Here is a 144179-nt window from a genome sequence, read left to right as displayed (position 1 = left end):
TTTACCCCATGTAGAGGCTGATGGCAAGTGCCAAACTTCAGTTCACACACGCACGCACATATAATTTTAGATTTCTGTTCATTTATTTTGGCTTAGGAGTTTGGGGAGGGTGGGGGAGGTACTATGTTTTATAGCAAATCTCAGACATTAAGTCATTTCTCTTAAATGCGGTAGCATTATCTCCAACAGATAAGAATTTGTTTCTAACATAATAACAATACCTTTATCTTACCAAAAGAATATAATCATCATTTCTTCATACCACTTTATAATTTCAATTTCCTCCAACTGTGTTAAATTGTCTTTTTTATGCTTGGTCCATTGAAATCAAGATCTAAACAAAGTTCACACATTGCAATTGGTCAATGTATCTTTTGGTCTACAACACTTCTCCCTCCCAATTTTTGGCTGGGTTTTGGGTTTGGGGGGGGGGGGTTGGCACTGACTTGTCAAAGAAACTTTTTTTCCTTTTTAGGGACGCACTCGTGGCATATGAAAGGTTCCCAGGCTAGGGGTCTAACTGGAGCTGCAGCTGCCGGCCTACACCACAGCCATAGCAATGCAAGAGCCAAGGTGCATCTGTGACCTACACGGCAACTCACAGCAATGCCAGATCCTTAACCCACTGAGCAAGGCCAGGGATTGAACCTGCATCCTCATGATTCCTACTCAGATTCGTTTCCTCTGTGCCATGACAGGAACTCCGAAGAAACTAAGTAATTTATCTTGTCCAATTTTTCACACTTTAGGAGCTACTGATTGTATTCCTGTGATGTCATTTAAGATGTTCTTCTATTATCCTGTATTTCCATGTAAACTGGTCATTAGATATAGAAAAATATTAGATTTAGATTCAATTTCACATGACTACAAGATTATTTTATAAGTAATGCTGTGTATCTTCCTATTGCATCACACTAGGAACTATAAAAAGTTGTTTTGCATTTAATGAAGATGTCCTATGTTTAATTTAAGGTGGGTCAGTGAGTTCAGGTACTGTCTATTAGGTCCCTTCATCCATAAGGATGAGGAACTACAATGTTCGCCAACTTCTCAACAAAGAGCTTTTTTTTTGTTTTTTATTTTTTGTTTTTGTCTTTGTGCCTTTTCCAGGGCCACTCCCTCAGCACATGGAGGTTCCCAGGCAAGGGGGTCTAATCAGAGCTGTAGCCACCAGCCCATACCAGAGCCCCAGCAACGCAGAATCCAAACCGCATCTGCAACCTACACCACAGCTCACGATAATGCTGGATCCTTAACCCACTGAGCAAGGCCAGGGATCAAACCCGCAACCTCATGGTTCCTAGTTGGATTCATTAACCACTGAGCCACGATGGGAACTCCTCAACAAAGAGCATTAATGACCATGGGTGTTCATCACTTTCTTAGGGGTTGAACTTTCACTAGAAGTTCTAATTCCATCTTTCCAAGGAGGATGAGTCTTAAGGCATCTTTCTTAGACCCTGAATTTCCGAAAGAAAGAACCTCTTCTCAGAAAAGGAACGATGATTCAAAGGGCACCAGCTCAGGTTCTCTAAGCTAGGGCCAATGGGGTTTTTCACTGCAGGCCCAGGCTAGGTTGGACACACTTTAGTGATTCTTTCATCTCTTCATTCATTCTTCATCCTAGAAATAGTTATTGAGTATCTACTATGTACCAGGTTCTCTATATCCTGTAGTCAAACCTTTATGAACAAAACAGACAAAAAGATTTTCTTCCAAGAAGATTAATTCTGGAGGAGTAGATAATTTTTTTAGAAATAAGTAAAATAGGTAGTAGGTTAGATATTTGCAAAAACCATGAAGAAAAATACAACAAGAAACTGAATTCGGGACTACAGGAAATAGGGGTATTTCTACATTGAATGAATCATGAAAGGATTCACTAAAAGGGCCCCATTTCAAAAGACCTAAGGGCAATAAATGAGCTAAGAGCCAACATTATATTTTTCAGGAAAAACAGGGCTGGAGTCCTGGGTCAGGAATGGCTTGCCTGTTTGAACACCACAAAGAAAGCTGGTGTGAAAGAGCTGAGGAGGGAAGAAGAGCTGAGGAGGGAAGAAGTGATATCAGAGAGATGATGAGGGATCAAATTAGATAAAGTTGTATAGGCTACTGTCAATGGCTTTTACTCTGAGTTACATGGGAAGCTTGGAGAGTTTTAAATGAGAAATTGCATTTAAAAAGATCACTCTAGGGGAGTTCCCATCATGGCTCAGTGGTTAATGAATCCGACTAGGAACCATGAGGTTGTGGGTTCAATGCCTGGCCTTGCTCAGTGGGTTAAGGATCCGGCTTTGCCATGAGCTGTGGTATAAGTTGCAGATGCAGCTCGGATCCCGCGTTGCTGTGGCTCTGGCATAGGCCGGTGGCTACAGCTCCGATTCAACCCCTAGCCTGGGAATCTCCATATGCCGTGAGAGTGGCCCCAGAAATGGCAAAAGGACAAAAAAAAGGAGGGGGGGCAAAAAACAAGCCCATGTGACCAGAACACCAAAGCCCATGGATGCTCAAGTACCTTAGGTAAAATGGTGTAGTATATTCTGCACTCCTTATCCATGAGTTTCCCATCATCAGAGTCAATCAACCACAGACAGAAATTTGACTCATGTTTGGTTGAATCTAAGGATGAGTATTTACTGAAAAAATATCCATGTATAAGTGGACCCTCACCATTTAAACCCTCATGGTTCAAGGGTTAACTGTATACCAATTCCAGTGTAGAGGGACAGGGGTTCCTCACACCACCTACTGTCACACAATGCAGCTCAATTCCAACACTATCTTTCCAAAGATAGATAGCATTAGAGTCCACAGGTTAAGGGTTCAGTCCTACAATACTCCTCCCACCATACACAACACATACACACACCCCAGCAGCAAATCCAGGGTCGCTATTCATGCTTCCAGACAACCAAAGGTAGATCAGAGATTTCAACAACCCCCACTATGAGGTATGATTAATTTATTAATGCAAAGTGGGCTCACAGAACTCAGAAACATTTTACTTACACACACAAACACACACACACACACACACCCAGGAAGAGCCAGGTGGAAGAGATACACAAGTAAAGGCATAGGAAAAGGGCTGGGATCTTCTAGCCCTTCCTCCCTAGAGAACAAGCAAGGGGTGGAAATTAAAGTTCCAACCTTCTAATCACTTGGTTGGCTCCCCCAGCAACTAGCTCCCATCCTTAGGTGCTTTCCAAAGGTTACCTCATTAATGTAATAAAAAACATCATTATTGCTCTCAGCACTTAGAAAATTCCAAGTGTTTAAGGGACTCTGTGCCAGAAATATCTAAGATCAAGTATATATTTCTTATTTTATCACACAACAATCTTCAGCTTCTAGAGCACTGCCTTTGAGAGATTGCCCAGTCTTTATTTCAGTATTCCAAATGATAAGAAAAAATTCCCCTCAAGGCAACTTTGACATTTATCTATAGAAAACTGAAATTTTAAGACAAAAAAAGGAGTTTCTATATCCCTTGGGCCTTTTCCCATTCACCCAAGTGATACGCTTTGGAGATCATATCAATCAGGAATAAGCTTGATAATTTTATTGTAACAAATAATTTCCCCAAAGTTCAGTGGCTTAAAGCAACAAAGGTTCATTTCCTGCTCCTTGTGAATGACCATTGTGGGCTAGCTAGGTGTTTTGCTCCCCATTGTCCTTATTCCTGGGGTCAGCTTGACAAATCCACCACTATGGGTTACTGTTATAGCGGGAAAGAATACTGGAGTCACACTAGCAGAATACTGGAGTAACACACATCACTTGCACCCAAAATCATAGACCAAAATCTTATCATGTGTCTCCCCCTTTTCTAGACTCCTTAGAGAAAAATAATTGTGAGCAGTACTACTGAATAGCACAGAAACCATATGGAAAAATTCTAATCCCTCTCCATTAAATATAAGACGATAAAACCATCAAGCTGTGCATTCACAAAACTAGGGCTAGAACTCAGATCTCTGAGATCATGATTCAGAACTTTTTTCCATTGTTCTGGTAGGATTTTTTATATCAGGACAATGTGGATGGGACTATATTGCACTTACTTTGCTTTTTGTTTTGTTTCTTTTTTACAGATAGATTCAGCAAGGAGCGTTTGGAAACCCCTAAGAAACACTCGCCATAAACTGAAAAGCAACTGGAAAATAATCTAATTTTTGAAATGTTTGACCTGGCAAAGATTAAATGTCTGGGAGACTTTTATATTCTGAATATAGGGAATACAAAGGAAAGAATCTTCCTAGGACTTTGAGAAATAGACAGAAAAACTCTTGACTCCTACTTTGCTACTTTGATTATCTTGTTGACACTTCAGGTCTTTGAGTAATACTGGTAGAAAAAGCTAGAATTTAGCCAAAATAAAAGTATATATAATAGTGTGGCAGTCCCTGCAGAATCACACATTATGGTAAATGCTTTAGCTCAAACCTATTTGCTCATAGATCTGTGCAAAGTAACAAATGGTTCTGAAACATTTATTCCAGATAGCTTTGTTCTTATTACTTTAAAGATAACTTGGCTGCCAAATACTTGCTCCGTGATGAAAAAGAACACATATATGGGAGGAGGATTTATGCATTAAGATATGCTGCTTATTTTGTTCCTGCAGATACAATGCACGTCTAAGAAATCAGAGGCAATCTTCCTCTCCACCTCAAACTATAGACAAATGAGTATATTGCTCCCTTCCCTCCTTCAATTCATCCAGTCATAGCTGTTTTCTTTAATATTATTCCCCTGTCCAAATCTTAAATGACTTCCCAATATAAGAAGTATAAAATCTAAAATAGTCAACCAAACATTCAAAGCCCTGAAGGGTTGAAGCCCCTACTGAGTTTTCCAGACTAAAGCATAACACTCACTTCCTAGTCTCCACTCAACTAAGCTGAACTTCCCTCCCTCAACCAGAGCACAGGCCCTTGCTCAAGTCATTTCATTCAAAAGCACAAGTTTTCAAAGTACACTTTAGGTTCAACTAAAAGTTTACTCTCCACAAGAAGCCCTTCCGGATAACCCAGTGAGAATAGAGCACAGATATGCACAGCATGTCAGCTGTACCTCTGCGACAACTCTTTCCATATTCTTCCTTTGGTTGACAATTAGCGAATGTATCTGATTTCCACACAACATAGGGGAAGAACCCTTGGAAAGTAGGGCCAAGATTCCTTATCTCTAGATTTTCCACATCTCCTTGCACTGAGTATATGCTCCCCTTCTTGCTCCTCCACCCCCCAAATAACAAATGATTAAATAAATTGCCAACATACTGGAACTTCTTCCTCCCCAGGCCAAGCAATGTCCTCACCAGTGGCCTCTTTTTATTTTTCCCCATACCAGCACAGAAGCGCCATCTCTGCATTCATGCTGGCCTGTCACCAGGTCATGTAACTGAACAAAAGTGAGAACACTGTACATCCCATGTGCTCTGTAATCCACTCAACTTCCTAATCTCCATCTAAAACTATTTTTTTGCACTGCCTAAAATTTAACCATAGTTAATACTCAGAATATTTATCCTTCCAATATTTTTATTAAAATACAAATAACCTCATGAGAAATGGTGCTTTAACTTAAACCATTATCAGCCACTGTTTTAGTAAGGACTAGGGGACAAAAAGGTGAGAATTGGGCCATTTTTTAATGGGACAGGAAATATAGAGATAGGGAAAAGAAGGAATGGTAGCTTATAGGGTGGTAGACATTGAGGAGGTGGCAAAAAAAAGTGCCAAAAATAAATATTTAACCTCCTCATAAATTTGCAACAGACAAAATCTTCCTGAGATAGTGCCCCTGTGAGAGGTCATATATTAAGGGCCTAAGAAATATAAATATATATCCATTGCAAAATAGTAATGTTAATAAACTGAATTGAAACAGAGTTCAAATAACTACGGAACAGTCAAAGTTTATTTATAAAAGAGCCCAAAGATTGGGGTATAACCCCAGGTGTTCTGGGGTAAAGGACACCTTCCCATCAGGACTTTAGCTGCTATGTATGAATTCTTGCAAGGGAAACAGCCTTACAAAGCAGGCTTAGATGAGTACTGGTGCTGAAGAAAACCTCTGGCCCAAAGGATTAATCTGAAGTGAGCCACATCTTCCTCTAAGCCCATTTGGTAGGGTTTTGAAAATCTCCTCCATGAACCTAATACCCTTGGCATCAAATACATGAAAGTAAATGAAATTAACTGGCTCTCACCAAGATCTCAGTCTCTCTTCCAAAGGGTGGGCAGTGTATCCATAATGAGGAAGTAGATATGAAATGCTAACAAAACCCACACTTAAAATGCCTCTTGGTCTGTAAGTCATGTTTCCTGCTATTTATAGCTCTGAAAAGGATTGGAAAGACACCTACTCCTAAATCTGACAACTGGAGTGACTGAAGATTAGATGTTGCCTTGAGCCTGCAGAGTATGCCCTGAGGAAAGCAATGAAATGGTCAAATCCCCACTCCTCTTGCTGGAAGATACACTGTTGACACAGCGAGAGTTCAGCTGCAGGCTATGAGCAAAAACCTGTCAATCACGTTCAGTCCTTAAATGGATAAAACAAGTTAGAGATTCAAAAGAGCTGAAGATTCCTACCTGGCACAGAGCTGGGAGCAGTGCTGATAGCCTATAGGTAATTTTTAAGGCTACTAATTAGTGGGAAGCCCTTTGACTGGTTCTCTGTCTCTTGGGTGTCCCGAAATTTCCATCTCATTGAAATTTGGAAAATAATTCAGGTTCTGTCTTTCTGCAGAGAGAGGAGGTAACTGCAAGTTTTACAAACCCAGAGCTTGTACATACAGCCAAGTTATACTCTTACTGTTGAAGCCTGACAATACTTGATACCTGTTCAACTCATTGTCAAATAACATTTATAAGATCCCAGTGCATGAGATGGGAGGCTAAATTGAGACTCACCAACTAAACAGTTATAGCAAAGGCCTCTGCATGCCCACTGTTTACAGCGAATACATGAGTATATAGAAAAGGCAAAATTTAAAAAGGCAAGACCAAATGAGAATGGACCAAGTAATGGCTCTGCCATTGTGGATTCTTTCCATTCCCTGTCATCCATCCACCCATTCATCCATCCCCTTAAAATATATTCCAACCCCAAGGACAAAGGTGGAGACAAAGCCTTAAAGGACAGGCCCGGAGGTGCTGAGATGCTCAGGATAAAACACATCCCAACCCCAGGGACAAAGGTGGTGGCAAAGTCTCAAAGGCCAGGCCAGGATGTGCTGAGATGCTCGGGGTGGGGAAGGACTTTGATGCTTGTGAAATCCAAATCCACGGTACCTTTGAATTTCCTTTGCAATGGCTCCACCAAGTAAATTCCTGGTCCATATTCCAAGATATTCAAGGACTGGAACTCTACCTCTTTCTGAAAAACACAAAAACCTTACATATTTAGGCAGATATAAGAAAAAAATTCTTCCTTGTAAGGACGAATCTACTTCCCCAGAGCCTATTGCTCAGTTGCATCTTTTAGGGTTACAGAGGAAAAACAAAACAAAACAAAACAAAAAAAAAACCTACATTCCTCTTCCATAAGACAATCCTTCTAATATTTGAAGACTGTTATCTCAGTCCTTGAAGTGTTTTTCTTGAGCTACACAACCCTATTCCCCCAAACATCCAGGTTTCATTTTCCTGTTGTGATCCAAACTTTCTCCTTAAATATGTCTTAGTAGCTTCATATTTGTCTTAATGTACATTCCCCAGGACTGAACAAACACAATATTCCAACTAAGATCTGACCCAGCTAAGTAGAGGGGGTTTTTACCTCCATTATTAGAAAGACTTCTCTTAAGTCTGGCTTTTTGGTAGCCACATCAAACTGGTAACTCCCACAGACCTGATACAGCCTCTTTAAAGTGGCCAAGTCAAAACTCAAAACCATTATTTCTTACCAAGTAAGGTAGCTACATAGTTTACCCTGACCTCTTTGGTCTCCCACCCCAAGACTATCCATCCACTTCACCCCCACAAACATAAAAGCATAAGAAATGGGTAATGTTTTTCATTTTGTACATTAAAAAAAAAAAACTGAAAACTTTAATTTGCTCAAGATTCCTCAAAATAACTCAGGTCAAAAATTGTCATCTCAAATTGTTATGCCACTTTGTAAGCTAATTTCATAAATCTTTAAATCCCATGCAGAGATACCTAATAAGTTAAATCACTTACTATATCCTGCCTAACTAATAGTAAACCAAGAAAAAAAAAAAAAGGAGTTCCCATTGTGGCTCACCAAGTAAAGAACCTAGCTAGTATCCATGAGGATGAGGGTTCCATCCCTGGCCTCCCTCAGTGAGTTAAGGATCTGGTGTTGCCATGAGTTGTGGTGAAGGTTCCAGACACAGCTTGGATCCCGCATTGCTGTGGCTGTGATGTAGGCTGGCAGCTGCAGCTCTGATTCAACCCCTAGCCTGTGAACTTCCATATGCTGTGGGCACAACCCTAAAAGGAAAAAAAAATAGCAAAACATAGGAGAAAGAGTGAAGGTCTGTCATTAGAGTCCCTTGAGCCTGAATCTCAGCCAGGTTAAGAAGGAGCTGTTGGCCCAGGACAACTTATGCTGAGCCTTGCTTTCCTCCCCAGAAATGGGGAAAATATTCCCATTTTTCCATGTCCTTATGTAAGTGTTTGACACAATGCCTGATCTGTGGTGGACAGACAGTAAATGCTATGTTTCCCCTCGCACCACAGATTATTACAGCTCACACCTCATTTCCTTAATAGATTCCTTGCTCTTAGAGAAAGGGCCTGAGACTCCCTTGTCGTCACATCTCTCAAACACTTGACACCTACCATGAGTAGACACACATACTTCTTGAAGATAAATGTGAGCTTTTGGCTTCAAATTCAGTTGTACATCATATGGAAGGAATTACATTTCTGTTCAGGTCATTCGGTTTCAAGGAGATATTTTTAAATTTCCAGGGAATAGCTAAGATTACCTATTACAAAAATAATAATAATGGGCTCTCCTCAAGTCTCAGGCAATCATGTTCAAATGATGCTCTAGGTCTCATCGATTCAGGAAAACAGCCCTGCATTGACATTTCTAATATTCTTAATGCTGACCCATTTTTAAGCTCTATTTCTCTCCTGAAGTAATGGTGTTTCAAGACACAGCAAAAACAGGAGAGGCAAAAGGAGGCTCTGACGGCAAAGGACAACATGTGATATATGCAATTTCTGACCCATGGCCCAGGCAGCTCAAGCAAAGTTTTGTGGGTCTCCAGTGTCTTCCCTGAGCAATAAAATTAAGAGAGTTCACCCCCACATGGCCTCAAGCAAGCTGAGGTAATTGTTACCATTATGGCTTTAGCGGTGCGAGTGGGAGAAGATGAGAATTCTGCAAGAGATTTATTTACTGCAAAGCATCCCAAATATCTCATTAATCTGCTTTTCATTTGGCAAACTTTTCCTTCATTAAAAGTGCCATGCTCTGCTCTGCAGTTTATGACAATGCAAAAATGCCTCTGGGAGGCAAAGCAGCAAAATGGAAAGAACGTGGGCTCTGGAACGAGTTAGTCCTGAGTTTGATTTCCGAGTGTGCTACTTATTCTTTCTGTGACTGTGGTGGTTTTCCCTAGCTTGTTAAAAACCCCAGCTTCCTCATCTGTCAAGAGAAGTGTCTTGAGTGGTTTACCACATGAGAACAGCCCTAAGACTTTGAGGACTGTGTCTGTTTCTACCTTAAGGCTCAAAAGTCATCCATAAAATGAAGATCATAATAAGACCAACTTCACACACTCTGTGATAAGGATTTAAATGGATGAACATAGGTAAACTGATCAGAACAGGATCTGGCACCAAGTAAGTGCCATGTAAGTGTCTGTCATCATCATCACTGAGGATGGAGTGACACATATAAAGGGTGCTTTGCACAGTGATTTGCACCTGGTACAATAATGCTCTATAAATGTGTGGGAAAACCTCTCCCCTCACAACCAGAGACTTTTCTCTGGAGTCTAAAGAAACTCTTTGGGTGGGAGGAGCTTTTCAAAATGATATGCTCAGAACTTTCAAGAAGGGTCATGTAGATTAAACCTGTTCACAAAGAAAGAGACCAGCAGAGGCAGACAGGGAGAGCAGGGAGCTTCCCTGGCAAGGTGGCATTGTTAACAGAAAAGAAAATTCCAGGTCTCCTGAAACCCAGAGGACTACATTCTTCTCCCCACATCATGCTGCCTTTTAAGTATTGTCTTGGTTGAGAAACACCTTCCTACAAACAGAGTTCAAATTGTCAGGTGTTAATAAAGTGAGAATAAAGAAAAGACATGGAGTTAGGAGGGTTTAGAAGGATGCTGGGAACAAGAAGGGAGAGGATGTCTCTTCAATAATAATCCTAGAGGTTCCCTTTCAGAGCAAGGACTACTCATCTTACCCTGGTAGGTAAAGCAGGGGCTGTGCACCCAAATACATGTGCCCACAAATTGAAATCCAGCAAGCTCTGCTTCCCTTGGTTAACTTTAAATGCTGATGTTATACCCCAGTTTAGGTTAGAGTTTTTGGATTTTTTTTTTTTTTTTTAGAAGCACACCCACAGCATATGGAGGTTCCCAGGCTAGGGGTCAAATTGGAGCTATAGCTGCTATCCTACACCACAGCCACAGCAAGGCAGGATCTGAGCCACGTCTGCAAATTACACCACAGCTCATGGTAATGCCAGATCCTTAACCCACTGAGTGAGGCCAGGGATCGAACCCACAACCTCATGGTCAGTAGTTGGGTTTGTTTCTGCTGCACCACAACAGGAACTCCTAGATTTGTTTTGTGTGGACAGCATCACTAAGTTCCAGATTCCTTACTCCTTAGCCGAATGAGAGCCCTTGCCAGCTGATGTGGTGTCACTCACCACCAGTGGGAGGTAGAACATTCCTCCCTTCTGAGTGGAAATATTAACTTTACTTCAGTGGGTCTCCTTCATTTCCTTCCCTTCAATCAGGGGGATAGATTGGACCTTAGGCATTTTGCCTTTCATAGCAGTTTTCATTTCAATAGCTAAGAATTAAAAAAAAAAAAATTCATCTAAGAAACAGAATTCAGGAATACAAGAAAGAGAACAGAAAATAGATGGGGAAAAGAGCAGTCCCAGGTTGAACACAAATATCAATGTTGGAGTCCCCTAGCTCTTGAGTCTAGGCTTGATTTTGCGCTGAGATTCTGGGTCCCTCTGCCAGAAAATACTAAAGTATTTTCATGAGGAACTAAGTGGGAGACAAGGTGATGGTCTTAATATAGTTTTTAGTGTTCCCAGCTTTGTTCATGGCCTACCCACCCTCATGGACTCAGTGCTAAAAAGAGAGGGCTGTACATCTAAAAATAAAGAGAAAGACTACCTAACAATCCTGCCCTGCTTTGAGATCCATGCATATCCCAAAAGCATATCCTACTTCTGCCAGGCTCACATCAGGTACTCCAAGAAAGAAATCAGAGGCAAAGTCAAGACCGGTACCAAGGGAGAATGCCGACTGAAAGCAAAACCTGTGCCCCCTCTGACGGCAACCAGTCTATACCGGGCAGGTGGGGAGGGAAGGGGGTCTGAAGCAGGGGAGGAAGGAAAGGCATCATGGAACCCACTGGAGGCAGAGAGAAGTGGAGCACACAAGGAAGGATGACAAGTCCTGGGACTCCCCTAGAGGTGGCAGTGGTTTTTTTTTTTTTGGGGGGGGGTATAATAGCCAAAGAGCTAAAAAAGTGAAAAATATGGGTTATTACCATTGATGTGACCCTTCTAAAACTCCAGCCTAGTGTGGTCTGAGTAAACCAGCTGACATTGCTAAAATCACCTCCTTCTCTTATTTCTCTACAATTTAACCTGCACACAATGTTATAATGAGGAACACTAGTGGGCTATATTCATCCACACTAACTCTTTTCTGATGCAAGGGTTCTCAATACAAGAAATATGACTCTTGATTCTTAGAATTTAATTCTGTGCTGCTCTTCATACATTAAAGTAATTCAAATGATTGTACCGGTAGGGTGTATGACTTCTGTTACTTTTCTTATAAGTGGGATGGGTTGGTACTGAATCATCCATTTTCTCACTCAGGTTCCCTTGTGACTAATCTCACATATCTGAGAAAGAGCAGGTCAGGGCTAGAGGCACAGTGTGTGTCCATAAGAGAATTTCTCTGCAAAGCAGCAATATAAAGAACTGTTAATTAAGTAAGGAGACCATTAGACTGAAGCGCCTCTAATACATCAGTAGCCTACATAAACAAACAAAAACCTATGCCTGTAATGCCTCAAGGTTAAGAAAGCAAAACCTAAGGACAACCAATCACTAATAGCCAACTCAGCTTTTCCAATTAAGGTGACTGCTTCAGCCAATCAGATCGTTCCCTTACTTTGCTGCCCCTGCATCTTCTCTTTAATACTCTTTCTCCTAGCTCCTACCAGGTGGAGCATCCTAACCACTTCTGGTTTGGTGTTACTTGATTAGAATCAATTTTTGTTGAAATAAACTCCTAAAATTTGAATACGCCTCAGTTTATCTTTGAACAGAATTAAGCAACGCTAGTCCAAAAGATACAAAAAATCATTATTATTAACTAGAGCCTAGACTTAACCTGCCTGGGCCTCAGTCTCCTTATGTGTTTAGGAAAAAAAAAAAAAACTTAGCTTTCCCTGGTGGCCTAGGGGTTAACGATCTGGCATTGTCACTGCTATGGTCATGGGTTTGATCCCTGGCCCAGGAACTTCTGCATGCCATAGCTATAGCCAGGGGAAAAAAAAGAAAAGAAAAACTTGCCACTGAGAAGATTTCATGTGCCTCCCTTTGAGGTTCTTATGAGAGCCAAAAGACAGTATTTGAAACATTTCTTAACCTATAAAATACGATAAATATAAGGGGCCACCTAGTCCACTGGAGAAATAGAAATTTACTTTCAGGTAAATCAAAATACCTGCTTCCCTAACTGTGATTTACAATTTAAAAATTTATAAAACATATCACTCCAGTTCATCATAATTCCCATGTGATGACATGAAGCACAGAGGCAAAGAAAAAAACCTTCCATCATAGTTTCTGGACAGTTTTAGCTCATATTAGAAAGCTCTGTATAATATTACATTCTAAAATTCAATATTAAGCTTTCTTTCGGAGAACAAAGAAAATACGTGCCAATACTAATTTGTTCTTGCCATTGTTATCTTAAATGCATGTGGGTGTCTCCTTAAGGCATTTTACAATTCAATATGCCACCAACCTAGTGAAATGTGGCCACACACACCAAAAGTATGACTAAAGAGAAGCATCCGTTTCATGAAAAAAAAAAAAAAAAACCTACTGGCTTTTAGTGAACAGAATAAGAAAGAAATTAAATTGGAGTCTGTAGGTGGTGACAGCAGAAGAAGTGGGTCATCCTTTTAAACTTCATTTCCTCCAAAGTTTTATGTTAATAGGAGCCCAACCTCCAAAGAGTGAGTTTCCATATTGCCTAGGGAAAATGATGTCAAAGTAATTTGAATATTTTTCAAATAACTTCCGTTAATACCCTATGCAACTGAGAAATACCACAGGCTTGTAAATCTTAACAAAGCCATTGTTTCCCGCTCTAAATCCTGCCTTTGGGTTTGGCTCTCTCTCTCTTCCTTTCTGGATGAACAGCATTTTCAATCAAGTTGTTTTTCTTGTTACTCTAGGAACCCAGCTCCTTTTGCAGAAAGATAATCCTCATTTTCAGGCTCTCTGGCCTTACCTTCCTGTCTCATCTCTACTAGAACGGGAGGGTCATACTCCAGGAATCCCATGCAGTGCAGGGGAGATGCTATGCAGTGGGACAAGTGGCTTCTTAAAACATAAGAGCAGGGTCACTTCAGAGAAGATGCTTCACCCCTGTGAGTCAGGTTCTAAACTGTAACCGTGGACAATAGTGACACAAGTAAGAATCTGGTGAGACTTCACTCAATGACCCTTCTCAATGGAAGTTCTGTCCACTTGCCTCACCTTTGTCCCCCCCACCTTGCCCGCCCCCCACCCGGGGTGGGTACCAACTTCCATCACAACAATTCGGTCATTTACTTTGTTTATATTTCTGTCTACCCTCACCAGGCTGAAGAATTTTACAGGGCAGCACCTTCGCTTTGTCTATTTTAGGAATCCCAAAATCATGTTTGCCAATGTTTGTGATGCAACAGCCTTTAAAGAAATGTCTGCTGGGAGTTCCCGTCGTGGCGCAGTGGTTAACGAATCCGACTAGGAACCATGAGGTTGCGGGTTTGGTCCCTGCCCTTGCTCAGTGGGTTAACGATCCAGCGTTGCCGTGAACTGTGTGTAGGTCGCAGACGCGGCTCAGATCCCGCGTTGCTGTGGCTCTGGCATAGGCCCGTGGCTACAGCTCCGATTCGACCCCTAGCCTGGGAACCTCCATATGCCGCGGGAGCAGCCCAAGAAATAGCAAAAAGACAAAAAAAAAAGAAAAAAGAAATGTCTGCTGAAGGATTAATTTGTTAATTGACCAGTCGATTGGTCAAATGAATGCCATGGATGAAAGCACCTTATAAACTTCCCATCGCTAGACAAATGTAAATCATTATTATGTAGAATTCCATGAATTAGCTTTGAACCTGAGGTAATTAGGCAATTCCTCAAAGTCAAAAGCTAATGGACCTTTGAAATGTTCTTATTTCATAGCATCCTTTGTTTTTGTTTATTTATTTAATCCAGACAGCCACCAAAATTTACATACCTTAAAATAATAACACACTTAAAAAAAAAAAAAAAAACAGTCCATGCAACAGAAATACTGAGAAATATTCTGCTGGTTAAATTAGCATTGCCTCTTACAGAGGGTTGTTTTTCGTTTTTTGTTTTTTTCACTATTCAATTCATAAATATTGGACCCTTAGCTATGTGTCAGCTAAATAAAAGAGTCACAAATAAGGGCTTCAAGATGGAGTGGGGGTTGCATGAAAGGGTCTTGACAAGAGCCCTGCCATCACCATAACCCCAGCAGAATGAAAGGCCGTAGGACAAATACATATCTACCCAGTGCAGTGGGTCTAGACACAGAGAGGTACAGCAGGCAGGTGGAGAAGACATGAAAAAATTTCATGGAGAAGGTGGTATCTGGGATAAAAGGTAAGCTTTGGACAACATGTCAACCCACATAGACAGGGAGACCAGTGAGGTAGGGCTGGGGGTGGGGGGGAGGAATTCCAGGGAGGCAGGATGCTCTGTGGAAAGTCCGGAAGGGAGGGCCAGTTCCCATGGCTGTTTTTAGCCTTCATTTCCAGAAGTTTCCATTCCATCTGCTCCTGGTATATTAATTTGGCTCTGGTAATAAGACATTAGTTGTACTTAATGTAAACTAACACTGATGTTATTACTGTAAATATCACTCCCTTTTCACAGCAGCAATAAATACTATCTTGAAGCAATGGATCAAATACAACATTTATATAATATCCTAGAGAAAGCATTCAAAATTAAAATACATTTTGAGTATACTGTAATTATATTTTCTTTCATTTTCATTGGAATTCAAAACAAGTATTTCTCGGCCTTTTTTGAAAATGATCTATGCTTAACATGGAAAAACCTTTTAATTATTATAGTGTAACATCTTGCCAACTTCTACATCATTTCATCCTTGCCAAATTCTGAAGTCTAGCATTAGAATTAGTTTCTCTGGAATATTTTTAGGACCTGGGAATGGATATGTTTAACTGTAAAACATTTCTTAACAGCATCAAATTCTAGAACAGACCTTTCAATGTGCAATAGAAATAAAGAATCTGTTTAATGGACTCTCTGTGTTCTGCAGGATACTAGTAGGTGTTTCATTTTAAAATGAGAAATGTTAATGGAAAGAAGCTAAGTAATAGTTTCTGTTTTGTTTCCTCTGTAAGACTTCTCAGAGTCATTAATATGTTCTTGCCAATTGTAAACCTCCAAAGAAGGAACATATGTTTCTATGCTTATTTTATAATTAAATATTTTTAGCCATTATTTCCAGAATTTTGTTCCAGGAAATACTAATCTGAGAAATACTTATCTAATGAATGACTTTAGATTAAAGACAATGCCACAAGTAAACTTTAGGAGGTCAGGTAAGCTTGAGAGAAATTTTTCCCTTATATCCAAAAAAGAGCACAGCTAGCAAGAAAACAGAGTATCACTCCAGAAATGAAACAAAAGTTATATGAATTATGTGACAAATATCACTTGGGTAATTCTTTCAAGATACCAAAACAGAAACTTTATTTATTAATTCCAAAGACATACTGCAATTTTCCTGTAGTACAAAAATATGCTAAGAAATAGGTATCGGTTACCATATATTAGAAAAGCAGATACACAAGCTGCTTTATACAAGTTTTCTCACTTGCTGAACACTTACCATCAGAATATATAATTTAGGGAGTTCCTGTTGTGGCTCAGCAGTAACGAATCTGACTATCATCTATGAGGTTGCAGGTTCCATCCCTGGCCTCACTCAGTGAGTTAAGGATCTGGTATTGCTGTGAACTGCAGCATAGGTCACAGATGCAGCTCAGATCTGGTGTGCTAAGGCTGGCAGCTGCAGCTGCGATTTGACCCCTAGCCTGAGAACTTCCATATACTGCAGGTGAAGCCCTAAAAAGACCTCCCCCCAAAAAAGATATAATTTAACACTTTACAAAAGTATTTACCCCAAATTCACCATCCAAATCCAAAATATCACTTCAACACTGCTGCACATGCCTGTCAGAGGAAACATTTAGGTGGCACAAAGGCCTCAGACAAAAGGCCCCTCTCAGCTATTCACCAGACAGTTTTGTGGCCATGCACTCTGATCAAAAGTATTGCGCATTATCGCCTCACCTCCCCTCATGATACCGAGAGCAAAGTCTGCTGAAAGAGTAGAAAGTTGGAAAGTCCTGGGGAGAAAGCAGTGAAGTCTAAAAGTAGTGGAAAAGCCCAGTGGTGGAGAAAAGGGAGAAGGTACATGAGGAGAAGAAACCTTGCGAAAGCCGTAAGCTTGACCATGTACATGTGTCTGTGGTCAGGTCTATGACCTGAGACTTACTCTATTTGTTCGGGTCCCCTCCCCTTTACAAGTAGATAAAGAAAAGACAAGGTTGAGGGGTTGGGAAGTGGGAGTAGTCAGCAGGTATTATCAAACAGTCATTTGACCTGGAGGCCAATCAGATTCACAAGGCCAAATGATGGTTTCAGAATCTCTCAATACCTCCCAAAGAAGTCAGACAACCCTCTGATGGTTTCCAGTCACAATATTTATCATAAACGAATTTTAAATAACCTTAAAGCTACAGTCCTTTTTAGAAGAGAACATAGGCAGAACATTCTCTGACATGAATCATAACGATGTTTTCTTAGGTCAGTCTCCCATGGAAGAAGAAATAAAAACTATTTTTGTGGGGGGACCTAATGGGACCTAATCAAACTTGCTGGCTTTTGTGCAGCAAAAGAAACCATTAAACCAAAAAAGAAAAGACACCCTACAGAATGAGAGAAAATAGTTACAAAAGATACAACTGACAAGAGTTTACTCTCCAAAATATACAAGTAGCTCATAAAACTCAACAACATAAAAAACAAACAACCCAATGGAAAGAATGAGCTGAAGACCTAAATAGACATTTCTCTAAAGAAGACATGCAGATGGCCAGTAGGCAAATGAAAAGACACTCAACATCACTAATTATTAGAGAAATGCAAATCAAAACTAATATGACATAACACCCCACATCAGTCAGAATGGCCGTCGTTAAAAAGTCTATAAATAACAAATGCTGGAGAGGATGTGAAGAAATGGGAACACTCTTACTCTACTGGTGGAAATGTAAGTTAGTGCAACCACTATGGAAGACTATGGAGTTCACTAAATATAGAACTACCATATGATCCAGCAATCCCACTTCTGGGCATATGCCCAGACAAAACAGTAATTCAAAGGGTTATATGCACCCCAATATTCATTTGTATTCATTCAAAATAGCCAAGACTTGGAAACCACCTAAATAGCTACTGAAAGAAGAATGGATTAAGAAGATGTGGTACATATATACAATACTCAGCCATGAAAAAGAATGAAATCATGCCATTTGCAGCAACACGGATGCAACTAGAGGTTCTCATACTAAGTGAAGTCAGAAAGAGAAAGACAAATACCATATGATATCACTTATATGTGGAATTTAAATACAGCAAAAATGAACCATCTACAAAACAGAAACAGACCCATGAAAAAGGAAACTAGACTTATGGTTGCCAAGGGGGAGAGGTGGGATGTTGGAATGGACTGGAAGTTTGGGATTAGATACAAACTATTACATTTATAATGGATAAACAACAAAGTTCTACTGTATAGCAGAGGGAATTATATCCAATCCCCTGGGATAAACCAAAATGGGAAGGAATATAAAAAAGAATGTATACATGCGTATAACCAAGTCACTTTTCTGTACAGTAGAAATTAGCACAACATTGTAAATCAACTATAATCTTTTAAAGTAACAATTTTTTTAGAAGGCTATGGTCCTTTGCCCCTGAGTAATACAGCAATGGTGTTTTAAGACACCTGGCATCTAATGCACATCCTGTCCCAGCCAGTGGGCCTTTAGCACCTGAGGTAGAGAAGTACTCTGATATGTTCACTAATAAATCCCAAGCACTTAAAATATATACTTGTAGGTGCTCTATAAACACTTCCTGTAAGAAGGCTTAATCTCTCTAGGCCTCAATTTCCTTATCTGCTAAAGAAGGATACCAGCTTAGACCAAGAGATTCTAATCATAGTCATGAACTTACTTACTAGTGCAGTCTCATCATTTTTTCATTCCTTTGCTTTCCACTGGCAGAAACCTGTTCTCAAATTTCACCAAATAGCCAATGATCAGCTGTCTCTTCCTGATGTCTTACTACCATCTACATTATCGACAGACACTTTGCTTTCATAAACTCAAGATTTTCCAGAAACAAGCAGGTGTGACTAAGAATGTGGAGTACGAAGACACTCAGTTTATCTCCCCCCATGGGCACACCAAAATCACAACTATTTGCAAAGCAACTATCAATGAGAATGACCTAAAGAATAGCAGGAAATATTTCCCACAACTAAAGGTATAAATGAAGAACCACAGTGATATGGGTAAGAGTGGCAAAGATGCAGTGAACCCAAAACCCCTGGGTTAGATGACCAAAAAGTGGGAGCACAGCCACACTGAAAATGTTCTCTCCAAGGAGTAAGAGTTCCAAATCCACACCAGCTATTCAACCCAGGAGCCCTGCCCTGGGAAGATGAGCCCCCAGAACATCTGACTTTGAAAGCCAATAGAACTTGTATATGGGAGAGCCAGAGGGCTGCAGGAAACAGAGATTCCACTCTTAAAAGGCACATGCAAAATCTCACACACTCAAAATTCCAGTACAGAACTGATTTGAAGGAACTTGGGTCATACTCACTTGCTAACCTTGGAGAGCCACCCAAAGAGGCAAGAGGCCACTGGGACTCCCCCTAGGAACATAAAACTAGTAACAGCCATTTGGGGGAGCTCATTCTATCACGAGGAAACTGATGCTGGTAAGCACCATGGAGTCCTCCCTTTAATTAGTGCCAGAAGCTTATCATCCCATTAATGGACTGGCACCAGCCCCAAGCCTCCCTAGCCCCGCAGTCAGCTGGGCAGGGACCCAGCCCTGCCCATCAGAGAACAAAAGCTGGCTCCAGGACCCCCAAGGCCACACAGTCAGCATGTTAAGATCTAGGACCCCCACTACCACCACCCCACCAGCAGGTCAGCCACTTCAGGAAGTAGGCCTCACAGCCAAACTGTCTGGAGAGAGGTGGAGGCAGCACACCCATAGTAGTCAGTTCCACCAAAAAGAAAGACCCACACAGCTGACATAAGTGCAATCCAAAGCATAAATCAATGAAGACTAGAGAATAATATGCTGCTAGGCCCTATAATATGTCTCCTACATAAGCCACTTCTTCAAGACTGGGAAGACAATCTACCGAATACATAGAAATAAAGAATTAGACAAAATGAGGAGCAGAGGAATATATCCCAAATGAATAAATAAGAACAACCTTAGAAAAAGAATTAAATGAGGTGGAGACAGGCAATCTACCCAATAAAAAGTTCAAGGTAATGATCATGAAGGCGCACAATGAATTTAGGTGAAGAAAAAGAGAAACACAGAGATAAATTTAACAAAGAGTTATAAAATATAAAGACCCAGACAGAGCTAAAGAATATAATAACCAAAATAAAAATACACTAGAAGGAATCAATAGCAGTCAGATGATACAGAGGAATAGCTCAGAATTAGACTACAGAGTACTAGAAATCACCGAGGCCAAACAGAAAAAAGAAAGGAATTTTTTTTAATCATAATTAATGATAGTTTGAGAGACATCTGAGATGACATCAAGAGTACTAACATTCATATTATAGGAGTCCAAGAAGTAGAAGAAAGAGAGAAAGGAACAGGATAACATATTTGAAGAAATAGTAGCTGAAACATTCCTAACCTGAGGGAAGGTAACAGACATCCAGGCTCAGGAAGCACAGAAAGTCTCAAACAGGATCAACCCAAAGAGGTCCACACCAAGACACACTGTAATTAAAATGGAAAAATTAAAGATAAAGAGAGAATCTTAAAAGCAGCAACAGAAAAGCAACTAGTTACATATAAGAGAACTCCCACAAGACTATTAGCTGACTTTTCAGCAGAAACTTTGCAGAAGGGAGTGGCATAATGTATTCAAAGTGATGAGAGGAAAAAACCTACAACCAAGATTACTTTGCCTGATAATTATTTTAAATATAAATGGACAAGATTCTCTAACCAAAAGAGCTAAGGTATATGAACATATTTAAAAAACAAAAACAAAAAACAAAACAATATCCTGCAAGATACCCACTTCAGATCTAATGACACACACAAAATGAAAGTGAGGAGATGGGGAGTTCCCATCGTGGCACAGTGGTTAATGAATCCGACTAGGAACCATGAGGTTACGGGTTCGGTCCCTGGCCTTGCTGAGTGCATTAAAGGATCTGGCGTTGCTGTGAGCTGTGGTATAGGTTGCAGATGCGGCTTGGATCCCACGTTGCTGTGGCTCTGGCGTAGGCCAGTGGCTACAGCTCTGATTAGACCCCTAGCCTGGGAAATTCAATATGTTGCAGGAGCAGCCCAAGAAAAGGCAAAAAGAAAAAAAAAGAAAGTGAGGAGATGGAAAAGGTATTATATACAAAGGGAAATCAAAAAAAGCCAGAGTAACAATAATTATATCAGACAAAATAGACTGCAAAATAAAGACTGTTACAAGAGACAAAGGACACTACAACTGAACAAGGGATCAATCTAAGAAGAATATATAACAACTGTAAACATATATGCACCCCAAATAGAAGCACTTCAATATATATGGCAAATATTAACAGACATAAAAGACAATAACGCAATAATATTGTGGGATTTTTAACACCTCCATTACGTCACTGAATAGATCACCCAGACAGAAAATCAAAAAGAAATATTGGCCTTAAAGGGCACATTAGACCAAAGGACTTAACAGATATGTTTTGACCATTTCATTCAAAATCAGGAGAATACATATTCTTTTCAAGTTCACATGGAACATTCTCCAGGATAGATCACATGAAAGACAAAAAACAAGGCTCAATAAGTTTAAGAATACTGAGATCTTAAAAAGCATCTTTTATGACCATAATGCTATGAGACTAGAAATCAAATATAAGGGGGAAAAAAAAAAAACACCTGGAAAGCTAAATAATATGCTACTAAACAACAAATGGGCCACTGAAGAAATCAAAGAGACAATCAAAAACTACCTGGACTTCCTGGACACAAATGAAAATGGAAACAATGATCCCAAACTATAGGACACAGCAAAAGCAGTTCAAAGAGAGAAGTTTATAACAGTACAAACCTACTTCTCAGTAAATGAAAAAATATCAAATAAACAATCCAACTTTACACCTAAAGGAACTAGAAAAACAAACCCAAAATTAGCAGAAGAGAAAAAAAATTATAAAAAACAGAAATAAATAAAACATAGAAACTGAAAAAACAAAAGATTGGTAAAACTAAGACTTGGTCTTTGAAAAGGTGAACAAAATTAATAAGCCTTTAGCAAGATTAATGAAGGAAAAATAGGGCCCAAGTAACTAAAATCAGAAAGGAAAGACAAGTTACAACCAACACTGCCAAAATACAAAGGATCACAAAAGATTAGTAGAAACAATATACGGTAATAAAATGGACAACCTAGAAGAAATGGATAAATTCCTAGAAATGCACAATCTCTCAAGACTGAATCAGGAAGAAATAAAAAATATAAACATATAAATTACCAGTAATAAAACTGAATCAGTAATTTTAAAAACTCCCAACAAAGTGAAGTCCAGGAACAGACAACTTCACAGGAGAATTCTACTGAACATTTGGTAAGCAGTTAACAGCTATTCTTCTCAAACGATTCCCAAAAATTACAGAGGAAGGTACTCATAGTGAGGCCAGCATTACCCTAAGAACAAAACCAGGTAGCAAATTATACCACAAAAAAACTAAATTGTAGGCCAATATCACTGACAAACATAGGTGCAAAAATCCTCAACAAAATATTAACAACCCAGATCCAACAATACATTAAAAGGATCATACAACACAATCAAGTGGAATTTATTTCATGTTTTCAAGGATGGTTTGATATTCACAAATCAGTAATTTGAACACCAACAAATTGAAGAATAAAAACTATATAGTCATCTCCATAGATGCATAAAAAGCTTTTGATAAAATCCAACATCCACTGTGGTAAAAACTCTCCAGAAACTAGGTACAGAGGAAACATCCTTAATACAATAAAAGCCAAATATGACAAGCCTATAGCCAACAACATGCTCAACAATGAAAAGCCAGAACCAACCAACACAACAAGGTTGTCCATTCTTACCACTTTTATTCAACGCAGTACTGAAAACACTAGCTACAGCAACCAAACAAGAAAAATAAATAAGAAGAATGACAATTGGAAAGAAAGAAGTACAACTATCACTGTTTGCAGATAATAATATATAAAAGATTCTAATGATGCTACCAAAAAAGAAATCAGAACTAATAAATAAATGCAGTAAGGGTGCAAGATAACAAAATTAATATATAGTAATCACTTGTGTTTCTAGATACAATTAAGTATCAAAAAGAGAAGTTAAGAAAACAACCCCATTTACAATTACATCAAAAGAATAAAATACCTAGGGATAAATCTAACCAAGGAGGGAAAAGATTTGTGCTCAGAAAACTGTAAGACACTGATGAGGGAAAGTGAGGATGACACAGACAAATTTAAAGATATATTATGCTTACAGATTGGAAAAGTGACATTGTTAAATTCACCATACTCCCCAAGAAAATCTACAAATTCAATGCAATCGCTATCAAAATAACAGTGGCATTTTTCACAAAACTAGTACAAATTATTTTAAAATTTGTATGAAAGCATAAAATACCCTGAATAGCCAAAACAATGTTGAGAAAGCATAGCAAAGCTGGACGTATCACACTCCCTGATTCCAAGCTTTGCTACAAAACTAGTAATCAGGGAGCTGCAGTGTACCTCAGTGGGTTAAGTATCTGGCACTATCACTGCTCTGGCTTTGGTCACTGTTGTGGCATGAGTTCAATCCCTGGCCCAGGAACTTCCACATGACATGAGTGTGGCCAAAAGACAAACAAACAAACAAAACTGCAGTAATAAAAACAGTATAGTATTCAAAAACAGACGCATAGATCAATGAAACTGAACAGAGAGTCCAAAGATGAACCTTACTTACATGGGAAAATATTCTACAACAAGGGAGGCAATAAAATACAATGAGGAAAAAATAGTCTCATCAAATGTTAAAAAATTGAATCTGCAAAAATTAATTTTTTTTAAATACAGCTTCTTCAATAAATGGTATTGGGAAAACAGGACAGCTACATGCAAAAGAGTTAAACTGGACTACTTTCTCACATCAAGTACAAAAATGAACACAAAATGGATTAACATTTTACTTTTATTTTTTGTCTTTTTAAGGCCACACCCACAGCATATGGAGATTCCCAGGCTAGGGGTCAAATTGGAGCTCTAGCTGCTGGCTTACAACCACCGTCACAGCAATACCAGATCCAAGCCACCTACACCACATCTCACGGAAACACCAAATCCTCAACCCACTGAGCAAGGCCAGGTATCAAACATGCGTCCTCATGGATACTATGCATATTCGTTTATGCTGACCCGTGATAGGAACTCCTGGATTAACATTTTAAATGTTAAGACCTGAAACCATAACTCCCAGAAGAAAACACAATATGCTCTTTGACACTGGTCTTATCAATTTTTTGGTTATGTCTCCTCAGGCAAGGGAAACAAAGGCAAATATAAACAAATGGGACTACATCAAAATAAAGAGCTATTTCACAGCAAAGAAAACAATTAAATCAAAAAGGCAGCCTAGTGAATAGGAGAATATATTTATAAGTTATATACCCAATAAATGGTTAAAATCCAAATTATACAAGGAACTCATACAACTCAATTTCATAAAAAACAAATAATCCAATCTAAATATGTGCAAAGGATTGGAAGAGATTTTTCCCAAAGAAGACAAACAGATGGCCAACAAACACCAAAAACACCTGAAAAGATGCTCAACATCACTGATCATCAGTGAAATGCAATCAAAACCACAATGCAATGCCATCTTACACCTGTCAGAATAGCTATCATCAAAAAGACAACAAATAACAAGTAACAGCAAGGATGTGGAAAGGAAGCCCTCATGCATTGTTTGTGGGACTGTAAACTGGTGCAGCCAATGGGAACATTTCCTCCAATAGGAAACAGTATGGAGCTTCCTTTAAAAAAATTAAAAATAGAACTGCCATACAATCCAGCAATTCCACCTGTGGATAGTTATCCAAAGAAAACAAAAATACCAATTCAAAAAGATATACACACTCCAATATTTACTGTGACATTATTTTAAATAGGCAAGACATGGAAGCAACATTATTGTCTGTAGACAGACAAACGGATAAAGAAGATGTGGTTTATATACCCAGTGGAATAACTCAGCCACACACAAAAATTAAATCTTGCCATTTGTGACAACATGAATGGACCTAGAAGATGTTATGCTGAGTAAAAGAAGTCAGACAAAGACAAATACCACATTATCTCACTTGTATATGAAATCTAAAAAACATAAACAAACAAAATGAAAACAGGGAGTTCCTGTCATGGCTCAGCGGAAACGAAACTGACTAGGATCCATGAGGATGCATCTTCAAACTCTGCCTTCGCTCATAATAAGGATCAGGGGTTTAAGGATCTGCCATTGCCATGAGCTGTGGTATAGGTTGCACACCTGGCTCAGATCCCACAGTGCTGTGGCTGTGGCATAGGCCAGCGGCTACAGCTCTATTTGACTCCTAAAAAAAAAAAAAGAAAACAGAATCACACATATAGAGAACAGCTGATTTCCAGGAGAAGAGGTGGAGAGGTGATGTACAAACCTCCAGTTATATACTGAGTAAGTCATGGGGATATAACACACAGCATGTGGAATCTGATAAAAAATATTGTAATAACGTTGCATGTGGACAGATGGTTACTAGAGTTATCATGGTGATCATTTTATAATGTATGCAAAGGTCAAATTATGTAGTACACCTGAAATTAACATAATATCATACATCAACTCTATTTAAAAATTTTTCCAGAAATGAAAATAGAGTAGGGCAAAAACTATTTCTTGCCTACAGAATACCTATTCTTTCCCTCTTTCTCAGCAGTAGAATTCAGTTTTGCTAGGACCAGAATATGCTCAGCTAAAACAAACAAAAAGCATTTCCCCATTTTCCTTCTGGGTGCTATAGGTACATGACACAGCTCTGGCCTAGGAAATAAAAGCAGTAAAATTTCATAAAAGAAGAACTGAATCAGTTGACAGAGCTGCATTCTGCTGACCATGGATACAGTGCTAAGATGCTGGAGGTGGGATCACATTCTATAACTTTGAGTAAATAGTAGGTAAGGGCCATTTGCAACAACGTGGATGGACTTGGACCAGTATTAAGCTAAGTGAAATAAGTCAGAGAAAGACAAGTACTATATGATATTACTTATGTGCAAACCTAAAAAATACAATGAATACGGTGAATATAACAAAACAAACAAACAAACAAAAAAAAACCAGCAGCCTCACGGAGAACAAACCAGTGGTTACCTGTGGGGGGAGACGGGAGGGGCAATACAGAGGAAGGGGAAAAACTATTACATATAAAATAATCTACAAGGATATAACATAAGGAACATAGCCAATATTTTATAATAACTGTAAATGGAGTATAACCCTTAAAAATGTGAATCATTATAAACTTATATAGTAACTTATATAGTATACATGAAACATTCGATTTTTTTTTTTGTCTTTTTGACTTTTCTAGGGCGGATCCCGCAGCATATGGGGTCTGATTGGAGTTGCAGCCGCTGGCCTACGCCAGAGCCACAGCAATGCGGGATCCGAGCCGCGTCTGCAACCTACACCACAGCTCACAGCAACACCGGGTCCTTAACCCACTGAGCAAGGCCAGGAATAGAACTCACAACCTCATGGTTTCTAGTCGGATTCGTTAACCACTGCGCCACGACGGGAACTCCAAAACATTCGATTTTTAGAAAACAGTAGGGAAGGACCAAGAGAAGCACTGCCAGGTAGGAACTTCAGGAAATGAACACTGAATCAGAGATAGGAGTGTAACTCTGGGATAATTGGAAGAGTAGAGATAAAAAAGAAGGGTAAGTGAGAGAGGATTGGGCCACAAAAGCTATCAGATTTTCTGATATGAAAATCTGATCATACTTAAGAAAGGAAAGAAGGTAGTACTGGGCAAGAGGAGCCTTAAACTAAAATACAAATTCGACAAAATTTCAGCAAACCCAAGGGGAACGTCCAGAGAAGAGATTGTCCATTTGATGATTCTACATTAGCCAGAAATGGCCATGCCCAAGTTGCCTCGGCTATGCTCAGTCATGCCCTGGAGGTTGCCTGGGATAAGTGTGGCCTTGGATCAAAAGCTTATACAGATCCTGAAAGCACTGCATTTGGAAGCTCTCAAGATGCAACATTCTTCCCTGAAGGAAGAGCAAAGCAATGGATCTGCTCAGTCACCACCACAGTGAAGTTCTCTGCCCTGACATCCTTATGCTGGAATTCTTGCCAGTAACTCCCCATTTCCAGCTTTTCATTGTGTGAGGAAAATGAAATTCCTAATTTATTTAGCCTTCTGTTTGGGAGTTTTGGTTCTCTGTGCTTCTTCTATAAATTATCAACTTAGACTCCATAGAATGAGTCCCTAGTTAACAGTAAATGAGATGTGTGGGGAGACCCTTCACCATTCCAGGCTGTGAGAGCTCTAGTCAATGAAACAACAGCCTGGGAGAAATGCTGTCACCAGGCAAATACAGATAGCACCAGTCTCCCAGGAGACCTTGGTAGTGACAACAACTTGAACAATTGCTTGCAAAAGCAGAAATAATACACTTAATGAGTGTCTTAGGGGGAATGACATTTGACCATTAGTGCAAGAATTTTTGGATAGCTACTCACATCTAAGAAATTACCATTTTCTTACTTTTGGAGTCTTAACTGCATCATCAGTGATTGAAATGCTAGAAGTCTGACTTCCAGATAGCCTTAGGGAGCGCACTTTTATCTCTCTGGTCTTCAGATTCCTCTTTTCACAATGAGAAGTTTGATTATGCACCATCTCAAGTGTTTATAACAGAGAGCACTGAATGCACAAAATAGGTCACACAGGTGATGCAGAAGCTGAGAGATGAACAGGAGAGGATGTTGTAACCCAGATATTAGCAATAACAGGAAACCAGCACCACTTTCAGGGTAGAGAACAAAGAGAAGAGGCAGTACTGCTGGAACTCTGGTGGGGCCATCAGCCCACAAAGCTGCAACTAAGGAGAGCCTGTACAGTGGGAGGTGGAGCCACGGGATAAAGTGACCTGCTGCTGGAGCATCAGCCTAAGGCAGAGGGAGGAGGGAAAATAAGCTGCTTGTCCCAACCTCCCTCCAGGCTCTCACTAGTGCCTCCACAGGCTAAGCTCAGTGAGAAGCCAGCAAATACAAGAGTTTGGTAAACCACAGCCTTTGTGGGTCAGCCCCTCTATGATAAGAGAACACAGCAGGGAAGGGCAAAGAAGCCCAGGCAGGTCTGAGACCACCAGATCTAGATCAAAGGCACCCACATTCTTTCAGTAGCAGGTCACATGAAAATAAAAATAATTGGAAGGACTGCTTGACCTGATGACAATGATAGGTAGAGAAGATCCATGATTGTCATGTAAACATGGAATTTTGCACAGAAATAAGGCAAATTTTCTTAGACATTATTCATACTCAAGATCTCTTGATTTATCAAATGCATCTGGTGTAACTAGCTGAATTCTGATAGTTTAAAATTATATAATTAATAAAACTTATTTCCGCCACATTTGCTAATGTGACTCCTGGTAGCTGCCACATATTCAACATGAGCTACTGTGTGTGTAGCTTTTGTTTGGTCATTGTTTTAAGTTTAACCTAAAGTTCCAGGCAGGCAGGACTGGAGGTTTAGGTAGCCGTGGTGCTCTAAGGATCTTTTACTGGATTCTGAGCCAAGACACCAGGATTGCTCCTGATTATAAGAGCCTCCACTTCTTCAGGGTAAAAGCTCCCTCCAACGAGGAAAGGCTCCCAGAAGCTTTGAGGTTGTGGTGTATCTGTCACAGAGTCAGCCAATGTTGTCGACCTCGACCAGGCCATGGGGCACTGATTCTTGGTTAGGAGGTTCTCTAAGCCTAGTTCTTAAAGTCATGCACATGATTCACAAACAAGCTCAGAAGAGTAGAGAAATTCCTGGAGCCATAAGCACTTAGCCATTTCTAGCCCTCTGGGGACCAGACTTCTAAAGTGAAATCTTTGGATGTCAGTTAGAGCTAAGCCAAAAGTGAAACTCCACACCCCCTTGGGCAACCACCACCCTGTTTGTTCTCTAGAAGTCTGCTGGGCACCACATGTCAGTCAGCTGTGCTGGAGGGCAGAGTTGAAGCCTAGCACTTCTGTTTTTCATGAGTATCATTTTAATGTCTCCCCCCCAAAAAAGCATATTAGTTAAAAACAATACACATAAACACGAACTGATGTTCTTCTTTATCCATTCAAGGAAAGGGTGTAATTCCGTGACAAGAAGCTCCTGTACCCCACCTTCACATTCTCCTCCTCTGAATCCAGATTTCCAGCCAAGAGTGACACAATAACTGCAGCTCCAGGAGGACAATGCCATGGCTAAGTGAAGAGCATCACGATTAAGTTTTAGCTCAATAAAGCTGATCCAGCAAAAGCAGCAGTGCTTATCAGTGAGGTATTAGACAAAAATAGAATTTTAAGAATCTTAAGAATTTAGGAAGGAGTGAAGCAACCTAAATATCCATCAACAGACAAAGAAAGATGTGGTACATATAAACAATGGAATATTAGCCGTAATAAAATGAAATAATACCATTTGCAGCAACATGAATGGACCCAGAGATTTTCATACTGAGTGAAGTAAGCCAGACAAAGACAAATACCATAAGATATCACTTATATGTGGAATCTTTAAAAAAAAAAAAAAAGATACAAATGAACTTATAAAAACAGAAATAGAACCACAGATATAAAGAAAACTTATGGTTACCAAAGGGAAAGGGGGCAAGAGAGATAAATTAGAAGGCTGATATCAACACATACCGACTACTATTTATAAAACATATAGGAGTTCCCATAGTGGCTCAGCAGAAACGAATCTAACTAGCATCCATGAGCATGCAGATTCAATCCCTGGCTTCACTCAGTGGGTTAAGGATCCAGTGTTGCCATGAAATATGGTGAAGGTCACAGACACAGCTCGGATCTAGCTTTGCTGTGGCTATGGTGTAAGCCAGCGGCTATAGCTCTGATTTGACCCATATATATATATATATAAACACACACACACACACACACACACACACACAGTGAGCCATGAGATCCTAGTGTATAACACAGGGAAGTATTCTCAATATTTTATAATAACCTATAAGAGAAAATAATCTGAAAAAATATATATACATATATACACGCTAACAGTTCTTTATTTGAAACATTTAAAAATATTTGGAGTTCCCGTCATGGCGCGGTGGTTAACGAATCCAACTAGGAACCATGAGGTTGTGGGTTCAATCCCTGGCCTTGCTCAGTAGGTTAAGGATCCATCATTGCCGTGAGCTGTGGTGCAGGTCGCAGACACAGTCCGGATCCCCAAGTTGCTATGGCTCTGGCATAGGCCGGCGGCTACAGTTCCGATTAGACCCCTAGCCTGGGAACCTCCATATGCCGCAGGAATGGCCCTGGAAAAGACAAAAAAATAAATAAATAAATAAAAAGAAAAATCTTTCATTGTTGGGTTCATACTCCTGTTTTTCTCTACCACTTTTGAAGAGAAGTGATATATAAAGTTTATTTATATATATAATTGAATAACTTTACGGTACACCTGAAACTAACACAACATTGTAAATCAATTAAACTTCAATTTAAAAAAAAAATAATTTAGGAAGGAGTACATATGGCCAACTGTCAGGTTAAGAAAAGAAATCCATGAAAACTAGGTGGGAAAATGTATCTGAGAAGGAAATCTTTTTAAGGAAGATATTTAAGGCAATGTAAAGGTTTATTCTGTTTACATTTAACATTAAATGGGTGGGAGGTTAACGTTTGGAACAAGAATTGTTATTCTTTGCCTAGAAGCAACTGAATATATTTTAAAGAACTTTTCCCTCTCGCAGGTCTTGAAGGAGGCCTGCCATAATGTCAAGGCTTGATCTTATTCTTAAAAGGAGGCAAGAGACAGAAGAATTAACTCTACAAAATGGCACTGTGTCACAGCAGAGCCAGCCTACACATCTGCCCTCAGGAGGGCTAAAAAGAAAGAAGGAGCAGACAGAGGGCCTGAAAAGGACAGGGGGGAGGGGCACCTCAAATTTCATGGTAAGTTCACTTTGCAGAAGAACAGAATGTAGACTCTGTGATGAGCAGCCATGAGGTTGTTACTTCTATTACAGGCTGGGATGCTGCTGCTGATTTCTATCTCTCTCTCTCCTCCCTCTCTCTCTCTCTCTCTTAAAGTAGAGAGCACTTTAAGGCAACAGATCTCAAAGGGAGCCAAATACACCAGGACCCCCGGCACCCAAGGATAGGAGTAGCAGCCACTTCCCGTCCACAAAGATTCTTCGGGTGGACCTGCGAGAGGGCTTTGCTGAAGGAAAATATGGGGAGGAAGAGGAGGTCAGCATCAAAAAAGCACCTCAGCACCAACTGGATACCAAATAGGAAGTTAAAATAATATCATGTCAGACATGAAAGGATGACTTTGAGGCTTTCAGACCCAACTTTCCTAACTTTAATTTTTTTTTTTTTCCTACAATAAACTCACCTCTGGGGCCATGCTGGAATCACCTGGGAAGCTTTAAGCTTTAAATCTGATGGCTGGTCCCAGTCAAACTAATTAAATAAGACTCTCTGAGGGAAAAGGGTAAGCACTGGAGCTTTAAATAACAACTCCCCAGATGATTCTAATGTGACAGGAGGGTTGAGGTTCTCCGCCTTGATCTAGCAGCCACACTTGGAACCCGCCCCACCACCCCCAACCAGAAATTTACTACCTGCCCTGGGAACCCATTCCATCTTCAGACCATTTTGATTTTTTAAAGTTTTCTCTGTGTTGAAGCTAAATCTGCTTTTCAGGACCACCCTCAATTTGTCCTAGTTCTGCCCATAAGTACCATGGAAATCTATACAGTGCATCAACTACGGCAAGGACACAAACCTGGAGGAATTTCTTTCCTAGCACAGTTGACAGGCTGAGGTCAAATTTAAGAAAATGAAATCCAACAAGTATCCACAACCTCTTTTACTTGGGGCTGGGAAACTACAGCATGAGGAGAGGGTGGGAGAGAAAGGGATTTATCAGAAGGAACTCTATGGTAGATTTTTGGGCAGGGGGCCACAATTCCGCAGGAGTCCTGCTCTCCCCGGCTACATTCAGAGACCTGAGATTTCCAGGAGAGATCTCAAGAGACACACTACAGGAGAGAATGAAGGGGACCGCACTTCAAAAGTGATAAAGAGGCTTATGAACCCAATGGTGAAAGATTTTTAAATGTTTCAAATAAAGAACTGTTAGGAGGCATGCAGATAAAAAAGAGCATTAAAGTGAGGCAGAGCAAAGGAGCATCTGAGAATGTACCCAGTGCCAGGTGCCCTACATACATCACTCCAGATAATCATCAAGACAGCCTCTGGAGCTACCTCATTATCTAACGAGATGTTTACATGGCCTCAAGGGAAAAAACTAGAAGAAGGGGTGGGTTGTGAGCTTTAAAAAAAAACAGATATCTTCAATTTTTTTTTCTTTTTTCTTTTTGAAGAAGACTAAAGTAATTACACGCCTCAGTTAGTGGGGCTCAGTTCAGCGGTCCACACAGACTGCTCTCTTATTCTTTTAACTCCTTTACGTGTTTATTCACATGAATATTTTTAAATCCCCATGGCCCACCAGCATTGCTCTCCCTCTTCAGAAACAATGTATATTCTTTTATTTGCCTATGTTCTTGTAAAATGTTCTAAGTATTCTGCCAATTTTCTTTTCCTATAGGTCACCATTTTCCACTAGAATTTGCACCTCTGCCTTGTTAATTTGCAGTCATTTTCAGACCTCAGTAGCTTAATGGCATCAGTACTTTATAATCTGTTAAGATTCTAATCTTTGTAATAACATTGCTCGGATGTAATCAAAATCAACTTTTTTTCTTAAGGAGTTCACTTTTGAGTTTCTGTTTAATAAATCCTTCCCCACTTTAAGGTCACAAAGGAATTCTCATTTTCTTCCAATAACTCTATAAAGTTCACATTTAGGTCTTTAATTCATCTGGAATCTGCCTGTGATTCTTCACCATATAATGAGCCTATTCAACCAGTAGCATCTATTATGAAATCCTTCCTCTCCCTACTGACTGTGGTGCCTTTATATTAATTTCATATCAACATACGAGGCTGTTGTTGAGCTCTCCTTTCTGTTCCACTGATCGATCTGCCTGTTCTTGTATCAATATCACTCTATTTTCATTATCATGGCTTTACAGGGTATCTTAATAGCTGTCAGGGAATATATGTTATCCCATGCACTTTTCTTTCTCAGGATTGGCTTACCATGAAAGAGTTCTGGAGATCTGCTCTACAACCTTGTGCTTATAGTTAGCAATACTGTACTTTTACGTTTTTTACCAGGGTAAATCTCAAGTGTTCATCACAATTTTTAAAAAGAGATTAGCTGGCGTTCTCATCGTGTCTCAGTGGAAACAAATCTGACTAGCATCCATGAGGATGATGATTCAATCCCTGGCCTCGATCAGTAGGTTAAGGATCTGGCATTGCCGTGAGCTGTGGTGTAGGCTGGCCAGCTGTAGCTCTGATTCGACCCCTAGCCTTAGACCCTCTATATGCCACAGGTGTAGCCCTAAAAAGACAAAAAAAAAATTTTAATTTCTTTAAAAAGAGAGATTTTCTTACTATTTGTATAAACTTTCTAGTAAAGGCTATCAAGTTCATCTTAAAGCCCAAATGGAATTTTTAATGGGAATTTTCAATTTTTGAGTTGAAATGATAGATAATCAGGGGAAATTGCCATCTTCATTATATTAGTCCCTTCAAGAGCATGAAATGTTTCTCCATTTATTCAGATCATCTTGTGTGCCTTTTATCTACATTTTAAATTTTTCTCCGCAGAGCATTTGCATAGTCCTAGATAAAGACTTATCTTCCTGCAGAAATTCCTAACTATGGACTAATAGACAAATGATATCAGTACCACAGAGAAGCCTCTGGTTAACATGGGTATTTTCCCAACATGCACGTATCCTGTGCTAGCCAGCAGCAGCAAATGTACACAAAGCAACAGACCCAGCTGCCATTGGTCCCTCTGGTCAAGCTCCTTCACTGTCTTGCTTGGTCTTTCCTCCATCTGCGTCAAGTCCCCCGTGAGTGATAGCCAGCAAACTTCTTAAAACTCATTCTGCAACCTCAGCACCACAGATCTGAAGATCTATTTCTTCCCAGTTGGTTGTTGTTCACCTTCCTAGTTCAGTGGCTTCAGAACAGCATGTTCTCAGGGGATGCCCAGGGGCAAGCAGACTTCAACTCAGACCAAGGAAGGACTTTCTGACCCAGCTGTCCTGGGAGGGGTTGGTGAATATCCCTTCTCTCTGCCTCAGTTTCCTCTAATCAGGAGGGCCTGTGTGACACTGAGTCCCCACCAAACACACAAGGTCTCCCATCCTGAGTACATGGAGCTCTCTTTTGCTGGGGGCCTGGAGGAGGGGTGGTAGGGGGAAGAGTGGGAGGGGAGAACCAGACACCTTTGTGGCACTGCTTTGAACTCAGTGGGCATCTGCCTGGTGCTGAGGGAGCCACCCTTTTCGGCAGAGGTACACTCACATTCACACTAGGACTCTCACTACTCTACGTTCATAAAATGAGCCAGACAAGTTTTTATCCTCCAGTGTGGCTTAGAAATCAACTGTTTCTTGAAAGGTTCTTTCAATTTACCTGTAAAACAATCTGAGCTTAGGATTCCAGAAGGGGAAGATGTTAAATGCCATTTCAATTCATTTAATATTTATGGTTGTATTTAGGTTTTCTATAGTTGTGATAGTTGTGACATTTTTTTTTTGAAGGACTGTATCCACTTCATTTACATTCATTTAAGTTCATTTATTTACATTCATTTATTTAAGTTCACTCACACATAGTCATTCACAGTAGAGAAAGGCCATAATTGGATAAGTAGAATGCAAACATTAAAAATTAGTCATGTGTTGGAGCTGGGTGCAGCAGGTTAAGAATCTGACTGCAGCGCCTCCCGTAGCTGCAGAGGTGTGAGATCAGTCCCTGGTCCAGCACTGTAAGTTAAAGGATCTGGAGTTGGCACAGCTGTGGTGAAGGGCACAGCTGTGGTGAAGGGCACAGCTGTGGTGAAGGGCACAGCTGTGGCTCAGACGCAATCCCTGGCCTAGGAACTTCCATATGCTGCTGGTGTGGGCATAAAATGAAAAAAAAAAGAAATGCTTGTGTAAATGAAGAGATGTTTAATCGTGAGAACAATGAATGTACAGGATGAACTCCTCAACCAGAAACCATGAGTTGAAAAGTTGCATACTTCATATTCATCCTGACTAGCTGCATTGTGATGCCATCTAGTGGTAATTGCTTCACTGTAGATTGTATCAATCCTGGACCAAAACTTTCAGGTCACTGGCAGAAATTCTGGGAATTTCCCAGTTAGCTGGTTGCCCAATGCTGCAGATTTGGGACTCCTAATTCCTTTGAGGCCCCTTCACAGATGGGGCCCCAAGGCCACCCTCACACCCCCACAATGGCCCTCCCAGAAAAGATAAAAACTTAAGCCCAAAGGCATTTGAGAACACAGTCAGGATATATCCTCAGTCCTGATATATAAGTTCATATTATTGTGAGATACTTCTTTGCTCTTTATTTTTAATTTTCCTGCTATGTCTGTATTTGACCATTCTCTTTCTGTATCACAGTTAACTGTAACTACTTTCTTTTTCCTTGACACTTTTGTTAGAGTTTGTTGATCTCATTTATCTGGTCAAAGATAACATCATTTTCAAGTGTACAGTTGTACATTGGTCTTTGGTATAATCACGAGAATGGGCAACTGCTTTCACTACCTAATTTCAGAACATTTTCATTACTCGCCAAAAGGGCAGCCATACACATTAGTCATTTTCCATTCCCTTCTTTTGATCACTGATTTCTGTCTCCATGGATTTCCTATCCTGGATTGATTGTGTAAGTGGAATCATGTAATACGTAGCCTTTGATGGCCGGCTTCTTTCACTTACTGTAATATTTTCAAAGTTCATCCACATTGTAGCCTCCTTTTATGGTGGAATATTATTTCATCACATGGATATACTCTGTTTTGTTCATCCATTCATTAGTTGATGGACATGTAAGTTGCCACTTTGGGGCTAGTACAAACATTCAAGTACAAGTTTTTGTGAGGACATATGCTTTCAGTTCTTCTGAGTATGTAACTAGGAGTCAAATGGTTGGGTCATGTGAGAAACCTATGTTTAACTTTTCAAGGAACTGCCAAAACTCTCCACAGTGGTTATACCATTTTACATTCCCAACCACAAAATGAATACGGGTTTCAATTTCTCCACATCCTAGTGGAAATGAAGAGGTATCTCATTGTGGTTTTGATTCGAATTTCCCTAATGACTAATGATGTCGAGTATCTTTTCACATGCTTCTTGGCATCTGTCTGTCTTCTTTGGAGAAATGTCTATTCAAATGTCTTGCCCATTTTTAATTTGGTTATTTGTCTCTTTATTGTTGATTCGTAAGAGTTACTTATATATTCTGGATATTGGACTTCTGTCCACCACCTCTGAACAATTTCTTTGGTCAAGATTTTATGTGGAAACTCAGGGAGCAGAAGCTTTGAGAGGAGGCAGCTGTCTGAAGTTATAACCCACAAGCCCTGGGGGTGTGAAGAGGCAGAGGTTGCAGCAGATGAGGAACAGCCAGGTCAGCTGGCACATGTTTTTATCAACTATTTACCCCATCCGGGCTCTGGCATTGTCTGGATTTTACCATCCCAACACCAAAGATTTTGGTCTTTGCTAAAATTTCTGCAATAAATGCCTATTTTTAATCTATAACCTTGAGGATATTTTTGATCCTTCCATACTTCATCTGTAAAATGGAGATCGTATCCTTGAAGCTTGTCTTGAGGGTTATACGATGTAATGTATAGAGGCACTTGGCTTGTAGTTGAAATATTAGATCCTCCTCCCCTCACTATAATGTTTATTCCCATGTTCTGCCTTCCAAAGTGTCTTTTTTTTTGGGGAGGGGGGATTGGTTTTTTTATGGCCACACATAAAACATATGGAAGTCCCCAGACTAGGGGTCAAATCAAAGTTGCAGCTGCAGGCCTACACCACAGCTGCACTGGATCCGAGTCACATCTGTGACCTATGCTGTGCTTGTGGCAATACCAGATCCTCAGCCCACTAAGGGAGGCCAAGGATCGAACCCACATCCTCACGAACACTATGTTGGATTCTTAACCTGCTGAGCCACAATGGGAACTCCCTTCCAAAGTCTTAATCTCACGTATTCTTACGGTTTAAACATAATGAGGGTTTTCTTCCCATCTGACTTTGGCGCTATAGGAAGAGTACTTTGCCTATTGAGATATGTGTGTTAGATGCACAGTGTATTTATTTATGTTTATCTATTGCCAACCTTCTGGGATGAACTTATGTCCCAGAAGGTTAAAAATCAGCCCTAAGTTAAAAAGAAAAGCCTTCTTTTCTGATTGCATTTCTGAATATGTGTTGTTGCTTATCATTTATTTCCCAGAGGGGCTGCTGAATGGACATTTACCCTGAAGCTTCATTTGTTTAAAAGAGTATTAACATAAAAGAATCCTCACTAGAGCTTCAAGGAAGATATATTACTCCATTTTTTTTTCTAGACATCTAGGAGCAGAAAACACATACTTTATTAAAAAGATTCAAGACTATTGTTTACAAAAATGATTCATGAAAATCTGATTCACAATTTATTTCTAAAGCATGCAATGGGAAAAATAAGTCATTTAGTGGACATATGAGAAATTGAAGAATCATTTTTTAGTCAGTGTCTGATAAACTCAGACTTCTAAAAATCAATTTCAGTCTTCACTATTCTGGGATAGGTTGATAGGGAAGCTATTCAGCCAAAAAGGATGCTCAATAAGGAATAATTAGCACATAATGTCTACACAAGTAAAGGAGTAATTTTAGAAAATTAAGAGACCCATCTCTCAAAGCTAAGGCAGTCCTAAGGTGATATTTTTAGTTTTGTATATGATTTCTCCTTTATGCATATGAAAGTTCTCATTTTCAAAAGCCTCAAATTTGGCTTGAAGTAAAAATTTATTTCCTTTTAGTTTTGTATCCTTTTTATTTTGGTTTAACTCTGTGGTCAAATATCTTTTTTGTTTTTTTTTTTAGGGCCTCACCTATGGCATACGCAAGTTCCCAGACTAGGGGTCAAATTAGAACTGCAGCTGCAGGCCTACGCCACAGCAACACAGGATCCAAGCCTCATTTGTGACCTAGCCACAGCTTACAGCAAACCAGATTCTTAACCCACTGATGGAGGCCAGGGACCAAACCCATACCCTCATGGATACCATATCAGGTTCTTAACAACAAGAACTCCATGGTCAAAAATCTTATTAATCCTTCATATGAAAATGGCTAACTCCTCTAAACACTGTTTGGAGAAAGGGTGAGAACACTATTACTGTTCTGGCCACATGGTAAACACATAAATTCTCATCACACTGGTGAAGGAAAATATACATAAAATTCCATATTCCCATTGCACTTTTTATATTACCAAATGAATTAACCTTAACACATAAAACAATTTTACACCTATAATGATTTGCAAGAGGGCTTTACATTTCATCTTTATCCATTTGATACTCATAACAGACCTGTTACATAACTGATCCAATGCTTAAAATGACTAAAAATTATGTGACTCTTTGCCTGCTAGGAGGCCTCTGAGCTGGTAAGAAGTGAAAAATGTTAATCTCCACAAATGAAAATTACTTTTTACCAAAATTCAACAATTTCATGGTGATTATCCATCCATATATATAGTTTGCATATCCTCTCATGTGGATAAAATTTCATTTAATACCATCAAATAAGTTTTCTTTGGGGTGCGTGATTTTTGTATTGTCAACTAAAACTAGTCATGTGTGTCCTGGTGTTTACCAGACCCTTCCTTTTTTCTTTTCCTTTTGAAGTCAGTACTTTCCTCCTTAGGTTTGAGAATATTTCATACTGAAGAGGGAAAGTATCTTCCAGATTTTTAGAAAAAAGAAATTTTGTTGTTGAATCTGTAGCCAACTTTAGCCATCAAAACTCAACCACCTATTTATTCAATCACTACCTGGGAACTTACAAACCAAGCTCTCATCTTCACCTCTTCACCAAGACTACCGAAATCCCATATGCCACTGGGTGGAATCAACTGAAGGCACATAGACAGTTGGTGCTCCTACCTAGGCAGGGATCAGAATCACCTGGAAACGTTAAAACAGCTAATTCAATAAGTCTGATCTCGGCCCAAGAATTTGCATTTCTAACAATTATGTGATGAAACAAAATTTGTGTTTTAAGGGAGGACAAGATAAAACTAAACATAAAATTCTGTGCATATGCCTTTGGGCCCCCCTGCCTAGTGTTCAGTGTGCATCTGTGTTAGCCATTAACCAGGGCTCCTCAAACATGGCAGTGCCTGCTCAACCATCAAATCATTTTTTTTCTTTCTTCTGACTCCAGCAATGCAACTTCTTAAAAGAAGAGTGTTCTTACCCAGGTTGTAGGGAGTCACAGTGACTTGCTATTCACTCTGTACATGTTTACCTGGACCACATATCCTTGGTGAGCTTTATGTAAAGTATCAGTATGTTATTTTGATGTACGACCCTTTGACTCAAAAACGTACATGACTATGCCTTCGACCTCTAACAGGCCAAACAGTTCTCAGAGCTTTCTGAGAATCTGCTTCCCAGGGTATAATCCCCAGTTTGGCTTGAATAAAATTCCCTTTTTTCTTCTTGATAGTTAATTGAACTTTTGCCAACACCTGAATGATGCTGATGCTGCTGGTTCCATGGCTATGAATTGAAAACCATGGCATGAATCCCTGTGCACTAACCTCCAATCTGGAAAGATACTAACTTTTCTCAACACACACCCACTTTAAAGGCTAAAAAGATTAGAAAATCAGCTAAAACCTTCAAGAACGCGTTTGCAGCCTGCACCAACTCTAGAGATCCTGGATTCCATAATCACCTACTAAAGTCACTACTACTGATTCTCTGGCCTTCTGGATTCTGGATCCTGTTCCCTGGCCAAGATTTTCAGAATTTTCCAGCCTCCCTCTGCTTCATTACTAGACCACTAATGTCCTTGGCCCAGTATCACAGCATTATTGTTATTTATCTTCTGACGCAGATGAAAGTCTAATGAAGGAAAAACTTAACCCATTTTTTGAAGGCAGATGCAAACTGTTCATTGGGTCATAATTTTTCTAAAGCACTTTTAAGAGTTCAACACTTATTAGCAATTCAGTAAGTCCCTGTACATTTTAACAACATCTCCATACTCAGAGGGAGGGGAAGCATCTGGTATTTAGCCTCTATAACTGCAAATATTTTAATAGCTTGTGAACAATTCTGAGAGGTAAAAACACATCCTCAATGGGCTGATGATTTCAACAGTGACTGTAAGGGCAAGAGAGGCAGGAATGTGGCTACCCGATACCTCCCCTTACAGTCATCTTAATTTATTCCTCCTCCATCCAAGCCATTTACAAATACACTTAAAACATAGCTCAGACTCAGATCCCTGGCACAAAGCAAGTTTGTACAAGGCACTGTTTGGGTCATGGAACAAAATTATATACTGCTTACCTTATGTCTAATACTATATGTAAGACAGTTCAGCTAATTTATGGTAAAGAGCAAAGATCTAAAAGCACCTGGTTAATCCAAGGTAAAAACATTATGTATGAGATAGCAGAGATTGCCTGTTTCACTTACTAAGACCTAGTCTCTGTGTAACAGAGCCAGAGAGGAAAACTGAACTGCTACAGCTTCCAAAATGAAGTGGCCACATCCCAGCCCCTCAGTAGGTGGGGAAGACATATCTTGCCTCCCCAGAATCTGAGGCCTCTTCCCCCGTCATACTTGAAGAGAGGAAAACCTCATACTGTAGAGGAATGAAATTGATTTCCACTGGCCAAAAATAACGGGAAGGCTTCTTGCTTCAAAAGCTTATCTCAGGGTTTCCCATTAGGAGCTTCCCTGCCTTAGACAGGAGAGGCCACAGAAGCAAGAAAGGCCTTTGCTGGTCCACACACAGACCAGAACGACTCAGGAGCAGCAGCTTCTGCTTTCTAGGCACGGCCCCCACCACTTTCTTCCCCTCTTATGAGGAAAAGTTCTCATCTCAACCCCGAACACTTGCCGGCTGATTAGATCTCAGGGTAAGTGAGGCCAGTGCTTCATCTCCACCAGGTGTTTGCTTTTATATATCTTATCACTGATTAGAGATTGACAGGTTTTCTCACCTTCGGGGGATTTTAGCCATCAGCAAGTAGATGGAGTGTGAATGTGTAGGAAGCGCCTAAGAACCACTTTCTGGAAATGGAGGGATGTGGTGGGTAGGAGGCATGAGCCAGAGGACAGTGGCACCCCAGAAACACAGCCCTAGGGATGGCAGCCCTTCCTTCCCCAGGACAGGTTTCTCATGCCATCTGAGCCTGAACGCAGAAAGCCTTCCCTCTCCTTTCCCAACTATGGGCCCCACAGGGTCCAGCACCAGCTACCTGGACGCCAGGCTCCTGGGCTCATTTGTAATCATGGGTGTGTTTCTGTTGTCACAGGCACTAGGAAGTAGCCCTAGCATTTCCTAGATTTCCTTGTTCATCTTTTCAAACCAGGCAGAGGGTGGTGGGGTTCGCTCTATGTGTGGGGGTCAAATGCAGTAGCTTTTCATTTTAGTGTGCACCTGTAGGAGGGACCTACCTTTTTTTTTTAATTCCAATATTGAGATATAATTGACATACAGCACTGTTTAAGTCTAAGGTGTAGTGCATCATGATTTGACTCACATACATCATGAAATGATTACAATAGGTTCTACCCAAGAACAGCCACCTTCTTGTATAGAAACAGAAGAAAAAAAAAATGTCTTGTGATGAGAACTCTTAGGAATTTCATTAAGGGTAGCATTGGTGTTCTGCTTTTGTAAGAAAATGTTCTTGTTTAGAAATGCAGACTGAATTATGTAGGGTTGAAGTGCTATGATAGTTGATTATATATAGTATTCTCTCTACTTTTGTGCATACTTGAACATTTCCATGATAAAAATCGCAAGGATTAGAAGAATATTGTTAAAATAACCACACTGCCCAAGGAATCTACAGATTCAATACAATTCCTATCAAAATACCAATTGCATTTTCCAAAGGACTAGAATGATTCTAAATTTTGTACAGAAATACAAAAGACCCTGACCAGCCAAAACAATCTTAAGAAAAAAAGAACAAAACAAGAGGTATTGTGCTCCCTGATTTCAAACTATACTACAAAGCTTTAGTCATCAAAACACTATGATGCTGGCACAAAACAGATATTGATTAATGGAACAGAATAGAGAGCCCAGAAATAAACCCACACTTATATGAGCAATTAACCTATGGCAAAGGATGCAAGAAAATACCATAAGGAAAAAACAGTCTTTTCAATAAATGGTGTTGAGAAAACTGGACAGTTATATGCAAAAGAATCAAGGTAAACTACCTTCTCACATCATATACAAAAATAAACTCAAAATGGATTAATAAATCCAAACTTAAATGTAAGACCTAAAACCATAAAACTCCCGGAAGCAAACAGGTAGTATGTTCTTTGACACTGGTCAGAGCAGTATTTTGAAGGGTATGTCTCCTCAGGCAAGGGAAACAGAGGCAAAAAAAAACAAATGGGATGACATCAAACTAAAAATCTTCTTAGCATTTTTCCAAAGAAGATGTACAGATGGCCAACAGACACATGAAAAGATACTCAACATCACTAAATCATTAGTGTCATATACAAGGATTGTTAGAGTAAACAGTAAGGTTTCCAGATATCATCTAATACCCAGTCTGTAGTCACTCTTTAATTGGAGAGAAATATTTTTATTTTGTATGGAGAGCAGGAAAACCAAAAATATTGAAAAATTGATTATAGTAATATTATAGACACTACCCAACTATCAAATAGAAACAAAACTTCAAAACTTTTGGTTTGGCTGTATTAACATAACACTAATTAAGACAACTTATTCAACTGCTTGTAATTGATCCCTGATTGACCACAGATCAACATCACAAGCCTGCACGTCATTAAATGTGCACTAGATGCCGGCTGAAATCCCATAGAATGTACACAAGTAGTAGAGATATCTGCTTGCAACTTTAAAATTGTTTCCTTCCAAAGAAATTGAATTGACCTAGATAATCTGTGTTCAGACCAAGGGAAGTGCAACAGATATCAAGAGTACAAAAAAAATTTTGAACTTCATCAAAGTCCTGGCAACCTTCCTACCCTACCTTTGTCATGATATACTATGCTCTTAGCTAGGTGAGAAAAATGCTAATGTGAAACTTCAGCACAATTACAAAAATGCAATTTTTCTGGGACCTCCAAGGAAGAATTTTCCTGTGAAAACCTTGGAGCCTAGAGGACCAGTGCTACACCCTGTACCTGTTAAATAACTCCTCTCCCTAACCCCCCATGCCGGCCTCAGTTTTCCCACCCACATTGTAACTGTAGTCCATTTACAATGTTGTGTTAGTTGCAGGCTTCAGAAAACTGCCCTCGAGCAGATCCCTTCTCATGACTCAGTTTGCCGTCTGGGAAGTACGGATGGTTCACCAAAGGCCTTCTGCAATATAGCTGCACTGCCTTCATTGCACATGTGCACAGTCCTTTATACGTCTAGATATAAAAAGAACGAGCACATCCTTTCAAAGCAAAAAGGATTAAACAGAAGGCGAGAAGGAGCTCCATACCCTGCAGTCCCCTTCCACTCCGCCAGTTAGGGTTTGCCATTAAGGTAGCCCCAGACCCATGTTCTCCTCCTCTCCAGGCCCTATAGCCACTTGGTTCTTTGGACACAGAATCTAGTGAATTCAAGAACCCCAACTTACCCCAGTGGTCAACCAAGACTGTCTTGGACTCCATCTGACAAAACGAATCTCAGAAATGTTGACCTTAACTCGTGAGTGAGGTTGTAAGCGCCATTGGGCAACTTTTGTTAGGTTCACATTCGCCTTAGCTTTCAGCAAAAGGGGGAAGGAAAGAGGGATGCGAGGGACGAAAGGAGGGAGAGCTGAGCTTGGGAATGGTCTCTCTGAAACCCAAGCACTGGTAAGCTTGTTAGAGATTTTAAGTCTGACAGGCCAGTTTTCCCAAACCATGGCAGCTGTAAAGGAAATATAATTATACTTAACAGAAGCCACCTGCATTTTGAAGTTACCCTAAATTTAAAGCTTCTGGGAGATTTAATTAAATTTAATGAAAACCAGAGCTGCTAAACAATGATGTATTGTTATTAGTTATTCCTGAGGAAATTAAGAGCAGTCATGAAGCCATACCTCAGCTTTCACATTTAAACCTCTAGATAGTAACGCCCCAAGTCTATAAATAAGGTAATGCTCTTTTCATGAGCTAAAAGCTTTGTCAAACTACTCATCTGCTCCTATAAGAAAGAAAATCAGAACTAGAACAGAGGAGGAAAGAAGGGAACCCAGGGAAGTTATCCTGAGTGTGATACAGGGTTATATCCAAACTGACTTCAATCCTTCGGGCTTCTCCACCACCCCCACCACCGCCTCCAGCAGCATTTCTTTTGTTCTTTAAAGAATTTGCGTTATTTGCCATTGCAGAGCAAGTACCCAGCTAGGTCAGATGAGGATGGTCTGTAAGTCACAGAACCAGAATATGTGGCTTGTTGTGCTCTCCTGGTGATCTTACTTAGCCTGGACTTTTGATATATAGAAATAATCATGATCTTTTTGATGGATTTGAGCAACAAGATGGTAGAGGTAGAGTGAACACTGAAACTAGGCAGAAATCTACTCTAGGACTAGTACGGGGGGAGTGGGCGGTGAAAATGGGGTTGAAGTGGCCTCATCTGCCTTCACAGAGGACAACCAGACAGTGCAGGACAGGGTGTGAAAACATTAAGGTGAGTCAGAGTCCCCTGAAGATGGATTGTTGGACCCTATCCCTAGAGTTTCTGATACAGTACAGCTGACATAGAGCCTAAAAAATTGCGTCTCAACAAGTTCCCAGGAGATACTAATTCTACTGGTCCAAAGACCGTATTTTGAAAACCACTCTTTTTTTTTTTCTTTTTTCTTTTTAACTGTAGTCCATTTACAATGTTGTGTTAGTTTCAGGTGTTCAGCAAAGTAATTCAGTTATGCATATTTTTCTCAGATTCTTTTCCCTTATAGGTTATTACAAAATATTAAGTAGAGTTCCCTCTGCTCTACAGCAGGTCTTTCTATTGTATCTATAGCAGTATGTAAATGTTAATTCACTCATCTAAGACATACTGTCTCAGAAGTTTAGAAAACTGGAGGCATTATGTAGGAAATGGTTTCTTATTAAGTGAATCCAATACAAAATGTTGAACAGAGAGTTGAGGTAACTAAGGCGCCAATGATAGAAAGTAGGCAGGTAATGGTTGAGTACAGAAGTCTCCCCATAAGGGCAGGCCCTTCACTATCAGATGAGTAAAGTCTCACCCCAGGAAAGGTGAGCAGAGCTGGATTAGGTCCTAGAGCCAAGACCCACCTGCTGGAATCTGATCAGGACCTCAGCCCTCAAGGGACAAACTACTTCATTGTGGGAGGTCCTTGGGTGCTGATGGAATGAATCTGGGACCCAGAGCTTCAGGGAAGGGAAGCTGGGAGCATCTTTTACAGGAAATATCTGCCCTGCCTGCAGGTAGCTTGGAACACGTGCTCCCTCTCCTAGCATTGAAATATTTTTGACAACTAGAATCCACCCCCTACCCCCACGCAAACTCTGGGCTCACAAGTGCTCCAGGTCTTGACAATTCCTGTATAATTAAGCAAAGTATCTGCCTCACTGCACTCTACACTCATCTGACTACATTTAGGGCATTGCCTGCCTCAATTTAATGACTCATAAAGTACAGAACAATAAAGTGGTGTTATTAAAACTGATTTCAGATTCATTTGCATTTAACTCTTAAAACAACCCCAAGAGATGCGCCTAGAAAACAGCCAAGAGAAGGGATTCTCAGGAATCACACAAAGATGCAAGTGGCTCCTTACTCCACGTCTAACATTGTTCCCACAAGTTCACGTTTCCTACATTTTGAAAAGGATTTGAACCACATCTACAAAACAGGAGAAATTAAATCTCTCCTGTTTCACTAAGCAAAAACAAAAATCAACAGATTATACCAGAAAGCATATTTCATCATTACACTGAATTATGTAACACCTAGCACAGCCCATTTCCCTAAGAAAGTCTCTCCCTGAATTAGGAAAGAGAGCTCTCCAACACTAGAGGTAACAAAAAAAAGGCTGCACAAACACCTGCCAAGGACATCAAAAAAGGAATTCAGGCACCCGTGGGATGGATATTGATGGATGCTATTCATGCTATTGATTCTACATTCTCTTAATTTCTCCATTAAGCTACTTTTTTAAAACAGACTTGAAGTTCCCATTGTGGTGTAGCAGAAATGAATCCGACTAGGAACCATGAGGTTTCGGGTTCAATCCCTGGACTTGTTCAGTGGGCTAAGGATCCTGTGGTGTCGTGAGCTATGGGGTAGGTCTCAGATGCGGCTCAGATTCTGTGTTGCTGTGGCTGTGGTGTAGGCTGACAGCTACAGCGCCGATTCAAACCCTAGCCTGGGACCCTTCATATGCTGTGGGTGTGGCCCTAAAAAGCAAATAAATAAATAAATAAATAAATAAATAAATAAATAAATAAATTCAATATCCCTATCACCATTTCCATAATTTTTATGTGCAAGATGTTTCTGCAAGTGCTGTATTTTCAAAAGACAGTGGAAACAGTATTTTCATTGCAACATTTAACCTAAATGATGTTTTTTCATTCTTGCCAGTTTATTTCTGACAAGTTGAAGGATATGGTAAGATGTTTCTTGCCAGAACCCATGGTTTGGAATTCCAAAATTAGAGCAATACCCATACCTCACAATCCCAAGTGTGTGTACTTCTTGCCCAGTGGTGTCTTTACCATCTGAAAGTGTTTAATCTTCCTTGATGCACTCTTTCTCCTATTCTATTGCTCACACTGTAAACTTTTCAAAAAAAAATGTTCTCAGGCATCAACACTGTGATTTTTATTATAAAGGCTGGAAAAATTTTAATGGGGTCATTATACATTCTGCTTGTTAAGCCCAAGTAAAGGTATAGATACATGACTATTTTAAGCAGAAAGCCCATCAAGGCAACATGCCACATAGACTTAGGGTATTAGTGATGCAAGCTGGGTTTGACTCCTGGCGCCACCACATCCCAACGCTGAGACTTCTGGAAAGTTTATTCTTGGGGAAAAAAGGATGAAAATTGCACATAACTCACAGGAATAGAATGCAATAATGGATGCAGGGCGTCAGCATAATGGGTCAGGCAGCAGCAGCATTTTACATTGATTTACAAAGTCTGCCTGTATCCAAATTCCAGATCTGCCACTCAGCACTATGCTCCTGAGCAAGTTACTGAACCTTCCCAAACCTGTTTCCTTGTCTTTATAGTAAGAGAAACAATATTATCTACCTCATAGGCTTGTTGGGATGATAACTGGGATAATACTTGTAAAATCCTTGCCCAGGGCACTGCAGGTGATAAGCAAATCAGTGATGCCAATTTCCTTTCCCAGCATCCTCTTCCCAAGCTGCTTCCAAGTCTTCCCACTCACTACTCCCTAACTTGGCATCTTACTTTGCCCAAAAGGAAAAAAATAAATACTTGTAAGGTGGAGGCAGCATTCCTTTTAGGGAAAGAATTATCTTTGTTTAGGCATATACATTGAAATCCTCCCAGGCTGCAAACAGCACCAATGTTCTAGTTGAGAAACAGAGCTAAGCTGTTAGGTATAATAAAGTAGGAGTATGGAGCTTCGGGAAACATGGGGGGTGAGGAGGGCAGATGGGAGAGGAGTCAGCCAGTCTGGAACTTTTCAAAAGTGGGAGTGACCAAGGCACAGCTAGGAACCTGAGAGGCTGGTAAGTTCCACAAGTTGCCCACTAGGCTGAGCTTTGAGGTAAACCCTCTATCCTAATGCTTCAGTACATAATTATGTTGTGTGACTGATTTGAATAAAATATGAAAAAAATGAATGCTATTCTGCATTTATATTCAATGCAATGATAAAAGAGGGAGTAGCTGAATAAGGAGAGCTAAGAGACTGAAAATTTAATGGAATCAGAATATTATATCAAAAGATGAATAGAAAAAATATTAGCCAGTGTCCCCCTCCCCAAAAATACTTGGATATGTTGGTGGGGATGTTGGCTTTCTCACTGTAAGCAGGACGGAGACTCTTTGAATTAAATACTAAATGAAAAGTAACAATGAGGCTGGAAAACTTGGGCCCACACCACCTCCATTCCACCAAGACTGCTGGCACCTTGATTATACCAACTCTTTTTTAATCACTGGTTTTCATTCAACATCCATATACAATATCACTCCTTTTTGATATAGTGAAATACTTGGTTTGAAAGGAAGATTGGAACTTCAATCCTTATAGACTGCTAAAATCTTGAAAACAGAAGACCTGGTGATGACCAAGTTCAAGCTCTTAACAGCCTGGGACATGACTTGCTGGATCCTCACACAAGTTACCAGCAGCAAATGGACTTGAGTCTTCAGCCAAGTGCAACTATTCTCTACCAATTGGGCGGGCTGTTTCAAATCAGAAAGGGAATAAAATTAAGTCTGAGTATGTATGAGGTCTCACAAAACTAGGAGGGCAATTACTAGTTGCCTGCATATGTTCCTGAGATGTTAATTAACACATTTTAGCAACAGATCATCTATTTCAACTGCACCAATCAATAATGTCAATGCATGATTGTATCAGATAACTTTGTAATGCTCTCCCTAAGCTATCACGATGAAACTCATTCTTTAACATATAAAAGTGAAATTGAGTATGAAAAGAGGCCCATTTGATTATCAGAACTTCTGAGGTTTTTCATAGAGAATAGATTTGTGGTTGCCATGGGAGCGGGGGGATGGATTGGGAGTTTGGGATTAGCAGATGCAGACTATTATATATAGAATGGATAAACAAGGTCCTACTGTATAGCAGTGGGAACTGTATTCAAAATCCTGTGATAAACCATAATAGAATGAAAAATATATATTTGTATAACCAGTAACTTTGCTGTACAGCAGAAATTAATATATTATAAATCAACTATCATTCAATAAATAATTTTTTATTTTTTGGCCAGTGCCTCAGCATATGGAGTTCCCAGGCCAGGGATCAGATCCTGAGCCATAGTTGTGACCCATGTTGCTACTGAAGCAACACCAGTTCCTTAACCCACTGTGCCCAGGCCAGGAACTGAACCTGTATCCCAGCACTCCAGAGATACCAAAAATTCCCACTGTGTCATAGCAGGAACTCTAATAACTTTTTCAAAAAGAACTTCGGAAATTTTCATTTGTTTTCCTATATCTTAAACTGATATTCGGGTGAGTTAAAGTGAACACAACTTAGAAAATTCAATACATTTACAAAGAATATGAAACTTTCAACATTTTTTGTTGTTGTCTAACTACTGAATAAGTGATTAAGCAAATTTTCAGTGAATTTATGTTGAAAATCAACTAAACTTTTTTTTTTTTTTTTTTTTTTTGCTTTTTAGGGCTGCACCTGCAGCATATGGAAGTTCCCAAGCTAGGGGTCGAAGTGGAGCTACAGCGGCCAACCACAGCCACAGCCACAGCAATGTGGGATCCAAACTGTGTCTGTGACCTACACCATAGCTCACGGCAACGCTGGATCCTTAATCTACTAAGTGAGGCCAGGGATCAAACCCACATCCTCATGGATCCTAGTCAGGTTTGTTAACCACTGAGCCCTGAGGGGAACTCCCAACTAAACATTTTAATTAATTTAATTTTGAGATTTGTAACCTGCAATTTTTTTAAAATGCCTGAGTGATAGTTATAGCTCTACAGTAATTCAATGTTTTCAATAGCAGTAATTTTAAGATATTCAAAGATAAAGATCAGCTACTATATAAAAACTGGAGTTAACAGACCATGTCTTAGGCCTATAAGTATTACTCTTTTGTAACAGGTATAGTTATAAGCCTAATTAATTCAAGAAAGAACTTGACTTTGCCTAATTAATTCAAGAAATATTTTATCAGAAAAATACAAAGAATATTGGTTTGGATATTAGAGAAGGAGTAGAGGGAGGTCTGGAAAGGAGGAATCCCTAAGGTGCCATAAAAAGGGAATGGAACTTTAATACATAAAGAAAGGAGGTGTAAGGTACAAGTGAGAAGCATATTTTCACCTCTGCAAGGAAAATCAGAAATAAAAAATGTCACTGGCCTCTCTGGTCCCAGTAATCATACAAAACCCAGCCTTCTCCCATTTCACCTTTAGTGAGAAAATGTTCTGTAATTTCAAAGTTACAGAACAAGCATAAGTCGGGCTGTATAGAAACAGCACTTCTCAGAGGCCCGTTCTCCTTAATTAAGGAGTATAAGACAAATCATATTATCCTTAAGACAGGGATAGAAAGATATGTTTAGAGATATCTCTTGGAATGCACAGAAGAACAAACACCAGCCAGGAGTTGGTAACCCTGTTTCTTGGTCTGACTCTTATTTTATTTCCAGTATGACCTGGGACAATGCATTAACTTCTCAGAGTTTCACTCCCTTATGCCAAACATGGGTTTTTTGTTTTGTTTTTTGAATTGTCAATGCTGAAAAATAGGAACTGATAATTCACATGTGGAAAATTACATTTTTCTTAAACTCATGGGAAAATGTTTATTCTCTAATAATTTTTAAAAATGCAATCTAAATCAAACCTGAGAAACCACTGAACATCTGCTAAAGAATGTCTTTTAATGACAATAATCCTTAATAAGTAACGATAAAACTGGATTCACTCGTTCAATTCAATCAGCTACTTAAGGATCAGATATTCTCTTCCTTATTCACATCCATATTTTTAATGCCCGATACACATTTGGAGTTCAATAAATACTTACTTACTATCCATTGATGGCCTTGAATAACGTATTTCTGAATAGCTTACACATTAAGCTGAAGAGTGAGAGGAAATGGTTTGTTCCCACCTGTCCTAACTCCCCTCCACAGGTCTATAAAACTGAGGAACCTCAACCAGGCAGAGGAAAAAGACGATAAGCCTATTTTTAAAGGTGACAGTGAAGTTGGCCAGAAGGCAGTGGTACCAAATTCCCCTTTCTCTAATCTCCCACTCTGAAATCTAAGGTGAAATGCTCTATTGCTCACATGTCTTCTGCTGGGACCTGGACAAAGGTGATGGCTCTCTTTGTCAGAAGCTTGGATGCTACTGAACCCCAACTTCAGTTGAGTTTCAAAAAGGCAAGGAGTTCCGTTGTGGCTCAGCAGGTTAAGAACCCAACACAGTGTCTTTAAGGATACAAGTTCGATCCCTGGCCTCACTCAGTGGGTTAAGGATCTTGGGTTGCTGTAGCTGTGGCGTAGGCAGGCAACTGCAGCTCAGATTAGACCCCTAGCCTGGGAACTTGCATATGCCGCAGGTGTGGCCCTAAGAAAAAAAGGAAAAAAAAAAAAAAAGAGGCAAAAGATTCAATTCATTATAACACACATTCCTACCCACCTTCTTATGACATATTCTGACAATAGGACTGTATGTTCTGGTTATGTGCCCATTCCCTGTCAGATGCAGGGACCTGCTCCCCCGGGGATCACCTGCACACAGAAGCAAAGAATTGCCCAATTTACCCCCACAGCCACCTCACTGAATCAGAGGTCCAACTGCTTGTGTTGTTTCAGCTGCTTTTTCTTTCTTGGTGATAGAAATTTTATTAACTTCAGAAACTAAAACACAGTTGCAGTCAGCAGGCATCAACTTGTATAAGGCTGTCACTTTTGATTTTTATGTCAGAACTCCCCGTTCATAAACATGCTGACATCCTTTCCTCACCTCCCCAAGTGGGATAAGCACAAAAAGAACCTTGTGGCCTTAAAGGATTATCATAAAGCTGTTCTTACCCTTTGACCCAGTAATCCTAGCCCTCAAAGTTTTTCCTAAGGGAACAGTTCAGGAGTTCCAGCTGTGGCTCAGCAGGTTAAGAACCTGACTAGTATCCATGAGGATGCAGGTTTGATCCCTGGCCCCACTCAGTGGGTCAAGGAGCTGGTGCTGCTGCAGCTATAGCAGATATCACAGATGCCTGGGAACTTTCATACACCATATGTGCAGGGGAAGGAAGGAAAAAAGGGAGCGAGACAGGAAGAAAGAACACAGTTCAGAAGAAGTGGAAAGTCTAAAACGGTAATTTTTTTCCGTCTTTTTTTTTAGGGCCACACCCATGGCATATGGAAGTTCCCAGGCTAGGGGTGGAAGCTGTAGCTGCCAGCCACAGCCACAGCCATGCCAGATCGGAGCAGAGTCTGCAAACTGTACTACAGCTCACAGCAAAGCCTGACTCAACCCACTGACCAAGGCCAGGGATCGAACACTTGCTCCCGTGGATAACAGTTGGGTTCATTACCACTGAGCCACAACGGGAACTCCTAAAACACTAATGTGTACATAGAGTAGTGGTTCATGAATGTTGACAGAAAAAGTAAAGATCTGGGTGATACCTGAGTTACTGGTTTGGGAAATTGAATAAATGCTGGTGCCACTCATTGAGAAGGGAATGCACCATGTGGCTGGGAGGAACAGAAGCACTGTGTGTGCTGTGAAGTTTCACCTGCCCTGGTCTGAAAGTAGGAGAGGGACTTGCATACTTTCACAATTCACTTGAATTCATACTTGCATAATTGTTTGAAGCAAATAAAGGTGACAGTTCAAAATTTTGTTTTCTAAATTGGCACTCTCAACACTTCTACCTACAGGCCATATTCAACCCCCAGCCTGTTTTGGTACAGGTTTTTACATTTTTTTTTTTACAAAGCTCTTTTTAAAAAAAAAAAAAAAGAATGTGCTACAGAGACCATATGGACCATATGTGGCCTATAAAAGCTAGAATATTACTATCAAGTCCTTTATAGTAAGTATCTGCTGACAGCTGATTTAACCCGTCATTGTTCTTTACTGACATGCTTGAAACTTCCAAAGAGATTAAGGAAGATAATATATAATGCACACTTGAAGTGACACTTTTTAGTCTGCGTTTGCTGGTTTACTTTTACATCCTCTTCCATGCTGCCTTCAGAAACTTCCCCAACCAACGCTCCCCCCAACACACAGCACTCTCTACTTCTCTAGTTTCTGATTCTTATCAGCTGTGGACTCAAAAGTTATGCAACCAAACCGAAAAAATGGATTCTGGATGAGGCTACCAACAGCTCTTCCATGAGGAAATTTTGGATGTTAGTGCCTCAACATTTTACCCCTCAGATAATTTTTTATTTTTTAAGCTCTGATAACCCTAGCAGCTAAATGTCACTTACTAGGCAACTTCAGCCAATACACTGCATGCACATATATTATAAATCTAAACGCCTTTTTAACTGATGCTCACAATTTTTGTTTTTTTGTTTTGTTTTTTCCTGAACGATGTGGTGTATGCTAAATACCTGCCTTCCTTCTAGGAGTCTGGAATTTTGGTAGACACTCTATAATTCAAAAAGATACATGCACCCCAATGTTCACAGTAGCACTATTCACGATAGCCTAGACATGAAAGCAATCTAAGTATCCATCAACAGAGGACTGAATAAAGAAGATATGGAATATAAATACAATGGAAGGGGTTCCCACCATGGCTCAGAGGATTAAGAACTCAACTAGTAATCATGGAGATACAGGTTTGATCCCTGGTCTCATTCAGAAGGTTAAGGATCCGGTACTGCTGTGAGCTGTGGGATAGGTCAAAGATGCAGCTCAGATCTGTAGTCGCTGTGGCTGTGGTGTAGGCCAGCAGCTGCATCTTGGGAACTTCCATATGCTGCATGTGAGGCCCTAAAAAAGAAAAAGAAAAAAGAAAAAAAGAAACACATTTGAATACTACTAAGCCATATAAAAAAATTAAAATAATGCCATTTGCAGCATATTGTGAGCATACTGGACCTAGAGTTTATCATATTAAGTGAAGTCAGTCAGACTGACAAAGACAAATATTATATGATATCACTTATATGTGGAACCTAAAAAAGTAATATAAATCAACTTATTGGCAAAACAAACTCACAGATACAGAAAACAAACTTATGCTTACCAAAGGGGAAAAGGAAGGGATCAGGACCAATTAGGAGTATGGTATTAATAGATACACATCACTGCATATAAAATAAACAGCAAGGATTTACTGTATTGCACAGGGAACTATATTAAATATCTTGTAATAACCTGAAAAAATCTGAAGCTGTACCTCTGAAATTAATACAAATTTACAAAATTGTAGTTTTATAATTTTGTAATTTACAAAATTATAGTTAATTTTTTTCAAAGGAAATTACATATTTGATAGATTTCCAAGCATTATATGTAAGAATTTCTAGCAAAAGGGAGGGGTGAAGAAAGAAAACTACTTGGAAACATAAAGACCTTTATCTTGCCTTAAAGCAGAACACTAGCTATTACAGCAAAGTATGAAATTGAGTACTTATGTGAAAATTCATGTTAAAATTGGAATATCAATAAATCAGATAACAGAAAATAACAAAATAAAGTGTAATGGGCATCAAGTGGCCTTTACTCATTTAATTTCCCTTATAAGTTTTAAATGTTACCATAATTCTAAAGAGACTGGACTTGAGTGAAAATTTATTATGAAGACATATATCTAAGAACAGAAGGATAATCACATGCCAGCTTACAGTTCCTTGTAAAAATAATAACATAAAAATTAGTAGAAAATGAGTATCTGAAAAGTTATCTGAAATCTGAAAATGTGAAGCAATTTCTCCTGTATCTTAATTCTGACCATTTTTGCTGATCACTTTTGCGTATGTAGGTGAAGAGAGTATGTAATTTTTCTATTTTAATTGATATTGTAGTATGTCCTTCAGATCTTGGCATAGTCTTTAAGAATCATCTGAAGCTTCTGGCTCAGCATGATGTTCCCTCTGGCCTTCAGTCTGCCACTAAAGAATGCCTGGAAAGGAGAGGGGGTAAAAGAATGCCAACCTTTAACATGTAACATTTTATACATTTTTTTAAAAGATCATTGTTTAGAATGAATACAATTGAGTTACTAACTCCAGACAGCAAAGGCAACTTTTATCTAGCAATGACAGTTTAATGATTATAGATAGCACCCATATTTTTAGATACCTAAGAAAAAAATAAAGATTCCTTGCGTATTTTAGAAAACCACAGAATAATTTATCTGAATTGACAGATCTGGGAATTCTGCTTCAACCTCTGCTTCTGGCTTTAGTCTATGTTCTTAAATGTGCATGTGAGACTGTACGAATAAAAGGCTTTACTGTATTGCTAACAATAAAAATATTCAACTCACAACTTTTAAAAGCAGATTTAAAATATCTACTACATCTTCATGAAACAGAAGGCCATAAAACGACATAATAAGACAGCATAACAAAGTGGTAAATAGATCCTGGGCTGTGGCATCAGAAGGCCTGAGTTCAAATCTAGGCTCTGCCACTAAATGCAAGGTGAGCTTGGACAAATTACCTAACCTCTCTGAGCTTCAGCCTCATCTAAAAAGGGCATGACAATAGCATCTAAACATAGCAACTCTATGGTGTGAGTTAAATGAAACAGTGTGTAAAATGCTTACCTTGGCGTATGACGGATGGAAGGAACAATTAAGTTCATTATTACCAACCAAAATGCTGTCATGTTAAAACACTAAGAGTTCCTATACCAGTTCTGTATTTGACCTAACAACAGAAAACTTGTACCAGTTCTCCCTCAGTACCAAGTACTCTATCAGTCAGGTAAAAATGATAAAACATAGTACAACCTACTGAGAAAAGACATATGGAATAGATTTTTAGCTAGATTGAAAAAAACAGTAATATCCATGTCTACATAACATTACGAAGCAGCCCCTCAAATACAATCTCACTTGAGAAGCACACCCATCAACCTGAAGTGGGCATATCAGCAAAGTTCAGAACATTTAAATAACCTCTCAAGGCCACAGAACCAGCGAGGAGTAGGCTGGGACTGTTTCTTCAGTGGTCTCTGTTTAACAATGTCTCCTGCTTATTACCTAGCAGCAACTCAATCTCAGAAGCAAATCCTCATCAACTACTTAAAACTTTTTATCCCAGAAATAATAAAAACAGAACTTCATTCGATCAGAATCAAGTGCTAAGTATTCAGACTGGAGACTGGAATTTCCAAACAGATTGATTTCACTGTGCAATTACAGAAATGATGGTCTACACAACTCCTGAAAAGGAGTCAGTGCTGAGACCGCCTGGCCAGATGCTCAAGTCTGAGAGGGACTTGCAACATAAAATAAGAACACTTGTTTCCTTAAAGTAAATATATGGCTATTTGATGGTTGTTATTCAGTGGAAGAATTTTATAAACAAATCTTTGTTCCTCTCTTAACGGTTTTCTTAAGATAGATTCCTAGAAGAATTACTAAATCATGGCATTTCTTAAGTTTCTTGATGCTTCCATATCTGCAGTTTTCAAACTGTGCACTTTAGTGCACTGAGGCATCACAGCAAAGTAACACATATACTATGGAACATCTGATTTTTTGGAGGGAAATACAGTGACACTGGTCAAACACAACATGAAAACTACTCTTGTTTGGATCTAACTACTTAATAAACTGAACCACTGTACTCAAACCAAAGTTCTGAAACCATAAGTTACCACAAAGGAAGAAAGTCAGTGAAACAGCCAAGAGTTTTCCAGAAAGACTATGCCAAATTAATACTCCTCTAGCTATGTTTATGTTCTTATCCCAACCTTAATAGTATTTTCTTAATCTCTGAAAATCTGAAGCAAAAATTAGATACTTTAATTTGCATGTTTTAGATAATGGGAAAAATTAATAGTTGTTCTCATGTACATTAGTCATTTTTATTTCTTTCATTCATTACTGGTTCATGTCTCCTGTCAATTTTTTATATTGAGATCTTAGTTCTGTCCAGAATTATTACAGATTATTAATACCAATACTATGTAACATCATTTTTTTTTTCTCTAGGTTTATGGAATATCCTATGGAGTCCAACATGCAGAAGCCTAAACTACTGCTCTACTGAGCTTATGTTCCTTATTTCTACCCTTGCTTTAATCTACTAAAGGATTAAATGAGCATCTACAGTATACTAGGCAATATTCTATGCTAGGAAAGAGATAACTCTCTGTTCTAATGGAAGTAATGTTATAGGAGAAGAATCAAAAAATGAAATGTACACAAGTAATTAAAGCCTGTTATAAATGCCATGAAGGATTCCATTAGATAATATAACAGGAAGGAACTACTTTGGATAAAGCAAAGCCAGCCATGCAAAAAGATAGGGAAAGAAACTCCAGAAAAGGCAAATGAACAGACACTGAAAGAGTAAAAACTGATGGGAAGGAAATGAGAGGAAAGGCAATGTAAACTGAAGCAGCATTGCAAGTGATGAGGCAAGCAGTGTGGGATAAAGCTGCAAAAAGGAGCAAAGGAAACATCACATACAATAATAGCTGTTTGGATTTATTCAAGTGCAAAAGGAAATATGGAAGGTTTTCTTCAAGTGGAATGACCTATAATCTCATTTACCTTTTTTTAGGGCCGTGCCCGCAGCATATGGAGGTTCCCAGGCTAGGAGTCGAATCAGAGCTATAGTTACTGGCCTACACCACAGCCATAGCCATGCCAAATCTGAGCCACATCTGCAACCTACATTACAGCTCACTCAATGCCAGATCCTAAACCCAGTGAGCAAGGCCAGGGATGGAACCTGCATCCTCATGGCTTACTAGTTGGATTCGTTTCCACAGAGCCATGACAGGAACTCCTCATTTACATTTTTAAAGATAACTCTAGCTCCTATGTGGAGAACAGGCTGGTGGAAAGACAAGAGTAGCAGCGGTAAGGACCAGTCGGGAAGTCAGGTGAGAGACAACAGAGGCTTGGATCATGATGATAACCCTGTTGTTGAAAATGAATTCATGATACATTCTGGAGAAAGACCAAGTAAAATCAAGGAAAGAAAGGATGGGATGCAGAGGTACAGAAGGAAGCCAGGACAATTCTTATACTACTGAGCATTTTAATTTGGGTAGACAGATGATATTGCCATTTACTGAAAAGAAAGACTGTGATTGAAAAGTAAATCACAAGTTCTATATAGGACAAAGTAAGATGTCCCATCAGAGATGCCAAGTAGAGTGCTAGCTGGATCACTATGGAACTCAGAGAAGATGAATGAGGGAGACAATTAAATCTGCAAGTCGTCAACATATAGGTGGCTCTAAATATGAAAGGATAGATGGACTCTTTTAAGAAAAGAGTGTTATTTTTAAAAAGCCCTGAAATGAGCCCTGAAAAACACCAAAATTCAATGGTTGGGGGTAAAAGAAGATACCAAAGGAGATTAGGAATAGCAAAAAGGAGATGAGGAAAGCAAAACTGGAGGATAAGTGGCATGAAAGCCAAGGGATGAAATTATTTCAAAAAGTTGGTGGCTAACTGAATCAAATGCTGCTGAAAGGCTGAGAAAGACATAGATAAACAGTCACTGGGTTTAGCAAAATAGAGGTCATCAGTGAACTTGACAAGAACATTATCAGTGGAGTAATAGATGTTAAAGTCTGATAGGAGAGGGCAGAAGAGCAGTCAAGACAGAATGTTTAACACTTTGCTGCCCAATAAAGTAACCACTAGCCAGCCATGTGGCTATTGAGCAGCACATTAAGTAGGGTTAGCCCTGGCTGAAATGTATCCTAAGTATGAAATACACTCTGGACTTAAAAGACTTTTTTCTAAAAAGGATATAAAAAAAGTCATTAATATTTAATATGGATTATACATTAAAATATTTGAAATTTACTGGGTTAAATAAAATATATTAAAATTAATCTCACCTGTTTCCTTTTTATCTTTTTTAATATGGCTACTAGAAGATGATGGGGTAGAAGGACTGGAACTTACCTTCTCTGATAAATGCAACAAAGTTACAACCAACTGCTGAGCAACCTTCCACAAAACAGACTGGACACCAATATGGCTACTAGAAAAATTTCCATTACATACACGGTACACGTTTTATGTCTACTGGACAGCTCCGGTTTAGACAATTCTTTGGTGAAAAGCAGCAAAGAAATGATATAACATGCTGGATAGGGATATAGTATCAAGAGAGAGTGTGTGCTTTAAAATCAAGATGTTAGCTTGCCTCTACACTATGAAACAATTAGGTAGTGGAATGGGAGAGAATGACACAGAAAAGAGAGGATAGGAAAAGCAGCAATCACTACAATTAGATACCTGGATAAGAAGTGAAGAGTCTTGGACAGGAAGGCAGAAATTTCCTTCAACATAATGTATAGGAAGAAAAGAAGACGGGACAGATGCTGACAAAATAGATCTGATGATGGGAAAGTAAACATTTTCATCTGAAAGTTTTTTTTTTTTTTTTCATGAGTGAAAATGAAAGAGAAGTGGGGGAGTTTTGAGAAAACAAGTATGAAATTCTCATCTCTGACAACAGGAATGGAGGCTTATTTGAAAATCATAGTAAAAGAGCTAGACAGTGCTTATAGACTATTGGAGGCTTGTGATAAAAAATTTAAAGGGAAGCCAATATGTCTACTTGGATGGCTCTTCTCCTGACTTCTTCATCTATTCAGGTACAGATGCAAAGATAGAAGAGAATGGGGTTAAAATAGGGTGGCGTTCCAGGCAAGTAAGATGAGAGAAAGACAAGGGAGTTGAGGGCATTTTTCAAGTGAGATATTATGAGGATGGACCATGGAATCTAAGCTCAACAAGGAGAAAGGAAAAGACAGAAGGGAGCTGACAAACAGAAAATGGGGCTGTCAGCAAACTGGAGGCCTCCGTGAAGCTGGAATAACATAAGAAGGTAACGAAGCTGTAAGTGATGATGCTGGAAAACGGTGATGTTTCAAAAACCCTCAGTGTCAATCAGAACCTCTATGAAGATTATCATTAACAATAAACACCTAGGTTTTCACCAAGTTTTGCTTCTGTTTTAATTTTGTGACATTTAATTCCATTCCATATTGTAGTGACTAAGATAAATTGAATGACATTAAAAAACAACCATTACCTAAGTAACTGCCTAGTACCACTTACTGAGTAATCCATTCACCCCCAAAGGTCTGATATTCCTAGCAATTACATAACTGTTTCCCTAACTCCTATATTTACTCTTTACATATAAGCATTTCAAATATGTCTAAAAGAAAACTTAATTACCCACTTGGTAGCCAGAATGACTTTTCAAAATTAGATGATGTCACTCCACAGCTTGACAGCTTCCTATACACATGAAATCTAGATGTCTTGCCAAGAACTACAAGGTCCTATGTGATCTAACCTGTACCCACCTTTCCCTTTTCACCTCCTGCCTCTCTCCCCACTGTTCATTTAACTGGCCTCCTCACAGTGATAGAATTCCAATAAGCAGAGCTGCCTCTGCGCCTGTTGTTTCTTTAGCCTTACAACTCATTCCCTCACTCTGTTCAGGTCTCTATCAAGCCTTTTTGGAGAATGTTATCTGAAAGAGTCCCTCTATCCTGTCACACGCTAATCCAGGGGTTGGCAAACTACAGCCTGTGGGCCCAAATCAGTCTGCTGCCTGTTTTTGTAAACACAGTGTTACTAGAACACAGCCACATCCATTCCCTTACACACAATCCATGGCTACTTTAACTCCTCAATAGCAGAACTAAGTAGGTACAACAGAGACCACGTGGTTTGTAAAGCTTAGAATGTTTACCATGGAACTCTTTACAGAAAAAGTACGTCAACCACTGTTGTAATTCCTTACCCCAACTTATTTTTCTTCCTACCTGAAATTGTATTTCTTTTCAATTTCCCTCTAGAACTAAGCTCACACAGATGGAGCCCTGTCTGGTTCAATCACACCTAAAACATGAATAAAAGGAGGTACTAAATAAACACCTGGGAAGGAATTAACTGAGGGCTCACTCAGTACGAGGCACTACAATAAATACTTAATACATATTACTGAATTTAGTTATCATAACAATCCTTTGGAATTATTACAATTCATTTTGCCAATGAGAAAGTTAAGGTTTAGAGTAGGTGGCAGGGCTAACTGAGATTCAAACTCAGATTTATCTGATACCAAAGAACATGTTTTTAACCACTTTTTTAAATTAGCCTTTCTATCCAAGAAAACTGAACATTTTCCCCTTTATTCAAACTGCTCAGTTCCTTATAAAGTTGTATAGTTTTCTGCAAATAAGGTCTGTGCTTTTCTTGTTAGGGCAGTCATTGGTATTTTGTAATTGGGTAGTGATTATAAACAAATTTTTAAATTATATCTCCTTGGAGTTCTGGTTGTAGCTCAGCAGTTAACAAACCTAACAAGCATCCATGAGGACATGGGTTCGATCCCTGGTCCCACTCAGTGGGTTAAGGATCTGGCATTGCCAGGAGGAGTGGTGTAGGTTGCAGATACAGCTTGGATCTGACATTGCTGTTGCTGTGACTATGGCACAGGCCGGCGGCTACAGCTCCAATTCCACCACTAGCCTGGGAACCTCCATATGCCATAAGTGCGACCCTAAAGAGACAAAAAGACAAAAAATTAAAAAAAAAAAATACATTATATCTTCTAGTTGATTCTGCTGCTTTGTGAAAGCTATTTTTAGATAATTATTGCATCTTCAACCACCTATTTCAACTCCTCCTAAGAATCAATCAGTTGATTCTCTTGGGCTTTCTAGCTGCATAATCATAATTCAAAAATAACAAAATTTTCACCTCTACTTTAATTCCTACATCAGTTATTTTCATTTTGTCTGTTTGTAGATTGGCCAAAAGTTTCAGAACAGTATTAACTCATAATGGTCAGAGTTATGGTTAAAAATGGTCCTCTTGTTTTAATCATGATTTCTCCATGGAAATGCCTCTCAATGTTTTGCCTTCAGTAAGACACTTGCTATTATGTTCCATCCTTCTAATTCCAGTTTTCAATGATGATTAAAACAAGTTCTTAATCTTATATATCAGGAGTAAATGTCTAATTTTATGAAATACCGTATGGTTTTTCACCTCTGAACTAATGATATTAATATATTAAAAGGTCTAGATGTGGGTTTTATACTGTTTATCTGTTAAAGAAGAATTTCCAAAAATTCAGTTTTAAAAAGTATCAGTTGAGAACAGAGGCAAGATGGTGGAAGAGTAGGGGGACACGCTCGCCCTTTCCCACAAACACAACAAAAAAAACACATCTACGGGATAAACGACTCGCACAGAACAGCAACCAATCGCTGGCAGAAGAACCTAAGCTCCAATAATGGCAAGAATTTCGTGACATTACTAGGTAAAACAAGAGAAAAGAGGAGAGTGAGAGAAGGGGAATCCAAGATGGACGGACGCTCCTGAAAGGGAACTGCGGAGGAGAAAGGGATCCCGCACTCTGGAAAGTCACCTACTCGACAGAAAGATCAACCAAACCGGAGGAATCTCCAGATGCAGAGAAGAGTGTAGCAGTAAGTCGGAGTTCTGAAAAGCTGAGCGAGAACCGAACAGATCATCTGAACTACGGGCACAGTCACCAAAAATTGAGACGCCTGGGTGGGGGCTGGGCACCGAGACCTTGGCTCTGGAGGTTAGTCCCTGGGAAAGGGCTGGGGGGGGGGGGGGGCGGGGAGGATCAGAGACTGCTTGGGAGGTCTAGAAACCAGTCTGTCAAGTTTGACTGGGCAGAGACTGCCTGGGAGACTAGAAAGCAGAGTGTTGCAGGGGGAGGGAGCAATACGCTAAGGGCGGGAAAGTGGAAAGCCACATCAGAGGGAACCTGGGAGGAGAGCCGGGTCTGCGCCCGTGCTGGGGAGGGGAGAGAAGAAGGGGTGGCCCCCACAGAATACTCCCCACGCCACAACGAGCTTACTGGCCAGCTAGCTATCAGAAAGTTGTCCTTCCCAGTACATCCCCCCCACCCCCCCTGCCACCCATTACGTACATGCCAGACCTTGGGCTGCCTGCCATCCAGGAGGGCTGGCCTCAATAATTGCTGGAAACCTACCACCGCAGGGGCTGTTCCTGCCCTGGCCTGTTTGCCCTTTGGAGGGGCTAGACCCCCGTGGAGCAGCACCAAACACCGCCAGACCCTGGGAAAAGGCCTGCAGCCCAGAAAAGCTAGAACAAGCTTGGCCAGGCCGTGAAAAGATCTGCTTAATTCTTGGAAAGTCCTTCCAACTCGGGCTGCCCTGGGGAAGAGCCTCTTGGGTTCACAGAGGACCAGCTACCTGCTCCAGCCCTCAGGGGGTGCTGCACTCCCGTAGAACAGCTGCCCAGGACCACCAGCCCCCTGGAGGAGCCCCTGCACCCCAGAAAAAGCTTGAACAAGCTTGGCCAGGCCGTGATAAAATCTGCCTAATTCTCGGACAGTCCTTCCGACTTGGGCTGCCCTGGAAAAGAGACTCTTGGGTTCACAGCAGCACAGCTAGCTGCTCCAGGCCTCAGGGGGTGCTGCACTCCTGCAGAACAGCTGCCCAGCACAGCCAGCACCCTGCAGGAGCCCCTGCAGCCCAGAAAAGCTAGAACAAGCTTGGCCGGGTCATGAAAAGATCTGCCTAATTCTCGGACAGTCCTTCTGAGTGAGGCTGCCCTGGGGAAGAGCCTCTTGGGTTGTCAGTGACCCAGATAGCTTCTCCAGCCCTTGGGGGGCGCCGCATTCCTGCAGAACAGCTGCCCAGCACCGCCAGCCTCCTGCAAGAGCCCCAAAGCACAAAAACACCAGAGCAAGCTCTGCCTGGCCGAGTGAAATCTGCTCCCATCGTGGTGTGGATCTCCCAGTCCTGTCTGCCCTCAGGAAGTCCTCCTTTGCTTCAGAGAGACCCTGTTAGCCCTGCCAACACTCCAGAAAAGCCACACTGCCTCAAAAAAGACTGACCAACAACACCAGCCCTCAGGAAACATTTCACAGCAGTGACAAGGCAAGCACTGACGGGCCATGGAGAATACAACTCCACCAGGAAAAAGAAAACAACAAGCAAGATGAAGAAGCTGAGAAACCACCCCCAGTTAAACCAACAGGAGAACTCACCTAAAACAGTCAACAATGAAACAGATTTCTGCAGTCTGACAGAGCTGGAGTTCAAAAGAGAAATAGTGAAGATACTGAAGGAATTAAGAGAAGATATGAACAGTAATGCAGACACCCTCAGAAAGGAACTAGAAAATATAAGGAGGAGCCAAGAAAAACTAGAACATTCATTTGCAGAGATACAAACTGAACTAAGGGCAGTAAAAACCAGAATGAATAATGCAGAAGAACGAATCAGTGATACGGAAGATAGAATAATGGAAATCACCCAATCAGGTCAGCAGACAGAAAACCAAATCAAAAAACATGAAAGCAATATAAGAGACCTATGGGATAATATAAAGCGGGCCAATCTACGCATAATAGGAATTCCAGAAGGAGTAGAAAAAGATAAGGGAATGGAAAATATATTTGAAGAAATTATCAATGGAAACTTCCCAAATCTAAAGGATATTGAGTTCAAGATACAGGAAGCACAGAGGGCCCCAAACAATTTGAACCCAAATAGGCCCACACCAAGACACATTATAATAAAAATGGAAAAAGTTAGTGATAAAGAGTAGATCCTAAAGGCAGCAAGAGAAAAGCAGAATGTTACCTACAAGGGAACCCCCATAAGATTATCAGCTGATTTCTCTACAGGCCAGGAGGGAATGGCAAGAGATATTTAAAGTGCTAAAAGGAAAAAAATATGCAACCTAGAATACTCTATCCAGCAAGAATATCATTTAAAATAGAAGGAGAAATAAAATTTTTTCCAACAAACAAAAGCTAAAAGAATACAGCAATACAAAACCCAGGCTAAAAGAAATATTGAAAGGGCTTCTCTAAACCAAAAGAAAGAAAGGAAAGAAAGGGAGGAAAAAGGAAAAAAAAAAAAGAAGAGGAAGAACTAGGATTGAGGAAACCACAATCAGAGAGCAGTCACTCAAACAAGCCAGCATACAGATTTAATCATGAACATGTTTCAAACAAAACAAAATTAAAAAGAAAAAAAAAAGAGTCATCAAAATCATAAAATATGGGCAAGGGATATTAGGAAATAAATAGACCCTTTCTGATTGTTTGTTTGTATGTTTCTCTTCTTAATTATAATATAGTAATGAAGTGTTTGAACCTACAGGACCATCAGGCTAAAACACACAATTATAGGAAGGGGTTAGCATACTTAAAAAACAGGGCAACCACAAGCCAAAACCAAACATTGCATTCGCAAAAAATGAAAAAAAAAAAAAAAACACTCAAACAGATAATAACTGGAGACCATCCAACCAAAGAAAGAAAGGAAGAATGGAAAACCACAGAATCAACTGGAACACGAAGTTCAAAATGGCAATAAATAATCATCTATCAATTATCACTTTAAATGTCAATGGACTGAATGCCCCAATCAAAAGACACAGAGTGGCTGAGTGGATAAAAAGGCAAAAACCTTCAATATGCTGCCTACAAGAAACTCACCTTAGGACAGAGGATACATACAGATTGAAAGTGAAGGGGTGGGAAAAAATATTTCATGCCAATAGACATGACAGGAAAGCAGGAGTTGCAACACTCATATCAGACAAAATAGACTTTAAAACAAAAGACATAACAGACATAAAGGGAGAAGTCGATGGGAATACAATCATAGTAGGAGACTTTAATACCCCACTCACACCAATGGACAGATCCTCTAGACAGAAAACCAATAAAGCAACAGAGATCCTAAAGGAAACAATAGAAAAGCTAGACTTAATTGATATCTTCAGGACACTACATCCCAAAAACTCAGAATACACATTCTTCTCAAATGCACATGGAACATTCTCAAGAATCGACCACATATTGGGACACAAAGCTAACCTCGACAAATTTAGGAGCATAGAAATTATCTCAAGTATCTTCTCTGACCACAATGCCATGAAATTAGAAATCAAGCATGGGAAAAGAAATGAGAAAAAACCTACTACATGGTGACTAAACAACATGCTACTAAAAAACCAATGGGTCAATGAGGAAATCAAAAAATACCTTGAAACAAATGATAATGAAGACACAAACTCTCAAAATCTATGGGATGCTGCAAAAGCAGTGCTCAGAGGGAAATTTACAGCGATACAGGCCTTTCTCAAAAAAGAAGTAGGATCCCAAATTGACAACTTAACCCTCCACCTAAATGAATTAGAAAAAGAAGAACAAAAAAGACCTAAAGTCAGCAGAAGGAAGGAAATTATAAAGATCAAAGAAGAAATCAATAAAATAGCCAAAAAACAATAGAGAAAATTAATAAAACCAAGAGCTGGTTCTTTGAAAAGGTAAACAAAATTGACAAACCCCTGGCCAGACTCACTAAAAAGAGGAGAGAAAGAACCCAAATAACCAAAATTATAAATGAAAAAGGAGAAATCACAACGGAAAAAATACAAAAAAAACCATAAGAGAATACTATGAACAACTATATGGCAACAAGTTTGACAATCTGGAAGAAATGGACAATCTTCTAGAATCTTACAGCCTGCCAAAACTGAATCAAGTAGAAACAGACCAACTGAACAGACCGATCACTAGAAATGAAATTGAAGAGGTCATAAAATCACTCCCTACAAATAAAAGTCCAGGACCAGATGGCTTCACAGGCGAATTCTATCAAACATATAAAGAGGAACTGGTGCCCATCCTCCTTAAACTCTTTCAAAAGGTTGAAGAAGAAGGAATACTCCCAAAGACATTCATTCTATGATGCCACCATCACCCTAATTCCAAAATCAGGCAAAGATACCACCAAAAAAGAAAACTATCGGCCAATATCATTGATGAATATAGATGCAAAAATTCTCAACAAAATCTTAGACAACTGAATCCAACAACATAACAAAAAAATCATACACCATGACCAGGTAGGGTTCATCCCAGGTTCACAAGGATGGTTCAACATAACGCAAATCATCAACGTCATACACCACATTAACAAAAGAAAAGCCAAAAATCCTATGATCATCTCAATAGACGCAGAAAAAGCATTTGACAAAGTCCAACATCCATTCATGATCAAGACCCTCGCCAAAGTGGGTATAGAGGGACCATTCCTGAACATAATCGAAGCCATTTATGAGAAACCCACAGCAAATATAATACTCAATGGGGAAAAACTGAAAGCCTTCTCACTCAAATCTGGAACAAGACAGGGATGCCCACTCTCACCACTGTTCTTCAACATCGTTTTGGAAGTCCTAGCCACAGCAATTAGATAAACAAAAGAAATAAAAGGCATCCATATAGGAAGAGAAGAGATCAAACTGTCACTGTATGCAGACGACATGATACTATACATAGAAAACCCTAAGGACTCAACCCCAAAACTCCTTGAACTGATTAATAAATTCAGCAAAGTAGCAGGATATAAGATTAACATTCAGAAGTCAGTCGCATTTCTGTATACCAGCAATGAAATATTAGAAAAGGAATACAAAAATACAATACCTTTTAAAATTGCACCTCACAAAATCAAATACCTCAGAATACACCTGACCACGGAGGTATCATGCTGAGAACTATGAAACTATAATCAAAGAAATCGAAGAAGATCTAAAGAAATGGAAAGATATTCCATGTTCATGGATTGGAAAAATCAATATTGTAAAAATGGCCATACTACCCAAAGCAATCTACACATTCAATGCAATCCCTATCAAATTACCCAGGACATTTTTCACAGAAGTAGAACAAACAAGCCAAACATTTATATGGAACAACAAAAGACCCAGAATCGCCAAAGCAATCCTGAGAAACAAAAACCAAGCAGGAGGCAGAACTCTCCCAGACTTCAAGAAATACTACAAAGCCACAGTCATCAAAACAGTGTGGGACTGGTATCAAAACAGACACACAGACCAATGGAACAGAATAGAGAACCCGGAAATCAACCCTGACACCTATGGTCAATTCATCTTTGACAAGGGAGGCAAGAACATCAAATGGGAAAAAGAAAGTCTCTTCAGCAAGCATTGCTGGGAAACCTGGACAGCTGCATGCAAAGCAATGAAACGAGAACACACTCACCCATGCACCAAAATAAACTCAAAATGGCTGAAAGACTTAAATATAAGACAGGACACCATCAAACTCCTAGAAGAAAACATAGGCAAAACACTCTCTGACATCAACATCATGAATATTTTCTCAGGTCAGTCTCCCAAAGCAATAGAAATTAGAGCAAAAATAAACCCATGGGACCTCATCAAACTGAAAAGCTTTTGCACAGCAAAGGAAACCCAAAAGAAAACAAAAAGATAACTTACAGAATGGGAGAAAATCGTTTCAAATGATGTAACTTATACAACTCAACAGCAAAAAAGCCAATCAACCAAAGAATAATAGCAAAGGAAACCAAAAAGAAAACAAAAAGACAACTTACAGAATGGGAGAAAATAGTTTCAAATGATGCAATGGACAAGGGCTTAATCTCTAGAATATATAAACAACTTATACAACCCAGCAGCAAAAAAGCCAATCAATCAATGGAAAAATGGGCAAAAGACCTGAATAGACATTTCTCCAAAGAAGATATACAGATGGCCAGCAAACACATGAAAAAATGCTCAACATCGCTGATTATAAGAGAAATGCAAATCAAAACTACCATGAGACACCACCTCACACCAGTCAGAATGGCCATCATTAATAAATCCACAAATAACAAGCGCTGGAGGGGCTGTGGAGAAAAGGGAACCCTCCTGCACTGTTGGTGGGAATGTAAACTGGTACAGCCACTATGGAGAACAGTTTGGAGATACCTTAGAAATCTAGACATAGAACTTCCATATGACCCCGCAATCCCACTCTTGGGCATATACATCTGGACAAAACTCTACTTAAAAGAGACACGTGCACCTGCATGCTCACTGCAGCACTATTCACAATAGCCAGGACATGGAAACAACTCAAATGTCCATCGACAGAGGATTGGATTCGGAAGAGGTGGTATATATACACAATGGAATACTACTCAGCTATTAAAAAAATGACATAATGCCATTTGCAGCAACATGAATGGAACTAGAGAATCTCATCCTGAGTGAAATGAGCCAGAAAGACAAAGACAAATACCATATGATATCACTTATAACTGGAATCTAATATCCAGCACAAATGAACATCTTCACAGAAAAGAAAATCATGGACTTGGAAAATAGACTTGTGGCTGCCTGATGGGAGAGGGAGGGAGTGGGAGGGATCAGGAGCTTGGGGTTATCAGACACAACTTAGAATAGATTTACAATGAGAGTAGCGTTGAAAACTATGTCTAGATACTCATATTGCAACAGAACAAAGGGTGGGGGAAAAAATGTATACATGTAAGGATAACTTATCCCCTTGCTGTACAGTGGGAAAAAAAATTTTTTTTAATTTAAAAAAAAAGTATCAGTTGAAAAACTCCACTAAAAAAAACTATATGCTCTGTCAACTCAGATATTGTGATCAACTCTGTCTTCTTCAGAGTTGCAAGGGAACTATCTTTTAAATCAGAATTTTGGAGTCAGCTAAAAACTGCATTTATCAAACGGGAAGCAATAATGACAGATAAACATTTTAAGAACTTTACCTTCTGAGGGTCAAGCTTGCCCAAGACTACTTCCATGAAATCTTCATCTGAAAGTATGAAGGTTGCATCAGCAGAACCTTTTGCAGGGCCCCGATACACTTTTCCAGGACCATTTTTTAGGTCAACAGCTGTGAAAAACAGAAAGATACCAATACGTGTCATTTTTTTCCTTCACCATATTCTCATATAAAAAAATAAAATAGGTGTTCCTGTTGTGGCGCAGCAGAAATGAATCCAATTGGGAACCATGAGGTTTCGGGTTCGATCCCTGGCCTTGCTCAGTGGGTTGCGGATCCGGCATTGCCATCAGCTGTGGTGTAGGTTGCAGGCACAACTGGGATCTGGCGTTGCTGTGGCTCTGGCAAAGGCTGGCAGCTGTAGCTCCAATTAGACTCCTAGCCTGGGAGCCTCCATATGCCGTGGGTGCGGCTCTATAAAAACAAAAAGACAAAAAATAATTATAATAAAAAAATAAAGCAAATAAATGCAGACATTTTTAGAGTTTCCAAGTTACTGTGGTACTTATTTTACATTATACCTATTGTTTAGAAAAAACTTTTAAATACTCTTTTTGACATGTCTTTTTTTTTTTTTTGTCTTTTGTCTTTTTTGTTGTTGTTGTTGTTGTTGCTATTTCTTGGGCCACTCCCGCGGCATATGGAGGTTCCCAGGCTAGGGGTCCAATCGGAGCTGTAGCCACTGGCCTATGCCAGAGCCACAGCAACGCGGGATCCGAGCCGCGTCTGCAACCTACACCACAGCTCACGGCAACGCCGGATCGTTAACCCACTGAGCAAGGGCAGGGACCGAACCCGCAACCTCAGGGTTCCTAGTTGGATTCGTTAACCACTGCACCACGACGGGAACTCCGACATGTCCTTTTTATAAAGAATATGATCTTTAAAACAGCCAATAATAGTTGTTCTCCATTGAAAAAGTTTACGCGATAGAGACGCTTTTAATGTGAATCAATGTAGAGTAATGTAAGGAAGTTACGTTGTTGGAAGTTATATGGTTAAGGCCTTTTAGATTCAAATAAACACTACATAGTCAGCAAAGGAAGAAAGCTAAATTTTAAAGTAGTTGCAGATTGGTTGGGCTGAGTGAAGGTAATACACATTGTAATCACTTTCAAACACTTGAATTCATTAAAGGTTCTGCATGAATAAAATGATAGTCAAATTAAATTTTTAAAAAATATTTTAACTAGTTTGTTACACATAATTTATTTATAAAATGTTTATTTCCCTTAATTGTTGTGAATAAACATTAAGATTAGCTTCTTTTCCCTTAAACGTTTTTGACAGATGGATTAAGTGTCCCAGAAACAGGAAAACTGTTAAAAATGGACCTTCACTGCTCCCTATATAAGTTTTAGAGCTTATCCAGGAAGCCCAATTCCACTGACCTCACTTCAGCCTCTGGTATGTGCTTTCTCTTGCTATAGTGAAGGAGCTATAATTGCATCACTCTCCCTAGGAGTGTGCAAAGAACTCCCAATTTAAGGTCAAGAAAAAGCTACACATGTTAAGAAAAAAACCTACAATCTGGTTAGCCAAACTGTGCTCCAAAGAGAAAATTATATCACTCCAATTGTCCAGAGATGAGAACTTTGCCAACGAAACTAAAAATCCCAACACAGACACCCAACCTGCTCAGAGATGTGTTGCTGGTGTTTAGATAGCAAGATAGGGGAAGAACAGGGAAGATGGGCACAGTCCAGGATCTCTGGGTTGGAATGAATGTTCCTGGCCATTGAGCCCAATCCCTTGGTCCTAAATTGGCTCAAAGTCAGGTACTTGTGCAACTTCAGTGAACTGAGGACCCTGTTCTCCATAACCAAGTTGGGATTTGCCATAATATGAACAAGACGGGGAAAACTGACAGCAATTTAAAATACCAAGTATTTTAGTGATTAACTGTTTGGCAAGACATTTTTAAATTGCACATACAAGAAAAAAAAATTAGGTATTCCCTAAGACAAAGCATTCAATGATCTATTTTATGTCATTAAGCGCTACAATGCAAAAGAGACATGCCAATGTGAAATCTTCTAAACTATCATATGACAAAAGACCCAGTATCTACTGATGCCAGCTACTGTGATTTAGCTGTGGCACAAAGACTGTGAAAAAAGTTACATGGCTGAGAATCAAATCAAATAACAGGCAGAGAATCAAAGAGAATGGCAAATCTTTCCAGAGAAAGCTCTAAGACCCAATATGATTGTTATCTTTTATTTAAAAAAAAAAAAAAGACCTGAAGAAGAGATGATAAAACAAACAAAAGCCACAGGGCATTAATAATCAGTCGTTACTAACACGGTTCCAATATTCCCATTTTTTCCAGGGTAAGGAAAAAAAAAAAAAAAAAAAGCCTTTCCTAGGTTAATTAAAGGCAGTTGTTAAATGTAAGCACCTTTTTCTAATACTGTCCACAAGGAAAGTGGCACTGAGATAAGGGGAAAATCTTAGTTGGTTATTGACACTATACTGAAGAAATTACCCTATTTGCCAGAGAGAATCACTTGTATACTTTAAATCCCTACAGGGGTCTATTTTGCCAACTTTGAGACACAGTCCCAGCACCTTTTCTCACTCTTACTGATCTCATTCATTTCCCTCACCAGTATCTTCAAAAATCCTATGCATTTTTTTTTTTTTTAATGGCAGCACCCACAGCATATGGAAGTTCTCAGGTCAGAGACTGAATCTGAGCCTCGACAGTGACCTACATGGCAGCTGCAGTAATGCTGGATTCTTTTTTTTTTTTTTTTAAGCTTTTCTACATGAACAAAATTAGCGATTTTATTATGGAATATAATAGACATATGGAAAAATGTGCAAAACATGATACACACTTTGATAGTGATGAAGGAATAACCATCACCAGGATTAGACTATTGCCTGCATTCCACAAGCCCTCCCCTAACATACTCTTTCTTCAGTTCCCATTTTGGCCCCTAGTCCCCTCTAAAAGTAGTCATGACTCTGACCTTTATGCTAATCAATCTCCTCTCTTTTCTTTACAGTTCCCGCACCAATGCATACATAGAACAATTTATCTTATTTTATTTTTGATTGGTGGTGGTAGATTGTCCAATGCTGGATTCTTTAACCCAATGCACCAGGCCAGGGATTGAATCCGTGCCTCCTCAGCAACCCAAGCTACTGCAGTTGGATTCTTAACCTACTGTGCCACAGAGGGAACGCCTTGCTTTATATTTATAACTCAACTTCTAACATAGTTTCATTTACAGAGAACGGTTGAATTCCATTATGGACAGAAGGACAGAAAGAAAGCAAAGTTATCATGTTATATCATGTTAATCTATGAAGTATTTTAGAAAAAAAACTGACACTGAAATTTGGGGAACTAGTACAATATATTACATGTTTGGCTTTCTTTATCTTCATTCTGAATTAACTTCTTATAAGCACAAATGTCTTAGAGAAGAACAAACATCAAAATGCTAACTGTGGGGAGTTCCCGTCGTGGCGCAGTGGTTAACGAATCCGACCAGGAACCATGAGGTTGCGGGTTCGGTCCCTGCCCTTGCTCAGTGGGTTAATGATCCGGCGTTGCCGTGAGCTGTGGTGTAGGTTGCAGACACGGCTCGGATCCTGCGTTGCTGTGGCTCTGGCATAGGCCAGTGGCTACAGCTCTGATTGGACCCCTAGCCTGGGAACCTCCATATGCCGCGGGAGCGGCCCAAAGAAATAGAAAAAAAAAAAAATGCTAACTGTGGGTTGTGGGATTATATACCATTATTTTCTTCACTATACTTTTATAAACCAAATTTTACATAATAAAAAGACACTCCCTAAAAGGAACAGCAATTGTTATAATAAAAACAAATCTATTTATATTAAACCAAAATTAATTAAACAAAACTCCAAATTGCTTCCTAGGAATATGTAATAGAAGATTATGTTAAAAACTTTTAGATGCTTTAGATACATTTTAATTTGTTTGCTCCCAATGAGTATATTCACATTGATCTTTAGTTATTATGAGGAATAAAACAGTCTGATTTACAAGGTACTTGAACAGCCTACTCTACAAAGAAAGAATACTCTATAAATCAAAGTGAGGCTGGAATGCACCACAATATAAAGGTAAAAGAAATGATGGTCAAAGATCATTAATAGCAAGTTTCATGATTCAAAATATGAATAGCTGTCATCTATGGAATGGATGTTTGTGTCCCTCTAAAATCCATATTTGAAGCCCTGATCCCCCAATAATAATGATATTTGGAAGTGGAGCCCGTGGGAGGTAATTATGTTTAGATGAGGTCATAAGAATAAGAGCCTCCATAACGGAATTAGTGTCCTTACAAGAAGAGACATGAGAGAGATGATCTCTCTCTGCCTTGTGGGGACACAGCAAGAAGGCATCCTTCTACAAGCCAGGAAGAGGGTTCTCAGCAGAACCCAACCACACTGGCAGCCTCATACTGGACTTTCCAGTCTCCACATGATAAGAAAATAAATTTCTATGGTTTAATCCACCCAGGCTATACTATATTTGTTACAGCAGCTTGAAATAAGACACTCTCACTGTTAGAAGCAGTGGCTTATCAACCTGTAATCGAATGATGATGAGGAAAGAGAATGGATGTATACTCTCTTCGCTGTCCCTTAACCTATGCAGAAACAGCAGTGACTCTCTTAAAGCCACATATTTTTCTGCCATGACATACAGGCACTGGATACTTAGAAAATTTCTAAAAGATCCGGCTGATTAGCAAAGTGATCCAATAAAAGTACTAGTGCTCAATTATGTGGACGGAATAAAAGAAAATTCCCTAATTTAGATAAAATGTTTTACTCGTCTTTAGTAATTTAGTAATAGTGTCTTACATTCTCAATTTTACTACAAGAATTAAAATTGGACACTGCAATCTTTTAATATACCACAGCAGAGCACAGTTTGTGCCATGATTAAGAATGTAGTTACACAAGAGAGGCAAAAGGAGTGGTAGAATTTCTTTCTTTCTTTTTTTATTAACTCTAAGAATTTTACTTCATTTATAATTGCACAGCGATTATCACAACACAATTGGTAGAACTTTTTTTCCCTTTCTCTTTTTATCACCTCATTTCTTTAGCTTCATAAAATGGCATCAGGGTCCTCTTGGACTTCCATGTAAGTGAATGGAAATGTGACTGCTTTCTTTCTTTAGCAACTTGGCATATTAGAAGCCTTGCCAGGTTGCTAACATGGCATTTTGATAATTTCCCAGGTTAGATATAATTAGTACCTTTTTTTTTCTTTCTTTTTATGGCTGCACCTGCAGCATATAAGTTCCCAGGCTAGGGGTAGAATTGGAGCTGTAGCTGATGGCCTATGCCACAGCCACAGCAACACTGGATCTCAGCCATACCTGCAACCTAAGCCCCAACTTGTTGCAGCAATGTTGAATCTTAACCCAATGAGGGAGGCCAGGTATCAAACCCACATCCTCATGGACACTATGTCAGGTTCTTAACCCACTGAGCCACATGGGGACTCTTTAATTAGTACCTTTGATTGCCATCTGTATAGATCAAGAAAATAATTATGATTTAATACTTATAATTAAGACGATGATCCATACTGTTAACTTTGGGGGATGAAGAAAACGATTTTAAAGCCAGTAAAATATAATGAGACTTACTGAGAACTTAAAAATATATCATTTGACCTAATGTGCTTATGTTTAAGAAGAATCAGTCAACTAAGATGACTGTTTAAAGTACTAATTTCAGATGTTACAAAGAAAACTTTAAAACAGTATTTTCATTTCAATTGCTTCCCTACATCTCTAGAAAACATACGTGTCTTTGGATGCCCTGAAACCTGTTTTCCCACTAAAAAAACAATTTACCAAAGAAGATGAGATTCACCTACCTTGAAAGAGATGGGCTTCAATTATAAAACAAGGTTATTTTATCTCTATTTATTAAATGTTAGTAAAGAATATAATAAAGCCAGGACTATGACTTACTCCACTTAGCTGCAATTTTTTCACCTTTAGTGATATGCCACTCAAACACAGCATTTACTTTCTTCACCATTTCTTGCCCAATATCCTGAAGGCGGCGACCTATCTCCTCAAACACGAGGTTACTCTGAAGATCTCCACCCTAGCAAAAAGAGAAAATTTAAGAATTTAACTTTAAAAGTTTTGTAGAAATGACTCAAGATGGGAAAAAAAAAAAAAAAACTACCACAAAATAAATGTGCAATCAGGTGATTTTTTTAAAAAACACCTGCACATAAATAAGGGAAACTAGTTTTTTTCACATCAGGATTCAGTCATACCTTCCCTTACACTTATTTATGTCATCCAGAGCCTCAATCCTCTATCGGAATTCAGAATTTATTTAAATTAGAAATAAAGTAGACCAAGAACTAGAAAACCTATGACCTAACTTTAGCAGAAGCTATTGGACAAATCCATCAACTTTTATAGTATCATTTCCTTATTTGTAAAATGGGACTAAGTGACCGGAAGCCTGAATTTCTTTCCAGCTCCAAAGTTTCTTAAGTTTCTGATCTTAGATTGTTTTTAAAGGAATTTTAATTTTCATTTAGTTACATGATAAGATGGCTAATAACAGACAAAGATTATGGGTTTGAAAATCTCAACATTATGAAGTTAATATTTTGGAGACAGAGATTATACACATTTTTATTTGAAGTTTCATCATGTTAATAGAGTATAACACAAATGTTTTAATAAATAATACATGCTACCACTGTTTTTAGATCTGTATATAGTCAAAGTTTTATACAAATCTCTAATTTTTTTTTAAGAGAAAGCAAACACCAGAACGAGACATATACAAATCTTTAAATCAAGAAAAAGGTATAGGATATTTAATTTTTTAATCTATTTTTATCCAAAATACTCATTGGTTAAGATTTCTCATTAAACAACTGATTTACTCTAAAACTAGAAAATTATATTCTCTTCAAATATATACTAATATGTTTTAAAAAAATTCTTAAGTTGTCAAAATATTCCTTTTATTCCAAGTAGCTTTGAATTAATGTCCTCCAGTTCAAGAATTAAGAATCAATCTTTCCTTGCTCTTAATTTTCTAAAGTAGCCTGAATATTTTTAAAGTGATCTTAACTGAAATTCATAAATCAGGATATGGCTTAGATATGAGTTTTTATAACCTACCTCAGATGGTATCTTAGCTAAAGTATCAGATGTTGGCACAAGATCCACGTATGCATTTGAAATGACAGTGTCTCCAGTTTCTTGGACCTTAGAAAGGATACAAGAGGGGGAAAAAAACAACCAGTTAATTCTAATGATGCCAATGAAAATACAATTTCACCATGAAAGAGTATAAAGTCTTTCAAAGAAATTTACATTCTTCTTCATGTGAAAGAGAAAATAATCCAAATTAAATAGCTCATAAATCAAATGTCAAGATGAATAAACATGAAGGCCTACTGGTCTGAGACAACTGTTATTAACCCTAACTGTACAATCACCTGGAGCCCTTTTAAAAAATACTCATGACCAGGTCCCATCTCCAAAAATTCCACTTTAAATGGTCTGGTGTGGAGACTGAAGATTGGTATTTGGGGAAGTTTTTTTTCTTTTTTAGCATAAGTATGTCTAATGAGAAGTCAAGATGAGAATTGTTTAATTCTTATAGATAGTAAAAGGCATGGCATAATATCCACATGAGGTAGTGGTACTCAGTGCATTTGCTGAGTTAGTGTAGTATAAATCTGAGGAGAAATACACCACTGTCTTTTTAAAGTAATCATTTCAGTTCTTATTTCAAATAGAAAGTATATATAATATATATACTTAAAGAGCCTTTTATCAAAGCATTCATTAAAGGAACTAAAATTCCAATTTCTAATACTTCATCTCAAATTATTTCAATTGTATCCTTTCACGAAATTATGGTATTGCTACAAATGCATAGGATAATATCTAAAACTTAAGGTAACATTAGTTAAAACTGATTTTTACCTTAGATAATTCTCCCTTGACTACTTCCCATTATACTTTAGAAAAAAAATATTTCAAAGAATCTGTTCACTTTATTTCAAATCATATACAGTGGAAAGCATGGAAAGAAACCATTCATGAACAAAATACACTTCGTATTACCTTCTTGCAACCAAGAGAGGGAAAGAAGGATTCTTGCAAATAAACTAATAGAAAAAGAATAGCTCCAAGTAATGGGGGGGGGGGGGGCGGGTAAAATAGCAAATATACTGAAAAGATAAGATGTACTTAGAATTTATCAAAACATCAAAAAAGTATTATATTTAGACATTAAATTCTTCCTCAACCCTTTAAGTTTGTATCTATATAAATTATTTCTGTACCTGCTCATTACTAGAAAAGAGAATCTGGGAGTTCCCGTCGTGGTGCGGTGGTTAACGAATCCGACTAGGAACCATGAGGTTGCGGGTTCGGTCCCTGCCCTTGCTCAGTGGGTTAACGATCCGGCGTTGCCGTGAGCTGTGGTGAAGGTTGCAGACGCGGCTCGGATCCCGCGTTGCTGTGGCTCTGGCGTAGGCCGGTGGCTACAGCTCCGATTGGACCCCTAGCCTGGGAACCTCCATATGCCACGGGAGTGGCCCAAGAAATAGCAACAACAACAACAACAATAACAACAACAACAAAAAGACAAAAAAAAAAAAAGAGAAAATAGAATCTGTAATGCTGTCATAGTCCTTACCATTTTGAGTTCATAATCCCATTCAAAAAATAAAACTAAGATGAAATAATTAGAAAATAAGAGGCTTCTAGAATGTATGGCACAAGCATTAACTGCAAGAGGATTTCAGAGAAAGCCGGTATGTGTGTTTATACAGGTGGAGGAAAGAGGAGTAGTAAGGAACTGCCTCTAAGGACAAGGCACAACTTGAACTGAAGCCTAAAGCATGAAAAAAAATTTGAAAAGTGAAATAAACAGTGTGTATAAATGAGGCAGGAAAATGATACTGTAAGCAGCAGGAAGTAATGAGTATGGCAGTCATACAAAGAAGAGTTCTGAAAAGTTCTTTATTTATGAAAGAAAGCACGATACAGTTTTCTTGAGAGAGAGAGAGAAAGAGAGAAAGAGAGGAAGAAAGGAAGGAAGGAAGGAAGGAAGGAAGGAAGGAAGGAAGGAAGGAAGGAAGGACGGAAGCACGGAAGCACGGAAGCATGGACGAACGAACATCAGGGCCTAAGAACTAAGCTTCGAGCCAGGCAGACCTGGGCATCTATCCCAGCTCCACCAATGACCATGAGCAAGTTATTTAGGCGACCTGAACCTAGATATTCCTGTATTAAATGTAGAGTTGTTATGCACATTAGAGGTAATGGTCTGGACTGCCTATCGGCACTCAGTAACTGGAAGCTGCTATTATTGGTGGTGATGTACAAACTGCTCAACACAAAACAAATACTGTATGATATCAATTATATCTGGAATCTAATATACGGCACAAATGAACCTCTCCACAGAATAGAAAATCATGGACATGGAAGACAGACTTGTGAGTGCCAAGGGGGAGGGGCGGGGAGTAGGACGGACTGGGAATCTGGGGTTAATGGATGCAAACTATTGCCTTCGGAATGGATAAGCAATGAGATCCTGCTGTATAAGCACTGGGAAATATGTCTAGTCACTTATGATGGAGCATGATAATGGGAGAAAAAAAGAATGTATACATGTATGTGTGACTGGGTCACCTTGCTGTGCAGTGGAAAACTGACAGAACACTGTAAACCAGCTATAATGGGAAAAAAAAAATCATTATAAAAAATAAATAATAAAAATGGTAGGTAAAAACAACATTTAAATGGCAGCTTTAGAAGAAAAAATACCATTAATCAAATAAATAATAGGAATTTGATTATGTAAAACCTGAAGAATAAATAAAATAAACTGCTCAACACAAACTATCTTTGTAGTACACATGATCAAGCCAAAAAGTATTAGCCTGGTCACTGGTATTAACAAAAATCACCTTTAAAAAACTTATAAAGGATGATTGCATGTTCTTTCAGTATTTTATTGGAGTACTCCTAACAGCCTCACCCTAATTACTTAACTCTACAGACAGAAACACTTTAATCTGTCTTGTCACTTACTACAAGCCCAGATATAAGATGTTAATTTGTGAATTTTTATGTGACCAAGATGTACATGGTTTCTTGCCAGTAGAAAAGATAACCATAAAAGATATGGTTTTATTGTTCTATAGGACAATTAATTAGCTTTATCTCTAACTCTGTGAAATTATTTAGAATGCCTTCCCTCTTGGATGACATAAACACTGTTGCTTTAGTTCTCCTTTGAACCAGTTCTATCATCTTGCTAGCTCCCTTACTAATTAATTTTCATCATGTTTGCATTTTACATCTGTCTGAGAGTCTTGCCTTTAATTTTCTGAAGATTATATTTTGACAACAACTTGAATGAAAGGTTGAGCCAAAAAGATATGGTTGGTTGGGCTTTCAGAACAGGCACTAATTTAGTGGAGAATAAATCAGAAAATAAAAAACAAGGTAAGGAGGCATCTTGGGTACAGAGACATCTTACTTTCAACTAAAAGTTACCACTGATTTAAAAAAAAAAACTAAGTTTTACCTCATATCCACAGTATTAACCAAAAGAAAGCTAGGATGGAACCTAATTATTGGGTATAGTGAAAAGGGTAACAAAATAATGTACCTCTAACTACATTATTCATACCTTGGTTTGAAAGTGGATTCTATTTCCTTCCTTCCACATCTCAGTTTGTAGAGTTTGTCCTGGGTATACTGGTTTTGCAAAACGAACCTTTAAAATAAAAGTGTTTAGGGTTAAGAATGTTGTAATATGAAACTTTTCTACTTGGTGGGGGGAAGGTGGGAAGGAGCTTGGAGAGTATAAAAGAAAGAAACAGAGGTTTGACTATATTTAAAGTCATAAAGGAGTAAAAACAGTGATATGATAAATTAGTAGAGAATGAATATAGTCACTTTAACTCTTTGTCTTTCAAACTATAGAATCAATAAATAGTTTAATCTTGACAAATCAAGAAACAAAAGCAAAATCATATTAAGTAGGGTCATACAGGTAGTCACCAGAACAACTTAAAAAGAAGCAGTTGGAGTTCCCGTCGTGGCGCAGTGGTTAACGAATTCGACTAGGAACCATGAGGTTGCGGGTTCGGTCCCTGCCCTTGCTCAATGGGTTAACGATCCGGCGTTGCCGTGAGCTGTGGTGTAGGTTGCAAATGCGGCTCGGATCCCGCGTTGCTGTGGCTCTGGCGTAGGCCGGTGGCTACAGCTCCGATTGGACCCCTAGCCTGGGAACCTCCATATGCCGCGGGAGCGGCCCAAGAAATAGCAACAACAACAACAACAGACAAAAGACAAAAAAAAAAAAAAGAAGCAGTTAAAAGTGGTAACTAAGGAGTTCCCATCGTGGCTCAGTGGTTAACGAATCTAAGAACCATGAGGTTGCAGGTTTGATCCCTGGCCTTGCTCAGTGGGTTAAGGATCTGGCGTTGCCACGAGCTGTGGTGTAGGTCGCAGATGCAGCTCGGATCCCATGTTGCTGTGGCTGTGGTGTAGGCGGGCAGGTGCAGCTCTGATTAGGCCCCTCGCCTGGGGACCTCCATATGCCACAGGTGCAGCCCAAGAAAATACAAAAAAAAAAAAGGTGGTAATAAAGTCAGGGGAATAAGATCTGAAGTATAAAAAAGAATAATTCATTTCATAATTTTCTATACTATCTTACTCTGTGTACATATTATTGGATAATAATAACTATAAAATACTTATAATAATGAAAATAATCAGTGTTATCAAAGGCAAGGCATTAAAAATAAATTTTCACTGCTTCAGAGAGCACAGACAGATAAAAGCTTTTGGAGCTACTTAACAGTGACTTAAGTTTTTTAAATGTGTATCTTTTGACTTATGCAAAGATACTATGAGCAGAGATAGTTTTCTTTGTAATTTATAATGGAGGAAAACTTGATGCCAACTTAAAGATACAAAACTAAAATCAATACGCAGCCAACATACTGATATAGGTGTTTTATTTATTAAGAGTTCGAATGCAGCCACTTAACATTTTCAATTAAATTTAGTCAAGTTATAAAATAGTAAAAAAAAATAAATTTTTAAAGGTACATCTCAATTTTTTGTTAAGGCATATATGCTGATGTGTGCATGCTAATTAATTTATAAAACAATCAAATTAATCTGTTAAAAGTGTAACTCTGTATGGTAACTTTCATGATGCATGTGTAATACAGGTATTTACAACTACAAAAAGAAAACATACTGACTGCCAAGTCAATGAAATACTAAAAATAATAACGTTAGCATAACACCTATTTTAAGTCTCTAAAGCTAAAAGGGAAGTAATATTTAAATTATTAATAATACACATATACCTTAATTGCCTTGAATCTCAACACATCACGATCTGCATACTGCTGTAAAACATGCCTGGCAGAAAATCCAAATGTACATAATCCATGTAAAATGGGCCTATCAAAACCTAAAAATTACAGAGAATTTGTTAGATATAAGCATATTTCATGTTTAAAAACCAAGAACAGTTCATTCGGGATTTCAAAAATGCATTTTTAAACTCCAATAGCCAGAATCATACCATTTATGTTAAGGAACATGGAAAATATTTTATAAATACTTCTCCTTGAAGAAAAATTATCACATAAATCAAGAAAGAAAGAAAGAAAAAAAAGCAAGAAAGGAATGTCAGAGATTTGGGAACATCTGGAACCATGAAATTACCCACGGTGATTTTAACATCCTATGTGTAAGATGATCCTCCTTTAACCTTTCAGTTCTTTGCCCTCTCCTACCATGATCTTACCCTTCATGGTAACTCAGATACTCATCCACACAGTCCTGTCCTAGAACTTGAACTAGGAGGAGCTACCTTCCATCATAATCTGAACTTCAAGTACACCATTTTCTGAACAGTACTTCCAACCTTTCCATTCCATACGTTTTTCATAAACATACTAGGAGAGAGCTATTTTTCAAATATTATTCAAACTACCAGTCATAAACAGTAATGTCCTTAAGTATTATTTAGACAACTAAGCTAATATATATATATTTTTTGTCTTTTTGCCTTTTCTAGGGCTGCTCCCACGGCATATGGAGGTTCCCAGGCTAGGGGGTCTAATCGGAGCTTTAGACGCCGGTCTACGCCAGAGCCACAGCAATGCAGGATCCGAGCCGCATCTGCAACCCACACCACAGCTCACGGCAATGCCTGATCCTTACCCCACTATGCAAGGCCAGGGATCGAACCCGCAACCTCATGGCTCCTAGTCGGATTCATTAACCACTGCACCACTACAGGAACTCCATGAGCTAATATTTTCATTGGCACTTACTATTAGCAACTCACCTGCTAAGCTAGCAAAGTCAGGATCAATGTGCAGGGGATTCCAGTCTCCACTGAGCCGGTACAAAGCAGCCTATGAAGAAAGAATTTTAAGTTACTAGCACTCAGAGCTTTCTGAGAATACATGAAAGGAAAAATAACAAAAACAGTTATTGCATAAGAAATGAAATCATAATGTAACTAAACAAAGCTTTGATTTAAAAATAACTTTCTAGAGTTCCCATTGCGGCTCAGCGGAAACGAATCCGACTAGGAACCATGAGGACGTGGGTTTGATGCCTCTCGTTCAGAGGGTTAACGATCTGGTGTTGCCGTGAGCTGTGGTGTATGTCACAGATGCAGCTTGGATCCTGCGTTGCTGTGGCTGTGGCGTAGGCTGGCAGCTGTAGCTCCGATTCCCAGCCTGGGAACTCCCACATGCCGCAGGTGTGGCCCTAAAAAGCAAAAAATAAAATAAAATAAAATAAACTATCTCTAACAAAAAAAGATTAAATGTAAATCAAATGCTTTGTGTAACTCCTGCCACTGAAATCAGCTGGGGAGAGGTGAGGACTGTCAAATGATAAGAAGGGGAACCAAGAACTACATCTGGGTATAACCCTAGTTACCACTGTCTAAGGAGAAATTCACAAAAAGGAAACGATCAATCCACTCTCATTAAAACCCAATGATGATAAGGTTAATGTTTATAGCCTTTTCTAACCAAACAAAAACTTATGCCAACTTTCTTAATGGGGTGTTTCAAATTGAACCTGCAACCCAATACTCGATATATAAACATCCAACACTTCTCACAAACTTTCATTCTACTAATATACTAAATTCTGAGATGGGCTCATCCTGCAAAAAAACCGGACTAATATCTTACCACTAAGATTAGATTTCTGCTTAGTCCAGATCTTCACATTACTTCTGTACTTAGAAAAGGCAGGATTAGCAGAAAGATACAGACAAAAATGGGTGGGTGGGGGAGGAAGTCACCATACATAATCCAGCTTTGAATTATGCATTGGTCAAACTAGAAAGTACTTTTCAGTACCGAAGGAAGGAAATGCACAAAAGAGCTAACGGTAAATATTAATGCACCTGTGTATTAACTTTGGGTCTGCTTCAAGACTTCACTTTCTCATCAATTGCTATGCTAAGTTTTTCAAGACCATTAAAATGTGTAAAGACCAGCCATGTCAGCACACCTGACTTTCTTAGTGGTTTTTTTGTTGTTATTTTTAATTATTGACTATCCTTTTTTAACAAATTTTATAGAAAATAATATTTCCTATAATTCATAGGAAAATGTCGTTTACTTTCTAATATGCTTTGTACAATTCCAATAAGCTCTTTCCCTCTTCCATTACTCTATTAGTTTTGTAAATTATTCACTTTTTTAATGACCCAATATTTTTCCCTTTATATAGCTTCTAAAAATAACTAAATCAAATCAACAGTTGTCAAATAGATGTGACTTACAAGATTCTGTAAAAGATGGCAGGGGATTAAATGATAATTTTTAAAAAGCACTTCACAAAAAATAAAACACTCGGCAAATACACATCATCATGTGGCATACCAATGAAGGAAAAGACAACTTTCAGGGACCGGAGCACAGACAGATCTAGGTTCAAAGCCAGCTCTGCTGTTAATGGGCATTATCTTTATCACCCTAAGCTTCAATTTTCTCATTTAAAAAACTGAGAGGTTAATAAAGCTTCTTCCTTTTTTTTTTTTTTTGTCTTTTCAGAGCTGCAGCCACAACATATGGAGGTTCCCAGGCTAGGGGTCTAATTGGAGCTGTAGCCGCCGGCCTATGCCACAGCCACAGCAACATGGGATCCAAGCCACGTCTGCGACCTACACCACAGCTCATAGCAACGCCGGATCCTTAACCCACTGAGCGGGGCCCATGGATTGAACTTGCAACCTCATAGTTACTAGTCGGGTTCATTAACCACTGAGCCACAATGGGAACTCCTAATAAACTTCTTAAACCTCTTACAAAGCATTATCCTTGATAAATATTAATCAATAAATGTGAACCATTATTATTATTTTAAAAGATTTTAAAACAGTATAAGACAATCGAGTTTTTAAGACTAGTACCAGGATTCCAATCCCATAGATATCATCCCCATAAATGAAAAGAAACAACTTCATTAAATAAATCATATTAAAGGAATATGAAAGTGTTCATATTACTTCAACCATAGCATTGCCTCCCACAGGTGGCAGAGTTAGCAAAGACAATAAAGATGAGTCATGAGAAATGACTAAAGTCAATTGATTGGATGTTTGACTAAATTTAATCTCTATGCAAAACGACCATTCTCCAAATAATAGGGAACACTGACAAGGACTTTCATATTTCAGAAGAAAAGCTAAAAGCTTCCTTTGTTTTGTTTCATTTCTGCCTAGATGTAAAAATCACTGAAATTCATACACACAAACTAAAAAAAACAGCCATATACTGTCTTATTTGTGCAACTAAATGTACGTGGGAGGATCTTCTATATATGAGTAAATTAGTTCTTAATTTTATTTATTTAAAGGTACAATTAAGTTATACTAAATGCTAAATAAAAAGGCTCAGGAACTAGTTCTTCTCAAATCCTCACAATCTTCAAAACTACACAGATCCTAGGCCTACAGTGTAACTAAAGAGAATACCACAAACTTCAAATTCCTATAAATAGAAAAATAAACACTAACACCCAGCAGTGCTGTCTTAGAAGCACCCTCTCAAAGCAGCTACGGGGCAGTGGGGAGGGGAGAAAGGGAGCGCAGAGGAAGTGCTTGGAAGAGAGAAGAGGGAGAGAAAAAGAAAAATCACTTCTAGACAGAGGGTCTAACTTTAGCACAAAAATACTAAAAATCCTGGAAGATTAGAGTATGGACGACAGAGAAAAGAATTAATAGTGCAGGAATTGCCAAATAAATGGTAGTCCTAGGAAGGCGATACTGCTGAGGGAGAATATGATAAAACAAAGACATTACCTTTGGAGAATGAATGGTGAATAAAAAAGAAGCAAGAGGATAAATTTATGATCTCACAGAAAAAAGAAAACTTTAAAAAATTTATTAATACCTCATCACGATATCCCACTCCAAAAAGCCATCCATTAGAGAAAACGCCCTTTGCTACACTGACAGAAGATAGCAATCTTGAAGTGCTATCTTCTGTCTTAAAGAAGGAATATTGTAAACCATCCCAAACTACCAACTTCACCCACAAAATTCACACAGGTAAGTGATACCTTCAACTGCATAAAGCTACAATAAGACTAAAAAAAATAAGAACCAAAATACTAATATAAACTAAATTTCCCATGGCCAAAAAATAAAATAAAATAAAATAAACACACATATTAAAAAGGCCCACTAGCTACATGGGAAAACTGACCTGGAATGAGCAACACTGAGACATATCCTAGTAAAACTACGAGATTTTTAAAGATAAAGAATCCTAAAGCCTCAAGTAACTTAGAGGAAGATAACTAGACTGGCATCAGACTTCTCAAAGCAACATACAAAGCCAGGCAACAACAGGACACCATTTTAAGAAACTCAAGATTTCATATCCAGCCAAGGTGTCTCAGTCATCTAGGGTACAGAAAAACAGTTTTAAATACATAGGAACCAAAGGAATACCATACACATGAGATCTTGGGGAACTACCAAAGAAGGAGCTTTATCCAAACAGAAGGTATGGGGGAATCTTTGGTGAAAGGACTGATATATATTCAATTGCAAATGTAAGACTGAGAGAAAAAAAAAAAATGGGGAAGTGTGGAAGAATAACATAGAAATTTTAGATGTCCTTAAAAAGTAAAATTAATGTATCCCAAAAGATGGGAGTACAGGGGAGAGAGAAAATAAAGTAGGATCTTTAACTGTTATGCTGCAAGCAACTAGAAAACAAAACACAGCAATAAAAACTAAAAAAACAAATAGTAATAAATGAGAAAATTGGGAATTAAGGGCATATAAAAAAGGTATAGGACTTCACGTCCAGCCTAGATTGAGCACCTGGAATGGATTTATTCTTTCACTGTAAACCAGGAAGAAAAAAATTTTTTAGGTAAGACAGGGAGACACTGTTTTTAGACATTTTATAGTAGGCAATGCAGGATTATGATTCTTGATAGACGAGAAACAAGCAAGATGAACTCTACAATGGCCACAGGTCTCTGCCTGATGGCACTTCCCCGACTGCATGCAGTACAAGAGAAACCCAAACAGCAAATCAGTACAGACAGTCTCTAATTCACACTGTGAATTAGAACAATGCGAATGTTCTACTTTACTTTGTGAGTTACTGAGATAAAAATCAGAGTTCTGGGAGACAGAGCAGCTGGAGTGTATCTGTTCTGAAAAGAAAGAAGCTACACAGAAAGAGCTCTAGAAATTTAAAAGGAGTCCCCTTGAGGGCATACAGAAAGTCCCAGGAAGATGAGATACCACATGCAGAAGAGGCCATGTGGAGATTAGAGGTACTCCAGCCAACAGTCAACACTAAGACCCCAGACTTCTGAAAGAGCCATCTAGGACTTTCCTGACCCGCCCAGCCACCATCCGAAAACAGCTACTCGAGTGACAGCCAACATCATTTGTAGCAGGAGGACCACCCTGTCAAGCCAGAGTCGTGAAATACAACATTCTTTCAAAACAAAGTTTTAAGAGTAGTACTTAAAATCCACATGGTAATTTAATAAAGAATTATATTTTAATGGATAGTTAAGCAATATTCCAAAGATTAACTTTATTTAATAATGATGATAGCTAAAATCCTAATTGTTAGAATAAGTAGTAAATGTATCTGGGGAAAACTAAAGATATTTGTTTTCATTCTCCCCAAATACAAAGCTTGACAACTGTTATCTATTTATTCTTCAGTCTTTCTTAAGTACTGGGGATGAATTTTCTCTTTATTAATTATGAAAAACCATAAAGTATATTTGTAATATCATACCAGTTAGATGAAGAAATTCTCCAAAAGACATGAAAAATAAAATATCCTAGAAGTGATACTGGTAGAGCGAAAAACATGGTGGCCAGTGTCCTTACTGACTGAAAAGTTAGGTATTTAAATACTCGGCACAAAGTTTATGCTACAACAGCATCATTTGTTCCTTATTTCCACTTCTCCTTAAAGATATGTACATCCCCAATCACTTCCCACCACTCTCCAATGTGAATGTTCTTTTTTTTTTTTTTTTTTGGTCTTTTTAGGCCACACCTGTGGCATATGGAGCTTCCCAGGCTAGGGGGTCTAATCAGAGCTGTAGCTGCAGGCCTACACCACAGCCACAGCAACGCCGGATCTGTTCCTCATCTGTGACCTACACCACAGGTAAGAGAGAATATCCATACACCACTTTAGTTCCGAAGCTCCAACTTTTTGACCAAACCCTTCTTTATCACTTCCTAACGAGTACCCCTCCTCTGAATGTCTACAGCAATTACTCTACAATTTAAAGCTTTGTATTTGTATTTGTTGCTTGGAAGATGCCCTGGTTATTAAGACATCTATGTCCTCTGCCTTAGTGTCCTTTCAGTTCCTTGTCACTAGACCACACTTCAACTTGACTTATATCTCCTACAGTCAAAACAGCCGACACATCCCCTGAAATTTATGCAAAATTTTATGCAAAATGTTTTTATGTTTTTAAAGAAAAAGGATTTCATTTCTATCATATTCTCAAACGACCATACGAAATGGTCAAGAACTCTGTCAAATGATTAGTGCCCATGATTTAAACAAAAAATATTTGTTAAGTTATAAATTGTCCTTTGTCACACAGCAAAACAGTCAAGTCTGCCAAAATCTAACAAAAAGTTCTATTCATCTGAAAAATAATAAAAGAAAAAAATCTCTCTGCTTATGGTATATAGAAATTCAAGCCATGGAAACTATTCAGCTTTTTTTATCTAGAGCTGATACATTCTATTATTTCAGTAACCCAAGAATAATAATGGAGCTCTGTTGGGCTCTTTTGAACCATGAAACCACAAAGCTTTTTCTATTCCTTAGTGCCCTAATAAAATTAATTTCACTCTAAGGCTTTAATTAAACAAAAATATGGGTGCTTTCTTAAGAAACTGATAAAAAATAGGATGGGAAGACTATTTAAAGGCAAAAACTAATTTGAGGAAAAAAGTATTGTTCTTTCAATCATACAAGTATACAGTGTAGAAAAAATACAATTATTCATTACAAACTTTGCCAATCCCAACCCTCTTCCCAATTTTTTTTTCCTCATCCAGGGCATTTGGAAGTTACCAGGCCAAGGACTGAATCTGAGCTGATGCTGCGATCTACACCACAGCTGTGGCAATGCTGGACCCTTAACCCACTACACCACATACACACTGTGGTATACGGAATGACTGGCCAAAAGGAAGAGTGCAGAGAAATGTACCCAGTAGTTTGTGAAAATCTCTATGGGAAAAGAATCTGAAAAAGAATGGATGTGTGTACAGGTATAACTGATTCACTTTGTTACACAGCAGAAATTAGCCCAATGTTGTAAATCAACTATACTTCAATAAAACTTTTTAAAAAATGGAAAAAAACAACTTAATTCTTTCTGGCTCATTAAATTAATTTCTATTTGCTAACAAACATAAACCTGCAGAAGTTCTCATATCAAGCATTTCAAAATTTGCATCAAAAAATAAGTGAACTTTATAAATAATGTGCTATCATTATGTGCTCACTCATACTGTAACTTCAGAGCTTTACCTATTCTGTTCTCTAACTCTGGCCCCCTTAGAGAACAATCTTTAGGTCTCTCAAAAACAAAGTTGCTTATCTCATCTGTATGGTAACTTTTTATTCCTTAAGTAAATATTCACTGGAGTTCCTGTTGCGGTGCAGCAGAAACAAATCCGACTGGTAACCATGAGGATGTGGGTTCAATCCCTGGCTTCGCTCAGCAGGTCAGGGATCCAGCATTGCTGTGAGCTACAGTGTAGATCCCAGATGTGGCTTGGATCCCAGGTTGCTGTAACTATGGCAGCTGTAGCTCCGGTTTGACCCATAGTCTGAGAACTTCCATATGCTGCAGGTGCTGCCCTAAAAAGCAAAAATAAAAAAAATTAAAAATCTTTGCATGCTCACAGGGTATTTTACCTCTTCCATCAGAAAACATATTATTTATACCAAACAAAAGAGATTAAATCACCTACCCCTTCTAAGATGCTTTATTGTTCCTTTAAAGTTAGCACAAAATAATCTGTCTCCAAGCAATGTAGCTCAGCTTTCTCTTCCAGTAGAGCAAAGGGTAACTAAAATTTGCCTTTTAATTCACTTTATCCTGCTCTTTCAGGTTTCCATGAAATTCTTCACTACCAAGCTAAGCAGTCTCTTTAAGGCAAGCACTCCACTGCCAACAAAGCACGATGCTTTTTCCAAGACTAATGAGGAGTTCCCTAGTGACCTAGTGGTTAAGAAGCTGGCGTTGTCACTGACATGACACAGGTTCAATCCCTGGCCCAGGAACTTCTTCATGCCACAGGTGCAGCCAAAAAAAAAACCTCAAATAACCAATGAAAAGCTATTTTATATGTCCTTTTTCTTTAGGTTTTTTTAAACAAATTTTATTAAAATTGATATACAATGTTGTGCCACTTTCTGCTGTACAGCAAAGTAAGATAATGTGAGAAAAACAATGTAAGTGAATGTATAACTGGGTCACTCTGCTGTACAGCAGAAATTGTATATTGTACATTGTATATCAACTTTAATAACTTTTTTTTAAAAACCTATATATATATATATATATATATAGGTTTTTATATATACATATATATATATACAGTCTCCTTCTTATATTATCTTCCATCATGGTCTATCCCAAGAGACTGGATATAGTTGCCTGTGCTATACAGTAGGACCTCATGGCTTACCTGTTATAAATGTAACAGTTCGCATCTACTAACCCCAAACTCCCAGTCCATTCCACTCCCCCCAACTTTCCCCCTGGCATTTTATATTTTCTTTTGATAACTAGCAGAGAAAAAAACTGATGAGTAAAAATTCAGAAACAATGAATTCCAACTACAGAAATGTATCATTATTTTTATTATGTAGAAGGACATAGCCACTACTTTTGGACTCACAAAATTATAGGGTATCAGAGCTATAAAGTTAAAAAGTGTCAGGAGTCAGGTGGCTTTATCCCTTTTCAAAAATACCATCTTACCTGATTAAGTGAGGTGGTATCTGTAAGTATAGCATCAGGAGGTCTATTAGGTATGGCTACAGCTACCTGAAATCAAAAAACACCATATGTTAAATAATAATAAAATCATTATTATTCTCTAAAACCCAAAGTAGAATCTGATAAACAGCCATGTTTCAGTATACAGTGGTTTCTCGGGGTCCAAAGGTGATTGGTTCCAAGACCCCCTCATGGACAACAAAATCTGCAAATGCTCAAGTTCCTTATATGAAATGGTATAGTATTTGCATATAATCTATGCACATCCTCCTACATACTATAAATCATCTCTAGATTACTTATAATACCTAATACAATGTAAACGCTATGTGGATACTTTTAGAACTTCCTGGAATTTTTTTTTCCAAATATTTTTGATCCATGGTTGGTTCAATCTGCAGATGCAAAACCTATAGATGCAGCAACCAGGGATATGGGGGGCCAAATGTAATAAAATCTGCAAGGTGGATACAAAGGTTTTTTAAATATTTTATGTTTGGACATAATGACATTTAAAATTTTATAAGTGCTAGTTTCATCTACATTATGATTTCCCTAAAATGACTCTGTTTAATGAAAGGAATTATATAACCAGATTCATTCTCTAGGCCACAAAGGAGAAAAAAGTCGAGATTGTTTTCCAATGCAAAGAAGACAATAACTAAAGAATTAGACAAACAATTCATATGTAAAGGGATTTACCTTTAAATGTACTTTACTAAGGGTGTGGATCTCTTTGCATTTATATGCTATTTGGATCTGTTGAACTTCTTGGACAGGTAGATTAATGTTTTTCATCAAAGCCATTATTCCTTCAATTATTTTTCTCTGCTTCTTTCTCCTTTTTCTCTCTCTCTCCTCTCTTTCTGGTACACCCATTACACAAAAGCTGGCATAACTTAATGGTATCCCACATTTCTCTGAGCCTCTTCATCCTTTTCCTTTTTTTCATCTTTCTTCTCTCTGTTCTTCAGATGGCGATAAAGAGATAGATCCACCTTCAAGCTTTTTGATTCTTTTTTTTTTTGGCTGCCATGCAGCATATGGAGTTTCTGGGCAAAGGATCAGATCCAAGATGCAGCTGCTGTTAATGCCAGATCCCCAAGGCACTGAGATGGGCCAAGCATCAAGCTCACACTCCAGCACTCCAGAGACTCCGTCAATCCCAATGTGCCAACAGTAGAAGATTCAAGCTTTCTGATTCTTAATTCTGCCACTTCATATCTATTGTTGAGACCCTCTAGTAAATTCTTTGTTTCAGTAATTCTATCTTCAATTCCAGAACTTCTATTTGGTTCTTTTTAAAATAATTTCTATGTACTGATGTTCTCTATTTGATGAGTCAATATTATCATACTTTAATATTTTACATATTTTACTTCTTTAAGCATGGTTTCTTTTATTTTTTTGAATATATTTATAATAAATGCTTTGAATTTTTTGTCTGTTAATCCTCTTAAAGGGAATCTCTTTTGTTGTCTGTTTTGTTTTTTCCTATCTATGGGTCATACTCTCCTGTTTTTGTTTTTTTTTTTTCAGGTCTTATAAATTTATGTTGATAACTGGATATTTTATTTTATTTATTTATTTTGTCTTTTCTAGGACTGCTCCTGCGGCATATGGAGGTTCCCAGGCTAGGGGGTCCAATCGGAGCTGTAGCCACCGGCCTATGCCAAAGCCAGAGCAACACGGGATCCAAGCCTTGTCTGCAACCTACACAATGGCTCGCGGCAACGCCGGATCCTTAACCCAGTGAGCAGAGCCAGGGATTGAACCCACAACCTCATGGTTCCTAGTCGGATTTGTTAACCACTGAGCCACAACGGGAGCTCCACAACTGGATATTTTAGATAATATATTGCAGCAACTCTGGATAGTGAGACCCTGCACACTTCTGGGGCTTGTTGTTACTGTTAACTTGTTTATTTGTTTAGTGACTTAGCTAGATTATTTCAGTTAAGTCTACTTCCCCCAAGTGTGCAGACTTTGATGCTGAGGCTCAGAGAGTGCAGCCCTAGGCAAGCATGTTCAGTCTGGGATGACAATGGTTTTAGCAGGGCTCTCCGTGACCTTCTCCCCTTGATCTTTCCGTGAAACTGTTTTTCCAGCTATGAGGCTACACTAATTGCCAGATGATTGCTCTACTATTTTCAACAATGCCCTGGGGAATAAAACTGCTCTACAGTCTGATCCTATTAAAGTCAGGGCTCTTTGCAGAGAGAGTCTTTGAGGTCAGTCTTTGAGGTTTCTAAAGATCCCATGACCACTCTTATCTGTCTCTTTCCACCTGATCATCATTAAAGTAATCTTACCTTTGAAAGCACCTTTCTTCTGATCTTCCAAATACTCAGGGCCAAAATGAGTCAGTTTCCTCTGGAAGAGCTCCAGAGCTCTCTATTATTATAGCCTGTCTTGCCTTCTGGGCAAAACTTCTGCACTACTGCAGCAGAGATAAGGGAAGGATAGTGGCCCACTTTTCTCTAAGTGACATCCTCACTTTATAAGAAGGGTACTAGGCAAGGTTAGGCACTTTGGCCTTCTCAGCTTGCCTCTAGCACCAGAGAACCCCCACTCTACAAGCAGGTTGGGGTAAGCACAATCAGGACCCCAGTATTATCAGCCTGCCGTGGTAAGACAGACTTTCCACCCTACAAGTGGGGGCTGGGTGGAAGAAGAATGCCCTATAATTCTTAGCCACTTTTTCCTGGAACAGAGCTTCTGCAATACAAACTGGTGGAAGAATAAGAAAAATTAGTGACCCGCTCCTCCTAGGAGGTTAGCATGGCCCTATTCTGGGAGCTGAGGAGAGGGATCCTATGTCCTTAGCTACATATGCTAGAGTGGAATTTTGTGACAGCAAACTAGGGGGAGAGGGAGGAGAGAGGTGTAGCTCAAATGCCAGAGAGTCTCATTGTTCTTACCAAGACACAGATTTTCCTGCATAAATATCTCTTCGTTTGCTATATATCCAAGTCTCAGAGACTTTAAAATTTTTTTTAATAATTTTTACCAGTTATGATTGTTTCACAGGTGAGAAGGTCCAAGGAATTCTTCAGTCTACCATTCCAGTAGCAGGCTCTCAATACCACATTAAGTAATACTCCAAATAACATTTATTAGAGTATCATCTTATTACCCCAAATAAATTAGAGGTAAAGGTCAGGTTAAACTGGTGTAAAATCCAAGTTACAAAACACTTTTAGGAAAAATATGTTTTTGGATAGACTGAGAACTGAAGAGCAACTAGAATTGTTTTATATGAGAGAAATGCTTAAGTCATTGAAAGAATGAAGATTTTAATTTATGCAAAAATGATTTTTATGTATTAGATTTTTCTAAAGAGTTTTGGGAAAAGGCAAAGTTAGTATAATAAAGATATTCCCATAATTATCTCAGGTACAGTATACTTAGCTCAGCCAGGCTTTTCTACATATATGTTATATATTAAAATATACAAATATAAACACCACCTCAAATCCAAGGAATACATTCTGATGCAAAGAAGTGTGGATTACTGAGGTCCTACACTATGAAATTACACATAAGTTCAAAATACAGAAAAGGATCCTTAACAACACATGTATTTTGCTTAAGTCACAGTCTACCTTGTCTTTGTCCGATGTCCGTTTTCCACCAAAGCCTCCAGAGCCCATAACGAAGACAGAGAACTGATTATAACATATAAGTTCCTTTCCAGAGTAAGAGTAGACTGAAAAGTAAATGAAAGAAAAAAAAAGAAAAGAAGTTATTATCAAAAGATATAACTAGTTAATCAACATATGATCAACAATTCCTTTAAAAGTTTCAAAAACAAAATCCAATTACTAAAAGGTTTTTTAATGTAAGAACACTCAACTATGGGTTACAGGGCACTCATTTTAATTCATTCACTCCCAGTCTCTCGAAGGCAGAGCAAAGAGGATCCTGACAAATCCTTTCATGACTATGAAACAGCAGTTCCTCTCACTTCTTCTTAAACTTCCCAACTGCCTTTCACATTTCAATTCTCTCTATTGCTAACATTTCAAACAATTCCTTTTTAAAATGGAGGTAACCACATTGCCAAATTCTCAGACATTCTTTCAAAGCCTTCAAAAGAGCCTAGAATATACATGAGGAAATAAGCAAGAATCAAGGTATAAGCTTCAGGAGGGCAGGAGCATGGAAGCTTTTTGCTCACCATCAAACTCCCAGCTGTTACAACAGTACCTGAGACAGAAAAGGTGCCTTATAAATACATATTAAATGAATTAATGAATTGATGAATAAATGACACAAGTGAGCACATTAGTGAATAAATAATGAATGAAAAACAGCTATCCCTTTCTCTACTGACTGATTTCCTACTGAGACTTTGAATATCAGCTGAACTTCTAGCTCTACAAAACTAAGGATACGATTTTGAATTGCATACTAAGGAAAAATTGAATTATAACAAAAAATAAGGAAAATCATGGCAATCTGTATTTAAAATAATATTTTTAGAATTCCCATCATGGCTCAGCGGATTAAGAACCCAACCAGTATCCATAAGGATGCAGGTTCAATCCCTAGTCTCAGTCAGTGGGGTTAAGGATCCAACGTTGCCCTGAGCTGTGGTGTGGGTCGCAGAGGAGGCTTGGATCTGACATTGCTATTGACTGTGGAATAGGCCAGCAGATGCAGTTCCAATTCAACTGCTAGCCTGGGAACTTCCATATGCCACAGGTGTGGCCCTAAAAAGACAAAAAAAAATAAGATTTTTATCTTTATTACACAGAAAATTGGATATATAATTTCATCTATATTTTATCTATAAATTCAGATACATGTTTACCATTACTAAGCTATAGCTAAATAAATGGGGTAGATCAAGAGAGAATAGTAACAATTAAAGCTGACGTTACTGTAGAACTTTCTCTGGCATGTCATATTTGACAGAATGGTAATACTAAAAAAAAAAACTGTGAGGCTATTAGCCAACATCTGTAATGATATCAACATATTCAGTATAACCTCCTATATATTTAGAACAAAAATATAAAACCTATATTCCAAATACCAGACAATATTAAGCTTTCTACTACTATTTCTGAATTTTTATATTTATTTCTTCTGTTCTCAAACTTTAAAATAAATAAATTTTAAGCAATGTATCTTTACCGAGGTTTACTACTATGAGTCACCAGTATTCAACATTTATTAAAGTACTACTATCTTTTTTTCAAATAAAATGTGGCTGTGGTGTTTAAACCACATTATGAGATCAATAGGTGTGAATGCACAAGGTTAAGAACCTAACCACCATTTACAAGAATGATTCAGGAGTCAGATATGTCCCAAGTTCCAAAAAGCTAACATAGAAAAGAATCACCCACAACACAGCTTAATTATCAACTGAGGGCTGTCTATGTATTCATTCCGGCAAAAACATACTCCGGCAAACATAAATCTCCTCTATGTTTGCTATACTGGCCACATTTCTCACCTCTGTCCTTTGGTTACGTTGTCACCAGTCCTCTGAAATATCCCACGCTCCTGACCCCTACCCGAATCTACTCCACACCCTCCTCCCTTATTTTCTAAAAGAGCTGTAAATTTTCAGAAAGATTATCTTGCTTTCTCACAAGTGACAACATAAATACAAACTTATTAATCAACTTCTATGGTAAAGTATTATGTTACATAGAAAGCCTATCAATCTAACCAGATCATCATAAAAATTGGAAATGAGTTACCATCTATAAGAATTACTAGACCAGATCTTTTATCCAGGACATCAGCAACAACTGCTTCACATTTTAAGTCTCCTAAAATAGGAAGTAAAAAAATAATAATAAAGAGACCGTTTTAAAGACTCTAAGTTACTATTTGACGACATGAAAGAATCTGACATAACTTCTACTCTAAGATCAGCAAAACTAAAAAATTCATGGTTTAAAATAATTTTCGATATAATATTGAGTCATTCAACATTAAAAGTAACTAGAATACCTGAGTCACTAAATTTGACACATCAATAACTCTGATACTGGTTTTAAAAATTAGGTTTTAAAAAATAACAATTTCCAACCCATCAACAAACATTTGTTAAGTATACAAATAACACCATTTACCCCATTCCTTCTCAAATCTCTACTCTACTGGCTTCAATGAGACAGTGTTTCTAACCAATCTGTTCTTTTATGACTCTTCCTTCCATCATGTAACTGGTAAGATTTTGATGGATTATCACTGTTTGGGAATGAACTCATCATCCTTTCTCTAACATGCTTTTTTCTCTTTTGTTCCCCTTATGAATAACTGATACTATATATCCACCCAGCTGCCAAGCCAGAAACTTCAGCATGGCCCTGTCTCATAAAATAGTATCTAGGAGTTCCCGTCATGGCTCAGCGGAAACGAAGCCAACTAGGAACCATGAGGTTGGGGGATCCATCCCTGGCCTTGCTGAGGATCCAGCATTGCTGTGAGCTGTGGTGTAGGTCGCAGACGCGGCTAGGATCTGTGGCTGGGGTGTAGGCCGGCGGCAACAGCTCCAATTGGACCCCTAGCCTGGGAACCTCCATATGCCACGGGTATGGCCCTCAAAAAGACAAAAAAAAAAAAAAAACAGTATCTACATATGTGCCAAGACTTGAGTATGTAGAGATTGGGAGCAGATGGATTATACAAAAAATTTCTAACCTCACCCTGAAGTCTACGAACAGCCATCTGGGGTTCTTAGTAGTCAAATAACAAATACACTTGCATTTTGGAAGTAACATTCTGGCTGCAGTGAGATAAAAAGACCTGAAGAAATCAAGAATGGAGAGGCAGAAAGAACACTTAGAAAGTGAGAGATGTTGACTGTGGTGTAGACCAGCAGCTACAGCTCTGACTTGACCCCTAGCCTGAGAACCTCCATGTGCCTTGAGTGTGGCCCTAAAAAAAACAAAAAAAAAGAAAGAAAGAAAGAAAGAAAGAAAGAAAGACCACCACCACGAACAAAAAAACTCTATGCCAGTTTAACACACTGACACAGTTTGAAGGTCAGTCATGAAATAAAATTATGGTATGATCAACAACTCACCTGCGTTGGGAAGTGGTTTATATAACTCCAAGTAATGCTCCCCATGAAGAACCTATGTTAAGGTAAGAAAATTTTACTAGTAGACTTTATTTTTCCACAGGTTCCTCTGTGGTCACGGCTAATCCCAAGTGGAATTGCACTGTGCCCACATTCACATTTCTACCTCCCCCAAATTATCTGTCTCAGTTTGGCTCCTACTTCTTAATTCTGTGATTCAGAAATAATCAGTACCCAATCTAAAGACTGTCACTTCTCTGGAACAGAGAAGAGACACGTGTTTTCTTTCTTGACATTCATCAGTCATTGTTGACTGATAATGGTAGAGTATTTGCCAATGGAGATACTAAACTAGGTGTATTCCCAGTGTTTGTTATGGTACCTGGAACTTACTGGGTGTTCAATAAATATCTGCTGAATAAAAAAAGAGTAAACTGGCCAGTACTAGTAAAGCAATTTTGGGTCACACCTGCCAAACACAAATGACTCAACCAAAACACAAAAATAAATCACATAAACACAAAGTAATAATAGCATTATCAGTGTCAACAGTTCCTTAGTATAATATTTTATAAATTACCTACCAAGAGTATACACTAAGGACCCTATGTAACTTCACAGTCACTTAACCTGAATGCTCCAAAGCAGGAATATAAAACTATATGCTGGAAACCAAGAGGACAGTAAATCCAAAACCTGACCCTCATATCCAAATGACCACAGTCCACTGCTATGGGACAGCTTAATTCCCCACCTTCCTCAGATCCCAGAAGGGGAAAGGGGTGGGGGGAAGGTAATGGGAGGACAAATGAGGGACCGCCTCACTATCACACAGCCTGAAAACAAGGCTGGGAAGACTGGGATTCATATCCCAAGACGGCCACCATTCCCAGCTACAGATTTTGAACACCCTTCATGATTTCCAACTCCTTCCAACTCTGAAGAAGAATTTGAAACCTGTGCTTTAATTGTTTGCACTGACATTATCCAAACAGAAGAACTGTATGCAACAAATACCATGGGAGAGAAACTAAAACCAACTGCTCGCCATATATTTCTTGCCTCCCTGCTGACTTCATCAAATACTCTAATAAAATAAGAGTAGATTCTCACAGATTCAGAGCAGCAGTGTGCTAATCAATTCTCCAGTAAATGGGTTCTCCAGTTCAAAATCACAGAAATCCCTTCATAGCTCTTCAATTCAACAATTATCATCAACTGGCCTTATGACCTGAACCTTATTTCAAAAAATAAAACATACCCCACACCTCAGAAGCTTCCTCTTGATTGCTAGCCCCTTCCTTCTTCAAACAATTTCTTTGCTTTTCTTCTCAAATACTCCAGTAATTCTCCTGGTACTCCTCATAGCTCGCCAGCTACTCCTTTCCAGTTTCTCTTGCAAATTCCTCCTCATCTCTTTAAACTCTAACTACTAAAGGAAAAGCCCTAAACCTAAGCTTTTCTGTGCTTACATTTACACACCAGAGGATTCCATCTAGGGCTCACGTCTTCATTTTTTTTTCTTTAATTTTTTTTTTTTTTTTTTGCTTTTTTAGGGCCCCACCCATGGCATACAGAGGTTCCCAGGCCAGGGGTCAACTCAGAGCTGTAGCTGCAGGCCTATACCACAACCACAGCAATGCCAGGTCCAAGCCACATCAGCAACCTACACCACAGCTCATAGCAACGCCAGATCCTTAACCCAATGAGCAAGGCCAGGGATCAAACGTGCATCCTCACAGATGCTAGTCAGATTCATTAACCACTGAGCCACGCCCAGAACTCCTAGTCTCATGTCTTTAAATCTCACTCCAATGCGAAGAATCCCAGTAGAACCTCTCCCCCAAACTCTAAACCACATATTCAACTGCTCACTTTCTATCTCCACTTAAATGTGTAATAGATGTCTCATATGTGTCCAAAACCAACTCCTGACCATCCCCATCTTAAAGTAACTGTATAAAGCTATTTTATTATACATAGTAATATGTCATATGTAACTACTAAACACATTAAATATACTGTAGATAATTAATTATAAATAGTATATATAGATATATTTCATCCCAATAAACCAGACTAAAGACCTTCATCCTTGACTCCACTTTCTTCCATGCATATCCAGACTTTTGCTTGAATTACTATAACAGAATCCAAACTGGCATGTTTGGCTCCCATACAATCTATACTCTACAGACAAGCAAAAATGAGTCTGTGAGTGAACACAGTCGTATCACTCCCCAGTTCAAAGTACTACAGATAGCCTCCCATGTTAGAGCATAAGCTCAAATTCTTACAAGGACTACAAGGTCCTGTATTACTACCTTTGCCCCTGTGCTCACTCTATAGCTGTATCAATCCCCCTGCTGTTCCAAAAACAAAGCATGCACCTGCATCGGGGCCTTTTATGCTTGTTCTCCTTGCCTCAAATATTCTTCCCTCTGGCTCCTTCATCATTATCGTCAGGTAAGGAATATCATTCAATTTATAAGTAAGAACACTAAAGCGTAGAGACGTTATTTACCCTTGGTCAAATAGCAAGTAGTGGTAGAGAGAGAATTAATAACATTATGCCAGGGTTGTATGTGGGACCGTACATAATTACCACTCCCTTCTTTTTGCTTACCTTCTCAACTAATTCTCTTTTCTTCTTAAAAAGAAAAATCAAGATACGTTAAATCTCTACTCCTGAATCAATCACTAGAAACTACTATATTAACACACCCACAGAGGATGTGACATTTACCAATCATATTTAAAGAAACAGAAGTAAAGCAAAATAAAGGTTTCTTATCATACATACCTTTGTGAAATTGACTGAAAGCCCAGGAATCTCTGCTAATCCTCCACCCCCAAGAGATTTCTGAGCTAAAATAACTCCAAAAGTTGGCAAACAGGAGAAATCAGAATTTCCTTCGTAAATAAATTTCAAATCTTTCGGTTCCTTGATCGACGCCCCCACTCCAAGGGCATACATAATAGTGTCCATCTCCGTATACGAAGAAGAAAATGGTGGAAATTTATAGCCAACAGCTTCAACCTATGGAACAGTTGTCGAAAAGAAAATTTTGTCACTGATACTTTTGTCAAATCTTTAAATTTCTAACTTTTCAAAACTATTAACTGTTTACCTACTTAGTTTTTTTTGTTTTTTACTTTGTCTTTTTAGGGCTGCATCCATGGCATATGGAAGTTCCCAGGATAGGGGTTGAATCAGAGCTGTAGCTGCCCGCCTACACCACAGTCACAGTAACTCAGCATCCAAGCCATGTCCGCGACCTACACCACAGCTCACGGCACTGCCAGATCCTTAACCCACTGAGCAAGGCCAGGGATCGGACCTGCATCCCCATGGATACTAGCCAGGTTCATTACTACTGAGCCACAGCGGGAACTTCCCATACCTAGTTTTGTGAATAGACTATTCAAAAATACCAAAAAATATATAAATTTTTTATAAAAAGTGATAATGAACTGCAGTATAAGATCTAATATAAAAAATTCACTCTAAACAAATAAGCAAAGCACTGCTTAATGCTTGTAAACTAGACAGTCTCATAGTGGTTGTAGTTAAAATGAGATTTTTACCTTAAGTTACTACATGGACCATCATGTATCTCATTGGGATTGTATTTTTCTACACATTGATGACATGCCTAGCTAGTGTGTGAAGCATATATAAACTTATAAAAGAATGATGTCTAATCTTCGATCACATTCATTCTAAAGCAAAAGCGTACAAGAGTTCCTGTGGTGGCTCAGCGGAAACAAAACCAACTAATAACCATGAGGTTGCGGGTTCGATCTCTGGCCTCAGTCAGTGGGTTAAGGATCCAGTGTTGATGTGCCCTGTGGTGTAGGTTGCAGACGTGGCTTGGATCCCATATTGCTGTGTCTGTGGGTAGGTGGGCAGCTGTAGCTCCAATTCGACCTCTAGCTTGGGAACTTCCATGTGCCACAGGTGCGACCCTAAAAAGCAAAAAAATTTAAAAAATAAATAAATAAAGCAAAAGTGTACAGACAAGAGCTGAGAGTTAAAGATTTTTTTTCTTTTTTATTAAGGAGTGGTTTTTAAAAAGAAAGAAAGAAAGAAAGAAAGAAAGAAAGAAAGAAAGAAAGAAAGAAAGAAAGAAAGAAAGAAAGAAAGAAAGGAAGAAAGAGAAAAAGAAAGAAAGGAAGGAAGGAAGGAAGAAAGGAAGAAAGAAAAACAGGAATAGGTCATAGAAACAGTCCAAGAAGCCTAAAGTACTTACTCTCTGGCCCTTTACCAAAAAAGTTTGCCAACCCCTTCTCTAAAGCCAAAGCACATTTATAAACCAATCATATTCGCAGGGTTAAAATTAGATTGTTAATTTTATCATTCTGTCTGCCCTAAGACATAAAACACAAGTGAATACGTCCAATGGATTTATTACTTATGTACTATAATTTTTTTTTTGTCTTTTTAGGGCCCCACCTGTGGCATATGGAGGTTCCCAGGCTAGGGGTCAAATCAGAGCTGTAGCTGCCGGCCTATGCCACAGCCACAACAACCCAGACCCTTAACCCACTGAGCAAGGGCAGGGATTGAACGTGCATCCTCATGGATAGTGGTTAGGTTTGTTACTGCTGAGCCACAATGGGAACTTCCCACGTGCTCTAACTTTTTTTTTTTTTGGTCTTTTTTGTCTTTTTGTTGTTGTTGTTGTTGCTATTTCTTGGGCCACTCCCACGGCATAGGGAGGTTCCCAGGCTAGGGGTTGAATCGGAGCTGTAGCCACTGGCCCACGCCAGAGCCACAGCAACTCGGGATCCGAGCCGCGTCTGCAACCTACACCACAGCTCACGGCAACACCGGATCGTTAACCCACTGAGCAAGGGCAGGGACCGAACCCTCAACCTCATGGTTCCTAGTCGGATTCGTTAACCACTGCGCCACAACGGGAACTCCTACTCTAACTTTTTGAAAGAAGTACTGGAGGCAGTAAATCAGCAAACTTCACGTAAGCTATAACCACAAATCTATTAGAATTTCTGACACAACTTGCAATTATGTTGAAATACTTTCAAAATGAATCTATCAATGCTCTTCCTTAAAAAACTCAAAAGAGAGGAGTTCCCATCATGGCGCAATGGAAACGAATCCAATTAGAAACCATGAGGTTTCAGGTTCAATCCCTGGCCTCGTCTCGCTCAGTGGGTTAAGGATCTGGCATTGCTATGAGCTGTGGTGTAGGTTGCAGACACGGCTTGGATCTGGTGTTGCTGTGGCTGTGGTGTAGGCCGGCAGCTGTAGCTCCAATTAGACCCCTAGCCTGGGAACCTCCATATGCCATGGGTGCAGCCCTAAAAAGACAAAAGCCAAAAAAAAAAAAAAAAAAAACCCTCAAAAAGGGTTAAAAAACTCCAATGACTCAAAAGACGCACTAAATCAAACATCCTTTTCTAAAAAAGTAGAAAGTGGCTAAAGTGGGATTATCAAAAATGCTCAAAAAAAAACCATTGTCTATTACACTGAAGAAGATAAGTTACATTTAATATTTTAGCCTTAAGTTCATTCAAATTCTATAAATATCTAGTACATGTTTTATAAAAAATTTTATGGTCACTTATCTTTCCTATTTAACAATAAGTCAATAGCTTGGAGTTCCTGTTGTGGTTCAATGGTTAACGAACCTGACTAATATTCATGAGGATGCCAGTTCAATCCCTGGCCTTGCTCAATGGGTTAAGGATCCAGCATTATCATGAGCTGTGGTGTAGGTGGCAGATGTAGCTCGGATCGCATGTTGCTGTGGCTGTGGTGTAGGCCGGCAGCTACAGCTCCAATTCAGCCCCTAGCCTGGGAACCTCCATATGCCACAGGTGCGGCCCTAAGAAGTTAAAAAGAAAAAAAAAATTAGTTAATAGCTTGGAAAATTATTTTTTGTGTGTAAAAGAAAAGAAGAGAAAAGTAAAGAAAAAAATCTGCAGAGAAGGAAGAGCTTTAGGTTGTCTCCCCCACTTACAAGTCCTGATGGGGCTGCTGAAGTTGCATGACTGAGATTATTTGCTGAAATTCCTCCATCTGAAGAATCTATTTTACTTAGAGCTTCAATTATGGTGCTAACTGAGTCTTTAAAAAAAAAAAAAAAGATTAAAAAAACAATAATACTTTTGTTAAAGATATTTTAGATAGTCATACCTGTTACATCCAGCAAGCCTGCTCTAGAACCTTTACTGGCATTCATGAACTGAATATACGATGCCAGGTTATTACAGGAAAAAAATTTGTGAAAGATTCTGAATAGACCAAAGATAACTAGGTGTTTTCAATGAAAAACCAAGACACCATCCCACACACCCAGGTTATGATTCTAAGAAGGCTTTGAGCTTTGCAATGTCTTTGTGTGATTTCACAACTCTGTAAAATAGAACCCCTATCCACAGATGTGCAATTTCCACCTGGCAGGGGACAGCTAATTTCTCCTCTCTCCCCACCATGCAGGAGGCAACAATGTCAAGAGTACTGCCCCACCCCACTTCCACCCCCCAAGGTCTCTGAACAAGTAATAGCTCAGAAAATAGTACTATAAATTCTTCCAGAGGAAACCACGATAATGACCAGTGACTCCAGACAGAGTTCAGCAGCTGCTGTCCTGGGGTCTAAGAGGTTAATAAAGGAGACTCATGCACATATGCCATAAGTTTCCACAGTCTCTGACACCTTTTAAAAACAAACTTTAGATATACGGGCCACCTTCTAAACTCAGACAAAACTGTAACTGAACCACAGAATGTGAGATAACCAGGGATGTCTGCCATTCCTGGAGACACTAGTGGAGAGGTTTCTTGCTTATGAATCTTCCCCTTATTTCCCCACTTAGGTTGCTGCTTAGGTGGAAGGCTATCTAACTGAAAGTAACCTTGGTACAGGCAGACAGTACTGCCACTCAGAACCACCTGAGTTAACTCTTGGCTCAAACACTGAGAAAGCTTGGGCTACCTATTGAGTTGTTCTGGGATTTAGTTCTATCATCTGTGAGAAGTGGATTGGGTATTCTGGAAGTCTCAATTCTATAGAAAAAGTAAGATTTCTTTTCTAAAACGCACTTCAAATACTAGAGATATCTTTAATTTATAATTACATAATTCACTTAGCTTGCTTTTTATCTTATTCTAATATTTTAAGGCAATAAAGTGAAATTTTGACATCAGAGGAAAATTTTTAAGATATTTCTTCCTTTTTCCTTTCCCTCATCTTCACTGACAAGTGACTGTTATTCAGACTAAATTTATCTCAAATATCAATAAAAAGAGTTTCCGCTGTGGCTCAGCAGGTTAAGAACACTAGCAATATCCATGAGAATGTGGGTTTGATCCCTGTCCTCGCTCAGTGGGTTAAGGATCCGGCGTGCTGCGGCATAGGTTGCAAGCTGCGATGTAGGTCACAGATGTGGCTCAGATCTGGCATTACTGTGGCTGTGGGGTAGGCCAGCAGCTGCAGGTCCAATTCGATCCCTAGCCTTAGAATTTCCATATGCCACAAATGCAGCCCTAAAAAGCAAAACAAATAAAAATTTTAAAAAATTAAAAAAAAAAAAAGGAATACAGAAAATGCTATTGCTAATGACATAATCATGTTACCATACGACTGAGAAAAGTATAGGGAAAATTTTAGTGAGTACACCAGCAGATAGGAAAGTGTCATTAAGGATTAAAAGAAAAAATAAAATAGTAATTTTTCAGATATATTCTTCTATCAAACACTGAATATAAAATTACCTGGAGGGAAAGAAAAGATTGTTCTATAAAATAATCCTGATTCATGATCTTTTCCACAAAGATCCTTTAAATTTCATAATTATATGCACACGGGAGTTATACTAGAAGAACTATTATGACACTTATTGCTCATCTATTTCTATAGCATATCATAGATAATTCAATAATTAAAGGTAATGAGCATTTACTAAATCCCTTCTATGAGTTCAGCACTATGCTAGCACCCAATTAACAAGGAGGATATACAATATACTGTTTCTGCCTCCAAAGCAACTTACTATGCAGATAAGAAACCACATAATCTATGAGACAAAAGTAGTGGAAAACAGTTAGGACTAGATGCTCAAATGGTAACAGTTCAGCTAAGAGAGAGCTCGATGTAGCCCAGTATATCTGGGAAGGTTTTGTTGAATATCTGGGGCTTGAGTTTTCTAAAGAAGTACTCAAATAGCAGAGGTGATAAAAGTAGGAAGGAGCATTCTAGGAAGGCAGAGAAACAGCAGCAAAGACAAAGAGCTAAAACAAAGCAAAAACCTCTTCACTGGACAGAAAAGACCTAAGCCTAAATAGAATAAGCTTAAGAAAACATTTTAAGAAATAAAGAAAAATCAAGTCAGACAAGGAACATGTGATTAGATAATGAAAGACTTTAAAACCAATCATCAGATGGGGAATAAATGCATTGAGCACAAATGGGTAAACACCTCCTACCATCTCCAACAACACTCACACCAACAAAACAGGATTATGGACAGTGAGAGGAATATATATATCTTAAATTGGAGAGTTCTAATACGGCAGGAGCCGACAATATGCTCTAGATGATCTGCGTGTCTAAGTTACTACAGTTAATAAGAAGACAATTCCATAAGAGAAGAGAATGCTTTGTTGCCTCTGATTCCCCATCCAGGATTGCACTGACTTGGGACTTTACCTTGAATTCTCTGAGGCTTAGTGGCATTATCAAAATCACAGATCTTCGTCCAGTTAGCCTTCACCGCCTCAGGAGTCACTGGCTGATTCCTCTGTCTTACAAGGGCTCCAAGGGTCCGCTCCCAACGTACTAGTTAAGGAAAGAAAACTAAGATACTGAGCACACAGTTTAAGAGAGACAGAAAGCAGGAGTTCTCATTATGATTCAGCAGTAACAACCCAACTAGTATCCATGAAGACGCAGGGTTTTTTTTGTTGTTTGTTTTTGTTTTTTGTCTTTTGTCCTTTTGTGGCCGGGCTCGCAGAATATGGAGGTTCCCAGGCTAGGGGTCTAATGGGAGCTGTAGCCGCCAGCCTACACCAGAGCCACAGCAATGCAGGATCTGAGCAGCGTCCGTGACCTACACCACAGCTCACAGCAACACCGGACTAGATGCTCAAATGGTAACAGTTCAGCTTAACTCACTGAGCAAGGCCAGGGATCAAACCCACAACCTCTTGGTTCCTAGTCGGATTCGTTAACCACTGCACCTTGACAGGAACTCTGAGTGCTCTGAATTTTTTTTTAACTGGAATTTGGAGAAAAGATTCTAACTTCTAAAAATTTTTACTACAACTCTTAAAATGCATTTTTCCCTAAAATAACAAACCCATTAGGATAATGCCAATTTTTTTTAAGTATCTGAAGGTAAACGGAAAAATCTCTCTTTCCTCTGACTATGCCAGACACTACTAAAGACAGAATGAAATGCTGAATCAGAAAAAAGTAAATTATATATAACCACACCAAAAGATTGAATTTATGACTACTGATCACTCGGTAATACATTTCAGGTTAACAGAATAGAGCTTTGTGGGATAGTAAACTGAAGCCTAGTGGTGATAACAGGTCCAAGACTCCAGATAACCAAATTGGACCCCAGTCATTTTTAAAATGGAAAAGGAAACGTAAAAAAGTAAAAAATTAAACTAAATTCAAAAAACACTCTTACAGCCAAAGACAAAAGGCAGTTACAGACAGTCCCAAATAATTCTCCCTTTTCTCTTTTTCCTTTTCCACAGGAAGTAAATGAGGCTGCCCAGATTCACAAAAATCATCACTGCTGCATAAGTTCCATGAGGAGAATTTTTAACAATTTTTTTTTAAAATGCTAGTGATTATTTATTCCTATTGCAGTTCAGCAGTAACAACCCAACTAGTATCCATGGAATAAATAATCACTCGTAGCCATATTTAAACACAATGGTAAGACTTTCATGATTCTTAAATTGAAGACTTGTCTTGGGGAATGACAGAAATGCCTGCTTCTAGAGTTTTCCTCTTAAAGTAACAGATTCAGCTTTTACTGCAACAACTGATCTCTTCTTAAAATAGACATCATAAGATAGTTAAAAAGGCTTGAATATTGCATTTAGTAACTGGAGAGAATAGTCATTAATGACGAAAATATTTATGCTATACAATATGTGGTAACAAACTTGTCCAGTAATGACAACCTTTTAAATAACTCAGTTAATACTGATAGCAGCATCCAACTGAAAACTTGAATTGTGATACTGGAATTTTCACCATTTTTAAAAAAACGCCATAAATCAATTATCCAGTTTGGAGCTCACAACGTTTAAGAACCTGGGTAAGAAAGGACTGAAGCCAAATTAATGTACTTTTGGGCTAAGGAGAATAATTTACATAGATTCGTTGCAATTTCTCTTCTAGAAAATTGTCCAACATGATTCTTCACTGTCTCCTCCTGCCTTATGCTCCAAGGAAAAAAAATCAGAACTTGCCTGTTGTGCCATCAAGGATAGGGCTCCTCCCATCTTTTTAAAAACGGCCCTCCCTCCCACTCACTTCTCTGTTCAAGAAGCATGTGGGATGTCAGAGATGCAGGAAGACAAATATCAATATAAAGAGAGACTGTGTTGTATGAAGCAGGAGTCAGTTCTGAATAAGACAGAACAAACAGTGAACAAGGACTGGAGATATGAAAAAAATTGAAAAGATTACTGAGGACTTCTCATTGTGGCACAGCAGAAAGGAATCCGACTACGGACCATGAGGTTACAGGTTTGATCCCTGGCCTCGCTCAGTGAGTTAAGGATCCGTGAGCTGTGGTGTAGGTCTCAGACGTGGCTCAGATCTGGCATTACTGTGGCTGTGGCATAGGCTAGCAGCTACAGCTCCGATTAGACCCCTAGCCTAGGAATCTATATATGCTGCAGGTGCAGCCCTAGAAAAGACAAAAAGACAAAAAAAAAAAAAGATTACTGAAAATGTCATAGGCCTGCAGGATAACTTCCATGTTTTAAAAAAGACCTGTTGTTATAACAATGTTTGACTTCGAACATGCATGCACTAGATCCAATGGTTAGGCATCTGATAAAGTCTTTCTCCACCTCTAGTTGGATATGCAGGTTTAAAGATTTAGAAATAATGTATGCAAACCAAAAACCAAAACAGACTTACATTTTCCAATCCATCCTGCTCCAACCTACCAAAAAGAAAAGAAATAAGTTATACATCTAATTTGAAATCACTAATAGAATTTTCACAATTAAAAAAACAGGTAGCTACCTTTTTAAGTGTTAGAATGCTACATGACAATGGGTGAAAATAACACTACTCTGCAAAAGTCTGGCCCTCATGACTTTGCACCATCCATGTTATCAGAGTAGAAAAATAAAGCAGCACAATATAGTAGGGATGCATGTCACAGAAAAGCATGACTCTACAGAGAAACTAAGATTTGATCCCACTTGTACTGACTAGCTGTGTGACCCTGGACTTTCCTAAGTCCTAGTTTCCTCTTAGGTAAAATCAGAATAATAATGCATTCTTCATGAAATAACCATGAAGGTTAAAAAATATAAAAACAAAAATTTCCCAGCACATCACTTGAAATACAAGTCCCTCCAGAAAGACTTAGAGTGAGTAAAAAAATAAAGAAAAAACAAAGTAAAATAAAACAAGGATTTGACTTAATGGTCTACATATTTAATGAAACACCTTTATACAAAGATAAAGCAAATGACTAACTACATTAACCACCATGTAGAAAAGATAGCATTTTTTCCATAAGTCTTTCGAGGAAATTCTCAGGAGAAAATGTATGATGCAAAGAAAATCTGTTATATCCTCAAACAACACAACTACAGTGTGCCAGAACTTATCACAAGAAATTCCAACAGAAGAAAATGTATCAGTAGAGAGCACACTTTTCAGTAGCTCTAAACTCAAGGGTGTGGCTTTTTAATCACCTTTTCCTTTGGATTAATAGGCCAATCAGCCTTGATGATATGAGAGCAGTAAAGCACTAACGGTATGGATGACAGGCAATTGAAACCTCATCTCTTACATATTTGGGGAGTAAAGCAATAAGCTGCAACCTACTCTCAAGTGCTAAAAACAACACTTTCAACTGAGCAAAACTTCTGTATCTGCCACTCTAAATACCTATCAAAATTTTATAAACAAAGTGGCAATTTATGTCAGGATATTACACACACATCTCTTACTGTGTTTTATCCATCTCCCATACCAGATGTCCCTCACTAAAAATGTTCACCAAACAGTAAAAAAGATAACAATACACAAAACTTCATCTACAGCATTGTCCTAAGTATCTGTGTATGTTTGGGTATGTGTGTAAAATGCATATCTACAAAAAAAGACTATTCATATAAAATGCACATCTGATAGAAGACTGGAAGAGAATACATAAAAATAGTAACAGAAGTTATCTTTGGGTAGTAGTAATGTGGATGATTTTTATTTTCTTCTACATACTTCCCTGTATATTTGAAGTTTTCTACAAAAAGCACAGATCATTTTTGTTCACAGAACTAATAAATACCAATGTAAAAGACCAAAAAAAATGTTTTAATCCCTTAATGAGACAGAAGACAGGGAAGCCAAATTTTGAGCCCCAGATAGCTTGATACTATTAACTTTTCCTCTTCCGTAAATCTAGAGTTGTAAAGTTCTTTCCACCTCTAATTTTCCACAACTCGCAATGACTGTGATTAAGAAAGAAGAGGCAACCACCTCTGCTTAGACATGTGTAGGCTGTTTTTCATTTACTAATCTGCTTTTTATTCAAGTAAATCCGGTTAATATTCACTTCAAACCCGAGCCAAGTTACTCTGCTACCAAGACATATTTTTGGACGTCACAGTAGGCCTCATATAACAGGTTTATTATTATATAACCATAGAGAATCAAATAAAGGGGGAGTGGTCTAAAACAGTTCACAGCAGAAATGAAGAGAGATCAAACTCAAAAGAGGACTCAAAAATGTATAAATCAGCATCAAGAAATCCAAAAGAATTTGGACTATAAAGTGAAAACTGGATCTCAATGGATAGTGAGACTATGTGTGTTTTTTATTTTTACAACAAACATTTAAAGTTTTGCAACAGGGAAAAAGAGAAAAGTTTATTTCCAAAGTTAAAATAATAAATTGTGTTTACCGACCTCTCAGGTGCAAACTAAATTCCTGAAATACTAATGTAATAGTTAAAATTGAAAAGTGATTGCTAAGTATGCTAAGAGTTTAAAAATACGATCTCACAACAAAACCCCAAGAAAACTAAACTCAGGGAGGTTAATCTGTACAATATTCCAGCAAGCCAGCAATTACCAGAGCAGGAAATAAAAATCTGGCCTGGCTGATTTTATTTCATTTTTTTCTTTTTCAGCTGCCCCCCCCCCCACAGTATATGGAAGATATGGAAGTTTGCAGGCCAGGGAATGAATCCAAGCCAGAGGTGCAACCTATGCAACAGCTGTAGCAATGATGGCTCTTACCCACTGCACCAGGCCAGGGACAGAACCAGCGCCTCCATAGTGACTGGCTAACATTAAACCATCAGCTCTCTCCTTCCACTTTACCATTCATTACCTCCAACTAAATGAAACTTTCTGTATTTTGACTAAACACATCAAACCAGTTACATTTTCATTCAATAAGATTATCAGAAATGAAGAACTAGGGGGAAACAGAATAAATAAAGTTGCTATTACTTTCTCTAAAAAGGACACTAGTGGAATTCCCATCGTGGCTCAGTGGTTAACAAATCTGACTAGGAACCATGAGGTTGCAGGTTCAATCCCTGGCCTCGCTCAATGGGTTAAGGATCCGGCATTGCTGTGAGCTGTGGTGCAAGCCGCAGATGTGGCTCGGATCTGGCATGGCTGTGGCTCTGGCAGTAGGCTGGCGGCTACAGCTCCAATTAGACCCCTAGTCTGGGAACCTCCACATGTCACAAGTACAGCCCTAGAAAAGACAAAAAGATAAAATAAATAAATAAATGAAAATAAAAAGGACATTAGTCGTACTTGTTCCTTAATTAGAACACAGACATATTAAAAAATACACAAGTAGGAGTTCCCTTGTGTCTCAGTGGGTTAAAGATCCGGCACTGTCACTGCAAAAGCTCGGGTCGATGTTGTGGTGTGAGTTCAATCCCCGGCCCAGGAGTTTCCCCATGGCCAAAAACAAAAAATTATGTATGTATATGAATACGTGTATATGCATATGTATAAAATATACATTACATATATTTTATACACACACACACAAGTGATGTCAACTGATGCAGATTTTTAAAAACATGGAAAATACTAATTTTTGAATCATTTTTTACATTTAATTACACAAATATTGCTTTGGGCGAAAGCAGAAAGATGCAGAATACCTCAAACACGCTACCGTTTTCCTCACAACTCTCATGGCAAAGCCAAAGGACCAGGGGTGCCACATATTCTGGCTTCAGAGCTTCAACAAGATCTGAAATAATACCAAAAAAAAAAGTTTGTAAACAAGAAACATACACATATTTAATCATTTTACTTAGTGAAAATTCCTTACTTATAAAATGATAGGATCAGAGCCTTTTTTACAACAAAAAAATTAGATATACATAATTACTTAATGTTTGGGTAATCTATTCAGAAGACCAGTTAAAGCCACCTAGGCAGACTGGTGATCAAAAGTATATACAGCATAAGGAATTTAGGTACCATTCATTCTAAAAAGATTCTGCACCCCACCCCCCACCCCAGCTATTTAGCCAGAAGCTAGAAAACTACAAAACAGCCTTAATAGCTGTAATGGCAGTACGATAATGATGTAAAATAGACCTTTCAACCCTTACTGATGAGTAACAAAGTACACGAAGTATTTTCCTGTTGCATACCTTCTGTGAGCAGCTTAAGACAGCAGAAAGGCACCACAAAGGGAGCATGAACATCTCGATTTTACTGCTGGCTCTGCCACGCTGGCAACTTACAATGTTGAACATATCACTCAACTCTCCTGGACATGTGTCCTCATCAGTGACATGGTAATTAAAATGCGTTGCCTACCTAATCTACCAAGTTGTTCCAAGGTTCAAATGAGATACAATTTGTTAATACACTTATAATCTTAAAAGAATCAAATAAATCAAATAAATGCAAATTTTAATTGTGAAATGACAAAATATAGTTCTATATTTTAAGATAACAAAGATGACATTTACAGTCCCTGTAAATTAGAGAGCATCTCTAAAAACCTTTTAATTTGTATCCTCTAAAAGTCCTGAGGTATGCAAAAAATCTAGTGGCACAGTGTCCTCCATTCTCTATTTATACTCAGGAGGAGAAAACCAAAGAAAGACTCCAACCATCTCAAATTATGTAATGAAACAAATTCTTAACCTATATACCATTCATCTCGATACCTAATATTCCTCAAACTTCCTTACTAACTAGCAAAATGGAATGTTAGAAGATGGTTATATACAGAGTCAGATGTTTGAGTTGTCTAATTTTGCATAAATGGCAGCTGGTGCTACAATTAGACCCCTAGCCTGGGAACTTCCACATGCCCCAGGTGTGGCCCCAAAAAGTAAAAGTAAAAAAAAAAAAAATTAAAAAAAATCAAATCTGACAATCTTTTTTTGAATTTATGAGCTTTGTTTATATTTACGGTATCATTGATATATTTGGATTTTTTTAATATAATTTTGTTTGTGATGTCTGTTAATACTATTTTTTCTATACATCTCTTTTGTTACTGGAGATAATTTCATTTATTTACTCTTTTCTCTTAGAATTACATACGCTATTCTTTTCATGGTTATCTTGTATACTATTTTAACCCTTGTTCTGAATGGTATATTGATCTAAGAACACTTTAACACTAATAATTATCCACCTTGTAACTCATGTGTTATTGATTTTTTTGGTCTTTTTAGGGTTGCATCCGTGGCTTATGAAGTTCCCAGGCCAAGGGTTGAATTGGAGCTGTAGCTATCATCCTATACCACAGCCATGGCAACAACAGATCCGAGCTGTTTCTGCAACCTACACCACAACTCAAAGCAATGCTAGATCCTTAACCCACTGAGCAGAGCCAGGGATTGAACTCGCATCTTCATGGATACTAGTCAGGTTTGTTACTGCTAAGCCACAATGGGAACCTCAGATTTGGTTTTTCATTTTTTATTACTTAGAGGGGGCAGTTTACGAAAGAAATACCTAGAACAGAAAAACAAGGAAAGACTGAAAATAAAAACTTAGAAAAGGAAAAGGAATGAAATACCAGGAAAATATCTATCCCCGAAAAAAACATGTATTTTAAAAGGAGACAAAAGAAAATTTTTTTAAATCTGAGGGACAGGACAACACACAATACAATCACAAATGATTTGATTGTTAATAATATCTGGTAATTCTAAACACATATACAATCAATAAAATAGCCTCAAAAATTACAAATCAAAAATTGATAGGGAGTTCCCACTATGGCACAACAGGTTAAGGACCTGGCATCATCTCTGCAGCACCATGGGTTTGATCCTCTGCCTGGCACAGTGGGTCAAGGATCGGCATTGCCACAGCTGTACCACAGGTCGTAGCTGTAGCTTAGATTGAATCCCTGGCCTGAGACCTTGCATATACCTCAGGTGTAGCCAAAAAGAAAAGAAAAGAAAACTGATAGATACACAAAAGGAAACTAGTATCCATTTATATATTATTTCCAAAGCATAAGATTTAAACCTCTTACTTAACAAATGAAAAGTTGAGCTTAAAAAAAAGCCAATAAATATATAGAATATTTTAAAAATGTAATTATCAGGCTTGCTATGCTATAAAGAGCTCTGCCATCACCAACCAGAAGATACTCTTCTCAAAAACTCAGTGAACATTCACAAAAACTGATTATACACCAGCCAGTAAGAATTTGCTGACAAATTTCAAATAATCAGTATCAAATCATATTTTTTGACTACAAAGCAATTGCTTAAAACCAGTAACAAAAAGATTATTAATTAAATCCTCACATATCTGAAAATTTAAAGTACTCTTACTACATTATGTGGTAAAATATATTTGAATAACATGTCAGAAGAATTCCTACATATTAATAGGAAAAAAGACAACTATTCAAAAGCAAAATAGCCCAAAAAAACATGTCTCTTCACAGAACAGGAACATGCATGGTCAATAAGCAAGCATATAAATTGATGCATTAGGCCATCAGTAATCAGGGAAATGAAAATCAGTATCATAATAAGATACAATTTTATACTCACTAGAATGGCACATACCGACAATGCCAAATTTTGAGAAGGACCAGGGCAGAGGAAAGGCTTAACTCAGGAGTCCTGGATTACTTCAACTATACAATTCCAACAAAGTGTGTCTTCAGACTGGCCTTGGTCGGCTCCTAAGAGATGAGCTCTGAGCCTTGGAATAGTCTACCTAGTAAAAGTATTTTTTTTTTGCTCAAGTCCTTGGGCACAACTGAACCAGTCTGATCCAATACCTTCTGCTAACAATGTGATTTATGATGACTGTCTTTGCTCTGAGGGACTGGATTCTAGGAAAATGAGGTCCAGCCACACAGGGGTGGCATGCTTATCTATCTGAACTATAATAAAAAGCCTGGACACCAAGGCGCAAGGGAGCTTACCTGGTTGGCAACACTGCGCACATCTTGTCACACATCACTGCTGGGAGAATTAACTGTATCCAGGACACCTGGAAGCTTGACTGGTTTCTCCTGAATTTCACCTAGTGTGCCTTTCTCTTTTGTTGATTTTAATCTGTATCTTAACTGTGAGTTTAGCAGCTTTGTCTGAGTACTATCTGATTCCTTCCAGAGAATCATTGAGCCTGAGAGTGATCTTGGAGGCCATGACCCAACCAGAGATCAGTGAGAACTCTACAACCACTGGTGGATATTAAACTGGTTTAACCCATTTGAAAATAATTTAGCATTATCTAAGTTTAGCACCTCTATATCTACATTCTATGACTCAGTAATTTTTTTTTTTTTTGGTCTTTTTTGTTGTTGCTGTTGTTGTTGTTGTTGTTTTGTTGCTATTTCTTGGGCCGCTCCCGCGGCATATGGAGGTTCCTAGGCTAGGGGTCAAATCGGAGCTGCAGCCACCGGCCTACACCGGAGCCACAGCAACGCGGGATCCGAGCCTCGTCTGCAACCTACACCACAGCTCACGGCAACGCCGGATCGTTAACCCACTGAGCAAGGGCAGGGACCGAACCCGCAACCTCATGGTTCCTAGTCGGATTCGTTAACCACTGCGCCACGACGGGAACTCCCAAGTAACTTTACTTCTAAGTATACAAACTAGAAAAATTATTGTTCATGTGACCTAGGATGCTTGTATAAGAATGGCAAGAATGTTCAAAAAAACAAATTGGAGTTCTTTTGTGGCTCAGCTGGATAAGGAGCTGGTGCTGTCACTGCTACAGCTCAGGTCGCTGGTGTGGTACAGGTTTGATCCCTGGCCCAGGAACTTCCAAGTGCCACAAGTGCAGCAAAATATCAAAAACAAAAACAATCACACTGGAAATAGGGAGTTCCCATTGTGGTGCATTGGAAACATATCCGACTAGCATACATGAGGATGTGGGTTCAATCCCTGGCCTTGCTCGGTGGGATGGCAAATTCAGAGTTACTGTGAACAGTGATATAGGTCACACACAAGGCTCAGATCCCGAGTTGCTGTGGCTGTGGCATATGTCAGCAGCTGTAGCTCTGATTCAGACCCTCGCCTAGGAACTTCCATATGCCACCAATGCAGCTTTTGGGCAAAACACACACACACACACAAAATCCACTGGAAATAAACCCAGATGTCCATTAATGAGATAAATTCACACGGTGGACTATTACAAAGTATTAAAAATGAATGAACAACATCCATATATAACATAATCTTAGAAATGTTAACACTTCATGGAAAAAAAGAGAGCAATTTCCAAAAGAAAAGTACAATTTATTACAATTTCATGAAGATCAAAAACAAGCTAACCAAGTGCTTAGTTAATACATAGATGGTGTTTAGCCATCTATTTATTATTTTTTCTAAGGGTAAAAGAGTGAAAACAGAAACATTTTCTTTAAGTGATTGTCTCTTGGGAGGAGCACAGAGATCAGAGGAAAGGATAACAAGACAGCTCCAAGTTACTGCTAATTCCCCAGTCTGGGGGTTGCATGACAGCAAGTCTTCAAGATGGCCCCTACAATTCCATCTCCTCTTATTCACCCCTTGCTATAGTCCCAATGGGATAGAACACTGTGTGACCACTGGGATAGGACAGAAGTAACAGTATGTCATTTCTGAAATTAAACATTAGGTTATAAAAGATACTGCAACAGTCTTGGAGGCTGTTTCTCCTCTCTTTCAAATTTTTAGCTCCAGGAGAAGCCAGCTGTCTTATCAAGTGCTGTCCTACAGACAAGCCCACATGGGGAGAAACTGAAGTCCCCAGACAACAGCAGGAAGGAACAGAGGTCTCCTGCCAACTTGTCAAGTGCAGATATGAGCTTGGAAGAGGCTCCTCCAACCCAGCCAAGCTTTCCAATGATTGGAGTCCCAGCAAACATCTTCATTAAAACCTCCTTGGAGACACATAACCAGAATTTCCCAATTTATTCACTCTAGATTCCTAACTCCAGAAACTGTATAAGAGAATATGTTTGCTGTTTTAATCCAGTAAATTTGAAGCAATGTATTAAATAGTAGTAAATAGTGAATACAGCTTGGGAAATAAATTCATGGGTATTCATCTTAAGACTATGTTTCATTTCATGTAAGAAACATGTATGTTACAAATATATGTATCAAATATATTTCAAAGGGGGGAATCAAACTGCAAAAGTCTCCACACAGTACTCATAATACCTGGTTCTTTAATAAATAATTCCTGTGATAGCCTACAAGTGAATACTTCAGAGGAATAGAAGAAAAATGCTGTGGCAAAATAAATTTTAAGCTCTTTCTAAACTATAAAAGAATAATAAATGCAAAAATTTTAAATAACAGATTTAGAATCTGAAGAGCCTTTTTAAAATGATCTACAGTAACATTCTCAGGTCGAGAATGATTAAGTCATTTGTCTAAAGTAGATCTTACTCTCCAAATATCTTTCATTAGAGTTCGGTGGGCATAAAGGAAACTACATTAAACACTGATCAAACACTTCTAGGGGACACACCTGTCCAAATTAATGGAAGCTACATTCTTAAAGAAAAACAAATTTAAAAACTGAAGGTTTCAATATTCTCTAGAAGCTGCTTCCCAAAAAAATTCACAGCCAATGGCAAGAAGTGACTCAGGTAGAAGTCTAACAAAGAAATAATAAGCACAAAATTCTAAGTAGTGATTATGTCTTGGCATGAAGCAGAAGAACAAAATAGAAGATATAAAGTTAGTTGCAAGTAATGTTCCAATTTTTGGGTTGAGTAGTGAGTTCCTGATTATTCATTACATTTTAATATTTTACTTCTTACCAGTAATCAATTCAACATTGTTATGCATATGCACATAGTATTAAAACATGAATTATATCTGTCTTTCACATGATCTAATTATGAAACAAGAATTCCCTTAAGATACGAAAGTCTAAGGAGTTTTTAAAATAAGGAACTTCTTTTAAATGGCCCTGTTGACAAGGAAAAGGAAAAAAATTAGATCTTAGGTACAAATAGCTATTCTACACTAAAGCAAACTGGTTTGGCATAGCTCTTAGGAAAAGTTAGCAACTATACATTTGGTATTACAAATCCCAAGTTCTATAATGAATGTTAGCTCAAACGTGAAAAGTAAAATGGTACTATGAATAAGCATGTATGTTTCATGAAGCAGCTTATTTTAAAATAATTTTACTCATCAACTGTTTTATACTATTCCAAAGATTAAATTATTATGGATGTTTTCTTTTTAGAAATATGTTAAAACCAAGAGTATAAAAAACCATACATAGTTTTCCACCAGTTAAGTATTCCATTTATTTTATATCTAAACAAATAAATACTGGCTCTCAATCATAGATTTAAATTTTATTTTTTTTTTTTTTTGGTCTTTTCTAGGGTTGCACCCACGGCTTGTGGAAGTCCCCAGGCTATGGGTCCAATCAGGGTTGTAGCCACTGGCTAGAACCACAGCAACACGGGATCCAAGCCGAGTCTGCGACCTACACCACAGCTCACGGCAATGCCGGATCCTTAACCCACTAAGCAAGGCCAGGGATCGAACCCGCAACCTCATGGTTCCTTGTTGGATTCGTTAACCACTGAGCCACCACAGGAACTCCTAAAATTTTAAACTTAAAATTTCATTTCATGTTTTCAAAGAACAAAGTTGGAAGACTCATTTTACCTGATTTCAAGACTTGCTATAAAACTACAGTAATCAAAATATCATGCATGGTATCGGCCAAAGGACAGACACACAGAACAATGGAAGAGAGAGAGAGAATTCAGAAATAGACCCACACTTATGTGGTCTCTCGATTTTCCACAAAAGTGCAAAGACAATCCAAACCAAGAATGAGGAACCGTCTATAGGACAACCAACTAGTAATATATTCGACAAATAACTGGTACTTTTTAAAAAAAAAAGGAGAATGAACTACTAGGTGTTATATGAAACAAGAGATACAGTAACAAAAATGCCTATGGACTTTGTTTAGATCCTTGTGGAATTAAACTAACTCTAAAAAGATATTTTTTATTTTATTTTATTTTATTTTTTGTCTTTTCTAGGGCTGCACCCGCAGCATGTGGAAGTTCCCAGGCTAGGGGTCTTATCGGAGCTGCAGCTGCTGGCCTACGCTGAGCTGCGTCTGTGACCTACACCACAGCTCACAGCAACATTGGATCCTTAACCCACTGAGCGAGGCCAGGGATCAAACCCAAAACCTCACGGTTCCTAGTTGGATACGTTAACCACTGAGCCACAACAGGAACTCCCTAAAAAGATATTTTTTAGGTAAATGAGAAGTTTTAATATAAATCTGGTATTAGACAATGTTAACGAATTATTTTGTTTGGTGTGATAATGGCTTTGTAGTTATAATGTCCATATCTGTTACAAACATAGTTCCAAGTATTTATTAGGTAAAATATAATGTTTAAGATTTGCTTTGAAATATTACAGAAACAAGAGAAAGTAACTAACCAAATAAATAAAACAAAGTCACTGTGAAATAGGTCTAGAGCATTTCTGTTATTTCAATCCTCCTTAACAAAGGCCTGTCCTCAAGGGAATCTACCAGAGGCTTATCTGACCTAAAGTAGGAGCAATCAGATTTCAGATAAGGGGAAGAAAAAAAGACTAAGCAATTCTTCTGAAGGTCAGAACCCAAGGACTTTGACTTGCTAAAAAAAAAAATGGGGATTTAATAATTTTATAATCATAAGATTATACAATACTTCCCCTCCCTCAAATCTTACTGCCATTCGACAGGGCTCCAGGATAACAACAGTGGATTATAACTGACAGAGCTGCAAAACACATGCTGTACTTAACAAAGAGTTTCCAGGGAAACCCAAAGACAACAGGGGACACAAAAACAAGGACAAAGAGTAAAACGTAGCCTCTCACACCAAGAGCTAAAGCAACCAATAAACAAAGCCTAAATCCTATCCAGATAAACATGAAACTGCAGAATGAAGTCCCATTTATCTCACTATTACCCCAATACAGCATGTTCAGTATTCAACAAAAAATGTCAAGGCAGGCTAAAAGGTCAGAAAATTACATGCTGAAAAGACAAAGCAAGCATCAGAACCAGCTCCAAAGAGCAGAGATTCTGGAATTATCCGACTAGGAGTTTAAAATTACGTGATTAATATGCTAAAATTCTAATGAAAACAAACTGGACATCATGCAAGAAAAGATGGCTTCTGTAATCAGAGAGAATGCAATTCTATGGGGAAGAAAAAGAAATGCTAGAAAACAAAAATAATGTAGTAACAGAAATGAAAAAAAGATTCAGTAAGCTTGAATATGTGTCAATAGAAACTTCCCAATTGAAATAAAAAGGGAAAAGAAGAAGAAAATGGAAACAGAATATCCAACAACTGTGGTACAATCACAAAAGATATAACAGGCACATAATGGAAATACCAGAAGGAGAAAGGAGGAAAAAAAAAACAATAGAAGAAATACTTTAAGTAGTAGACGACTGAGAATTTTCCAAAGTTAATGACAGACACCAAACCAAACCACAGATAGATCCAGGACACTCTGTAGATATCAAGTAGTATATTGCCAAAAATTGACACATATTATTATGCATACTATATTCAAAGTGCAGCAGAAAATCATGGGAGAAAACAAAGGGGGAAACACCTTACCCATAGAGGAACAAGGAAAGAATTATGTCAGATTTCCCTCCAGAAACCATGTCAGCAAGAGAAGAGTACAGTGAATTATTCAAAATGTTGGAAGAAAAACATTATCAACACAGAATTCTATATCCAGTGAAATTATCCTTCAGAAGTGAAAGAGATTAAGAGAATAAAAAGACACGCTACAGACTGGGAAAAAATATTTACAAAACACATATCTAACTAAGAACTTGTTTCCGAGAGTTCCCATCGTGGCACAGTGGAAACAAATCCAGCTAGTACTCTTGAGAATGCAGGTTGAATCCTTGATCTCACTCAGTGGGTCGGGGATCCAATGCTGCCATGAGCTATGGTGTAGGTCACAGACGCAGCTCAGATCCCACACTGCTGTGACTGTGGTGTAGGCCAGCAGCTGTATCCCCGATTTGACCCCTAGCTGGGAACCTTCAAATGCTGCAGATTCAGCCCTAAAATGCAAAAAAAAAAAAGAAAAACCTTGTTTCCAAAATATGCAAAGGACTCCTAAAACTCCACAATAAAAAAAAAAGACCCCAATTTAAAAGTGAGCAAAAGATGTGAACAGACACATCACCAAAAAAGACAAAAAAATGGCAAGCACAGAAAAAAAAATATACACATCAAATGTTATTAAGGAGCTGCAAATTAAAACGAGTCTATTAAAAGAACTAAAATGCAAAATACTAACAATAATAAATGCTGGCAAAGATGTGGAGCAACAAGAACTCTCACTCACTGCAGAACACAAAATGATAGAGCCATTTTGGAAGACAGTTTGGAAAGTTCTAAACATATTCTTACCATACAATCCATCAATAGTTCTCCTTAATATTTACACAAACAAGGTGAAAATGTATGTCCACACAAAAACCTGCACATGAACGTTTACAGCAGCTTAACTCGTTACTGTCAAAAACAAAAGCATTAAAATGTTCTTTGATAGGTGAATGAATGAATGAACAAATTGTGGTATATACCACGTAATATTATTCAGGGATAAGAAGAAATGAGGTTCAATCCTCCCAGTCATTTGGGAAAAAGAGGGGAGGGAAGAAGAGATGGAACAAAGGGAATTTTTAGAGAAGCAAAACTATTCTGTATGATTTGTCATGGTGGGAACATAACCTTATGAGCTTGTGAAAACACATACAACTGTCTATCATAAAGAATGAGTCCTAATGTAAACTATGAGCTTTAGTTAATAAAAGTGGAACCATACTGGTTCATCAATTACAATAAATGTTGCACACTAATGCAAGATGTTAATAATAGGTAAAACTGTGTGGGAGGCAGAGTACATGGGAACTCTCTTTACTATCTGCTCAGTTTTTCTATAAACCTAAAACTATTCTAAAAAACAGTCTATTAATTTTTTTAAATAATTATAGTTATAAAACAGTAAAAATGCTATTACCTCATTCTACTAAAAAAGAAAATGTATATATGTCTACCTACCCAAGGAGAAAGTTTACCTCAGTATAAGCTCATTTTAAAAAATTAAAAAAAAATTTTTTCCTTTGTGCTTTCCTAACTATTCTACAACGAATATAAATTACAGAGGATTTTTTAATTTGTAAGGAAATTTTTTTAGCTACTCAAAAAATTAAATACTTTTGCAAAAGCTCCACCCACACAGGTTTGTAGGAAATAGCATTGAAAAATCTCAACTACTTACCTTCAGGCAGAACGCCTTGGGTCATCCTTGATCCAGCAATAGGAGCAACAGTGTTACAATGAATGTTATTTTTCTTGCCTTCAACTGCAAGACTATTTGAAAGGCCCAAAAGACCCAGCTTTGCAGCACTATAATTCGCCTGGCCAAAATTGCCATATATTCCTGCAGCTGATGAAGTCATGATGATCCTAAAGGGAAAATCACTCTCAGCATCATCTTTTCTATGTTTCCATATGTTGCAACTCTAAATATTTTTTTTTTCATTACTACTACACCTGTCAAAAGCTATTCTGTATCCTGCCTTTAGGTTCCTAAAGTTATGACCCATATACCTAAATTAATCTTAATAATAAAAGTAATCTCTCTAAATTCAACTACAAGATTTAACTACTTTAAAAAGAATTCCTGGTCAGGACTAAATGAATTCAAGTGTAAGAATGTACATTCATTAACTACTGAAAACAGCACTATTAATAAACAAAGTGTAAATTTACAAGTTAAAATTTTAGAGAGAAATATTAAACAGTTCTAATTCTTTAGTCCTCATCATTTTGCTTCTTTCTCTTTCTGATAATAGTAAATGCCTCATGTTAAAACAATGCCATCTCATAATCTGACCCAATCTCACTCATTATACTTAGTAGAACAAATAAAGTAAATCATATCATCTACTTTCAGAAACTGCTAGTATCAGAATAAAATAGAAACTCCAATAAGAGCGGATAACACTTCAATAAAACCAAAAAAAAAAAAAAAAGAACAAGTATCACAATTTCCTTCTACTAAATGTGTGTGAATCCTAAATTAACAGGAATAGCCTTTACATGAGTGCATGGAGCTATGTGCTAGGTCTGCCACACCTGAGTCACGTAGATACAGCTATGAGAATCCTATGGTTCCTCATTTATAAAGACTAACTCATGTTGACCAGCGAGCTAGGAGAAAACAGCCACTCATCTCTTCCCAGCTGGTCAGTGGACACACAAAAGGATATTTTGGGGAATAAAGTACAGCTGAATCCTCAATGTCTATACTGCTAAAATGTCAGAGAATAGCAGGAAAATCATTAATAATGAAAAGCAGGAGATGATAAGAAATATATAAGTTATTGTCCAACTCATCTAATCTGTGACTGACACCAGTTTTATGAGGAGGCGTGTGCCAAAACCACATTTTTAAAGTCCCTGCAGGAGTTCCTACTATGGCACATGGGGCTCAGAGGTATCTCTGCAGTGCTGGGACACAGGTTCCATCCCAGGCCTGTACAGTGGGCTAAGGATCTGGTGTAGACACAACCACAGCATAGGTCACAACTGGGACTCAGATCTGATCCCTAGCCTAGGAACCCCTTATACAGTGGGGCTTCCAAAAAAGAAAAAAAAAAGAAAACAAACACAATAAAAATCCACACATATGTTCATTTTTCAGTGTCAGAGCAATTCTTCTTCTATGTACACAAGAACCTACACACAAACATGGTCCAATCCCCCCTGACAGCCACACACAACCCTACCTTCCAAAATTCTGTTTCTTCATGTGATCCCATGCTGCCCGAGTCACCATGAATGAGCCCCGCAAATGAACTCTCTGGATCATATCTAAAACAAGAAATGTTTATTATGAATATTATCAAAAATTAGACAGGCATGTCTCAGAATCAACACAAGCAATGATATGTTTATATAAAGATGTTCATCTTATACCTAGTCAAAATCAACTGTCACAGTGCACACTGAGTAATCATTTTTGCTTTAGTTTCAATTGCATAACCAATTAATAATTCATACGATTTTGATGGTGATTTATGATTACAATTTTATCATGAATACAATGCCACCTAAATAAGATATCTACAAGTATCTAAATACAAGGCCATCTTTAATTGATGCCTACTTACTTTACATAAAAATTAACTAATACAAATACTCAAGAATTAAATATATATAATTGGGACTCAACACAAACATTAATTAAAGCATAATCAAAACCACTCAGTTCATCATCAAGAAATGCTTATCAAGTGTTCAGTATATCCCTATACGCCAATTTTTACCAGGGTTTACAAATGACTTAGAGAGAGTTGACGGGGCAGAAGTAGAAAACAGCGGGAGGGGAGGGGGAAAAAAAGAGAGAAAGAAGCCTATTTGTTTTTGGAAATACCAATCTAATCAAGAGGCAACTTAAGGGAATGATTCAGAGACAAACTCTAGATTTACACTTATTCTGTTAAGACTTGAGGAGGAAACACTCTAGCCCTAACTAAGCTCAAAGAAAATAGCCAACACATCTTTCTTAGCTCCTTTTTGACCCCAGTCATTTTTAAAATGGAAAAGGAAACTAAACTTTGCTTAATTCTAAGTCATAAAGATATCATGCTTCTTTTCAAAGAACTTCTGGTGATATTCCCTAGAAATACACTCTAATAGCTGATTTATTTCACCACAGTTACCATGCCTGCCAACTGTCTCAGCCACCAAGGCTCCTTTTAGTTCTGAGGGCCAATGCAAGTAAGGGCAGAAAAGGGCAGAGAAAAGAAATTTCATAACTGTGACTCCTCATTATCTAAACTCAGTCTTTCCAACATGATATTCCTAATGGAAAATTTTCCTACTTATTAGAAGCTTCTAAACTACATTTAGATTTTTCCCACCCCAGTTCTTAGATGTCCATCATTTTCAGTGCCTCGGAATCTCTTCCACAGCCTGCTCTTGCTCTTGAAATAAGACTTATAATGCCCAAAAAGTAAAAAATTAAACTAAATTCAAAAAACACTCTTAGAGCCAAAGACAAAAGGCAGTTACAAACAACTAATGCTGCAAGAAAATGCTGACAACCCCGCAAAGAGAAAAGGGGAAAGAAATGAAAGGCACAAAAGCGTTGGGATAACTTCTGATAACAGTTTTTAATTTTTTTCAATTTTTTTCAAATGTTAAAAAAAGGACTACTTCCAAATGTTCATCATTTTCAGTTGTAAAGCTTATTCATCACTTTAGTTAGCAGAAGCAAAAATAGGACAATAAAGTTTTCCCTTAAGTGTATAAACTTATCAAATTTAGAAGGCTAAATGGATAAGTATGTTCCCCAGAGAACATATATTTAAAACAACTTACCCCAGTCTTCATCACTTATTCTACTAAAGGAACGGTCCCTCAGAATTCTAAAAAATTGATATTATATATGTTGACAAGAGAAAGCAAACACTTAAAAAAAATTTTTGCATGTACATTACTTCACTGAAAACAAAAAAAGAGATACTCACCCAGCATTGTTGACCACAATATCTATAATATAAAAAGATTCAAGTCACAAATATAAAAGTGAACATGTTAATTTGTACCCTCTTACAACTCACATTTCTTTCAGAAAGAGTTTTCCCCCGATTAAAAAATATATATAATAGATAACAAGTGCTATCAGAACAAAATTTCATACCTATAGCAAAAAAAAAAAAAAACTGATTCACAAAAGCACAAGTATCATATTATATCAGTGCTTTCCTCTCAAACCTACATATCGAATTTTTTCTCTAACTTCTGCCAAAATTCTATTAACTTATTTACAGATTATCAGTCACATAATTCTTAGGTTCTTAGAACTCAGTGATAATCATAAGCCACCCCTCGTTTAACCTCAAAACCTAGTAAGAAAGTTAAAAATGTAAATGTTACCTTGCCACTCAAAAGTCAAAAGCCCAGAAAGGAAACCATTAGACTAAATTGATGGCCTATCTCAATACATAATTGCATTCTCACTATAAAAAAGGAATTATTTTAGGCCAGGGATGGAAACAGCAACCTCATGGTTCCTAGTCGGATTTGTTAACCACTGCGCCAGTACAAGAACTTCCATATTCTTAATAAATAAAAGATTATTGAACTACTAGAGGGAAACTACTGCTGATAAGCCCAACATGTTTACAATCTGACAAACATTAATTTTTGTATTTTGGTCTGCTCCCCTGCTTTTTTGGTCTAGCACAGGTATTTTCGCTCTAGTGGTTCAATAATCTTTTACTTATTAAGAATATGTGAGACTGGGAGTTCCTGTCATGGCTCAGCAGTAACGTAACTGACTAGCATCCATGAGGACTAAGGTTCAATCCCTGGCCTTGCTCAGTGGGTTAAGGATGCAGCATTGCCGTGAGCTGTGGTGTAGGTCTCAGACTCAGCTGGGATCCTGTGTTGCTGTGGCTCTGGCACAGGCCAGTGGCTACAGTTCCGATTAGACCCCTAGCCTGGGATCCACAAGTGCAGCAGAAAAGACAAAAAAAAAAAAAAAAATTAAGAGTTTCTAATACAAGAAAGTAAAATTTAAAGTAGTTCATTGGAAGGTAGCAACTGTTCTATTGGTACCATAAATTCAAAGAAACATCACCTATTCTTCCAAAAGCATCCAGCGCTGCCTTCACAATCTTCTCTCCTGCTTCCACTGAATCTGAGGGGAAGGTAAATTAGTACAAAGCTTTTATAAATGACTTCTAAATTCTGTGGATCAGAGCACAGGACAGATACTATTCCTTCAACAGAATTCATTTCCAAGAAAAATACATTTATATTGCAAGCAGACAATAAACTAAAACATAGAAGATCTAATGTTACAAAAGAAATTTAATCCCTAAAATGATTCTTTAACTTAGAAAAAAAAAAAAGAAGAGGGAGTAAATAATAAGTATTTGACAAATAATATCTAAGCACTGCCTAATATGACTTTCTGTGAGGATGGAAATGTCCTATTTCTACAATGTCTAACATGGTAGCCACTAACCACATGTGGCTACTGAGTGCTTAAAATGTGGCCAGTACAACAAATTGAATATTCAATTTTATTCCATTTCTATTTAACATTTTTTTTCTTTTTTTCTTTTTGGTGTCTTTTTAGGCCCACACCCACGGCATATGGAAGTTTCCAGGCTAGGGGTCAAATTGGAGCTGCACCTGCTGGCCTATGCCACAGCCATAGCAATACCAGATATGAGTCACGTCTTCGACCTACACCACAGCTCACTGCAACACCAGATCTTTAACCCACTGAGCAAGGCCAGGGATCGAATCCGTGTCCTCATGGTCACTAGTCTGGGTCATTACCGCTAAGCCATGATGGGAACTCCAAACACAGTGCTTTTGTAACACTAACTATAAAAAGTAAAGCTCAACAAAATATTATAGCTTCAGTTATATTCTGCTAATGAGCCCAAGAGAAGGGTTCATTTCTCAGAGCTGAATGTTAAATGGTCAATTCAACATCACCACTGCCCCCTTCCACATTCTCTGCAATCACAGGAGAAGCCAGGTCCCTTCCCTGGGACCCATATGGTCCTAAGTTAGATCTGCCAAAAGAGATACTCACTTAAAGGGTGCAAAAGTAGAGTAAGATTGATGACGCAGGCAATCTTGTGAGTAGGCTGCAGATGTAAGCTCGGCAGCACATCTACATGAGCTCTGGAGAATCACCTGTTGCAGGCTGAGATGGTCACTGACAGTTTTTTTGATATGTACCAGCCAGGCCCTCTCAATGGTAAGCCTCTAATTCTCTGTATAAAACCTTCAGGCTTAGAAAACTGAAAGGGGTTTCTGCTTCCCTGACTGAATCCTGATTGACTTGTATATCAAAACTAGGGAACAGTGAGGAAAGTCTGAAATTTTTATCTCTATAAAAAAGGTTTTAAAGCCCCAGAATTTTTCTTTTTTAGGTTGAGAACATTTTTCTAGGTCCTCAATGTGAAAAGAAGACACTAAAGTGTCTGGTCTCCTTTCCTCTAAAATTTCAAAATAAAGTCACTGGAATCTAATGTTTTCCCTCACCCATAAACACAATCTAATCTGCAGAAAAGTTAGTAAGCACTACCTTTTAAAGTAAATCTATCCAAGAAGGTTCCTTACACCTGGCCTGGGAACTCCATATGCTGCAGGGCAAAAAAAAAAAAAAAGAGAGAGAGAGACAAAAGAAGGTTCCTTATAAATACTATTAAAATCAACACATCAAATATAAAGGTTGTATTTGCTATTTTTCTAGTGGCTTTATCTTTAATGCCTAACTTTGACTCTTAAGTTGTTAAAAAGATAAGAATGATGACTGGGGAGTTCCTACTGTGGCTCAGTGAAAACAAACTGACTAGTATCCATGAAGATGTGGTTCGAGCCCTGACCTTGCTTACTGGGTGGGGAATCTGGCTTTGCGGTGAACTATGGTGTAGGCAGAAGATGAGGCTCAGATCCCATGTTAATGTGGCTGTGGTGCAGGCCGGCAGCTGCAGTGCCGATTTGACCCCTAGCCTGGAAACCTCCATATGTCGCGGGTATGGCCAAAAAAAAAAAAAGAATGATTACTTGTGCAGAATGGAATATGAAGGCGGGGTACAGAAACAGGACATTTCACTTAACACTGTATCACTTTAAGAAATATTTTTAAAAAACAATTTTAAAAAGAAGTTCATGTTATTCTGTAGAAACACATAAGCCTTTCAGCTATCTTTTAAGAACAAGAACATATTCACATCTGTATCTACAACAATGTACTAATTATATCATGTCATCATTAATAAAAATATTAAATAAAAAACTGAATAAAAGGTAAGACTCATGAAATAATCTACATGAAAAGTTTTAAAGTCTCACATATTATATAAAATACATTGCCAAACATCTTGGGCAGACGTAGATAAAATCTTAACTTCATTATTAAATTGGAATGCTGAGATATTTGCTCAATGGTTATAAACATGAGGAAACAGCATTAGTTGAGGAAAAATAAAAGGACAGTGTAGTTCTCTAAAATACCGTTACCAGGAGTTCCCATTGTGGCACAGTGGTTAATGAATCCGACTAGGAGCCATGGGGTTGAGGGTTCGACCCCTGGCCTTGCTCAATGGATCAAGGATTGAGTGTTAAGGATCCGGCGTTGCCATGAGCTGTGGTGTAGGTCACAGACTCAGCTTGGATCCCGCGTTGCTGTGGCTCTGATGTAGGCTGGAGGCTATAGCTCCGATTGGACCCCAGCCTGGGAACCTCCAAATGCCGAAGGAAGTGGCCCTATAAAAGGCAAAGAAAAAAAGAAAAATAAATAAACACATAAATAAAGATAAAATAAAATACCATACCATAGTTGGCCACTGCCTTTCCGCCTTTCCTTCTTATTTCTTCAACAACTTTATCAGCAGCTAAGGAGCCTTTACCAACTCCCTTCATGTCCCCTCCTAGATCATTCACTGCAATGCAAAAATAAATAAGAATTCAGTTCTAGGCCTTAAAAATATGAGTTGGAAATAAAATTCTATTAGTGTATCTCTTCAATCATCTACCAAATTTCTTCCACCTCATTCCTATCTTACTGAACACACCGTGAGATATGTACTTTAAAAACATGCCTCTTTGTTTTTAAATATAGATATGAAGCAGCAAAAATACTGAAACACGGGTTCATGTCATGAAATTTTTAACTGTGCAATACCTCTCCTTTTTTGGAAAGAGAAAGAAAAAGGACATGATTCAACCCACTTTTAGCAAGAGAAAAGAAAAAAAAAGAAAAAACCACTTTTATGATTAAGACACAGAAAAACAATATGGACATTCTTCAAAAAATTAAAAACAGAACCACCATATGACACAGCAATCCCACTTAGGGGTATTTATTCAAAAGAATTAAAATCAGGAACTGAAGAGACCAGCAACTCTCCAATATTCATGCAGCACTGCTCGCAATAACCAAGACGTAGAAAAAAAAATCTAAATATTGACAGATAAAGAAAATGTGGTGTACACAAGCAATGGAGTGTTATCCAGCCTTAAAGAAAAGAAAAAAAAAAAAAGGAAATTTTGCAATAGGTAACAACAATGATGAATTTCGACAATATGATAACCCAGTCACAGGAAGCCAAACACTGCATGATTCCATTTATATGAAAGTACCTCGATCAGTCAATGTCATAGAATCAGAAAGTACAATGGTGGCTACAGAAATGAGGGGGAAGAGAAAATGCAGAGTTGCTAATCAATAAACATTAAGTTTCAATAATGCAAGGTGAATAAGTTCTAGAGATCTTATCTGCTGTACAACATAGTGCCTAGAGTTAATAATACTGCACTGTACACTTAAAAATGTGCTGTTTAGCTCACATATTAAAGAGTTTTTACTACAATTTAAAAAAAAAGATTAAATACATAATGTGAAATATCATCTCAATGTTAAGAAAGCCTTTGTTTATACGAACGATGATTAAAAAAAAAAGAGTACAATATTGAACTCTCAGGAGTGCCCATCATGGCGCAGTGGAAATGAATCCAACTAGGAACCATGAGGTTGTGGATTCAATCCCTGGCCTCGCTTAGTGGGTTAAGGATCCGGCGTTGTTATGAGCTGTGGAGTAGGTCACAGATGTTGCTGTGGCTGTGACGAAGGCCAGCAGCTGTAGCTCTGATTAGACCCCTGGGAACTTCCATATGTCAAAGATGCAGCCCTAAAAAGCAAAAAAAAAAAAAAAAAAAAAGAGCAGCCCTACAAAGCAAAAAAAAAAAACCAAAAACATATACATAGAACTCTCGGAGAAGCGCACTTGTGAATTTTCATAAAACACATTGTGTCACGGTCTACAATGAAAGAAGTAAAAAGTACTGAAAGACATCAAAAATTACATAAACAACTAATATGTGTTGTCACCAATTTAGACCATATGTAATTTATATGTCTAACAACTGACCACACCACCTAACATCCCCCTATATCCAGTTATATAAATACAAACATTAATTGAGCATTTACTGTTTATAAGGAAATCTACAGAGAGACACACAGATATATAAGAATGGTGCCTATTCTCAAAGAGCTAATAATCTATTTTAAGTTAAGTATACGGTAACTATTCTAACGCACCAATTTTACCATCGAGTGTATAAAGGCCACCACAACTAAATAACAGGGACAAATAACAGTTAATTTACATAATAATTTAAGGTGAAATTACAAAATAACACGCAAAAAAAACAGATGAAAAGATATACATATCAATGCCAAATAACTTGGAAAAAATAGAATTTAAGACAAATACTTGGGACAAAGAATTAATTTGCACTACAGAATAATCACTTTTTAGGGTTGTTGTATATACTATGAGGAATATAACAAAAGGTCACCAATTGATAAATGGCATGGAGGCATATACTAAAATTTAAAATCATTTAATATTATCAAATTGATAACTACCATACCTTAAAAAAAAAGATTTTTTTTTTCTTTTGAGGAATGGCTCTCTAAGGGGGGGATGAGGATGAAGGATGCAAGTGGGGCTGGGTAGTAAAGGAGACAGAGATGATATACAAAAAAGCTAATGCCTAACACTTCAAATCAGTTAGTCAAATATGTTTTTACATTTAAAGGAAATGAGTTTTTCAAAATGTGGACTGGGATATACTTTTTCTAATAAGATAGTCTTATCAGTCTCACTGCAAATAAAAAAAAATGCTGCAAAGACACAAAATAATGGGGAAGGGCTTACATAATCCTTCAGAGATTTTTTTTTTTAAGTGTAAAACAGATTCTCAAGACTACATTCCTATTAAATTTCCATACAATTACCCAAATGACAGGAAACAATCAGTAAAAATACCAACATTTTAAGACATGCAGCTAACAGCCTTTTACGACCCTTTTTAACTGAGCAAGGAAAAGTTCAAAAGCAAATTGGCAAAGCCAGTGTTTAAGCAAAGAATTGCTCAATCATGCAATGAAATACTACCCCCAAGTGGAAACTGTTCAAAGTGCAATCAAGTGTAACCAAAGGTAAGCACTGAAGCCTAGCTAACTAAGATCAGTGACATGCAGTGAAAACAGTATCAGAATAGATTTATTCAAGATAAGTCTCTTTGTTGGAAAGCACAAATTTAACACTGTCCCCATTCAGTTGTGCCACCATCACCAGACCTATATGGCAGGATTACAACCTAACTAGAAAAGCACTGGTTCACAATGAAAGGCTTGGATAGCAACAATATTAAAAGACTTTTTGCAATTGTATACAAAGATAAATGTATCCATACTATATGACACTGCTACTGCTTAATATATGACTAAAATTATAACTGTAATAATGGAATAATTTTTTAAAATATCATTACCACCTTATACTGGTATGTGCATACCTTACATTTTCAAAGACCCATTATATACATTTCTGCACTTTATTTCCACACAGCTCTTTAGGAGTTTGGCAGAAACAGCTTTCCTATTTTCACAGAAGAGGAAACTGTTCAGGAAAGGTTAGGTAACTTGTTCCAGACACTGAGGCTTGTCCAGGTTCCTAGGCTGTATGAAAAGGCAAAATCCACACTAATTCCTGGACGTACCATAATGCCATTCTGTTCTCTAAGGTTGTAAACAAATTTCTTTTATTTGAATTATTTCCACCTAAAAAACAGAATTCACATTTGTTTGGGGAGAATATAGAAAAAAACAATAAATCAGCCATCCCAGTCAAACAAATATCTTTAAAACAGGCAGTAAAAATAGTAATATTATGAAAAAAACAATCTTTTCAGCTGAAACTATCAAAATATTCTCAAATGTAATATATCTGTAAATCCTCCATATAAAATTCAGTTTATAGCTCTGAAGAATTTTTTTTTGTGAACTGTAAAACCTTTTGCCTATTTCTGTCATTTTAAATATATCAGTGACTTGGATAGTCTATTAAACCTACATAAGTTTTCTTACTAAAAAACGATCCTGAGATTTTACTTAACACTTGCTATATGCCAACCACTAGGGCAGAAATATAAGGATCCAGAGAATTCTAAAACACTCTTAGAACCGATAAAAGTACTCTATAAATAGAGAAATTGATACCTAAACACAAAGTACTAAGTTGTCAGCTATAGTCTAAGATAAGGACCACGTGTTTGAGAGAACACCTGTTTCACCAAATCCTCACAATACTGGACATTATCATGCTTTTCAGTTTAACAATTAAACAATTGTTTATAATTTGTAAGATGAGCTACAAATTATAAATTGTAGCTCATCTTACTTTACATTTCTTTGACCACTAGTAAGGTAATATTTTATTATAATAGGCTTATTGGTCATTTATATTTCTTATTGTTTTGCCTACCTAAATCACATTTCATTTGGGTGCTTTTCTGGCACGTCCTTTTTTTATAAAAGATTTTAATCCTTTGTCATGAGTGTTGCAAATTATAAATTCCTATGTTGAAATGTTAAGAAACAGACCTAACATCTGAGCATTCATATTATTTGATGAATAAGATGCCCTGTTTTTCAGCGTTTTGTTACATAAACCAGATTGAGCAATCTGGAATTGTGTTTAGTAATCCTATTTGCCCTAAGAACTTTGCTTTCAAAGCTGGTTCTTGTTCTTTCTACCCTCAGCCCAGTCTTCTCTAACTATTGGCTCCAAAGACTAGAGCAAGAAACATATGATGGGTCTCCTGATATCAGGGCTGGGAAACCAGCTGAGAAAAATATATATCACTTTCAGTTTCACGGGGCCAGAGTGAAATCCAAATCAAACTGATCATCATCTTCATCAAACTGTCCCACCTTCTCAGCATCACTTTGCTGAATGATTTACCTCCCAGGTACTCTTGCCTTTCTCCCATTTCTGAACAGCACATGCCATTGAGCCACCAGGTCTTGTCATCAATTATATTCTTCAAAATGTTTATCATGTTCCCACTCTGTATTCAGCACTGTGCTAGATGCTTTGGGCTCTTAATATAGTTTCTACACGGAGGAGTTTACAGTTCTTTTGAGGACTTGCTCATGGCCATTCCTTTCTTATACCATCATTTCATACCCAGATTACTGCAGTTTCCTCCCCAGCAGTCTTTTCCCTCCAATATTAACCTCTCCAGGCCATTAGCAGACTGCTGTTGGATAATGGCTGTAAAAGAATCTTTATACTATGTCTTCTCTTGCTCAAAATATGCCCTAGTGGAGCCCTATTATTCACTGCCTAACTTTCAGGATGCCTTGAAGTCTGGCCTCACTTTCCTGCTTCAATTTTCTATAGGTAGTTCCTACTTTTTTCTGTAGCTCACTGAGGGAAATTTTCATACAGCAGTTTCAAACCTGCCACTTAATTATCAAGAGTAATAATGTTATAATGCTTTGTATTTGAAGAATGCTTCATAACTATGCTTACACATATCCGTATATTTATTTAATCCAAAGATTTGACACCAGCTGAGTCACATCTATCATCAATGACACATCTATAAATTACTCATTTCCAAAATAAATGGTGGGAGTTCCCGTCGTGGAGCAGTGGTTAATGAATCCAACTAGGAACCATGAGGTTGCAGGTCCGATCCCTGGCCTTGCTCATTGGGTTAAGGATCCAGCGTTGCTGTGAGCTGTGGTGTAGGTCGCAGACGAGGCTCAGATCCCACGTTGCTGTGGCTCTGACGTAGGCCAGTGGCTACAGCTCCGATTCGACCCCTAGCCTGGGAACCTCCATATGCCGCCGGAGTGGCCCTAGAAAAGGCAAAAAGACAAAAAAAAATTTAAAATAAATAAATAAATGGTGGTTCCAATACTACAAAATCAAAACAACTTTTACATGTATTGATTATATAACCGATATCCTTTTCAATGAGTAATCCAAGAAGTATATAAAAAGAGCAATATTTGTTTTTGAAGAAGTTATTTACCTTTTTTAAAATGCTTTTAAGAAATTCAAACCCTGCAGATTCAGAAAGTCTTTTCTAACCACTGCACTATCCCACTCTCTCTTAGGGATAACTCTTATTAACCATTTCTTGGATGTCCTTCCAGACATTTCTGTTTTCTATGCTTGATGGTTTTCCTCCAATTCTGACAAAGTTTCCTATAGCAAACGAAAGCATTAAGAATCATTTCATTGATTTTAGAGCTGTGGGCCCAATAGAGATTTCTTCCTATATACTGTTTATGTCTTAACTGCTACAAAACTGCTACGAAAAAGTATTTAAAATGCCTTAAATATAAAATGCATGTTCAAGTACTATTAAAGATTAGAAAAGTTAAGAAAGTGTTATACCAGAGACTGAGAAGCCTACTGACAGCATGCACCATTGGTAGTTACTCTAGTTGGGGACAGTGTTAGGTTTTCCTTGAAGCTTCCTGATAGCCAAGGAAAAAGGGGTAAACACAGAGTTGCCATACTACTTTCACTGTTTGGTGGAAATAAAAAATCACCCTAGTTCATCAGAATCTTTTCCCGAATGGCCATAAATGTACTTAAATATTTGAAGGCCTCCATAATGCAGTGTTAGTTTAGAAAGCAATGTCTTAAATTAGTTTTCTTTAAGGGACCTAATCTGTCTCAACAAGAACAAATCGAAGGTATCTTTAAGAGTTCCCATTGTGGCTCAGCAGTAATGAACCTGACTAGTAACCACGATGACTTGGTTTCAATCCTTGACCTCACTCAGTGGGTTGGAGATCCGGCGTTGCCATGAGCTGCCGTGAAGGTCTCAGACACAACACAGATCTGGGGTTGCTATTGCTCTGGTTATAGGCCAGCAGGTACAGCTCTGATGTGACCCCCAGCCTGGGAATTTCCATATGCCACAGGTACAGAGCTTAAAAAAAAAAAAGGAAGAAGAAAATGAGAGACTGAGTCCTCCAGAGTTCAGTTCGGGGACCTCTTCTCCTGTTTATCTGTGCTCACCACCTGGGTAAGCTGATCCAGTCTCCTGGCTTTAAATACCCCCTAGAAACTGAAAATAGTCATATTTATATAGCTTCAACCTATCCCCCCAACTACAAAGTCCTAAGTCCCATTGCCTACCTAATATCTCCATCTGAAAGTCTACTGGGAATGCCCCTCTATGAACCCAGCCCTCCCTTCCATCTTTCCTATCTCAGTAAACAACCACTCTGTCCTCCTTTGTCCCTTTCAACCCGCATTAGCAAATAAGTAAATCCTGCAAAATATACCCAGAATTTAACCTCTCTGCACCACTGCCTCCTAAGTCAACAAGGCTTCAGGCGCACTTTGACATGACCTTGAGCAAAGCACCCAGGACATGGTAGGCAGTCATTCATGATGGTTTTTCCCCCCACCAAAAAATAAAGTAGGTTAAACAATAAAAGAACCAATGAACAAAGCATCTTCTTTACAAAAGGCAGTATTTTAGGTCCTTAAGGAGATACAAAAGATAAAATGAGCTCCTTGAACCTAAGGAACTGAGTGGAAAAGACATATATAAATAATTATAAGGTAAAAATATTAATAAATAAATAGCAATATTTTTAAAAAGGAAAGAAAAGAAAAACAATAATTGTGCTGCAGAGCTCCCGCTGTGGCACAAATGGATCAATGGTGTCTCTGAAGCGGCAGAGACATGGGTTTGATCCCTGACCCAGTGCAGTGGGATTTGATCCTTGGCCTAGGAACTCCACGTGCCATCCCTAGAGCAACAACAACAACAAAAAAAATGACTTTAGACCTTGGCATGAAATATTCATGGGAAAATGTGGCAAAGAAGGCCTCAACTACATATCCCCTGGCCAAATACCGCAATGTCAAAGTATGTTCTTGGCACAAAAAGCAAACTGAATTAACAGACAATGGTTATGACATTAAACAAGGAACATCCAAGGTCTCTGTGACCCTTTCATAAAGATAAGCTACATATCCACACTGAGAGAGAAGAGTATATTAAATATCCTGCCTTGGTTTTCTTTGTTTAGAAAACCTGGCTGCCTATTTACTCTTTTGTTATACATATCTCCATAAACAAACTGGGGAAAATTTTTCTCTGTGTATTCCCTACTTAGATGTAGGAAAACTGAGATTGGGAAGTTACTGTAGGCCAACAATTTCAGTCCAGGAATAAGAACTACTGGGCCATACATCTGCCCTATGTCCCTACCTGGCACTGAGCACTCATTTAAACATTCCCCACAAAGGCCTGGCTGCAGACACTCCTGTCTACACCAACTGTCAAGTACACCAAGCACTGCAAACCACTTACATTATTAAAACCTCCCACCTTGAGCATTATAAAATACAGCATATTCAACTCACCCTCCCCCAACACAAACTCATGAAAATGCCCCTTCAATTAAAAATTTTAAAAACTGGGAGTTCCCATCGTGGCTCAGTGGTTAACAAATCCGATTAGGAACCACGAGGTTGTGGGTTTGATCCCTGGCCTTGCTCATTGGTTAAGGATCTGGTGTTGCCATGAGCTGTGGTGTAGGTCACAGACGTGGCTCGGATCCCGCGTTGCTGTAGCTCTGGCGTAGGCCAGCGGCAACAGCTCCAATTAGACCCCTCACCTGCCAACCTCCATATGCCTCAGGAGCAGCCCTAGAAAAGGCAAAAAGACACCAAAAAAAAAAAATTTAAAAACTGTTGTAAAAATTTTTTTAATTTTTGAAAAAAAATTTGTTCTGCTTTTTAGGGCCACACTCGTGGCATAAGGAGGTTCCCAGGTTAGGGGTCCAATCGGAGTTGTAGCCACAGGCCTACACCAGAGCCACAGAAACACAGGATCCAAGCCGCGTTTGTGACCTAAACCACAGCTCATGGCAATGCCAGATCCTTAACCCAGTGAGCGAGGCCAGGGATCAAACCTGCAACCTCATGGTTCCTATTGGGATTCATTTCCACTGTGCCATGATGGGAACTCCTGTTGAAAATTTTTGATGAAATAAGATTAAAAAAACAAAAACAAAAACAAACAAACAAACAAAACATACTTTGGATTCCGTGATTCCAAACTTCCAGTTATAAAAATGCACTTATTTCTTACCCTAACAATGTATTTACAAGGACTCATCATGCACTAGCCTTCTACATTGAAAAATTACAGCCCACAATACATCAAATTCAAGAATTTCCTTTTATATAATGAGTGCTGACCTATCTTTTTCAATTCTGTTAGGATGCAAATTCTGAGAACCTAGTTTACTTTAAGAAATAAGTTACTAAGTCAGCCCCAAGAGGGAACCTTATTTTTTTTTTGCTGGAAGAAGGAAAAAACAGTGATGAAATTTGACCTTGACAAATTACTGGATGTAAATACAAAGGTGACTGGTTTGTGAAGATGGTATTTTAGTTCCCAGCCACTGAATGGAAAAAAAAATATATCAACTTACCAACAACTGATGCACCTCTTTCTGCAAAAGCCAGGGCATAGGTTCGGCCCAATCCTATTGAAGAAAACAATAAATCAGAAAGTTAAGCAAATGGTAGCATAATTTTTTGGTCCACTTGACTCAATCCCGATTGTAAAGTAAGTGGTGAACATCTACATTACAAGGGTACAGTCTTCAGTGGTACTCTCAGCCTTTACTTCATCCTCTTCTACTTGCAGGGATTGGAAAGCTTACAACTACATTTTCCACCATTAAACATATTTGCATGGAATCTGGAAGGAAGGAATGAGGCAGAAGCCACCTTACTGTGACTTCTGGCTATTGCTGTTGTTTAAGAAGCTGATTTCTTGAAGCTTCCTAGATATTAAGGAGATACAGTAGAGTTGTCTAGATCTAGCTCCCTAATCTCTGGATGGCAGCTTCCATTCTCTAAACCCCTGGGTCCAGCGACTATTTGGGCTGTGGCAGTCCCAATGGCAGCCACTTACGGACCAGTTTCAAATTGTTCCATGAGGAATTCCAAGAGGAACTGCTTAAAACCCAATTGTCTATATTAAATCCTTTCCTGTTTTAAATATATAGTAGTTTCTACATCCTGCTGTGAACTTTGACTGTATAATCACCACACACAGGAAATATTTAATTCATACTCAAAGATAAGAGATGTAAATTTATACATCCAAAAATGGATACACAGCTACATAAATTTTATAGGCATAAAACATTTCGGGAAGACTATATACATAAGAGAATGGCAATTAGTGGTTACCTCTTGGGTATAGAATTGTGTGACTAGCAACAAGGGATGGAAAGCTTACTTTTGCATTGTTTAAATTGTTTAACACATACAGGTTTTTTTAATGTAACTAATACATTTAATTTAAATTAATAAATTTAATAAATAATAAATTCAGTTTAAACTGATTGATAAAAAGTAAACAAATAACAAACTGAGATGGCTAAACTATCAGGCTCTTCTAAAAACAAGCCAAAATAAAAAGTTTTCCAAAATTAAAATAATTTATTTTATAGTTTAATCCACTCTGGATGAGAGGGAATCTAGCTAATAATTTAAGTCGCCTCATATTTTATCAGATCAAGGCTGAAGCACTTATTCTAAACATGAGGTTCTTATAGAAATCAAGTACTCATGATCAGAACACACACACACAAAAAATTATAGTAACAAAGTAAAACTTATCAGATGAAAGACGCAGGGTAGGTTTCTGGTAAAGATTGATCTAGGTTAATCAGAGAATTACCACAAAACCAAGCTATACAATTTTCTCAAAAGATATGTAAGTAATCTACTTTTATCATAAAGGCCCATGCAAACTGTACAGAAATCTGTATACAAAATTAAAAGTGACATTCTCTTCCGTTTCTTTCTAATACTACTAGCTCATTAACAGATACCTAAGCATCCTCCCATGTTTTTATATCTGTATTTACATAAACATTATTTAAATACTTTATATGTGTTAGTCTGTCTCCCTAACTAAACTAGAAGGTCCTTAAAAGTTAAGGTTATGTCATTCTTTTGCATTTCCCACAATGCCCAGTACAGTTTTACAGCCAAAATGAACAAAAAGTTAAATCCAAGAGCCTCTATTTTATCTTAATCCTCTTTTAGGTCCTATCTTAACTTCCTCTCACATCTAAATTCATTGCCAATCATCCTCTCTCTCCCATTTCCCTTTTGGCCTTTTACCACTGTCAAATCTCAGCTGATTCTTTTCTCAAGCTGTTTGTTCAGTGCTCTCTGCAGTGGACTTCTCTCTACTTCAACTTAACAGAGCCTCAGAGACTAGCTCCCTGGACTACTTCATTTTCTAGCTTTACCAGAAGTCAAAGGACCTCAAAGCCTCTCCTGACTTTAGAATCTGCAACTACTCACACACTTCTCAAAATCTTCAGACCTACAAGCTGCTATTTTATAACCATCTCCAATTCATAATGGCCAGACTTCCTTCTTCCATTGCCCAACTCCACCACTCTCACCCAGTTACTTCCCCAGCAACGCTACAGTCAGCTAACAAATCAAATTCCCAATATACCACCAATTAGGGCAAAATTGTTTTCGTGAAGCCTAGACCATTCTTAACTCCTTCTGGGTCTTCCATTAAACTATTCAAAATTACAAGCTAAACAACAGCACCTGAATACTGCAAAGATATTTCTGTTCATCTCTAAAATATGAGTGGTTTGGAGGTGGACTACTTCCCAGACTCAGACCCAGGACAAGCAGGCAGGGAGGCTCTCGTGGACATTCTCCTGGGATGTTCAGCAATGCCTCAGTTCTAGGTAGGTATTCTCAAATCACAACTCCAAGACCTCAAGGACAATAGCCTTTGCCCTGAATTAGACTGGAATTAGATCCTAATCTCTCATAAATGATGGCCTAGTGTGGACCTTACGACAGTCTCAAATTTACCACAAAATTATATTCCACCCTCAGATCAGTATTCAAGTCTAATGGCCAGTAATTGTACCATAATCCAGGCTCTTTAAAATACAAATCTGTTTATGAACAGGAGATGCTAAATTCATAACTGTCAAGCCACAACTCATTAATACTTCACAAAATCAATTTAGTGGACTGCAATCTGTATTTTTTAATGAAAGAGAGCAGAAAAGTTCAAAGTGCACTGCATTTACTATGCACCATGTCATGAATTTCTTTCAAATATAGATGCGGGGGTGTGCACACACACACACCAGGTCTTGGTGTAAAATGTATTTCATAGTGTGGATCACTCACTGTCAAAAGAGATTTAAAACAGGAGACACATTCCTTATTTCCATCCCGTCAAAGTGTAAACAAAATGTTTTTCCAAAAACGGATCATTTTAGAATGAATGATCATTTTAGAATGAAGTATTTAGCTACAGGTACAAAATACTTGGCTACCAACTAATACTAAAGACATTTTTTCTGAACGGAAGCATAAGAATTTACTTTATTAATGGAGATGTGAAGGTACAAATGAATTAACTGACAGAATTCCATTGTTTGTGATTTTTAACATACAATTCAAATTAATTCTTCATTAAGTCCATAAGGCACTACCAGTGAGGGATCAATTAAGATCAAGATCCCTGCACTTGGAGGTCGGAGAGGTCGTGTATTGGTGGTAAAAATATAAAACCTCAACGCAAAGCATTCGTGTGGGTATGACTGGTTTGTTTTAATCCTGTCCTTTAAAAATAGGGTTATTTCTCATAACAAATCACCATTTTGCTTCGGAAGTACAGGAAGATCTGGCCCATGTCAAAAGGCCTCTGCTCCTCAGCTCCTGCTGTCCCCATGACACTCTCAATTACGTCCTTTATCAGGCACTGAGTTCACAACCCATGCCAAGACTCCAGTGGACTAGTCAATATGGTGCTTGGCTTGATATACATACAAAGTCCAACCAGGAGGAATCCAATCAGATTTTTTTTTTTTCTTTTTAAGGAAGGCCCTCTAAAGAACTTAAAATCATCCAACAAAGGGAAGGATGAGTGACTTTTTAAAAGCAAGGGACTGACATATCTGCTACACCGGGGGTGACTGCAGCTCCCAAACGGCTTTTCCACCACGTTTAAAAGACTTAAAGCGGCCTAGATGGCAGGAAGAGTCCCAATGGATACTCACGGATGAGCTCCTGAAAGACCTTTCACCTAGTTCTGCAACCCGCAGCCCAACCAAGCCTCTCTCCTCAGGCAAGACCCTAAACCCTGAGAAGTCCACACGGGTGGGGGCTGCACCAGGAGTTTCTGGCTCTCCACTCAAGACTGGCCAGCCCCACCTCCCCCGCCTCAGCAGATTCGGCGTCGGGAGGACAGTCGCTGTCCGTCCTCCCACCACCCCCAGGGAGTCCAGCCGCTCCCTCCCCTAGCTGCCCCGCCACCGCTGCCCGCAGTCCCGACGCTGAGACCGCAGCTACCGCTGCGTGAGCAGCGGGACCGAAAAGAAGTGCTCCCGGGATAGGAGCGACCCGGACGCCAGCCTTCCAACCTTTGCATGCCTACCTCCCCCGGCACCGGTGACCAGCACCACACGCCCGTAGAAGTTCAACATCGAGGCCATAAGTCCGGCCTGCAGAAAAACCAGCACAGCTCACACTGCCGGACAGGGAAAACCTGAGGGGAGGAGGAGCGGCGCCGAAGGTATTAACCGGCCAGTTTCTGGGTAAGAGAGTGACGTAGTATTTTTCCAAGTGCGCCTGCGCGGCCAGTCCCTTGGAACTCTGGGAAATGTAGTCCACCGTGCCTCCAGGCGCTGCTGGACCCTGCCCAGGCGGCTTGGGTTGAAAGGGCTAGTTCTGCTGCGGAAGTAAAGGGAGGTGATAGGACCTGTGTGGTAAAATGGCTGACTGGGCCGACCTTGTATTCATCCATTCACCCATCCCTTTGTCATTCACTCAACAAGCGTTTTCTGGATCTTGGCGAGGATGCAGCCCCTATCCTTAAGTAGCTTTCAAAAATAGCTCCTGAGAAGTAAAGGTACTCTGACCAATGGGTAAAAGATTTCTCAGAATGGACCTCTGGGAACTGTCAAA

The 144179-nt window shown here is 38.4% G+C and overlaps 1 protein-coding gene across 1 annotated transcript; it reads right to left on the bottom strand.

Annotated features, from left to right (window-relative positions):
- Nucleotides 1–54380: 54380 nt before the first annotated feature.
- On the bottom strand, nucleotides 54381–143830 carry HSD17B4 (hydroxysteroid 17-beta dehydrogenase 4). The gene is made up of 24 exons (XM_047778485.1): nucleotides 143650–143830; nucleotides 139637–139690; nucleotides 130635–130742; nucleotides 127913–127972; nucleotides 126798–126819; nucleotides 126649–126695; nucleotides 125052–125136; nucleotides 123539–123726; nucleotides 112892–112983; nucleotides 109662–109686; nucleotides 107196–107324; nucleotides 104506–104612; nucleotides 101322–101558; nucleotides 98522–98573; nucleotides 97188–97259; nucleotides 95076–95179; nucleotides 91453–91518; nucleotides 83258–83327; nucleotides 82266–82372; nucleotides 80570–80656; nucleotides 77032–77118; nucleotides 75847–75985; nucleotides 69855–69982; nucleotides 54381–55173 (listed from the first exon to the last, which is right to left on the bottom strand). The coding sequence occupies exons 1-24, from the start codon at nucleotides 143705–143707 to the stop codon at nucleotides 55084–55086; spliced, it is 2214 nt and encodes a 737-aa protein (XP_047634441.1). The 5' UTR covers nucleotides 143708–143830; the 3' UTR covers nucleotides 54381–55083.
- Nucleotides 143831–144179: the final 349 nt, after the last annotated feature.

The sequence above is a fragment of the Phacochoerus africanus genome, chromosome 4, assembly GCF_016906955.1.
Source record: "Phacochoerus africanus isolate WHEZ1 chromosome 4, ROS_Pafr_v1, whole genome shotgun sequence".
Lineage (NCBI taxonomy): Eukaryota > Metazoa > Chordata > Mammalia > Artiodactyla > Suidae > Phacochoerus > Phacochoerus africanus.
This window is presented reverse-complemented; position numbering and strand designations above follow the sequence as displayed.

Excerpts from the sequence above, each read along its gene's own strand:
- HSD17B4 (XM_047778485.1), bottom strand. The coding sequence starts at position 143,707 with ATGGCCTCGATGTTGAACTTCTACGGGCGTGTGGTGCTGGTCACCGGT. Across the intron at positions 125,137-126,648 it reads AATAAGTGATGAAGACTGGG|ATATGATCCAGAGAGTTCAT; the intron begins GTAAGTTGTTTT and ends TTCTTGTTTTAG. Across the intron at positions 91,519-95,075 it reads GGACATCGGACAAAGACAAG|GTAGCTGTAGCCATACCTAA; the intron begins GTAGACTGTGAC and ends TTTTGATTTCAG.